The following is a 144,179-nucleotide window of genomic DNA, read 5'->3' as shown; positions in this document are numbered from 1 at the left end:
ACAGAAAAATCCATCCTTCTGCCATTTTTTCCAAAATGGAATGAAAACTTTTGAAAATTTGAAATTTTCCGCAAAATGAAATTAAAACAAAAACAAAAAAAACCTTGTTTTGCATTGATTGAAATATTTTGTTTTGATAACATTGTTTCATTCTGATTTTGATTCTTAACATTTTATATTATAAAGTTTAAAAAAACTTGCAACAAAAAGAGGTTTTGAAACGGAATACCAAATGTTCCATTCCTCCAAAAATTTGTGAGAGAACATTTTGTCAAAGTTGACACGTTCATGACATGTTTTGCTTTCGACAAATTGGCATTTCCTAGTGGAAAATTGTTACATTGGAAAATTTCCAACCAGCTCTAGTCTCAAGATTTAGCAATTTGGGGTGTGGGGCGTGGGATTTTTTTCAAAGCTTCTAGGAACACCAGTTCTAACAACAGTCAATGGGACATGTGCTCCTAAGTCACTTAATTACTTTTTTACAAATCCCATCCTCTCATGTTAAAGTACAGTAATAATGAGGTGGAGGTAAATTTGGGTAATAAAATAGTCCTGTAACTCATGAGGTGCAGTTGAGAGGTAAATGTTCAGATATCATCTGATGGAAGGCAACAGTGTTGGTAGGCACAGAAAATAGCCCCCTCATGTTTCAGACTCATAGAGGATGAAAATAGAAGAACCTCCATAAGAATGGCTCAAAATCTGTCAGAGAGAGAGTACAGTTTAGCCAACATGGAATCCTCCATCACCTCTCCTCACTCTAGCATCCTTCCAGATGGTGTGGATATGTCTATATTGCAGCTAGGAGTGAACCTCACAGCTCAGGTAGGCAAACCTGCAGTACCGGGGTTCAACCTAGCACTCTAAAAATAGAAGTGTGAATGTTGTGTCCCCTAGGCTTGAGAGCCCAAATTGCAATATCCTGTACAGTAACAAGTAGTGGGTGCTTTCACTAACGCTAGGCATTCTGCATTGTGAAATAATAAAGATGAATCATTTTCCCCCCAAAATAGATTTTTATTGTGTACGAACACCAGTGTAAAAAAACCCCAATGTGCAATTAAAAAACAAATACAATACAAACTTCTGAAATAAATTAATGGAACAGAACTTAACAAAGAGAAAGGACTTTCATGTCCATTCGAGTTCATTTTGGGTGTACATACAGCAGCCGTGGCTCTCACAGGTCAGAATAGGTGAATCTGTGGTTTTGCTTATGGTCCCCTGGCATGGAGTCGTAGAGATAGAGATTTGGCCCCTGATGCCATGTGGAATGGTGGAGGAGGGTAGGAAAGTGCTAAAATGTAGTTCTCTATTAATTGCAAAGGGAAGTACACCCATGCTTGTTGAACCTGAAGATTAACAAAAGTCTGTAGCATCTGTGTTTGCTGCCAGAGAAGCCCAATTATGTCCTGGTGCATCTCCCTCTCCTTTTCCTGCTGGGACTCCTGGCTCTTTCTCCTATCCACTCTTTCCTTCTCCATGCTGCCTGCCAGATTCACTCTCCACACTCTCTATTCACAGTCTGCTGCAGCACTGGGTTGCAGGGTCTTGCTACACCTCTCATCTCGCGTCCTCTTCTTTGTCCTCCTTATCATGGTCAGATGTTCTGTGGGTGTGGAGGGGGACCACTCAATGCCACAACAGCAGCAGCTACAGATAAAACACAGAGGTATCATTGTCAGTGTAGCCACAATGGAAAGCAAAAATGAAGACACAGAACCCACTTCCCTTGCTCCCATAACGTTTTAAACAAGACATTCTTATTGACACTTCAGCCTTGAATTGTCTGCACACAGAATTGCTCTCCAGCCCCAGCCATGGTGAGTATGGCCCAGCAGGGTAGAGGGAGGGGAAGGAATGAGGAGGGAATTGTTCAGAACTGAAACTGTTCATGGGAAAAGTTTGCTTTCAACAAATTTCCTGTTTTGAAGAAAAATTGAAAAGAAGTTTTGAAATGGTCAGAATGTCCTGTTTCAACATTTTCTAAATGAAAAGGTTCTGTTTTTCAGGTCAAAACAGCTTTCTATTTTGAAATCTAAGTTAAATTAAAATCAAATCTGTAAAGTCAAAATTGAAACAAACTGTTTTGAAATTTTCAAAGAAAACATTTCAATTGACCCAATCCATTTTTTTTGTTTTGATCAGATTTTTGTTTGTGAAAATTTTTGAGATGTTAAAAATTCTCATGCAATGGAAAAATCATTTCACACCCTGCTCTGCACCAAATATTGTAAGACTTGTGTTAAATCACAAGTTGCCAACAGCAGGAGTGTAATTGACACCAATCGGACTACTCACATGCTTAAAGTTAAGCATGTGCTTAAGCTGTTTGCTGGATCCAGGCCAGTGTGCCCAGCACCTTGCAGGGTTGAGCACTGCATCTTTAAATCAATGAGATTGTATAGGGTATAATCAGAGTGGAATTCAGTGGGATCATTTTGTGTATATGTTGGTACAGATGTAGATCCACAGGGCCTGATTCACCGCCGCATTCCTTTCTTTTTAGGCCAGGGTAGCACCATTGATTTCAGCATAAAATGGTGTGAATCATGCCCTTTGAAACTTTCAAGAAATCCAGCACAATCCATCTTGTTATAGTGTGTCATGCAGCTTCCTGTGTGAAGGGACCTGTCAGTGTTTTTCAACTGTTGGCGCTGCAATAAAAACATATTTAAAAATTTAGAATAGAAAATTTTAAAATATCTTAAACTACCCAATGCAAATCCATTTAAAAACTCTTATCTCCAAGAATGCAGTGTCAAACACAGGAAGCTAAAAAAATCTGTTAAAAATACACCAAAAACAACTTTTCTAGCTCCCACATACACTGCTGAACTATATCTATGAATAGACTCTGTATAGTATTAAAACTCTATTATCCTTTTCAAAATTCAAACCTGCTGTTTGAGAGAAGCTGTCAGCGTATATTTAAAGGAGGTTTTGGAGGTTTGTTTCATTTGACTTGATGAACATTACGAAAAAAAAAATTACAATCTTACAGAAAGTATTGAGGAGACATTGGATTTTCCTTGTGTCCAGAAGATTCCTAGTATTGACTAAAAGGTGTAGCCAATAGTTTGACTGCATTGTCATTTCATTCTTAAAAATGTTCAAGAGATCAAATAACTGAATCTAGCCAAATTTATTGTCTAAAAACAAAACAGTACAATACAAAAAGAAGACCTTTATACCGTCCTTCAGGAAAGCAAATTCTTGCAGCATATTCACCTTATACAGAACTTGTGCTTCAAAAATACGCATTTCAGCTAGTATGATTTTGCACGTTAAACTCTACAATCACTAAAATCCAACCCACCAGTTTGTAACAGTTCCTAATTTGTTCTGTACTGTTCTTATCTCTGTTTTGGATACTACATTCCAAACCAGTTGGGCATATAGGTACATTCCAACATCATTCATTATCTTGACTTTGACAGGCTTCCTGTTTTCCGATACAAAGCTGACTTCAGCTTTGCAAAGAGTTGTCATATACTTGACATGGGTGAACACAGTTGTGGAGAGACCATAATACACTCAGTTAACACAACTTCCAAAACCTTATATATAATATTGTGTGATAGACCCAGGCCAGCTGGGTACGGCAGAGTAGCAGAAGGCAGATACACTGGCCATTGGATTAACAGTTTTCTGTTCTCTGACTGACCAGAGCAGGGGCTGCTCCAGGCTAATGAGAACACCTGACTCCAATTAACCTGCAAAGAGTCAGGTGAGGCCATTAAGCTAATGTGACCACCTGACTCTAATTAAGGCCCCTCTGATACTGTAAAAGGGCTCACTCCAGTCAGGTAGAGGAGAGCTAAGGGAGAGTAAGTGTGGCTGAAGGGCTGGTTAATGAAGACACCCTCAAGTCATTGGTAAGGGAGAAGTAGGAGAGTTGTGGGGAAGTGGCCCAGGGAAATGTAGCAACTCTGGCAGTGAAAGGTTGGCTGCCAACAGCTGCTACCATTAGGGTCCCTGGGCCAGAACCTGGAGTAGAGGGCGGGCCCAGGTTCCCCCCCCCCCAAACCAACGCTACAGAAACACCTCCTGAGAGGGGAAAACAGGCTGTTTTGGTATGAGGCCGTAGGAGCAACAGAGACTGTGGGAGTTCTCTCACCAACCTCCTTGCTGGCTTATGATAAGGGCTCAGTAGACTGGATCCCTGGCCCTAGAGAGAGAAGGGCTATGTGGTGGGTTGCAGTGAGCTCTGAAGCTAGCATAAACAGCCTGGAAGTGCTGGACCCATGGGGACAAGGTTGGAGCTCTGCCACAATTGATACAGTGTGCATAATACCTATGAATGTAGTGTATACTGTGCCTAGCACAGTGTACTGGCTAACATGTATCCAAACTTCCTCTGGACAACATGTAAACAAAGCCATCAAAGCCTTTTCTCTGGAATATTTCCATGGGGCATTATTTCATTTTCTGTAACTGGAAACAAAAACATTAATTTTGTAGAGGAAGAAGAATTTCCAGGATAGATGACATTGTAGAAGATGGGAGTAATAACGGTTAATTACTTGAGCTGAAATTCTGTGAGACCTGTTTAATGTTGGTATTACAGTAGTGTAGTAGCCCCAACTAGTTCAGGGACCCCATTGCACTAGTCAGGCCTGTTGACAGGGGGGCAAAGGGGGCAATTGCCCAGGGGCCTGGGCAATTTAAAAGGGCTTAGAGTCTAAATAGATAAGACAAAGGAACAATTATTAAACCCATTTTTATGGATTGGGAACTGAGGCAGAGAGACCTTAAGTGCTCAGAGTCTGTAATTGAATTTAGATCTCCTGAAACCCAGTTCAGTGCCTTAACCACAAGACCATTCTTCCTCTCTGTTTAAACTTTAAGCTAAGTGCTGTAGCTATTTCTATGGAGCACTATCTGTATAGTCAAAAGAAAAGGAGGACTTGTGGCACCTTAGAGACTAACCAATTTATTTGAGCATAAGCTTTCGTGAGCTACAGCTCACTTCATCGGATGCATACTGTGGAAACCTTTCATGCATCCGATGAAGTGAGCTGTAGCTCACGAAAGCTTATGCTCAAATAAATTGGTTAGTCGCTAAGGTGCCACAAGTACTCCTTTTCTTTTTGTGAATACAGACTAACACGGCTGTTACTCTGAAACCTATCTGTATAGTGTTACGCTCACAAGAGCAAGCCATTAACAAACTATAACTGGAAAATGACTATCTATTATGTTCTGTTTTGTGTGGTTTACTACTTGTTTGGGTCTTCATGTAATCTTTTACAGGAAAAAAAAATCCAATGTAATATACTACTTGTGACTGATTTATTGCTAGCCACTGTTCAGCTGCTAATTCGCCTTTGTCCCAATATCATTTCCAGTTATTTTTCATTTGCCTAAGTATTCCAAATAGATACTTGATACAGCCCTAGCAGCCAGTAAACATTGAAAATGCATGAGACTAACCAGGAAAATGTTTTATTACCACCAAACTAAGCTGTATTTTTCAACATTATTGCAGTAGGTAACCTTTTCCTCCAGTCAGTGAAAAGTGCACAAAGAAATATTGCTAGAGACTTAGGAGATCCATCATTGCATCTTTTCATTGAATTTTTAGATTGTCCATATCAGCCGTTTTAAATCAGTGCAGCTCTTTTGACTTCAGTGAAGCTATGCTGATCTACACCAGATGAGGGCCTTGCTCATAGCCTCTCCCTTCCTTTGTTTGTTTGTTTTATTTCTTTTTCAGCTGTCACAGAGGGAGGTCTGGTTGCAAACTTTTTGCTCTGACCTTTCACAGGTGTTCCACTAGCTCGAAGCAGAATGTGTAAATCATCATACCGCATTGACTCAGATTTTAATCCAAAGGCCTGATCATGCAAATCAATGGGATTCTTATCATTGGCTTCAGTGGGAGTAGTGTCAGGCCTCTCCTTATTACAGACAGGCTTTTCAAAAGATCTTAATGCAGTTAAACACCCAGCTCCCACTGAAACTTGGTGCGTGCCTAGCTCCCTTAACCTTGTTTGAAAATCTCACTTTCCAAGCATGGTGACCAGCAAGGTGCTGGCAGGGTCTTCACAAAGTATGGTGTGCAGCTCATAGTAAAAGTGGCTGGTCTGCAGCTCAGCGCCAGCTCAATAGTTGGCCTCCCTGACCTTGTGGTATGTCTGCTGAACTTTCCTCAGTTTCACACAGCACTGCTTCTGATCCCTGTGCCTGCATCCCCTGTGCAGTCTTTTAGTTGATGTCCTCTTTTCTACAGCTGGTCCATTGTCGTGATTACATAGTCTCCTCTTCCCACGGGCCCATGAGATCCAATACCTTCTGTCTACTCCAAGTAGGAGTGCATCTCGGGCATGGGGCCAGCATGGTCAGTTGAAGTTGTGCTTGCCAATCTGGGCAATGAGGGAAAAGCATTTCAAACCCACACGGGAGGCTTTAAAGGGTTACCCAGGGTACAGTTTTAATGGATGGACAGTGATGACCGCTCAGTTCCCAACCTGGGGTGCCTTTTACCCTGCTTCAGTATGAGATCTACAACTCCTGGTCTGTTTAGACACAGCCTCCTGTCTGTAAATTACTCCCAGCTATACTGTATGAGTGCTCTAGCCATCCACTCATAAATTACATTACAGGACAACACCAGCAAACTCCCAGTCCCTGGCTTTCTCCCAGAAATGTGCCTCTTGTCCTGCCCAGCACCCTCGTGGACAATACAAACTCATATAAAGTGCATCATTTATTAACAGAAAATGATATGCGTAAATCTTGTTTCCCCAGACACTTCAGTACAAATGCACAGGTTTAGATAAAACAACTTTATGAGCTACAGAAGGATAGATTTTAAGTGACTCCAAACAATGAGGCATATAAATCAGAATTGGTTGCAAGGAAATAAAAGATAAAACACCACTAACAATAACTTAACATGCTAAATGAATACAAAGCCAAAGGTCTCTCTCACCACATGTTCCAGCAGTCTTACTGGCTCTTTCAGTCAGGATCTTTCACCCAGACCAATGCTGCTTCCTTTATGTGTTGATGATGCCATGGGTACACAGCAAGGGAGACATGATTTGGGGTATCTGCCCTCTCCTCTTATAGCCCTTTCTCTTGAGCAAGAATAATCTCTAGCTGATGTTCAGGAGACAAACTCTGTGGTCAGGAACCTTAAGCTACTTCTTTGTCAAAATGTAGATTTGATTCCAGCCCCCCGCCCCTTCCTGCCGAAGAGTGGCCATTCACTCAGTGATGGTCCATCTGAGCTCATTGAAACCTGGCTGAGGCATTGGCTAGCCTTTTGTCTCTGGGGAACTTGTTTGTGACTGCCCTCCAGAATATGTTGGAAGATGTCTTGGTAATATCATACAGTGGAATCTTATTTTTACATTCAATGTTGCCACACATATTTTACCAGGACAATAATGGTCAGCAGATCGAGTTTTCAAATGATACCTTACACAGTATGCTTTGTACAAAATTTAACACAGTTTTGTGAACATAAGGATTCAGACTGTTACAGAGGAGGGGGGCACCTCTGGTCTCCATGACCCTGGGCAGTGGAGGTTACAATTGTGACCAGAATGGTCACTTGTTGCAGAGAATGGGGCATTGTGGGACTGCTGCTGGAGGTCTCATAGGATTGACATAGATCATGCAGTTTTTACACTTGTATTGTGTCGACCTCAGTAGGTGAACCATGGCTCCATGCCTTACAGGAAGGTGGTTTTACTGCATCTCCAGAACAAGGCACTTACATTGGTGGGAGATGTACAAACTGATCAACACAAGGTGCCCTAACTTTTTAGTGTAGACCAGGACTTACAGTAACCAGACTGTGGTTAGAATACCTGCTTCAGGTGCTGTTGTATCTGTATTACAAAAGGTAATGTATATAGTGAGTTTCTCTTTTGAGTTCCCTCTTTCATTAAGTATGATTCAATAGAAAACAATATCCAAAAACTTAGCACCAGATTCTGACACCTACTCCACAAAATGTCCCATTGACTTCAGTAGGACTATTCGTTGTCAGCAAGGGTAGCAGAATCTGGCCTTTACTGCTTGATTGCTTCCTTCCATTCTGTGTGTCCCTGTTTATATTGAAGTACATTATCTCATTTTAGCTTTTAACCTTACCAACATAGCTCAATTCTCTGACAAAGAAAGCTCTCCACCTGCCATTTCAAGCATTTTTGATATTACAGACTATTACAAACCCACCCCACAATTTGGTATGACTGGCAGTCACTGCTCAAGGGATTGCAATTGCAAAGATGCTGGAAGTCAAAGTGAACTGTATTAGCAAAAGCTGTGTGGGGAAGCATGCAGGAGTCTAAAACTTGCAGGATGCCTGTTTCAGTAAATGTTAGCAGTCTTTCCCTTTCCGTTCACTCATAACTTGAAAGCTAAACAAACTATTTTTTCATTTAAACACTGAATCAATTGCTTTGTGAACACACAGATTATACACGTTCTTAATATGGGTGGTACGTTAGCTCTTCCATTCATGGAGAAATAGGTGCAATTGGCATATAATCTTTGGTTACAGATATTTTTGGTCTGACACAAAGACAGGCCTATATATTTTCAAACTTAGCTGGGGTTTTTTAGTCATGGTTTTTATATTCAGACAGAATTAGTAGGTGGAAGTGATCATATGTAGACTTTACAGAAAGTCTGGGGAATATTTACCGTCCAGACTAGCAAAGATCTCAGTTGGTGAGTAGTAAGGTATTCTTAAGGGCAAAATCCTGTCCCACTGTAAGCTCCAGAAAGCGCATTGGGGAATGGACTGGGGGAGACAGTGGCATGGGAGCAGCTAAGCAAAGAAAGCTTTGTCATTCTTCCCTGTCCTGGCAGTATGGCTCGTGGAAGGCTGTTGGGGCCCACATGTAGTGGCCCTTACTGCATCCTTCACAGTCTCCTGCTTAGTGTTTCTACTTAAAGCCATGTTAGCTGGGCATCTAAATATGCCTTTGGAGGGCTTGATCTCGCCAGGCTCCAATTCAGCAAAGCACTTAACCACATGCTTACCTTTGAGCATGTACATACTGCCATTGGGAGCAATGAGATTCCTTAGGTGGTTACATTAAATAGTATGTGTATTCAAGTGCTTTATTGGAATGGGGTCAAATGCTCCGCACCTTGTAGGCTTGAGGAAACACAGGATGGGATTTTGTCCTGGTGAGTGAGTAAGTTAATCAAATGATGCATTAAGATTCCAGGGTGAAATCCTAGCCCTAGAGAAATCAATGGGAGTTTTGACTTCAGTGCAGCCAGGATTTCAGTCTAGTGTTGATCAGAGTGTTTCCTATGTGATAGACGAATCAAATTGAATGAGAAGCAATACCTGGGAGCTTAAGATGTTTTGGATTCTCCTATTAATGATTTGACTGTTGAAGCAGGATGTTGCCTTATGTTCTGACAAAGTTTAGTTTGTTCTTCAGTTCGAAGAACTAGTTTGCTGTTAATGGGTCCTCACTAATCAGACAGGCCATGTGGCAAGCTTATCCAGGAGACTGTCTGCAGTACTCAAGGTCGTCCTCATATTTCAGAGGGAATGGCATCTTGGAATCTAGGCTCTTAAAATGTCCTGAGGAGTCCTCTGATCTCCTGGAGTCCTTGGATCCTGTAATGCACCATGCTGATCCCCAAATATTCAGCAACTGTGTCCTCAGCTGCTTCAAAGTGCTTACTCATACAGGTCTTTTTAAATTTAGTTTAGTTTCAGTGGGCAAACAAATGGAATGATCTCGTTTTGGCTTCAGGATGGAACGTGGACATTTCATAAGATACTACTCAGCGACTGTCAGCTGTTTCACTGTAAGGATGCTCCCCGCCCCCCCCACCAAATTCTCAGCACTGCCTTGCCTTTCCCCCAAATTTTTTTTAATTTTGTGAAAATATGAAATAAAACTGTTTTGCTCCATATTTGGGAATTAAAGAGTTCAAGTGTTTTCCATGTGGGAAAACTAATGTTCTCCTAAAGATACCTGACAAGGGACAAGCCCTGTTTGCCTTATTTACACAAGAGTTCTACTGACTTCAGGGTGAGAGAACTTGTGTAGGACAAGGTGGGTTTGATTCCAAATTAAGACTGCTGGTTTGAAACAGAGCTGGCCCTGCTTAGCTCTTCTGAAATCATTAAGGGATGTCCAGTGCGCACAGAGCAGGCTGAGGGTGGGAATCTTTCAACCTGGCTAGCGTTAGGGGAAATGTTTTCTGAGCTGGCACAGGGACAGGCCTATTTCCATCTCCAGCTTTTTCAAGATGTGATATCAGCCTAACAGGTAAATTGGCATTAAGTGAAATAGCCAGTCTGTTTTCCACTGCCGCTGGAGCGCATCTGGTGAGGACGCGCTATGCTGATGGCCAAGCGCTCTCCTGGCGACATAATTACTCCACCTTGATGAGAAGCAGAAGCCAAGTCAGTGGGAGAGCATCTTGCAGTGACATAGCGCTGATATGGACTGCACAAAACTTGTGTCGCTTGTGGGAGGGGGGCTTTTGCACATCCCTGAGCGATGTAGTATAGATCGACTTAAGCGGTAGAGTTGACCATATTTTTCCCATTAGCAGAGGCCTTAAACCCAGCAAGGTGTGTGTCTGCGTAAAGGAGGCTGGGCGAGAGTGAGAAGAGAAATCTCATGAAAATCAGCACTGTGAATTTTTTTTTCTGATGCATCTCCAGTGCATGCATTGCAGGGTGGGATTTTTCCAACGGCACACAAACAGTGCTTCCTGAGATGCAGGTCAGATACCAGGTCTCAGCGTTCTGATGAGTGTGGGAGAAAGATATGTATGATAATGTAATTGAAGATCAAGAAAATAACCCATATTGAAGATCATCTTCTGATTGTCAGGGGAGTGCATTCCCTTTTATAACAGGCAAAAACAATGATTCTGAAATTATCCTACACTCTGATCAACTCTGAATCCTTTTGCACTTTTGCTCTAATGCTTCTTTGTCCTTCAATGAAGCTTTGAGGCTGCTGTGTCAGACCCTGAGGAGGTGGGGGAGCAAGGTTAGCTTTAAGCTATGATCCCAGGGGCTGCCAAGTGTGGACCAACCCCATAGTGTAATTTAGAGCAGTCTTAGGCTGCTCTAAATTACACCAACTTGTTATGGGCACTGGTGTGCTAGATGTGGGGGATGCTCTTGGATAGCTTCTCTCTCCTTCTCCCACACAACTCAGCTCCAGGGGGGTTGTGAATCCAGTGCAGAGTTTGTTGAAATGCCACACTCGTTCCCCAGGTGCAGAGTAGGGGAGGGTGGGTTGTTTGGGAGTGGTAGAGGAGGAACAGAGGAGAGTCAGAGGCAGGAGGAGAAGTGGGGAAATAGCAAGTTGCTCCTTTCTCCTGCCCTGTCTACTATAATGATTTTGCTGAGTTTTGTTGCTGCTTTCTCAACTGCAAGACTGTGACCCAGCAGGTGTCCCCTTGTCACCAGCTTCAAGGTTCTGCCCTATAGTTTAAGGAGGGCTGGTCTGGTGGATGTAGAAGTGACTGAATCAGGCAAGCTAGGTTCCATTCCTAGCTCTGCCACTATCTACTACTCTTACTCTAAGTAAGTTTCCTCATTTTAGGAGTGGGGAAAATAACATCTTGTGTGAAAACTCTGGGTATGTATACACAGCCTGTGGCAATGATTCCCTTACTCTTAATGAAAAGTGCCTTACTCTAGGAGTGTTCCAACTGAAATCAATGGGACAATTTGCTGAGTAAGGTAGAACACACCATGAGTGAGGGTATCAGAATCTGACCCTAAACTTTTACATCCTTTTCCTCTACATCCCATGTTCTTTGTAAATGCCTTTGGCTTCTGTGGAGTGGAGGCCAACTTTAAATATTATTTAAACTCATGGTTTTACTATTTAAGTTTAAAGTAAGTTATAAGTAAAAGCAGCAGCCTTTGCTCTGATGGGATCCCCAATATTATGAAGGTCACATGGATGATCAGCTATATTGTAAAAAATGATGCAAATCAGAATGACCCCTTAAAAGCTAACATCCCAGGATCAGTTGAAGTCCCATTGACTACAGAGCCGCCAGGATTCCACCCATGGTCTGCAGCTATGGCACTCTTTGCAGACTCCTTTAGAAATTAGCTGAAAGTAGTTTGTTGTCTAGGTGTGGATTTAATCCACAATCTTCAGATCAGTTTAGGAAAACAAATTGGTAGCTGTGATATTGGTCTTACTGAATGATTTGTTAAATGGGCACTTTTTTAAAACCACATGCAAGTAATGCACATGAAGGGCTGCAATCTGCCTCAATAAAGACAATGGGAGCAAAACTGGGCCTGAAAGGTTTTGTACTAACTACTGTAGACACCGCAGTAATGTATCTGCAGTACAGCATAGGTGTCCCCAGGATGCTTCAATACGCCTCAACCCTGACCTGGTAGGGGGTGAGTACTTCCTACTCCATAGCCACCTCTTGATGGTTTGTGATGTGGACACAAGTTCACTAGCAAATGGTCTGAAACCAACAATTCGTTTCAAATGGCAAGCCGCATTTTTAATTAACACAACTCAGACTAGATGTGAAGTGGTGACTTAGAAGTGAAAGACTCTGCCTGGCAGTTATCAGCAACAAAAGCAGAAGTGGCTCCAGTACAATAAGAACTGACCTCTTTCCTGGCTGTCTCTGCACCTCACATGGGCTTTCTCCCTCCTGCTGCCAACAGAATTCAAAGGTGGGATCTGAGATGTTGAGGGGCTCAAATACTATAGTGATGGGCACAGTTAGAATATGCTAGATAAATAGATAATTTAATATGTGAGAAGGCAGAACTTTATGGCAATGTAAGTGGCTTCTCTAGATTCTTTGCCATTTAGCCACTGTTTTACCAGCTGAAATTTTCTATTTTGAAAAATAGGGAAAAAAGATTTAGTCCTTTGTCTCACTCTCCTTGACACTGAGGCCTCAAGCTGGAGTAGTGAGTCCAGTTCTGGGTGCCACAAGTTAGGAAAGAGCCCAGAGGAGAGCAACAGAAATGATGAAAGGTTTAGAAAACCTGACCTATCAGGAAAGGTTTTAAAAAAAACTGTTTCGTTTAGCATGTTTAGTCTTGAGGAGAGACGACTGAGGGGGACCTGGTAAGTCTTCACAGTCCTCTTGATATAGCCTTTAATATATCTGAACAATTGTTTTCCATGTCCATTGAAGGTAGGATGAGAAGTAATTAGATTAATCTGCAGCAAGGGAGATTTAGGTTAGATATTAGGAAAAACTTTCTGACTGTAAGAGTAGTTAACCTCTGGAACAGGCTTTCAAGGGAGGTTGCAAAATCCCTATGATTGGAGGTTTTTAAGAACCGGTTGGATAAATACCTGTCGGTGATAGTCTAGGTTTACTTGGTCCTGCCTCAGTGTAGGGGGCTGGACTTGATCTCTTGAGATCCCAACTCTCTTATCTCAAATAAGACTAAGTTATTTGGGTCAGGGACTGTTTCTTATTATGTGTGTACAGAGTGCCTAGCACAATGGGGCCTCAGTTTTGAGGGGACCTTCTGGTGCTACAGTAATACAAATAATAACGTATTTGCAAGTAAGGAAATATCCATGGGTGGATCCAATCCCACTGTGGACATTCTGTTGCGTTAGGAAATCAGAAGAATGTATTCTATTCAGGCTGCATGTTTACTATAGGATCTTAGAGCTATTATCCCACTGCCTTTAAGACAATGTATGCTGCATTAGCGTCACACTGAATGGTGTGGTGCTTTTGAAGGAAATTGCTTAAAATTAATTTTGGTGGCCTGGGCTAGATCAGACCTTTGAAGGAAAGAGAACAGTCTTCTTATTTATTTATATATATATATATATATATATATATATATATATAGGATATGCTGGAAATAAAAAAATATGAAAATGCTGAACATGCATCAGTGAACAAGATATGAAAATTGATGGCAGCTCACCTTTGTGGATTTTGTTGGTCCTTTCAAAGGACACACATTTTGTGTAGCCACTAATGCTTTTTCAAAGTGATCAGAATTCTCTGATCTATTGAATTGATTGTCTAGAGACTGCATGGCATGTTTTGCCATCATGAGCTTCCAAAGCAGCCTGCAAATGTCAATGGTCTTATCAGTTCAGAACTTTGAAGAAGAACGGTGTGTGTCAAATCAATTAATTTTGTATTATCTTAAGGAAACACAGCTGAAGCTACAACAAAGGAATCTCGTGGAGGTCTAGTTGTTTGACAGTAATACATATCTTTTCTGAACTTACTGAAACCACTAAAGGTAAGCAGAGTTTTTTTTAAACCTGGTCAAGTAATACTAGCTCTTAACTATGCAATAGAGCAGGGGTGGGAAAACTTTTTGGCCTGAGGGCCACATCTGGGTATAAAAATTGTATGGCAGGCCACGAACGCTCACGAAATTGGGGTTGGGGTGCGGGGGGGAAGGAGGGCTGTGGCTGGGGATACGGACTCAGGCCAGAAATGAGGAGTTCAGGGTGCCGGGGAAAGGGGGTATGTGTGTGTGGGGGGGGGGGAGGGGCAGGTAGGGTTGTGGGCTCTGAGGTGGGGCTGGGGATGAGTTGTTAGCGGTGTAGGAGGGTGTTCCAGGCTGGGACCGAGGGGGATCAGGACTGGGGCAGGGTGTTGGGGTGCAGGCTCCGGGCAGCGCTTACCTCAAGTGGCTCCCAGAAGCAGTGGCATGTCTCCCATTCCGGCGCCTATGTGGCAGTGCAGCCAGGCGACTCTGCTGCACGCTGCCCCATCTGCAGGTGCCACCCCTGCATCTCCCATTATCCATGGTTCCCAGCTGATGGGAGCTGCAGGGGTGGTGCTTGGGGTGGGGACAGCATGCGGAGCCCCCTGGCTGCCCCTATGTGTAGGAGCCAGAGGGGAAACATGCTGCTACTTCTGGGAGCCGCACAGAGCAGTCCCTGACCTGCTTCTCTGGCTGGAGCGCCGGAGTGGGGTAAGCCCCAGACACTGCTCCCCAGCGAGAACTTGAGGGCCGGATTAAAATGGCCAGATCCAGCCTACGGGCTGTAGTTTGCTCACCCCTGCAATAGAGTCTAACTAGGTTCATAGTGTAAGCATGGCCAAGACAGGGCCTTCATAAACAGTAGAATAATAGAATGGTCTCACAGTGCAGAGGCATTTTTGTAACCTTTTTTTCAAGAGCTATCTATGATGCCTTCAATAGCGAAGTTTAAACATGATGGACATAATTCTGAACACAACTTGACCTTGTCTACACTGTTAGCTAATATTCGCCAGCTTGACTCCTCACAACTATATGTCGTCACGGAGGATTTTTATTGGGGCTACAAGTCCTGGGGGGAGACAAGTTGCCTGAATAATGAAGGAATTGAACCTAGTGGATGCTGACAAAGTATTCACATAAGCTTTAGGTAAATATATGAAACAAAACCTAGTGATTACTAATGTAATATTGCATTCCTCAAACTGTAGAGAAAAACATTCACATGCAAGCAAGCAATTTTTGAACAGTAAGTTTACATGAATAACAAAGGGAACTGTTAAATACTGTAACAAGAATTTTTTCTTATACATGCCTCTCTCATTGGCATGAATCATACTATACATACAGGTTTCAGAGTAGCAGCCATGTTAGTCTGTATCCGCAAAAAGAAAAGGAGTACTTGTGGCACCTTAGAGACTAACAAATTTATTGAGCATAAGCTTTCGTGAGCTACAGCTCACTTCATCGGATGCATTCAGTGGAAAATACACTGGGGAGATTTATTTATACAGAGCACATGAAACAATGGACATTACCATACACACTGTAACGAGAGTGATCACTTAAGATGAGCTATTACCAGCAGGAGAGCGGGGTGGGGTGCGGGGGGAAACCTTTTGCAGTGATAATCAAAGAGAGCCATTTCCAGACATTGACAAGAATGCCTGAGGAACAGTGGGCAGGGGGGAATAAACATGGGGAAATAGTTTTACTTTGTGTAATGACCCATCCACTCCCAGTCTTTGTTCAAGCCTAAATTAATTGTATCCAGTTTGCAAATTAATTCCAATTCAGCAGTCTCTCCTTAGAGTCTGTTTTTGAAGTCTTTTTGTTGTAATATTGCGACTTTTAGGTCTATAATCGAGTGACCAAAGAGACTGAAGTGTTCTCCAACTGGTTTTTGAATGTTATAATTCTTGACATCTGATTTATGTCCATTTATTCTTTTACACAGAGACTGTCCAGTTTGGCCAATGTACATGGCAGAGGGGCATTGCTGGCACATGATGGCATATATCACATTGGTATATGTGCAGGTGAACGAGCCTCTGATAGTGTGGCTGATGTGATTAGGCCCTATAATGGTGTCCCCTGAATAGATATGTGGACACAGTTGGCAACGGGCTTTGTTGCAAGGATAGGTTCCTGGGTTAGTGGTTCTGGTGTGTGGTTGCTGGTGAGTATTTGCTTCAGGTTGTGGAGCTGTCTGTAAGCAAGGACTGGGCTGTCTCCCAAGATCTGTGAGAGTGATGGGTCACCTTTCAGGATAGGTTGTAGATCTTTGATGATGCATTGGAGAGCTTTTAGTTGGGGGCTGAAGGTGATGGCTAGTGGTGTTCTGTTATTTTCTTTGTTGGGCCTGTCCTGTAGTAGGTGACTTCTGGGTACTCTTCTGGCTCTGTCAATCTGTTTCTTCACTTCAGCAGGTGGGTATTGTAGTTGTAAGAATGCTTGATAGAGATCTTGTAGGTGTTTGTCTCTGTCTGAGGGGTTGGAGCAAATGCGGTTGTATCATAGAGCTTGGCTGTAGACAATGGATCATGTGGTGTGGTCTGGATGAAAGCTGGAGGCATGTAGGTAGGCATAGCGGTCAGTAGGTTTCAGGTATAGGGTGGTGTTTATGTGACCATTGCTTATTAGCACCGCAGTGTCCAGGAAGTGGATCTCTTGTGTGGATTGGTCCAGGCTGAGGTTCATGGTGGGATGGAAATTGTTGAAATCCTGGTGGAATTCCTCAAGGGCTTCTTTTCTGTGGGTCCAGATGAAGATGTTGTCAATGTAGGGGCATTAGGGGACGTGAGCTGAGGAAGCCTTGTTCTAAGTTAGCCATAAAAATGTTGGCATACTGTGGGGCCATGCGGCATAGCAGTGCCACTGATTTGAAGGTAGACATTGTTCCCAAATGTGAAATAGTTATGGGTGAGGACAAAGTCACAAAGTTCAGCCACCAGGTTTGCCGGGACATTATCGGGGATACTGTTCCTGACGGATTGTAATCCATCTTTGTGTGGAATGTTGGTGTAGAGGGCTTCTACATCCATAGCGGCCAGGATGGTGTTTTCAGGAAGATCACCGATGGATTGTAGTTTCCTCAGGAAGTCAGTGGTGTCTCGAAGATAGCTGGGAGTGCTGGTAGAGTAGGGCATGAGGAGGGAGTCTACATAGCCAGACAATCCTGCTGTCAGGGTGCCAATGCCTGAGATGTTGGGGATTTCCAGGTTTATGGATCTTGGGTAGCAGATAGAATACCCCTGGTTGGGGTTTTGGGGTCCCCCCCGCTCTCCTGCTGGTAATAGCTCACCTTACCTGATCACTCTTGTTACAGTGTGTATGATAACACCCATTGTTTCATGTTCTCTATGTATATAAATCTCCCCACTGTATTTTCCACTGAATGCATCCGATGAAGTGAGCTGTAGCTCACGAAAGCTTATGCTCAAATAAATTTGTTATTCTCTAAGGTGCCACAAGTACTATATATACATGTTTTACAATCCAAGACATCTGCTAGATATACTTATCAATTGACTTGATATTCTCTATGGTATTTCAGAAGCACAGAAAAGTTTTGACTCTTTTTGAGGAGTCCTCTAATGAGTAAAGATTAAATATGCATTCAACATAATTTATAGTTAATTATTAAGTGGAATTGAGTAAGTCTCAAGCCAGAGACAGTGTTTCAGCATGAAAACTTCAGGACAGACTTCTCCCCATTCCAGAGAAAAGATATAAGATCACGCAAGTCAAATTGGTTCCTTGCAGTTTCTGATGAGATCATTCTAAAAATTTAGTTAATGGAAAATTAATTATAAAGGGCTGGTTTGATACGCCACTAATGAAAACAGTTATTGGGGTTTTTTGGTTTTTTTTAGAGAAATTGTATTGAAAAATTCAGACTCCCCCAGATCAACTTCATTGCAAGGAATGTGCCGCATTTAGACACAACTTTACCCAGGAATGGCATCATAATGGAAATTTAAAATGACAGATTTATAAATGAAATCAAGCTGCTCAGAAAATGTTTTGTGCTAAGAACCCAAATGCCTCATTTTAACTTCAAATGGAATTAAACCAAAATCCTGAATCCAAACATCTGTAAATCTGGGAAAGCTCAGATCTAGGTCTGAGCTGTTTTTGATTGGACCTTATATCTGTATTGGGATAAACACAAAGTTCATGGTTATTTTGATTGAGAGTTTTGGACTGTGTAGATGTGGGTCTGAAATTTGGGGCTTGGGTTTACCTTAATTTAAAAATTCCTGAACTATTATTATTTTTGCTTCCCTTTCATTTTGTGGTTTTTTGGCACATTTTTGCCTGGAGAGACATCTTGGCAAATTGATGGGAGATGATTTGCCCAGGTCTAGTGTGTCAGGAGTTACACTGATTTACACCAAATGAGGATCTGGCCTACTATCTATCCACCTAATTCAAGTATTTAACATGCCCATCCCTTTATTTCTGGGTGTCCTCTACGTATGCTATTACAAACTATACACACTGTGACATCTACAGTAGGCACAACCTGTTGAATTGCAGATGGGCTAGTAGCCATAACACTGAGTTTAGGTGCTTTCAAATGTGTTTGCTTCAGACTTTATTTTGTTTGCTCTTAGGAGTTAGAGGCCAATGGGCCACCTATCTTCTGAATGTCATTATTGATTTACATTCTATATAATAAGTTAAAAAAAACATTTCTAGTCTCAAATAGAAAAGTTTCTTTTCATTGATCCTCCTCATTGCTTGGTATGAGAATATTTTGTTCTACAGACTAATTGATAGCTGACCTTTTCTCCATATGCTCCAAACCAGGGAGTATAGTGTTTGTCTTGTAATTACATTTCTGCCAGAAGGTAGGGTTTTTTTTTCCTTTTTCTTTTAAGAGATCTAAACAATTATTGACAGTAGGATGCAATCTTTTGAACATTTTAATCAAGAAGCCCACTAGGTTTAGCTGGTGCTTTAGCTTGCCACCAGGAGTTTAATAACGTAGTGGAGCAATAATAGCAACAGTGCAGTGTTCAGAGGACAGAGGCAGCCCTGGGCTTTATCAACAGGTAGACCAGACATTAGCTGAGGGCAGCAAGTGTTAATTAACTGTTTGTGCAGGTGGCTGGGGGGTGCAAAGGTAGATATTTTCTTATTTGCCTAGAGCTTCATAAACCCTAAAACTAGACCTGATAAAGCCACTGCAATTACATGACTTAAATTAGGGAGCACAGAGTGTGTGTGTGTGGGTGTGTGTGCGTCTGTGAGAGTTTTACTGTGAAAGAAGTAGCAGTGGGTGCCATTGTACTTCTATTGATGTCAACGGCAGAACTCTTATGTATTAACTAGAGCTGGGTGGGAAACGCTTTCCCCATCCCATGGGAATTTTCCAGAGTTTGGAAATGTTTCTGTTCCAAATAGTCAATTTAAAAAAAAAAAAATCTCTCAAACTAAAAATCTGATTTTTTTTTTTATTTCTCAATTCAATTCAATCAAAATGTTTTGTTTCAGTTTCAACCATTTTTATATTAGCAGTACTATAATTAGCTTAAATTTCTATACTTTTTTGTATAGAAATCAGTAAATCCAAAATTTTTCGTTTTGGAAGTATCAAAATGGGAAGTTTCAACAATTTCGTAACTTTTTCCAAAAGAGTTCTAGTTCAGATGTTTATCAAAATCTACCCTTTTTTCCTCCAAAAAGGACTGGGTTTGACAAATTGGCTCTTTTTTTTTTTTTTTGACAAAAAACGGTTGATTGGAAAAAATTCCAGACCAGCTATATGTGACTTCAGTAGGAGCAGGCCTAGTGTCTTTATATGGCTAAGATCCAGCATAGTATCAGCTTAATATCTGTAATGCCCTGCTATCTGGGTATATGGGGAGAGGAATTCTGCCCAGGTTAATGATTTAACTGGTTGTTTTCATCTCTCACTACTGTGATCCTGAAAGTTGGGCCTCTAATTCCAGTAAAGACAAGCTATCTGCACTGCAGAATTTAGGACAATCAGAGGTCAAGGTTCAGGAGTGACACTGGGCCTTGCACCTTTTGGGCTATGAAGGCCGGGGATCATTAAGGATGATTCATTCACCTCCTGGAGCAGGGAAGCTGAGCTCCCATTAGCAGTGAGCCACAGCCATCACTCTTGAATTCCTGGAGTAGCTGCCTGTATGTAGAATGGCAGGATAACCTCAAAGGAGGCTTTGTGTCCTAACGGGTGTGAGTTCAATGAACTAAGATATAAACTGTATCTGCAGTTCACAAAGCTGCTGTTAAAAAGAACTAGGGGATTATCAAGGCGAAAACTGGTCGGTCAAGAGTAACTGAAGTATTTGACTTCATGGGAGCCAGACTGCATTTTTCAGCAATACTGGAACTGTGCAAGAAATGTTTCATGCTTGGAGCAAAAGAGGCACATTTGTGCTTTCGCTTTGGTTGATTTTTGGAAAGCAAAAGCAAAGAGCTACGTTCTGCTCTGCTCTGAGCTACAGTCAGTGTCACTTCAGGATGACTTCAAAGGCCAAATTCTGCTCTTAGTTACAATAGTGTAAATCCAGAGTAACTGCATTAAATTTGTGAAAAAAATTAGGCCCCAAACCACACTTTGTTTGCATGATAGTAGGAGTTAGAGCTGAAGATGAAATGGTAACTTAATTGCTTCTGCACATTTTCAAGGAGCAAATATATACTTGCTGGACATGATCACTGTTGCTTAAACTCACAAGGGAAAGTTTGGAGAACATAACCGCTGAGAAGTTGTTTTTTTGCTTTTTAATCTGTAAAGTTATGAAATTGCTCATTGTAATTTAGCTGTTCTTTTCTAGCTGATTTGATTGTTTTAGTGCTCATGAATAAGGCTAAGTTTTAGTCATGGGTATCTTTAGTAAAAGTCATGGACAGGTCACAGGCAGTAAACAAAAATTTACCTGTCTATGACTTCTATATACCCCTAACTAAAACTTGTGCCAGAGTGCCATGGGTGCTAGGAGGTGGGTGGGTCAGGATCCCTGCTGGTGGGGAGACAGGCGGGGTGGCAGCACACAGCCCAGGACCCTCGCTGGCCCTGGTGTGTGTGGGGGGGGGGTGGGGTGCAGGGCAGCTGCACATGACCCGGGACCCCTGCTGGTGCTGGGGGGTGGGGTCAGGCTCCCTGCCTGGCTCCAACCAGCATGTCCCTGCAGCTCCTAGGGGAGGGGTGGCCAGGGGGGCTCTGCGTGCTGCTCCTGCCACAAGCGTCGGCTCTGCAGCTCCCATTAGCCGTGAGCCACAGCCAATGGGAGTTCTAGGGGTGGCGCCTGCAGGCAGGGGCAGCTTGTGGAGCCCCCAGGCCCATCTGCCTAGGAGCTGCACGGACATGTCTGTGGGAGCCAGGGAGCCCCCGCAGGTAAGCACCAGTCGCACCCCAAATCCCAGCCCTGACCCCTTCCGACACACCTAAACTGCTGCTGCTTTCCTGGGGCTGCCTGGCTCAGGCAGCCCCTGCAGAAGTCACGGAATCAGTGACTTCCGTGACCTTCGTGACAGACACGCAGCCTTACTCATGAAAGATGCCAGATTGATAGCCAAGGAGACTAAATTCCTCTGTTTACTTACAGAACAGAAAAGAACATTGTAAACTTCTTCAGACTGACTTGTCACAGTATGCTTAACTCCAGACCTTTTTTCTTTAAGGGTCAGAGAGAAATTTGGTCTTAAGACCATTCGGTTCTTGTCCTCTTCACCACAATTTCCAGCAAAAGTAGTGGTGGTGATGGTTTTAATGATTTGGATCACCAAGAATGGGACAAAGACCACAAACTTGTGCCTATGTCTTTGAATAGCTATTAGATGGTATAAGCATTGTTCATCACTTCTGTACTAGATTAGATTATGCTCATGAGCTATAGGTGAAAGACTCTTCTATTCCATCATCAGTCTTCTGAGCCATCCAGGTTTGGGGTTTTGATTTGAAAGGAAAATAAGCAAAAATTTCCATTTTTTTCTTTTTCGTTTAAAGGAGGCTAATATAAGAAAAAGGATGGTACTTAGTGGACTTTCATCATGGGGCTGACAGTAACAAAATGGAGGATATAAGAAAAGGAAGATGTGGTACTTGTAACAAATGTAATTCAAATTATAGTTGGAAGGACTTCATCTTCTGCGTTTTGCACTAAGAAGGAAACTCGGTGGGAGCTGGACCTAATTCTCCTCCGATGAGCATCAACTCAGCAGTTCTGCCACCTCCTTCTCCATTTATAAAATCATTACCTCCACAGGATCCAGCCAGGGTTTGTCAATGCTCCTAAGCACTCGTATTTTGTCAAGTGAGTCATCTTGTGTAGCTTGCATAACTTTAGTGAGTCCTGATTGGCTGATGAGTCTAGCTTTCCTGCTGGTGGACCATTGCACTTTAGCAGGTGAAAAATGCTTTTAAACATGTACATAAGCAGGAAGGAAATTATATAGAATACTAACTGCACAGGAGAAAATTGGACTGACCTATAAAGTACATCTCAGGTGGATGAGTCCTTAAGTTTGAGTTCTGGTCCTAGGGACATTCAGCTTTAGTAAATTCCCCTCTTCCCTCGGGAAAGGACATTCTTCTGCCACAAGACGTACCCCAATGGGATCCTGTTTGAGAGCAACAATAATTATTAATAGATGTACAAAATCAATAACAAATCTAATAACAGATCTTTGCTGAAGCCTGCTTCCTAAGGGTATTTTCAAATTTCATGCAAATAAAACTTCATTTAGCGTTTTACATTGTCATTCAAAAGTGAGAGTAGCATGGGAAATGAATAAGAAGAAAAAAGCTTTGTTTTCTTTAATATATCTCCGTAAAGAGCCCAGTCCTGCAACCTGTTTCCTCCTTAGTTAAATGAGGATAATGATCCCTGGGTTCTAGCTACTTTTGCTTATTGATGTTCCAGGGATGGTTAAGGAGTTTTGATTCGTGAGCTGATATTTGGACCTTTGCTCATCACAGCTGGTAAATGTTTACAGGGTGCTGGTGGGGTCTGTGGTCAGTCTGGCTCCGTTTGAGAGGCTGAGGATCCAGTATTAGAATAGTATTAGAATTAACATGAGTAGTAAGCATTACCTTTTGCTTCACATTCCCTGCAGTTCTAAGGAAAGGCAACGCCACCAAGAATGGCTGTTCTATGTTCCTGATTGCTTTCTGGGAATATATGCTTTTTTGCAACCCCCAGAGCCTACATTCTCTCTCAGGGGCTTGTACAGGACTCGATTAAGGTCGGGGGGAATGGAGGAGGAAAATCCCACCATGCAGTCACTGCTTTCCACTTTGTACATCCATGGCTTTGGGTCTCCTCCACTCATGGAAGTGGATGGAATGGTCAGTGCCTGCTATAATTTTGCCACTAAACGCATCTAAAAGAGCTAACCTGACATAGGAGCCCTCCGAATTCCCCTATGGATTCTATGGTTTCATGCTGGTATTTTGCAAGAGTCTATTTATACAGTTGCTTCCCAAATGAGGTTGAATTATGCAATGTGGCTATATACCTATGAGTGGAAATGCCAAAATCTTTCTATTAAGATGATGCCCTTTTAAACTGTGGTCTGTTTTCTTTTATGGGAAAATGGTGTAACAGTGCAAGGGACAAGAGTATTTTTTTTCTTTCTAGTTTAATCTTCTTAGGGAAAGGGGTAACCCTCTGCTAATTTCCTCCATCAGAGCAAGCATATGTCTCAGCATATTTATAGCTGAAGCAGAACAGCACTCGGCACTAAAATTATGCTAATAATAGTTTAGATTACCACTTTCTTGGCATTTCTTCATATCAGGGATCCAGAGCATGAGACTTTCTAGCATGTGAACTTATGTGCTAAACTCATATTATTTTCTTTAATATCTCATTGGGTTCATGCCAAGCTAATCTGGAGCAATGTTACTTTGCTAGCAGGCTGAGATAATCTGAAACGTAAAAATTCTGGATTTTTCTACTGTCATGAAGTTGGTCTGGCAGACGTAGGGCAAAGGGGGGCATTGGAAGTGATGCATTAAATTTGGGGCATTTTTAAAATTACATTGTGAAATCAAGCACAAATGACATGGATAAAACAATCATACTATACCAAGAGTGTTTAGAGATTACATGTATTATACACACACATCGACGAGTATATTAAAATAATAATGGGGAAGGGAAATATTCTTTCTACAGGTATATTAAAAGTACCAGAAGGAACTTAATACAATGTGAATTATAATCTGTGGTCTACAATATTTTTTTCCATGTATGGTGAATACCAATTTCAAAACACTATGATACTTTACTGTATAAACTTCTCAAATTTAATTTGTACTGTGTCTAAAGTGAAAATTTTATATTAGCTGTCTGAGTGTTTTCTTATATTGAAATGTGAATTATACTGTGTATGTGTATCTATATAATACAGTATTTTAAGAGTAATTGAGGTTGAGTCAATAAGACTGTCACTCATGTTTTGATATACCTTTCCCTTTCTTGTAGATTTTCCCCTCTAAGCACTTTTTGATGGATTAGCTCTGCTGCTGATAAGCGCTATGAGTGGTAGCTGTGAGACTGATACACTGTGGAGGAATTTGTAGTAGTATCCTTAACAATGCAGAACAACAGGCATTACTCATTCGTAATTACCTTACAGTCTTCGAATGAAAGGTCTCCTCCTGCGTCAAGGTGCACAAAAATTGCTACAACTCATGTAATGTGGTTGCAAGGATCAGTTGTTGTTATCCTTCATATTAGTCATTTTATTTTTAGAGATGGATGGATGGGAATTGAAATAAATGACCAGACTGCTGTGTGCAACTGTGCACACCCAAGAAAATCTCTAGGCAGACATGGAGCATAAGGCTTTCTTCTACTTTCAGTTTGGCTACCCTTAGACTCTACAATTCTCACTGCAGTCCACCTGGAGTGGGAATTGTAGAAAGACATGCCTGATTGAGACCAGGTGGCATGGTCTGCATTCTGTGCATGTATACTTGCTGACAAGCAAAAGGAGATTATGTATCACTAGATTATGGTGCTCATAGTAGAAATGGGATGGGTGGAGGTCGCCAGTCTGAGTATTAGCATACAGCAACATTACTTTTCCACTGTTTTTTCCGGGTTTAGATGCCTAAAGAAGACAGGATCATATCTGTAAAGGAACTTTATCTTCTATGTAGGTCGTTTTTTCTATCCCTACTTTTTGCAGAATCAAACATCCGATGTCGTCTTTATGTAGTAATTTGTTGTTTTGCAACTAGTCTTATTGATGACTTCAAGCTAGATTTGGGATATATCATTCTGCAAATAAACTCCCCACACCTCCAAAATGTTACATTCTGAGAAACACTAAAGAATTCTTTCTGAAATGCATTATAGGGAAAGCCTCTGATGTACAGCAGAACCTCGTTTATCCAATCTAATTGGGACCGGGGCCAGATCGGATAATCAAAAATTTGGATAATCCAGAGAATGGGAAAGTATGAGGCTGGTCACTAGACAGTGCTGCAGAGGTAAGATCATCTGCTTCTGGGCCTGTATGCCCTTTTTTTTTTTTTGGATAATAGAGAGGCAAATGAATGGGATTCTCCTGTTTGTTGTCAGAGCAGATGAGCTGGGCAGCTGGTACATATTTCCTAGTATTGGGAAAGGTCATCGAATAGGCCCCAGGTGTAAGACCTCACACATCTAGAACCCAGGCCTGTGGAACCACCAGGTAGCAGGCATTTCCAGGCTGCCACCCAGCAGCAGCTGTAACTATCTGGCACGCCACATCCCATGACCCACTGTGGACACGGACCTCAAGGGTTTGACGGACCACACTCTCATGGCTTCTGATTGGCTTCCTGCCCTATATAACCCTAAGGGGTGCTCTCGGATGTGTCCAGGTAACATTGTGGAGCTCCTGTGGCTGCTATGACTGTTCCTTGCTCAATTACTGGCTTTGACCTTGGCTTGATTTGGACTTTGCCTCCTGACTCAGACCCTCAAACCTGTCTTGGACTCTGATGCTTGTTATCGACCGGGGCTGGAACCTATGAACTTCTCTGCTAGCCTCAGGTTTGCTCCTCGGCCCTGACTGAGCTTGTTGGGATCCTGACACCAGTTTAGTAAAGCACTTAAGCAGGTGCTCAATTTTAAGCCCATGAGTAATGCATTGCAATCAGCTATTCAGGTGCTTAAAGTGCTTTGCTCAGTCAGGGCCTTACACTGTTGATGGACTTGGAGGTAGATCTCATCACCGTAACAGAGGGTGATGTGTGCGGGTTGGATAATCATGGTGAACTGATTAGTTCTTAAGTTTTTGGGAGCTTAGTTAAATGCTGTGGGTGGGAATTCCAGAAGCCTCTAAGTGACCCAGGAGCACAAGACCCACTGATTTTTCATGCACTGATTATAGTGACTTTAAATAGGACTTGTGCTCCTGAATCACTTAGACACCCTTTAAATATCCTACCTTGTCTATCATCTTCAGCATGATTTTCAATTGGTATGATGTTTGTGCATCTTGGGACAGGCAGAAAACACAGAAAGTAGTTGTGCAGATGTTGTTCCCTAGCTGAGAAAACAAGGGTGAACAGACTGTGTATGGCTCCTTAGTTTCATCCACGTTTTGGAGGAATGGATGAAGAAATATAAGCAATCATTTACTGTGCCACTTGCTTGGTTCAGTTCATTTTTTTTCCCAGCCTGCCAGCATGGCCACAAGTAATCTCTTCAGTCATGTTCTGTCTGTCAATAGCAAATCTAATTCTTCTAAGATGTATATGTATAAAGGAAAAAGTTGGAAGAGGGATGCATTGTCAGAGCTGATTTATACTATGTTGCTGTCAATTCAAACTGCTTAGGTATGCACCATAAATTATCTTTGTGTCCACTGCACAGAGCTCAGTAAATCACCTTTCTGCAATACTGTGTGTTAATACACAGTAACCATTATTATTAATTGTATTACACATGGCACGTGGAGGACCCAACTGATATGAGGGCTCATAGTGCTAGATTCTAGACAGATACACAGTGAGAGACAGTCCTGGCTCTGAAGAGCTGACAATGTAAGTAGACAAGAGATGGAAGGGGAACAACGTAAAGGAATGACTTGTCTAAGATCATGCAGCAGGTCAGCTGCAGAGCAGGAAAGAGAATCTGGATCCTCAGTCCAGCGCACTTCCCTCCTGTGTCTTGCTTTTTTCAATAGAAGTGTGTCATCTAAGATACCCTGCATCTCTAAATATGTACCCTATCTAAAATAAAATGCAGTTCTAGCATTCTAGATTGCTCTATTTCTGAATATTGTAAGGATTATCACATGCCTTGAGAGAGTGACTGAAATAGCCAAAGATCTTTTGGGAAGTGCTAATTAGACAGCAGCTGTTACAGCACTAAAACGTTATTTGTAAATGATTTTTCCTAGTTTTAGGACTTTATGGTAGCTCAGACATATGCTTTGTTCATAAAAGCAAAACTCCCCACAGAATAATGCACGTTAAACTTTAATAATTGGAAAAATAAAAATAATCCGCTACAGTTTCAGAAACTGAACAAGTTCCGGTTACAGGACAACACTTGGAACACACCAGATCTACTGAAGATCTCCTAAAGTCCCAGGATTGATGCATGTGCTGGCTCGTTTCAGGGAACGATCAGTTCTTAAGTCAGTGGGGAAAAAATCAGGATGCAACACAGCCCAGCTATTTTATTTTCTGTGTTAAGACTTCCTATAGTTCCCTTTGACATTTATCTTAAATCTTTCAGTTCCTGAATACCCCAGATCTTGTGTGTTCTTATGGGTCCTATTACCAGGCAATATAAATCAGTATAGTTCCATTGACTTCAGTGGAGCTACATCTATTTATACCAGTTGAGATTCTGGCCCAATATATGCAAATGAATACAACATATGCGACTCAGGGGATGACTCTCATTTCATCTTGAATAGACTGCTTTCAAGTCCTCTTTTCCAACTTCATGGTCTGTGACTTTCACCCACAAAATGCACTGAGAATACTCTTTAGTTCTATTGTTCTTAAGTTACGGCATATATATCCAGATAAAGAACTAAGATCCAAACCAGATTAGACTAACCATAAAAAAAGTAATACCACAAATTTATCCTAGTTGTGGTACACCAGTACAAAACTGTAGCCTTCACAATCCCAAAGCAAGATTAGTCTGCAGTGAAATACATTAACACTGAGAGGTCAGGGGCTGCTGGAACAATTGTTATAGTGGGGGTGCTGAGAGCCACTGAACCAAACTGTAAACCTTGGATATAATGGAAACCACTTCAAGCCAGGGGGGTTGGCAGCACCCCTAATTCCTCACTTATGTGAAAGGTGCATATTAAAAGCAAGTTTCCAGAGGTTCATTCGCTCCTTTACAGTACTTCTGGTCTTCTCAGTTAAATCTCACTGCTTTTGAAAAACCTTACAACACTCTCTGAGACTGGAGCAATGAAGGGACAGACAGAGAATAGCCTTATATTGGCTGTCATCTAGGATTTCCATTGTGTTTAACCCATTTGCAGTTGTGGGTAAACACCTCTACAAAGTCCTGAGAAGTAAGGCATTGTGATACTGCTCCGTTCAGCTTGATAATATATATTTAATCACTTTTAAATATTACTGGGAGCAACTGAAGAAGCAGAAAGGAACACCCCCATGAGTGTAACGTAGTGGGGATGGTAGCATCTGTCCAGAAAAGTGGATTTTGGCATAAACATCCCATTGATATGCATGAGGAAGTTCACATCTTTAAGAGCTATTGTTCTGGGCTTTCTGCAGACTCAGGTAGGTATCACTGCCTTGGTTACATTTGGGTCACATTTTCAAGCATTTCTTTGCCACCATTAGGGATAGAAACTTACTTTTTGTAAATGAAAGCTGGGATTCTGATGTAGTGAGGTGATTCCAGGGGCTGCGGTCCTATGCACATGTCTGTCATGCCTGTGCCTTACTCCAGCACTGCTCTTGAGTCATAGAGGTGTCACTTTTTTTCTTGCCCACTGAAATATTTTACTAGCAATGGGCTGGGGTGGTTGCTTCTTCCTTCCTAGTCATTTTTTTGTGGGGGAGGAGAGAGAGGGGATGATTATGTTTTGGACATTCTAGAATTACAAATTCTTCCTGTCCTTGGGCTTATCACTAATATTTAGAACTATTTCCACAGAGGTGGATCCTCCAGACCTTGCAGACAATGGGAGTTTTGCCTGAGTAAGGTCTGCAAGATCAGGTCTATAGTACTGTTCTTTCACCTGTTAAATTATTGGGCATCAAAACACATATTCAGTCTTTATTCTGTTTTGTTAATCAGGAAGGCCTTGATCTTGCAGAGACTTACATGGATGCTTAGCTTTAGGTGCTGTGAGTAGTCTGAACTTTTTACTTCAGGGGAACCATTCACAGTATATAATGTTAAGCATCAAGATTGCAAGTATTTGTGGGTCTAGGGCCTAAACTTATAGTTCTGGATAACACAGAGAAACATAGACAGGTCTTGGAGATTCTAATGGCTTAAAAATAGAGTTGAGGTACAGATCCAAACTTTTCCAGAGCGACAGGTTTTTTGTTCGATCCCATCTCTTTGGTTTGAGCCCTTACCCCCTCTCCTTTTCAAAGAGACATTTAATTACTTCAAAAGGTCCTCCCTCTTTTGTAAAAGTTTTCTTATATTTAAGAACAAGAAAGAAGTGGATGCAGTAGTATTCCTGGAACTCTTCCCTTTTTACCGCTAGACCAAAACCCAGTCACCACAAAGGACTAATTATGAACTAATTATTCTAATATTTTTGTCTTGTTCTGCTCTTTTTCTCAGTCATGTTCCCCCCTGCCCCAGCTCCGCCCCCCATGCTGAATAGGAGACAATCCAAACAATCAATTAATGAATGACTTTAAATTCCTTGATCTCCTCTTTGTTACAGCAACTCCCACTCCTGATATTTAAAACAGTGAGGATAATCAGGCAGCATTTAATTTCACCAGCTCCTCTTGTTTCTCTTCCACCTCCTTCTCCCAATTTCTCTCACTCCCTCTCTATTTCTTTCCTACTTTTAATGTTTTTCATCTTAACCTGGAGAAAGAACTACCCAATGGAAAAGGAGAGGGAACAAAACCGGGCCCTGATTCTGTCACTGCTTCCATGTGAGCAGAACCCTGTGCCCACACTTTGGCCCATTGAAATCAATGGAGCTCCACTGAGGTGCAGGGGTTACCCATGTTGAGTCAGCACCAGGAACTGTCCCTGTTGTTCTCCTGGGTCTTCTGCCTCTACGAGAGCTGACAGGGCTGCCATACTGCTTTGCCACTGGGCTTGCTACACAGGTAGGATGATGCATCAGAGTACTGTGTGCAAAAAGCCTAACTTCTGAACTAATATCCCACTCTTCTCCATTTGCACTTACAGCTTTAATCCTAGATTTCCACCAAGCATCCAAGCAACATTGGTTTTTAAAACAGCTATCAAAGAAGACGCAGTTAACTGGCTGCATCTTCTTAATGAAGATAAATTGAACTCCTTAGAATAAAATTTCACCTTCTAAAAAGGCAACCTTTCATCAATATTAATTATTTGTATTATGGAAGCACCTAAAGGCACCAACTGAGATCACACTGCCCTTAGCTCCAGTTCCTATGTTGTGCCCATGCGCGTACCAACATGTGTATATTTCACCAAAAAAACTGATTCCAAGCCCACTGAAGTCAGTGGAAAGACTCCCATTAATTTAATCAGTGGTCCTAAATTCCTGTGTGTCTAAGTTTTAACTACACAGTAGTTTGACTGGGGAATCCAGTGCATGCTGTGATTGTTCATAATTTGCTATGTACCTGAAGGGGAAGAAATACTGGCTCCGTTAACTCAATGAGAGTTTTGCCATTGACTTAAATGGAGCCAGACTTTCACTGGAATTTCATGTGTTAATAAAGGGCAATATCCTGCTGTACCTGTTCAGCACTTACTGTAACAGAATTTTTACCTGAATAAGGACTGTGGGATTTGGCTCAAAATACCAGTACTGTAGCTTGAAATATTATTGTTTTGTTACATTTTCATGAGCTTACAAAATTTGTTGTGAAATCATATTCTTCTTCAGCTCTTTAACTTTGTTTAAAATTCTTTCCTTCTTTCCTTTCTCTTTTGAGCCCTGTGGGAATGACAGAAAATTCATGACTCTGAGGGTTTTTTCTGTTGCACGTACATACAGACGCATACGTTGCCCTTAATGGGAAATATTTGCATGCCATCCCCACTGCCATTTCCAACATCGAAATATCTGTATAAACTGCAAGATTAGTCTTTTCAAGACACAGTTCTGACACTTGCTGTGTGAGCAGCAATGCAAGTACAAAGCAAACTGACATATACATTATTTCAACATTAACTTATCAAGGCTCCTATCTGGGGATAATTACAGATTCAATTCCACAAGGTACTGAGCAGCTCCTCTGAACTGCTGAGCACCTTGAGGTCCCATTGACTTCAGTGGCACTGAGGATGCTCACCACTTTGAAGAAAGCACTTACCATCTCAAAAGTTAGGGCCTTTTAAGCCCCCTTTCACCTTGACTCCAATGGTTTTTTTTTTAATAATTAGCATGCATCTGTTAATAAGCCCAAGAATTCCCTAGTGGTTATTCTAGGTGATGTGACTGGCTAGTGACCCCGGGATTTGTTGAAATTCTCTGAGGTTTTGGATACTGAACCTTGATCAGCTCCTGCTGTGTGCATACTTCTCTCATATGTCGTTCAGGAAACTTCTTCTGTTTCTGAATCTTCTTCTCCCTCCATCCACGGACTGAGAGTCCTTTGGATTGTGGTTCAAATAAAATAAAATGCAATAAAATAAGAAAAGCCTGATTATTATTTACGCAAGTTCTCTCTAGAGAGACAAGGAGGGTGAGAGAATTTCTTTTATTGTTCCAACTTCTGCTGGTGAAAGAGGAAAACTTTCAAGCTTAGATGCTTCTTTAGGTCTGAGAAAGTATTCAGTGTCACAGCTAAATATATAAGGTGGAACTGATATGGAGTTAACAAATGTTGCAAGAGACCATTCAAAATGAAGTGAGCAGCTAATACCTCTACAGTCATAGGATAAAGGAGGGTTAGTGGGTCACAGATTGTTGTAATGAGACATAAATCCAATGTCTCTACATTCATGATTTTTGCTGGCTGGCTAAGTTATGAATATAAGTTCCCAGGCTCATCTTTTGAAGGTGTTGTGCAAGTTTCCTTTGCGGACAAGGAGTGAGAGGGCAATATGGAGTGATTGTTTTGTGGACAGATGTCCTCCCACAGGTGGTACGGTGGTTTTTGTCTTATCATTTTCTGTGAGTGTTCATTGTGGGTGAAATAATCATGATACACTCCACTCTTGCTGGGGGATTTAGTGCATTGGATGAGGTACACCATGTGTTGTGATGGGCATGTGTAGGACCCACGGATCTTGAAAGGTGTGTTGTGGGAGGTATTGATCATCATAGTGGTGGAAATATGTCTGCAGGTTTTGCATCTGTGGTTCTGGCAGGTCTGGTGCCCCTTTGAGTTGGTGTGTCCTAGTCTCTGGGAGGTTGGGGAAAGATTTCTTTCAGGATGTGGTCCCCATCAAGTATGGGTTGTAATTGTTTGATACCTGTATGGGTTCCAGAGTGGTGAGGTAGGTGACAATTAAGCAGTTACAACCCATACTTGATGGAGACCATATCCTGAAAGAAATCTTTTTTCCCATCCCCATCTTCTGGCCTTCCAACAACCTCCCAACCTCACTAAGCTCTTCATCAGAAACAAGCTTGATTTTTCCCCCCTTAAGTTAGAAATCATTTGGGTTGCACCTAGGTAAATGAGGGAAGAAAATTTAGCTTCATAAATACATTCACCAGAGGGGATTGTATTCACTTCCTAATCCTTGATGATATTCATTTATGTATTTATAAGTTTATGCAAAGGAACTTTTAAAACAATTTGGAACTAGCAACTATTAACATACATGCCCATGGGATATTATTACTGTTACCCTCATCTTCCCTCCCTCCCTTTCTCTCATTACTTGCTGCATTCACTTATTGCATCTTGTTTAATGTTGGATTGTCAACTCTTTGGGGTCAGGATATGTCTTCATGTGGGTTTGTATGGTGATTGTCTTCATGACCTATGGCAGCTGCTGCAATATAAATGTTTAATAATCATCTTCTCTGATTTGCAGCTGGCAGAGACGACAGACAGTCCATAACTTTTCACATCACTACACATAGGCAAATTAACAGTAACAGAGAAAAAGAAGCTAAATCTTACTTTGGCTGATGGCAGTTCTGCTGCAGTATATCAAATGAATATAGACAGCACTGTGGTTACTTGAGGAAGGATGATGCAGTAGTGAGAACGCTAGTCTAGGCCATAGGAGATCTGGCCTCAATTCTCTTCTCCACCAGAAACTTCCTGTGTGACCTTGGGCAAGTCACTTTGTCTCTGTCTCTGCTTCCCCATCTATAAAGTGGGGATAATAGCACTTCCTTACCTCACAGGGGAGCTGTGAGGGTAAATACATGAAGAGATGGAGGCACTTAAACACGACAATATTGGGGCCATGTAAGTGCCTTAGAAGCCTTAACTGAGATCAGAGTCCCCGAGCGCACACTGGACAAACATATAGTGAGAGACAATCTCTGTGCCCTGAAGAGCATATAATCAAAACGGACAAAGCAGATGAAAGGTGGAAGAGAAATGAGGCCCAGAGAGGAGAAATGTCCAAACTGGGACTAGAACCCAGGTGTCCTGACTTCCACTCTAATGCCCTAGCACTAGAATACTTTGCCTTTGCAGAAGATGTAAAACTAATAGACAAGAGTTGCAAAAGCTCATATACAGACCAAATCCTCCTGGAATGCGTGCGTTTAGATTAAAACAGTTTCATATGACTGAAAAGGTAAAACAAAAATACATGACCAAACATATTTTTTCTCTATTGCTCTGTACTTTTACATTGCGTTGTTGTAATGATGCCACCTGATTCCTTTTAAGTGGGTAATGTCCCTTATTTGGAAAGGGTTTTTTCTCAAGCAAATTCCAGTTTGGGAAGAACATGTTCCAAAGTTGTTTGTTTTTTGGCAGAAGTACGTGGACAATGTCTGTTGATAAGCATCACATGTGCTGGCTATAAAATTGATTTAATATTCAGTGCCCATGATTTCTTCCAAGGAAGACTAATGAGAAAATAGATAAGGGAAATGTCAAGGAGAACTGCAATGAAAATTTAGCTTGTGTTCCAGACAGGTAAGTAGAAACTAGGATAAAAAATAGAAACTTTATGTCCAGTGTATATCACTGTAGATTAGAGGAACTTATTTCTTGTTAAATAACATTAGTAAAAGCAAACTATGTAAATCTTTTGTCATAACCACCTAAGTGATCACATTCAACTTTGCTGTGAAATGTACTCTGATATAGAGCAGGTACATTTTTTTCAGCTGAAACTTTTTTGGGTGGAAAATGATGATTCAGGTCAACCAAAACATTTAACAAATTTGTTTCAATTTTACAAAAATTAAGAAAAAATGAAAGGTTTTGTTTCGACTTTTTTGAAATGAAAGGTTTCAATTTGAAACAACTTTTCACTTTGAAATTCCTTCAATTTTTTTTAAAGGTATACTATCAAAATCCAAATGGAATGTTTAATTTTGTGTCAAACAATCTTTTGTTTATCTGAAATGAAATTTTAAAAAATGTTTGGAATTGCCAGTGAACCTAAAAATGAGTTTAGCTAGTCTATTTTACTATAGTTGCAAAAGAGGAACTGATGCACATTATAGCTGTTACTTGTAATAAAGAGGTTACAATATGTTTGTTAATGAAATATATCTATAGTGGGGGTCCTTGATGGTTTGTACCATTTTAAATATTCTACTGTTTACCAGAATTCCACATTGTTAGAAATTAAATACAACCATTGTAAGTTTTCATACTGTGACCACTACCTAGTACTCAAGTTCCTTTAAATGTATCCATTCACAGAACTGGTAGATTACAATAGCAGGTGCTGATCATATTTTTTTCATTGCCAATATTTTTTTTTATTTGGTAAAATTTAACACTTTTTATTTTGGTTCACAAATCCTTCCTAAATAAAACTCTATTTCTGCAACAGTATTTACTAGACACAAGTCTTCACCAAATAGTTTTGATGAACAATTTTCAACCTTTGGATTGCTTATGAACTGGTGACTTGAACTATTCACTATTTGTTGGGTCTTATGAGTGGAATGGTCAAGAAATTGTTTCTTCTCTCTGAATGGATGAGTGAAGCTCTTTAAAGAGAAGAACTATAAATGATAGCAAATAAAAGTTTCTTGCATGCATACTTGTTCAGATGGGAATATAGATAATTGTATCAGCTGTTCCCTAAATGTATGTGCAAACAAAAAATTGCAGGTGTGAATGTTCATGGACAGTGAATAAAAAGAGAAATGAATGTAATTGAACTAAATGTGTTTGGAATGCAGTCAAATGTTCATGAGCATTGGCTTTGAATTTTTCAACAAGCTTTGAAGATAGCAAATCTGGGAATATTTAAGGTGTGTGTGTGTGTGTGGGGGGGGAATCTGTGTATAATTTATACTTTTTTTTAACTTTGGGGTATTGGTCACTGGGGATATAGTTGTACCAGAGCAACCTCCTACTGTTTCAAACAGGAATAAGATGAACTAGTGCAAGTCACTTTTCACAGCAGTGCAGCACCTCTTCAGTTAGGGGTTTGCATCAGTGCAGCTTCACCAGTGGTTAAGACTCAAATGTAGACAAGAGTCTAACTTTCCAAATTATTTCAGCACAACTTTCATGAATATAAGGATAGGTGGAAACAAACCATTTGGAACTGAAGTGTATTCAGATTCCTCAAATTGTGTATTAAGATTACCGATTACAGACAAGAACCCAGGGAAACCTGTCATTGTTGTTTTCTTCTGTCTTCAAAATGGCTAGTAGAGTCTGGCTGTGATTTTGATCTCTTCCTGGTTTTAGGCCAATATGCTGGAAGCCCATTGACTTAGGGGGAGTTCTACTGAATTATGCTGGTGAAAATGAGATCAGTCAGCCTCTAACTGTGGAGATATTTTTCCAAGGCTTGATAGGCTACTCATCATTATAAGTGATTCTACCAGTAATAGGCTCTTAAGCATGAGTTACATGTTCTGAATCTCTTGACGCTATGATCTCTGATTATTAGCCAGATTAAACAACCGACTCTCAACCAGAGCATTGTGAAAGTGTTGAAAAGGCTTTTGGGAAAGTTTCACTTGCAAATTGTCACTATTTCATTCTGGCTGTTTTTGTGTCTCTGAAATGGGCAGTGATGATCTTTTTTCAGTTTCAAACGTGCGGAGAAGTGGAAGGCCTCTTTTTACTCAGAATTTCATGAGCAAGTAAGGTAGAGGCCATCTCTGACATTTTTGTTTCAAGCGTGTGTGTGTGTGTGAGAGAGAGAGAGAGAAGGAGCATAAAAGAATTTTACAATTTATGAAATTCTGCTATAGGTTCTTTTATAGAACAGTCTTTTTGCCTTTTGGATCGAAGTACCCCCAGATACTGCACAGTATAATAATTTGTACAAGAATATGTTTAGTGCGAACTTATAAAAATGTGCCTTTTCCTTGAGAGAAATGACTGATATGTTGTGCAAAGTCAGTAGTAAATTCTGAGCAAAGTTCTTCTGTATCCTATTATTTCCCTGGACACCTAAAAAGATCAACAGTGGAGGCTACTTTGAATTAAAGATGTAAATATTGTAGTAGTTCAGAGTAATCTGAACAGCGCCAAAGGTGAAATGCAGGCTTGTTTGGTACTAGATCATTTCTGATTTAATCACAAGGATGAGCATGTTACTTAATTAACATGTTTGTACTTCCTTGATATTTTAATTTAAGTGAGTTCCAGTCCAGTTAACTGGAAGTGCTAAATAGATGTTTAACATTTAATTGATTTGATTATTAGTTTTATTTAACTTGGTGATGGTTCTCTTCCTCTTCCTCCTTAATATCCCCCCAGAAAATATTGTTGTCTCTCTTAGAGAAACATGATGAATAGATTTCAGAGTAGCAGCCATGTTTAGTCTGTATCCGCAAAAAGAAAAGGGGTACTTGTGGCACCTAAGAGACTAACAAATGTATTTGAGCATAAGCTTTCGTGAGCTACAGCTCTCTTCATCGGATGCATGCAGTGGAAAATACAGTGGGGAGATTTTATATACACAGAGAACATGAAACAATGGGTGTTACTATACACACTGTAACGAGAGTGATCAGGTAAGGTGAGCTATTACCAGCAGGAGAGGGAAAAAAACCCTTATGTAGTGATGATCAAGGTGGGCCATTTCCAGCATTTGACAGTAATGTGTGAGGAACAGTAGGGGGACAAAACAAAACATGGGGAAATAGTTTTACTTTGTGTAAAGACTCATCCACTCCCAGTCTTTATTCAAGCCTAATTTACTGGTGTCCAGTTTGCAAATTAATTCCAATTCAGCAGTCTCTCGCTGGAGACTGTTTTTTTGTTGTAATATTGCCACATTTAGGTCTGTAATTGAGTGCACAGAGAGATTGAAGTGATCTCCAACTAAAAGTGGCAATATTACAACAAAAAAACTTCAAAAACAGACTCCAACGAGAGACTGCAGATTAATTCCAATTCAGCAAATTGGACACCATTAACTTAGCCTTGAAGAAAGACTGGGAGTGGATGGGTCATTACATGAAGTAAAACTATTTCCCCATGTTTTGTTTTGTCGCCCCCCCCCCCATTGTTCCTCACACATTATTGTCAACTGCTGGAAATGGCCCACCTTGATTACACTACATAAGGGTTTTTTTCCCTCTCCTGCTGGTAATAGCTCACCTTACCTGATCACTCTCGTTACAGTGTGTATGGTAACACCCATTGTTTCTTGTTCTCCATGTATAATCTCCCCACTGTATTTTCCACTGCATGCATCCAATGAAGTGAGCTGTAGCTCACGAAAGCTTATGCTCAAATTTGTTAGTCTCTAAGATGCCACAAGTACCCCTTTTCTTTTTATGATGAATAGAGTAAGCTTGATCCTGCATTTTGTTACTCAGGCAAATTCCTATTGATTTCAGGATTAGGATCCGTAATTCTCTATTTTTGGTGAGCAGTATAAGGTAGAAAATTGAAAATGACATTCCTTTTACCTATTTGCAGTGTGGTTATAGCTGTGCTGGTCACAAGATATGAGAGAGAGACAGGGTGGCTGAGGTAATAACTTTTGTTGGACCAATTTCTGTTGGTGGAAGAGACAAGCTTTGGAACATCACAGAGCTCTGTCAGTCTGGAAAGGGCAACCAGAGTGTGTCAGCTAAATACAAGCTGGGACAGACTAAACACAAGGGGTTAACACATGTTGAAGAAACCACTTAAAATGAAGTGGGCAATTAACACCTCTGCCCTCATAGGACAAAGGGGGTTAGTAGGTTACAATTTGTCATAATGAACCATTTGTCATAATGAAGGTGAATGCTGCAAAGAAAATGTTTGGGCTGGCACCCAGACTCTGAAACCCATTGAGCAGGAGGGTCTCAGAGCCCAGGCTCTAGCCTGAGCCTACATGTCTACACTGCTATTTTTAGCCCTGCAGCCTGAGCCCTGTGAGCGAGAGTGTCAGATGACCTAGGTTCTGAGACTCAGTGCCATGGATTTTGCTTTGCAGTGTAGACATACTTGCACTGTCTAGCAGAGTTGTGAAGTTCCCAAGCTTGTCTTGGAAGGTGTTGTGCAGATTTGCTTTGAGGAAAAGGATTGATAGGTCAGAGATGGAGAGAACACTTTGTGAAAAGTAAAGGAGTACTTGTGGCACCTTAGAGACTAACAAATTTATTTGAGCATAAGCTTTCGTGAGCTACAGCTCACTTAGTGTTCACCCACAGGTGCGATGATGTTTTTGTCTTCTATCATTTTTCTGTGTGATTGTTTCACCCATTGTTGGTGGGGCATTTAGGGCACTGGATGAGATAGGCATGTGTAGGACCCATAGATCTTGAAAGGTGTGTTGTGGGTGGTGTTGATCATCATAGCAGTGGAAATATGTCTGCAGGTTTTGAATCTGTTTTGGTAGTGTCTGGTGCTGCTTTGAATTGGTGTGTCCTGGTTTGTGGGGAGCTTGCTTCTGATGATGAGCTTGGTGAAGTTGGGGGGTTGTTTGAAGGCTGGGAGAGGGTGTTCGGGAAAGTCTTCTTTCAGGATGTGGTCCCCAGCAAGTATAGGCTTGTAATTGTTTGATACCCATATACTTTCAGTGTGAGGTGGTAGGTGATAACTAGGAGTGTGCAATTGGTGGTTTTCTTTTATTTTCCTGGATTAAAGCAGGTTCCCTTCAGGTAATTGAGTGGCCCATTCCATGATGCAGTTCTTATACAAACATCCCTCACTAAGACAATATTGTTTCCTGCTTCAAATATCTACATAATGGACAACAGTCAGGTACCCACTGCTAATACATCACCAAACTCATCCATTTCATCCTCACCTTTATTTAGCTGACACACTCTGGTGACCTTTTCCAGACCTGAAGAAGAGCTCTGTGTAAGCTCAAAAGCTTGTCACTGTCACAAATGAAAGTTGGTCCAATAAAATATATTACTTCACCCACCTAGTCTCACTCATTCTTCTTACCTGGGTATCCAGGATCAGCATGGACAGAGGCAGTGTGCATTGCTGCTCCACTAATGCATCTCTCTTCACCCTGGAAGACCATATCTAGAGGTGAAATTTTAGTTCAGTCACCTGTGCTTATTTAGTCTTTGACTTCTGCAGGCATTTTATGATATACACCACATATTGAGACATGATCTTTCCTGTATTCCACTGACAATGCCACTTCGGAGTTTCCATTTTTCTGATCCCCCCCACCCCCCCCCGACAAGCCCCAATATACATTCTCCCATGCTGCCCTTACATGTGGAAGAAGCAAAATGTGCCAGGCCACTACATTCACCCTCTAAATACCTCCTTAAAACCCACCTTTGCTGTGATGCCTGCAAAACACTTGACAATGGAGAGGCAGCTGGTGTGCTGCGACCATTGTTCAAGACTGGCCTGTTGTTCCCTTGTGCTCTCACCATCTGTTTATCATGGAACGTGTGAAAATAGATATAACAAAGACTTTGTCGCTACTGATGTTGGCTGCATTGAAACCAGAGATTAAAAGGTGAACAATTCTGAATCACTTTAGCATTCCTCTGAGGCATCTAGTCCACCTTATCCCTGAATCCTGTATTCTGTTACATAAAGTCTGCTCTGTCTCTTTGAACAAATATATAACCAACCTACTAAGCTGTAATGTCTGCTTCATAAGCATTAACAAAATATTAGCCATCTGTAGCTGTCACACTTTGCTGATGGGCCAGATAAGAGCACGGACAGTTAGTTTTTTGTCATAGGATTGGTGGGGAAAGAGAAATCAATGCAGGAAAAATTCTGATATCTCCATCTCTTGCTTTTGAGAGTGCCAGTTCATGAACAGTGAATATTTTCACAGGTAAGTGTCAGATTCAATAAAAGTTTAATCAGGAATGGTTTCTCAGGTCCAGGATGGAGTGTCTGGTCAAAACCAGAAAAGTGAGCTACCCTAGGGTTGTCAATAGCCTGCTGGTTAGGGCACTTACCTGCGATAGAGATGACCTAGGTTTGAATACCTGCTCTTCCTGATTGGTAGCATGGACTTTAAACCTACGTCTCCTACAAAAATGCCCTAACAATCACATTATTGGCTATTTCGGTGAGTGGGACTCTCTCTCTCTGTTTTGAGAGAAATTTTAATGTCTCTCGTTTGTCCCAATACAGAATGGAAGGTTGGTTTTTTGGGGTTTTTTTTTGTTTAAGCAGAAAAAATATTTGCAGGATGGGAAAACCATTTCCCACTCAGCCCTACTTGTAAGGGCCTTCGATACAACAGCAAGGATGGCATATATTTGGCATTGTCAGCCTTGTGGTGGTCACACACATGTTGATTGAGACATAGAGCGTGTGTGAGAGCCATGGCCGGCTCTACAGGTTTGGCTGCCCCAAGCAGTGAAAAAAACTGCCATGGTGGACGGCAAAAGGAAGAAGCCGCCGCCGATTTGCCACCGGGGGCACAGAGAAGCTGCTGCCGAATTGCCACTGCAGCCAGAGGAACTGCCGCCCCAAGCACCTGCTTGGAACGCCAGTGCCTGGAGCCGGCCCTGGTGAGAGCGCAGCCTTTGTTAACCATGAGGAAGCATGCACCAAATGTTTGTCTGCGTAATCCCATTGGCTTGCGGATTTTAATTTCTGTGGACAATATTGGTTTTTGTAAACTATTCTTTACATGTAAGTAGGGCTTGTCTTGTCATACAATTTTTGCCTAAACAGTACGGGTTAAGGAAAGCCATTCAATTCATAAACCAGTCTTCATTTGACCTCTTCAAGGACTAGATATTGAGAAAATCATGGGCATGGTTTTGTTACCCAAATGTTTCTCCAATGCAGGACGAGGCAAGAATTATAATAATATTAATAGATGCTGCATCTCCGCAGGATGGAAGCAGCATGAAGTGAGGGATGCAAATCTGGCTATTTGCCAGTGCAAATTTGCCCACCCAATGAAACTGTCAATGTAGCCTGATTTTTATGAAATCTTCAAAGATTTCTACTGGGCCGTTTTTTCTCATTTCCTCTCAGTATATGTATGTCACTAGCATCTCTAAAGTCTTTTGTTATTTTTTTTCTTAGTGTCTGCTCATTATGCCCACCCCATGAGGCCTGCCCACCCCCCTCTCTCTCTCATATAGAGACACACACACTCTTTCAATACATGGAGAGGAGAAACTCCAGATACATTTGGTGTAATTAGTACATGCCTTGAGCTTTTTCCACTAATGAGTGAATTTCTGATCGTTCAAGATACACCTTTAAAACATGTTAAGCAATCTAATGGAGGAATAATAAACAAGACAAATAGTTTACTTGAAACAGCTGACCAGCTCTATTTATTAGGGGCCTGACTCAAATCCCATGGAAAGACTCCTGTTGACTTCAATGGGGTTTAGATCAGGCCATTTTTTTTTTTCAGTTGTCAATCCAGCTGCAATGGCACTGTCTGAAGTTAAGCATGTGCTTAAGGGCTTTACTGAACTTGGACCTCAATGTGTAAGCAGGTCTCCCCATTTGCATGAGATGGTGCCCTTCTGTAATGCTTCAGATGTGTGTTTGCATCCTCCTTGGACACACTGCACCTTTGAGCAGAAAGGGAGGATGATGAGATTGCCAGGGAAGGGAGACTGTGGAAGGACAGGAGGTTGTGGAGGAACAGAGAGGGAGATGGGGCAGGATGCTGAAGGGGCAAGAGGGGGAATGTGAGCAGGAAACTGATGCCGTGACTTTAATGGGCCTATTCATGCGCTCAATTTTAAGCCTGTTCTTAAGTGCTTTGCTGAACTGGGCCCAGAGGTGATTGGCAGAGAGGATGGGGAGCAAAAGGACAGCAGGAGGGAGTCATGGTGGAGCATGTTTAAGTATGACACATTCTCTCCTGGGTTGAAGGGGGAATTAAGTGGAGTTCCCCACTAGTAGCAGCCAGGGTGGGGCATGTTTTTGTGTGTCAATTGTGTGTTTGCTACAGGTTTGAATTAAACTGAAGCAATCTCACACAAATAGAGTAGGTAGGATTGGGGAGACTAACATTTCAAAATTCAGCACAACTTATTACTTTTTCGTAGTTTTTAATCCAGTCATGACTTTCTGGATATTTGAACTCTTAAGTGTTGTCAATATTGCTAATTGTTCCTCTTGCTTTAAAATACATGTTTGGAACTAATCAGATATGTATATTAGCTGTGTTTTTGTGTTTCTAATAGGTACCAAGGTCAATGCCTTCAAGGTATAATTAGCACACCGTGTAAATACTGTACAGTTTGCCTCACAGACTATTAAATGTGACATTCTACACAGAGCCAAAGCAAATATATATTTACGCTCAACAGTTTGAATTATTTCAGTGGTAAAGCTGAGCACTAGAGAATTCGATAGGTAATGAAGAAACAAGATCTGAAGTCTCTCCGTTATTAGTGCCGTTTTCACCCGTCTCTTTCTTTCACTAGGAGCATAATTTCCCTTTCACTTCCTCATTAGAATTTTATATCCAACCATATGGAGAGACCACAGACCAGACAGTCTCTTAAATTCTGCTTTCTCCTGAAGTTATCTGAGCAGCTAAAGCTGCATTTCTCTTGGCATAGACTACATATTATGTAATCACTGCATGCTGGTAAGTTAGTTTACTAGAACATGCAGTGCTACTGGTATAACGAACAGTGGAATTCTACATGTGAATGCAGAATCCTGCTTTTTAAAATAGGCCCATTCATTATTAGTGTGTATGAGAACAGTCCCTATTTAGATTAGGAATCCCTCTGTATACTACATAGACTGGGTCTGTATGCCACCATTTGGATTTTCCCCTCCAGTATGTTTATTTCTGTTACTAATTTGCCTAAATATGCTGACTTCCTCTCTCATGTGGGAGGGGACATCATGCTGGCTCAAGTATCTTGAGATATTTTCAGTGAAATATTGTGAGAATATAGCAGCTGGCTGACAAGAGAAGTGAAACAAAGAGCAAGGAGATTAACACACAGCAGAGGAAAAGGGGTAAAAAGAAGCAGGACAAAAAAGTAGGGAAAAGAGGAATAAACCAGACAGAGGTTGGGAGATAGCTGAAAGGAGAAGGAAGAGTGAGGAGAAAACTGAATAGAAAAGGAAAGAGAAGAAACAGGCAAGGCAGTGAGGCGTAGCAGCAAAGAAAATTGATGAAAATCAAAGGAAACACTAATGGAAAAGAATACATGAGAAAATAAGGAAAGAATGGAAAAGAAGGAAAACAGAAATAAATGGAGACTGAAGGAAAAAATGAATGAAAGAAATGGCGGAAGAGAGAGCAAAAAAAAAATGTAGTAAAATTTGAGGGAGGCCTAAAGGACGAGTGGAGACAGAAACGTTGGCTTCCATCCTGCACTATAGAAAGCCCATGAGAATTTTGCAGTCAACTCCAATGGGAGCAGGATGACAAATTCTAGAGATTGGACAATAAGACACTCTGTGGACACTCATGGATTAGGCTAAAGTTCAGAGCTAATTCAGGATAACTCCGATTTGATAGTGCTACAATCTTGTGAACTGTTCTTGTGAGCTATCGGCTGCACCTAAAGGAAAAAAATAAGTCTCTTCCAGCTATGATCTGTCCCAGAACCAAAATCTTAAGGACAGGTTCAGATGGGAGGATTCAAATCTAACTCTCTCCTCCTTGACCGGTTCTGAATTTGTCCCGTCTCTAATAAATTCTAACGAGAGACAAACTCAATAATGGTGAAATCTGATGAATGCATCTGAAAAAGGTTCAGATTAGGTACTTCTCTGAACTAAAGTTTAAAATGTTCATCCAAATCTTATGTGGACTCATTGAGTCTGAAAAACCGAATTGGAAATCTCCTGGGGGGGAGAGCTCAAAGGTTTGGCTCGTATTGTCATTGGAGAACATTTTAGCTGGTGTTAGACTAGCCACAGGGCTGCTAATTTGCACTGGGAGGCCTGGTTCACCTTCTAGAAAGCCCAAGATCAAAAAAGAAGTGAAGATAGTTTAGACATACTCCTTATTTGCACTGAATAGGGGCTTAATGTAGTTTGGGAGTGAGCCCAATGGGTATGAAATTCCTCACAACATAATGATCATTTTTCTGCAAACTTTTGCTAAAAACTTTCAGTGGTTGCTTCCAGCTCTAATGATGAGTCTAATGGACAATGCACTACATTTTATGGAAAGAAAAAGGTAATTCTTCCCAAAGAAAGAAGAAAACCCAAGATTTTAAAAAATAGGAAGTTAAAGTTCGGCTTCTAACAAAGTGGCCTGTTTTTGAGAAGTACTGAGTACCCAGCCACTTTCATTGACTTCAGTGATTTTGAAAATCAGACCACTTTAAGTGCCTAAACATGGATTTTAGGTAACTAGTATTAGTCTCTACTCTTTACATTTTATGCCTGTATGTTACCATGTACTCAGGCCTTACTCTCAAACACAGTAATGCACAGACTGGATTGAAAGCTCTTTAGTAAAGAGATCAATGTAACAGCCTATGAAGACCTCAGTGTATGAGTAATTTTCAAGCGCATTATGTTAGCATCATATTACGTTATTACTCATGTTCACTAAATTAGCAGATAAAATTGGTGGTTAGCAGATAAAATTACATTGTCATGACAGACTAGTAAAGAAAGGCCCTAATGGGATCTTATGGGAATTGCTGTTATGAAAGATGCTTGCTAAGCTGATGGGATAGATTACCTCTAGTAATGTCTGTTATGAAATTTCCTATAACCCCTTTCAGCTCTCCTCACCCAGAAATAAGAAGGAAAGGACTGAGTAGAAAACTTCACCAGCTGAGGATCTGATTCCAGTTGGGTAAATGAAGATTTTTGAGTAGCTGTTTACATTAAATTTTGCAGTGAGAAATTAAGAAAAATGTTGTTCTCTGGCTGATGTTTCCATCTGCATTTTTTTTTTTTTGGAGTAAAAAATTTAACCGTGCTTCTGATGTAATGGGACAGTTTTTCTTTCATTCTGCAGAAACAACATGATTTCTTAATTCCCATCTTCCATAATTTCATACACTTACATGCAGAGATTTCATGTTGGGGATTAGATAATTCAGTCACCTGGTGAAATGTGACCCCATAAGTATGAATAAACCCATGGTATCACTTCTGGAAGACTTTGAAATCTAGCTAGATAAGAAATTGAGTGCCAAGGAGTTCAGTGTGAATAAAGAAAGAAGCATCACGTGTACAGTTAACTATTTTCTTTTGGAGGAGAGAGCAATGCTCATTTCCTGTAAATGCTAGGTCACCTCAATTAGAATCACTATGGGCCCAATCCTGTGTTGTTGTTGTTGTTGTTGTCTGAAGGAGTGCTTACTCTAGGTGATTTCCAGACATACAAGAAGGGATGGTCCCTGGCATAAAGAGCTTGCCGTCTAAGGATAGATAGAGAGATTAGGGAAGAGGACCAACAAAAACAATTTCTATATGAATCAATAAGATTCACTGTAGGCAGCAGGGAAGAAGTGGGTTTTGAAGTGGGACTTAATTACAAGGTGCTTACCCTCTCCACTTTTGAATTAATGAAGGTCAATCCATGCATAGAGGGGACCACATGGAGATAGGCATGGAGGTGATTGTTTGAGACAATGACAAAGGGGCAGAAAAAAAACTCAGAACAGTGGCAGAGACGTGACTGGGCAGCTCAGTCAATTCTCATGTTGAAGCCAAATGTCTGTGTAACATTTCAAAAAGATTGTGAAATCATTCGTTTACTAATTGCATACAAAACCAGTGTTACAAGAAGACTCTTTGGGTTGCAAAATTAAGCACTCCAAAGTTAGGAAATGCCAAACTTATAGTAGCCAGGCAACTTTGTTTCTGCCCCTTTGTGCATTCATCCTGGGAACTGGACGAGACAGGGGTCCACAGGAGAAAACCAGTGTGGAAGAGAAGGTAATGAAGACGACATCCTAATGCATATGGACAGAATTACGCTGCACAGGCAACTGTAAATCTGGCATTTCCTAATTTTCAAGTGCCTGACTTTGTTGCAGCCTAACTAATGTTCCATTAGCATGGGCTTTTTTTTTTTTTGTATGTATTTTCCTAGGGCTTTCCCCTTAAAACAATTTAAAAAAAAAACCTTTTTAATGTGCAACCTGTGCGACGTCAGGGTTTGCACCCTCAACTTTCAGCATGCTGCATAGACTTTTGTGCTACTTAAATATGAAACTAACTACATCAGCTAGGGACCGAGGGGGTGGTGGTCTGTCCAACACTGCCTGACCACTGGGTGGCACACCACAGGCAGTTTCAGTTTTGCCATTTACCCAAAGGGAGGAGCTATACCTATGTGTCGCAGCTGGCTGATACAGCGTGAAGAGACAGATCTGGGGGAAGAATTGGAGAGCAAGACCTATCCTTTCTTCAGGTTATTGTATCTATGTGGGAATCTGAGATCATGCCAAAGTAATTTCAAAGATAAAGTTGTTCCTTATGTAGACCTGAATAAATGCTGTATATTCATGAAAATTTCTTAGAAGAAAGAGCAGATTCATTTAATCACCTTGTGGTGGGGTCTATATAAGAACAGCCATGCTGGGTCAGACCGCAGTCCATCTAGCCCAGTATCCTGTCTTCTGACAGTGGCCAATGCCAGGTGCCCCAGAGGGAATGAACAGAACAGGCAATCATCAAGTGATCCATCCTCTGCGGCCCATTCCCAGCTTCTGGCAAACAGAGGCTAGGGACACCATCCCTGCCCATTCTGGCTAATAGCCATTGATGGACCTAGCCTTCATGAATTTGTCTAGCTCTTTTTTTAACCCTGTTACGGTCTTGGCCTTCACAGCATCTTCTGGCAAAGAGTTCCAGAGGTTGACTGTGTGTGGTGTGAAGAAACCCTTCCTTTTGTTTGTTGTAAACCTGCTGCCTATTAATTTCAGTTGGTGACCCCTAGTTCTTATGTTTATGAGAAGGAGTAAATAACTCTTCCTTATTTACTTTCTCCACCCCAGTCATGATTTTATAGACCTCTATCATATCCCCCCTTAGTCATCTCTTTTCAAAGCTGAAAAGTCCCAGTCTTATTAATTTCTTCTCATATGGAAGCTGTTCCATGCCCCTAATAATTTTTGTTGCCCTTTTCTCAATCTTTTCCAACTCCAATATATCTTTTTTGATTTGGGTCAACCACATCTACATGCAGTACTCAAGATGTGGTCATACCACGCATTTATATAGAGGCAATATTATATTTTCTGAATATTATCTATCCCTTTCCTAATGATTACCAACATTCTGTTAGCTTTTTTGACTGCCACTGCACATTGAGTGGATATTTTCAGAGAACCATCCACAGTGACTCAAGATCGCTTTCAGAAAACTATCTGTAATGACTCCAAGATCTTTCTTGAGTGGTAACAGCTAATTTAGATCCCATTATTTTATATGTATAGTTGGGATTATGTTTTCCCATGTGCATTACTTTGCATTTATCCACATTGAATATCACCTGCCATTTTGTTGCCCAGTCACCCAGTTTTGTGAAATTCCTTTGTAACTCTTCGCAGTCTGCTTTGGGCTTAACTATCTTGAGTAGTTTTATATCATCTGCAAATTTTGCCACCTCACTGTTTACCCCTTTTTCCAGATCATTTATGAATATGTTGAACAGCACTGGTCCCCTGGGGGACACACTATTTACCTCTCTCCAGTCTGAAAACTGACCATTTATTCCTACCCTTTGTTTCCTATCTTTTAACCAGTTACCAATCCATGAGAGGGCCATCCTTCTCCTCCCATGACAGCTTACTTTGCTTAAGAGCCTTTGGTGAGGGATGTGGTTAAGGGTTTTCTTAAAATCTAAGCACACTATATCCATGGGATACCCCTCATCCACATGCTTGTTGACCCCCTCAAAGAATTCAACAAACCCCACATACTGGGCCCAAAGGGGTTAAAAGGCAGTACTGGGCCCAGATAGCCCTGCTCGTCCTTGTCTGCCAAGCATGCTCTGACTGGAGGAGGAGGTTAAAAGGAGTTCAGAAGCCCAGGTAAAGTGTCGTGGCCAGGCTGAAGGAGAGAGGAATCCTTTTCTGGGAAGCCAGATGGAATGTTAAGCCTGAGAAGGGACTACAGAGCGGGTAAGGCTGCTGGTAATGCCTTCTCCAGCCACCACCTCCTTTGAGAACCTTCAGGGTCCTGCTCCTTTCGACTCTTTTTGTTAAGTAGTTGACTGTACTTTAGGAGCCATGCCCCAGACTGAAGGGACATACAGGTAGGAAGTAGCCCAAGGCAACACTTAGACATCCTGCGGGAAGGACCCTGCTGGTGTTGCTTTCCACAGGGTCCTGGGCTGGGACTCAGTGGACAAGGAGGGCCTGGGTCCCTCTACCACCCCACCTCCTTTAGGGGCTGAGGCCCAGATGTGGTTGGAGGCCAGCAGATTCCCAGCTTAGGGACAGAAATCAGACCCCTCTACTGCCCTGACAGAAACATTGGAGGTCGAGTGCATTAACCACTAGCCTTTGTGGTCCTCCAAGCACCTCATCACACAACTTTTGTTTGTTTATATGGGTAATTTCTTTTCCTTTAACAAAAGAAAAGCATTGCAAATTTATGTAGAAATTTGCATTTCTGACAAAACAGAAAGTGTTTGTGTGGCCACCTTGAAAGCTAGTTATGGATGTTAGGAGTCATCCACTCAAGTAGCAGAAACAAAATCCTGTGACTTACGTGATCAATCACACAGCATGAAAAGTGAGTAATGAATAATAAACATTCAAAGCAATAGCCATATTTGCATAAGCCATTCATTGAATAATTCTGAATAACTGCCAAATTAATAAAAATCAAAGACTGTTCATGGATAATTTGAATGGGAAAAGGATAAATTCTTTGAATAAACTGTTCACTGTTTCTGTAAGAAAAAGAGTGGCAGATTAGTGTGGAAATTACCAGGCTATCACCTTTATGACTTTTCTTGCTAAAAGACTAACAAGAATCCTTCTCAGTCAGCTCCTACAATATGACAGGGTTCAGAGTAACAGCCGTGTTAGTCTGTATTCGCAAAAAGAAAAGGAGGACTTGTGGCACCTTAGAGACTAACCAATTTATTTGAGCATAAGCTTTCGTGAGCAAAGCTTATGCTCAGATAAATTGGTTAGTCTCTAAGGTGCCACAAGTCCTCCTGCTTCTACAATATGTCATATTAGTTCTTCCTCTGATTGCAGAGCAAGAAAGCGTGCCTCCTGTATGATCTCTGCTCTCTGCCAACCTTTAGGAAAAAACATGTGAAAAATACTTCCACTTAGTTGATTTATAGGGACCTTTTGCAGTTGAAAGAGGGGTTGTAACAACTCAGGAAACACAGTTGCCTAGAGAAGTTTGTTGCCAACCATCACCTGTTTATTCCATCAGGATATGTCTCAAACAATTCCTTATTATGGTGCCTCTTCTGATACCTTTCAGATCAGGACAGGTGTCAGAGGGAAGTATGCATGCACCTTGACTGTTCAATTTTCTCTTCATTTTTCTGTGATTGCTGAAACTGACAATCTACTAGCAGGAGTTGAGATCCAGTTTCCAGAAAGTAAGCTTTACAAGCTGTCAGACCTGAAGGCAAAAATTAAAATCAATGACCAGCTTATCCAGAGGTGCTTTTTGCTTCTGCGGCTGCAGCTTTTGAGCTCGTTACCATTTCTTGAAGAGCCTTCTCCGAATGTTTCTACATTAAAATGGTTTGCCCAGGCAATGTGGTTCTCACTGGGCCAAATTCTGTGCTCCTTAAATGAGCAAAACTCCCACCAAAATCAATGGGAATTTTGCTGGATTGAGGATCACAAAACACGTCCCTCTGACAGTTTAAAAATAAAGACCGAAAACTTCTGCCAGTCTCTATCTGGCTACCTACCCTCTGCTGAATCTGAACCTTCCTTCTGTGAGCAAATGCTTCTCTTGCTTTCACCCCTTGGAAATGTCTACTGATGATTTTATGAATGCCAAAATTACCACCCAAATTACATTAGAACATAAGAACAGCCATACTGAGTCAGACCAAAGGTCCATCTAGCCCAATGTCTTGTGTTCCGACAGTGGCCAATGCCAGGTACCCCAGAGGGAATGAACAGGTAATCTTCAAGTGATCCATTCCCTGTCACCCATTCCCAGCTTCTGGCAAACAGAGGCTAGGGACACCATCCCTGCCCATCCTGGCTAATAGCCATTGATGGATGTATCCTCCATGAATTTATCTATTTCTTTTTTGAACCCTGTTATAGTCTTGGCCTTCACAGCATCTTCTGGCAAAGAGTTCCACAGACTGACTGTGCATCATGTGAAAAAAATACTTCCTTTTGTTTGTTTTAAACCTCCTGCCTATTAATTTCATTTGGTGATCCCTAGTTCTTGTGTTATGAGAAAGAGGAAACAACAATTCCTTATTTACTTTCTCTACACCAGTCATGATTTTATAGATCTCAATCCTATCCCCCTTAGTAGACTCTTTTCCAAACTGAAAAGTTCCAGTCTTTTTAATCTCTCCTCATACAGCATCTATTTCATTCCATACCCCTCATCATTGTTGCCTTTTTCTGAACTTTTTCCAAATCCAATGTTTTTTTGTTTTTTTTTTTTTTTTGAGATGTGAAGACCACATTCTCACACAGTTTTCAAGATGTGGGCATACCATGGATTTATATCGAGGCAATGTGATCTTTTCTGAATATTTTCTATCCTTTTCCTAATGATTACCAACATTCTGTTAGCTTTTTTGACTGCCGCTGCACATTGAGTGGATGTTTTCAGAGAACCATCCACAGTGACTCCAAGATCGCTTTCTTGAGTGGTAACAGCTAATTTAGACCCTATCATTTTATATGTATAGTTGGGAATATGTTTTCCAATGTGCATTACTTTGCATTTATCATTGAATTTCATCTGCCATTTTGTTGCCCAGTCACCCAGTTTTGTGAAATTCCTTTGTAACTCTTCATAGTCTGCTTTGGACTTAACTATCTTGAGTAGTTTTGTATCATCTTCAAATTTTGCCACCTCACTGTTTTCCCCCTTTTCCAGATCATTTATGAATATGTTGAACATTACTGGTCCCAGTACAGACCCCTTCAAGACACCACTATTTACCTCTCTCCATTCTGAAAATTGACCATTTATGCCTACCCTTTGTTTCCTATCTTTTAACCAGTTACCAATCTATGAGAGGACCTTCCCTCTTATCCCATGGCAACTTACTTTGCTTAAGAGCCTTTGGTGAGAGATGTGGTTAAAGACTTTCTGAAAATCTAAGTACACTATATCTCCTGGATTTCCCTTGTCCACATGCTTGTTGACCCCCTCAAAGAATTCTAGCAGTTTGGTGAGGCATGATTTTCCTTTACAAAACCATGTTGACTCTTACACTACAAATTATGTTCATCTATGTGTCTGACAATTTTGTTCTTTACTATAGTTTCAACCAGTTTGCCAGGTACTGAAATCAGGCTTAGTGGCCTGTAATTGCTGGGATCACCTCTGGAGCCCTTTTTCAAAAATTGGCATCACATTAGCTATCCTCCAGTCTTTTGGTACAGAAACTGATTTAAATAATAGGTTACAGACTACAATTAGTAGTTCTACAGTTTCACATTTGAGTTCCTTCAGAACTCTTCGATGAATACCATCTGGTCCTGGTGACTTATTGCTGTTTAGACCCAGAGCGAGTGAAGGAACCGGTTCTTGAGCTTCTGGCAGCTCATCACTGACTATATCCGTCTCTCATCCTCTTTGCCATACTACCGCACTCTGGTGCTCCACTAACCTTGTCTCGTGAGTGAGTCCAGGTGTTCTCACCCAGAGCCCACAATCTCTGGAATATGTCCCCTGTTCCTGTATGTCACGCAACATCATCCTACCCGATTAACTTCTTCCACTTAGCCTTCTATTGCCAGCCTCCTCTCCTGCCAGCTTGCCTGCCTTAACTCCCTCAGACGTAATATTCCCATTACAAAGAAATTAAACACTCTTGTAGCATTGAAGCTAATTCATTATTAATGAGGAAAATGATAGAGTATGTAGCAAAAGTATATCCTTCTGCCTGACTATAACTTTTGCCCCACACTGTGTGCTTTGACTAACTTAGGCCCTGGTGCTGAAAGCTGTTGTGCACAGGTGGACCTGTGTGTGTGTGTGTGTGTGTGTGTGTGTGTGTGTTGGGGGGTGGGAGACTACTTGAGGTCAGCAGGACTCCATGTGAGTGTAAGGGCACTTCTGAGCAGGATCGGGGCCTTAGATTGCAATATCCTCAGGCCAGTGACTTGTCTTATCAATTGTCCATAAAGTACCATTCAGAGCTATGGTGCTATTGAAGAAATAAATGATAATGTGGAGAATTTCATCACATATTGCTTTGAGATGGGAGCATGCTGTACACAATGCCTATTTAGACTCCAACTTTGACTTCTTCCAGCCCTTTTGGTGTGCATTCCTCTATAGACATATGAGTAGCATGGAGATGCTGGTGGTGGCTATGTGATGCCACTGGATAGTATCACCATAGCTACATTTCTCTCCTCCACAGCGTCTCCAGATGCTTTTCAGAATTTCTGAATGCCATCTGCTCCCCTCCAAGCTATGTAATGGAGAAGCAAATATGGCCTGAAGTTATTCACATCTGAGAACATGAGCAAAAATCAAACATCTGAGCTGGATATTTCTGCTTTATTCTAAGCCCAGTGAATAGTTTTATAATTAGTGATTTTCAATTTAACACCACACAGAGCTGAAGGGTATGATATCATGTACACTTCATTCCCACATGAAAAGTGATAATTCTTCTAAATATTCATGCCACTTTAATACAGTTTATCAAATCCAAAGGCATTGCCAGCTTTTAATTTAGAGTACAGCTCAGACATTTTTCACTTTTAGCCATAAGAGGGTTTTTTTATTTCTTTTGCCAGATTTCATTTTGAGTCTGGATTGTGCATACAGATGGGCAATTAATCATAAACTTCCACTGTCACAAGGAGACCCTTATTTATTGATTTCTTTATTTAAAAAAAACATACTGCAGAAACATACATGTTTGCACATTTTTAATTACTACGGAAGCATTCATGTTTATACAACCAATTAACACAATTCACTAAGACACACAACAATAGGAAGGCAGTCTTTGATCATTACTTTCTTCTCATCTTTGGTTATGTGCATCAAAATGAAATGTACAAATTGGTGCAATAGGCTGTTCAGTGCATCAGTCAGTAGGTGCTCAGCAGAGCTGGGTTTATTCAGGAAAAAATAGGACTTGCTTCAGTAAGAATAGAAACAAAACCTAGTTGAGGCTTTCATCAGCCAAAGTCAGAGAGAAAGAATTCCTTGTAACTTAAAGGCAACAACTGATAGAGCTCTTACAGCTCCAATTTCCAGATTCAAAAGAGCAGGGACTTCTTGCTGTTCCTCTTAATGCCAACTTTTATTTTTCCTTTCCTAGGAAACCAGTTGCAGCATGCAAGTTAAATGCCCAGAGGGACAGCAGGAGGAGAATGCTCTCTTCTGGATGCAGGCAGCAAAGAGCCTCAAGTGGTTGTTTTCTTTTTAACCACAGCAGCAGGGCCCATCTTAGGTGCCTAAGGCAAGGTTTTAACTCCCTGGTTCCCGGGTCTCTTATGAAGTCCACCTACGTCATTATGAACAGTCTCTTCTAAATAGTCCAAAATGGGAGGAAGAAGGAACTTTCAAGGAAGCTGGCAATGATGAAGTGGGTGGTAGATGTGCATTACAGCAAATGAATTTGAGGCAGAGAAGAAGGTTTTTATTAGAAACCTTTTTTATTTTAAGGTATGACAGAAGCACTGTTCTATAGGGTTTCTGTTAGGTACATGTATCTTAGTCAAAACCTAGCGGTCTTCATTTGCTTCACATCCGATTGAGAGGGGGGATAGTGTCCCTGCAATGGAAATGTTGGGGGTTCCACTCCCCACAATAACTTAGGCACACCCAGAAGAGGTGGGATGGAGGGAAGAGTGGGACCCAGAGGTGCTGGGGTGGCTACCTTGAGGCATGGGATCAGTGCCAAGAACAGGTAGGAACTCCTAAAACCTTCCTTGCCCAGAGTAGGCTGTTCTACCTGCCCTCCTCCCCAACACACACACATACCCTGCTGAGTCTCAGAACCTCCCTCCATTTGCAGGGAGCTTCGCCCCCTTCACCCCCCCCCCCCCCCCCCCGCCGCAATCTGATGATGATGTTTTTGTTGTAATTTATTACAGTATCACCTAAATATCTCAACTGAGATCAGGGACCTGTTATGCTAGGCACTGTAAATAAACATAGCAAGACACAGTCCCTGCACTGAAGAGCTTACAATCTACATGGACAAAGTAGACAAAGGGTGAGAGAGAAGCAGTATTATCTTCCTTTTACAGATGAGGAACTGAGGCACAGAGAGGGTAACTGATGTGCCCAAGTTCAATCAGGAAATGTATTACAAGTTGGGAATGGAGCCTAGATTTCCTGTGTCCCTGTCTAGTGCACTGTAGTTTGTCAAACTTCCATTCTAACTTGATACACCAAGATATATAACTATCTGTTTAATTGGTTAAAAGATGCCTGAGCATAAACTTGCTGAGCTCAAATTCCCTACATTTTGTACTGCTCATGAAAATTATCCACATTTGTGAATATGCAAGTTGCAATGAAACTGGTTCACTGATCCTTTTTCTGCAGCTAGAGACATGGCTGCATTCCATCAAATTATCAGTGCCAACTTAAATGGCCTTCTAATGGGAAAAAGTTCACTTTAGAATCTCCTTGGATCTTCTTGATAAAGTTTGAGTGGTTGTATATTGATCCTTCTATATCATTTTTTAAGGCTGTTGCTTTTGGCAGCTTTGAAGTTTGGAATTAAATTGATACTTGTGTAGCAAAGTGGTGATTTCAAAATGATGCTTTGGGTCTCCTTGTCCTGTCAGAAAGGCACTGATCAATTTGACTGCATAGGTCCTTCTAGACATTTTGAAGCAGTACCATGAACACTTGGTGTTGAGTTTCATGTTTCTTTGATTGAAATACAGCGTCTCTACATGTCTTTAAAGAGGAGATTGTGAAGTGCAAAGAACCTTCAATTCACATCACATTGAATTAAGAGATTTGGATTATTTCCTGCCTGATACAGATGATTGCTTAATCTTAAATTGTATCCATAAAGGAGAATGAAGGAACTTCTTCAGAGTTTTAGTTTCTTTCTATTGCTGAACCCTAAGGAAAGTTGAGTGGTACCTGATGGAAGAGGTTATTAAATTCCTTCTTAAGGACTAAAAATGTATTTGTTTTAGTTTTCCAGTATTTGTTTTAGTTTTCCAGTTGTGTTTAACTACACCTAAAAGGTGTTTTGTTTGAGACTAACATTAGTGAAAGTTGCTGGGTTGATGTCCCTAGACACTAAGGCCTTGGAGCCTAACTTTCATTGGGAGAGTTAGGTGCCTAAATGCCTTTTGAGAATCTGGGCCTACAGTCCTCCATTTATTCACAGAACAGGTACAATGGGTAGCACCAGCACATATTTCCTCACAATTCTCTACCAATGTGTCTCAACGCTATTCTAATGGGACAACCTACAGGGGCAGTGAAAGTACAGTAGTTTGGCATCCATTACCTGTTTGGAGCAGTCGGAGCAAGGAGCACCAACTGCTAGTTGCTGAGTGCCCTGTGTTAAAGTTTTAATTTTTGGCCTCCCTGCTGACATTGCCAACGAGAGTCTATTAATGCCCATGGTGGGGGTGGTTCAAGTAATGTGGACACCTGGTCACTAGGCAGTAGACAGAAGCAGCCATCTATTTGTACCCAGACCACTGCACTGAACAGTTTTCAGATGGAAAGACATGCTCTGTTCCAACATGGGCTAAATTTGAACCAGCAACCTGGAGGTGAAAGCTGTCATTAAAGGGCCCCACTTTTACAGTAGGGGAAATATACTGTTAAGTAAAGTAGATCTTTAATTACTAGCAGATTGCTCCCCCACCCGGTGCTTTGCTATACTCTATATTTAGCTAGGAGAAAAATTGAAGTGCAATGAAATTATTTTCAAATTTTGCTGTGGACTTTGTACAAAGATTGTGATCAAATCATAAAGTGCGTGGTTTGAAGAAGATAACAAATCTGAACAGCTTGATGCAGTATTTTAATCACATAAATATTAAAAACAAATCCTACCCGTAATTATGAAGTGCAGTAAGGAATATCAACAATTTCTATTTTTATAGTTGGGTTTTTTGACTGTTTTTAAAGGGCATTTAATGCATGCTGGAAAGGTGGACTGAGAAATCTGGCAGCACTCCTGCATCCAGCAGCATCCAATGTACAGCTGAGAAATTTTAAATGATTTTTTTTCTCTCTCCTTCCTTCCCACCTCATCCCCCACCCTTAAAATATATATGTAGTAAATGTTGTGCTGGATTGACCGTCCTGAAGACTGACCCCCTCAGTTTGCCAGCAGAGGTGCACATATTCTCATCTCATTTTACCAATGGGCCTTAACCTTGATCTGACAGGATGCTCTCACACATAGGTGGTGGGATTTTCAAAAGTGCTCAGCCCTGCCCCAACTGACCACTGAACAGCCCTGACGTTTGGGCACTAATAGCATAGGCCCTATTTGAGCTGGTGACCTTGAGGTGAAGGTTTCCTGTTACCCAAATTGGTTGGTCATCCAGGCCCACCCAACAGAGATACATTTCTAAGGAAACAATGAGTATTTCAAAGCACAAACTCTGAAACATATACAGGAGGAAACGGATTACTGTTACAATGCAAAAGATTGACAGCGTCTCCAACTTTGTAGATTGACCGAGGAACTTCATTTTTAGTTTTTCTGATCTTTTTTATCTGAAAAATTCCTGGATTTTGCAAAAAGCTGCTATTCAGTTTTTACTGTTTTTTTTTTTTAACTTGAATTTTGCACTACTAAAGTACAGGAAAGTACTGATTGTGTTAAGAAAATCCAATATATTAGATAGACGTATTTATGTTAATAGGAAGTTAGACTAAGTGTAAATGTGAGGCTGTCGAAGTAATGCAATACTTCGACATAGATGGTGCAGACTCATGCATGTGTGTGCATTTGTGTATATACTGTTAAAATACAGTTCATGAAATAAAAAGCAGTGTAATGCTGTGGTTTACTTTCAATATGCTTATTTTTCTCTATTTGTTGCTTTTTGTCTGTCTTCCTGTCTCCCAGTATTAACACTGATATTTATCCAGAAAACGATGAAGTTAATTTTTCTCTGATTTTTCACCCATTTTTTAATTTTTATAATAAACACTGATACAAGCCCAAGAAATTTTAAATGAAATGAAACTGAAAATGAAGGGCTTTGACTATGGGCTTGATTCACCACTACATTGCTCTAGTTTTATGCCTCCGTTGAGATCATGGAGTGTAAAACCAGGTAACTCAATGGTGAATTGGGCCCTATGACTCTTTCCTGTAGTCGACAATAAAAAGTCTTTTTTTATTCTAATGCTTGTCCATGCACACACACACATACCCCCATTTCACATCTCGTCTGGTGCATTACTTATGAAAAGTTGATGATTAAAACTCAACTAGTTATTTAATACAGAATATTTGCAGGAATAAGAAAAGCGCCTCTAGATATTGATTTAGAAAAAAGAGCCTCTCTGTTCTACATGGATATTAAGCATGGTACTTTTCATAAGGTTTCTTTGGACAAAATTTCCAATCCCTCATCTCATTATTATGCAGCATGTTCTGTGCTAGTTAGCTATTGTCCTTCACCCTGAGCAAGCTGAAATCAATTGTATTGTATTTCTATAATTGCTTAAGCCTTTTGGAAGCCTTCATAATAAAAGGCACTGTATAATTAAAATAGTATTACAACTAGCTAAGATTTTGTTCTGTACAGGGCACAGTGAGGCAGGAATATGTTTATTGTTATGCCCCCCTACCCCCAGGCATCTTTATCTGCTTGTTTGACAGAGGAGGATATTGAAAGGCTTTTGACTGTTTGTCTTGTGAGGTGGAAAGCTTTCTATACAGTACTCTGCATTGAACCATTTAACTGATTAAAGTTGTCAAGCCATTTTTTTACTTAGTAACACAAAGTGCCATCACTTTTATCTTAGCTCTTTTTTTATTCCTATGTCCCATGTTGTCCCTTTGGTATGCTTACAACTCATATTTTCTGACTGTAGTGGCTAAGTTACTAGCTCTATAGTAACAATCTAAACTACAGCCTAGTTTGTGACATTAGGACGCAGATCATAGTAAGCAGTGGCATGTTTTTGTTTGGCTTCAGAAGTACCCCAATGAAGTAAGTCCTTACAAAGGCGTAATTTCTAGAGTTGGTTGAAAAGTGGGCAGTTCTTTCCTGTGGAAAATTTTTGATTTTCTTTTACAGAAATTATTATACCAAAACACTTCACCAATTAACCAAAAATATTGATTTTTGAAATGCTGCCATGGTGCCAGATGGGAGTTGTAGTTCAGGTATCTCATGCTCCCATTTTCCTCTGTAGGCCAACCTCCCTGGTTGGACTACAGTTCCCACAGTGCATCATGGTCTTCCCTTTTGAGAAGAGCAGTGGTGCATGTTGGGGTCCCTGGTCATAGCACATCTTGGAAGATGTAGACTGGCAAGCTGGCCCTATAATGAGGAATGGGCACATGAGACAAACAAAGTATCGCTCTCATGCGGCACTGTGGCAGTATTTACAAATCAAAATATTTCAGGCTTGGGGCATTCAGGTTTTTGACCAAAAAAAAAAAAATCAAAATTTCTGTAGAAAGGAGACACTTTTTGTGGGGGAAAAAAATTGGTTTAATTGAAAACCCATTTTTTTCACTATAAAACTGTTTGGACTCTTCAGGTATATTCATGTGTTTGCTTTTTAAATTATGACTGTAGAAAACAAATATTAAAAAGTTACAAATAAAGTGAAATAACGGGTTTTATTCAAGCACATGTTTGTGGAACTTCTTTGCACTACTGCTTAGATGCAGCAGTATCTGTGTTACTTTTCAATTTAATTTTAATATTAATTTATCTCTGTGGAAGTGGCTTTAAAACTAATCCTAAAAGAATTCAGATTAGAAAGCAATGCTACCAATGATAAAGCTCATTAACGGCTTTTATCACTAGAAGCTGGTGAACTATAACCAGGATAATTGGCCTAAATGGAATAAATTGTTTCTTTAGCCAGGTATTCTTTATTGTGCTTTACACTGATAACCCCAAGGTTTCATTCTGGCCAAATAAAAATAGGATAATTCATCCATCTTCCCTTTTCCAAAAGCCAGAGGAAATGCCAGGAGGAGGAGTTGGTGCACATCTGTGTGGAATCAGAAAGGGCAAATCTGCCGCAAGCAAGATTAAGACATAAAAGGAAGGCACAAAGGGAAGGCAGTCCAATTGCCAACATTGATAATTGGAAACTAATTGCAGGTGAATCTCAAAAGATGACGCTTTCAGAAGTTAGCATGCTTATCCACAACTGAAGAGTTCAATGAACCACTTGCATGCTGGAAGCAGAGGGGGGCATCTTAGGAGAAATGGGAAGAGTAAGGGGTTTTCCTTAACAGGAAGAGAAGTTCAGGCTACAAATGTTCATCCTCTCAGCCAGTGAAAAGACTGGACCAGTGTTCTTGAGGCATGGGATTTTTTTCTCCTCCCTCTGAGTTTACAAATTGTTTGTAGTGAATGGGAGAGACTCTCCAGGCCTCCTTGAGACAGAGGAGGGTTGGTTCCTTTAGAACTGATCATCAGTCTATGCCTGGCTTGCGGTGCCTAAATTATAATTGTGAGTAGAAGTTTTTTCTCAGTTCTACGCTGCTGCATGTCTCCTTTCTGGCTCTTGCTATAACAACTTGGCTCTTTGTACCTGTGACTCTTGTTAGTACACATACTGTGACCAGTGCTGCTACTTTCTCTTCTTGTTTCTTGTCTTTATTAAACTCTACAAGGCCGGGTGAAGGAATGCTTTATTTTGTAGGGCCAGTTGAAATGTTTATGAGAAGCTTTTGTTTGAAAAATTAGATTTAATTGAAAACAAAAAATTGTGAAATATTGACACAACATTTTTATTGAAAATTTTTAACTACATATTTTTTGTTTTGAAGTAGTGGAGATACTCCCACAATAACTCCGACATGAGGGGGTCTTTGTTCTAACACACACACCCCATCCATCAGCACTGGAAGTGAGAATAAACCATTTTCTCTCACTTATTATTGCTTCCTATTTGCAAAAGTTTGGGAAGAGGGGAAAGTTGTTTTTTTGTTGTTGTGTTGTGTTTTTTATTTGTTTTTGTTTTTTGTAAAAAAGCAAGAGATTTGCAGGAGGAAGTGAAGGACAATTTCTTGAAAGTATAAAAAAAAATCCACTGCAAAAGGGAAATGCCAGGGAGCGGTGAAGGGGGGGGGGAAACCCAAACCTTGAAAATTAAAAATGAATTTTTCCATAACTTAAGGAATATCTTTTTTCTTTTTTAAAAAAAAACCCCACAGTATTTTGTTTAGAAGGCTTTCATGAAAAATGTGTGTGAGAGAGAGAAGGAAAAAAAAAACAAAAACAAAAACTATACATTTCAGCCATCTCTGTCTTGTATTCCTGTATCATATTTTACTCCATTCTAAGGAGTCTCCCTCTCCATATTCATTGAATACAGAGCCTACTTTAGGCTTTGCGGATCATAGTGTTGTTCCTGTGATTTTCTAGATGCCTACAAGTTAAGTGCCATGACACTCAGCGTTGCAATGAGTAAGTCCCACACCTAAGTCCCTGATGGATCTAGGGCAAAGGGCCTGTTTGTCAGCTGTCTTACACCTGGTTCACTCCTTCACACCTGATCCTGGCTTATACTGCCTCTCAAATCCCAATGAATTCAATGCAGTTGGATGCCAAATAAACAGATGATTTACTGATTTTTTTTTGTATGAACTAATAGGTAACTATAACATACCTCTTATCACACAGTGGGGTTCTCTACCTGTTCCAAAGCTTTGCCATATTAGTGGAGCAGTCCCGGGTGAACGGTCCCAATACGCAGGATATGAGCAGTTAAATGAAGTAAAATAGATACTTACATGAATGTTTAACACATTTGCCATTTTTGTAACTTAATTCAAGGCATGATATATACAGCTGAGATGAAAAGACTTTCATATCCATTCATTAATGTTAGTTGCAATAATGAATATATCTTCATTAGAAGGGAGCTGATGCATGTTGAAAACAATGAACAATATCCTTAATTTCCATGCTGAAATAATGGTTGCCATTATAGACTTTTTAATTTTAAGAAGATATGGATTTATAATGCTCCTGTGATGCTACAGGGGGCTCTTTTCTTTTTAATCTTAAATCACCTCCCAAGAGTAGACCATGACCATGTACTACTATAACCTAGGGGCCAGTTTCTATAAACCTGTGAAGCAGATGTTAAAACAAACGCAGCAAATGCATAATTACATTCTGGGATGCCTGCAAGTTGAAATGTGCTATTCTAGCAGGCCCATCCTCCTTCCCCAACTCTGAACTCAGAATACTCATAATTGTAGTTCAGTCAGCAATAGAAGATGTGGCTACATGTCCTGAAGATGACATCTCCTTGCTGATTGAGCACCAAGCACAGCACTGGAGAATAGATGGAGCCTCACCCCAGTTATGACTGGAGAGGAATTGGAGAAGGGCTGTAATTTGATAATTTGAACCCATAACTGTAATAAGGGTAGAGGTCCCACAACTGGCTATGGAGACTGGGGACAGGTGCTCTTTTCAACAGCCTGCCTCCAGTAATCCAGTAATATCTCTCTCATCCTAAATGTGTGTTAATTGAACAAAAAAGGAATCTGCCAGGAGCAAGGATTGATCTGTCTCCCCTTCATGAGGCCACGTGCTACAGATGCATATAACACCTGGTTTGTTGTAATACCTACGGCTTACACAGATGTCAGAGGCAGAGAAGAAATGAATATAGATGCAGTGCACAGGAATAGAGTTTGCTTACATGAGCTCTCCTTTTCACCACCACCTCCATCTGTACTGGTGCCCTTTGCTGTGAAGCTGCGTATTCTCTTCTTGCCCTGGACTACTGAAATAAACTTTTCCCCTAGGTAGCTCATCATACTCCATAGCCAACATATATAACCACTAGGAAGTGCATGCCTTCAAAAAACCATATTCCACACATGTATCTCTTCACATGAATGCATTAAGATTTCACAACAGTGTGTGTTGTATCTAGTGCATAAGTGATGATCACCACATCTATAATAACACAGTGTTTCATTATTGTATGAACTGCTTTTTTGATTTCTTCAACTTGGTTTTGAAATTAACCATATTGAGCACATCACTGTGTGTGGGAGCGGGGTGGGTGAGCCTTTTTAAAGAAAGATATTGGAGAGCAGTGTATTTACCACAGTGACAAACATCTGCAGTTCAGTAGGACAAATAAGGCTATCTAGATAAATTGATTGTGCACTGTTGTGTTGTCTTTAAAAACTTTCTTCAGTGACAGTCTCACCCCTAAATAAGGGCCGCAGTGACACACACAAGCTCAAAGTAAAAGTTATTTATATATAGTGTGACTGTCATATGTATAATGCATACAAGGAAATTCTACTAGGATCTACATTACTGGATTTTGTATACAATTGAGCTATTAACCTAACACGTACATTAGTTGAGGATACTGTATTTTAATCAAGTGCCTTGCATTCACTTCACTTATGGGGACATAATGCCACTTAGAATGTAAGTATTAAACAGTGTTGAATGAATGAGTTCATGTGTTAACATTTGCCTTTGTTACATATTACTTTTAGATGTAGTATACTTGCTGTGGATAGCAGGCTTGTGTTTGTTGGGGATTCCCCTCTGGATATTATAGGGTATACCCCCTCTTTAGTCTTGGGGGTATACCCTATAATCTGCTTTCTTTACCTCAGGTTCAGGAGCATTCCCAGTGTCTAACTGCAAGCTATTGTAAGGTTTGGTTCTAGAGAAATCCGAACTCTTAATAACAACACATGTATATCATATATTGTAAAATATATGAAAAGGATTATTTTATTTATTTACCCAAGGAATTATAAACAAGACAGATGGTTGCAAAGCTGGGATTCTGCAGAGCATTAAACTGAGTTTGTTTGTGGCTTGAAGCCGAGTTAGAAAAAGAACATTATTGTTACAATACATGCAGAATTGAACTTGATGAGGAATCTAAGGTACAGCCCAATGACACCAACTTGGAAATGTTGAGTGTGGCAGAGATCTAATTAGATCTAATATCGCATACAAAAAAAGGAAAAATGTACAGTATAACTGAAATGTAGGAAAATTCTTCTTCATCTCATATGTTTTGTTGAAGGAGCAGGATAGACAGTAAATTAAGTCTTCATGGCATGAAAATGTAATTGCACGTATACCTTGGTAGGCATCTCAAGTCTTTTTTCCGTACTGTGACCCCATGTTACAAGAGAAAAAATTGGGGATCCTCGTCCCATTGAGCCATAAAAAGGAAGGGAGGTCATGCCCCTCCTGGACTTGTTTGAGACCTCCAGGGGTAATGACCCCCCCCAGGATGAGGACCCATGAACTAGGGAACATAGTTTGTGTTTTATTTATAAGGGAAAAAGCTACACTCAGTATATTTCTGTCCCATTCATAGAAAAATATGGCCAGACAGAGACTTATAATTCTCTCTTCCATCCTCTTCTCGTAGGCTACTGGCAACAGAAGTAAATACAATAAATATTGGAGAGGATAGAAACTGCAACTTGACCAGTGCTAGCATATCCAATCAGGTAGAATCCAAACCTGGTTAAATCAGGCTCAGGACTAAAGTCAGCCATCTTTTGTTGTACAGTAGGGAGAAGGAATTGCAAAGGTTTGTCACCCTTACATAAAACTAACATTGTCCCTGTGTTTTTATGTACTGTATTTAGCAGCCAAGATGTATGAGTCTATAACATACTGTGTACTTTCATGTATGTAATTTGTATATTTATAATATAGCACTTGTATGGTCTGTATACAAGGAAATCCATTTTAAGCATCAGCTTTTTGAACAGTCAATTACATCTTTATAAATAGTGTTTGTAAGCAGAAGTTCTAGAGGAAGAACAACTCCAGCGCATCTTCAAAGATCTACAACCTATCCTGAAAAATGATCCCTCATGCTACCAGATCTTGTCCAGTCCTTGCTTACAGACAACCCTCACACCTGAAGCAAATACTCTCCAGCAACCACACAACAAAAACACTAACCCAGGAACCTATCCTTGCAACAAAGCTCGATGCCAACTTTGTCCACATATTTATTCAAGTGACACCATCATAGGACCTAATCACATTAACCACGCCATCAGGGGCTCGTTCACCTCCACATCTACCAACGTGATATATGCCATCATGTGCCAGCAATGCCCCTCTGCCATGTACATTGGCCAAACCGGATGTCTCTACGCAAAAGAATAAATGGACACAAATCTGACATCAGGAATCATAACATTCAAAAACCAGTAGGAGAACACTTCAACCTCTCTGGCCACTCAGTAAAAGATTTAAGGGTGGCAATTCTGCAACAGAAAAGCTTCAATAACAGACTCCAATGAGAAACTGCTGAGCTTGAATTAATATGCAAACTAGATACCATTAACTTGGGTTTGAATAGAGACTGGGAGTGGCTGGGTCATTACACATATTGAATCTATTTCCCTATGTTAAGTATCCTCACACCTTCTTGTCAACTGTCTAAATGGGCCATCTTGGTTATCACTACAAAAGCTTTTTCCTCCTGCTGATAATAGCTCATCTTAATTAATTAGCCTCTTACAGTTGGTATGGCTACTTCCACCTTCTGTGTATGTGTGTGTGTGTGTGTGTGTGTATATATATATAATCTTCTTACTATACGTTCCATTCTATGCATCCAATGAAGTGGGCTGTAGCCCACGAAAGCTTCTGCTCTAATAAATTTGTTAGACTCTAAGGTGCTACAAGTACTCCTGTTCTTTTCATGAAGGAAACTGCAATTCTGCACTTCACTTCACTTCCTGCCTGTTCCTTATTTCATGCCACACTGCTATGTTTGCATCTTCAGTTCAACTGAGATTTCAGCCAATATTAACGTAGCCATTTGGCACACACAAATTCAAGCCTTATTTGCAGGCTTCAGTTTGTTTTCAGCATTAAGTTCAGCTTAATCTCCATGGAGTTCACTGCTCCATTGCTCTTGTGAAGAAGGATCTCTCAGCCCTACTTCTCAGAGTTTCAGCATCAAGAATTGTCGTCTTCTCTGTGTCAAAGCCTAAAATCAACCGATGTAGAAATTTAATTCCTCCTATCCACTCCATGGTGCCTGTTCCTTCCAGGAGTTATTTTCCTGTCTAAAATTGCTTCACTCTTATCTGAACTTTCTACTTTGGGCCTCTTTATAAGACATCCTCCCTTCATCTCCAACAAGTCCTGTGCTAGTGAGAAGGTTGTGTTTTTTTCTTGTTCTCCACCTAAGAACATTTTTTTAACTTATATTCCTCTATTCTATTTAAGAATTAAGCTCCAGCTCTCCCTCCATCAGTGGTGTTAATCACACTTACAAAAATTTTATATTGGGCTAATAATTAACAGTGATTAATCAATTGATATAGATGTTAAAGACCAACAGATCAGTAGGTTCTTTCATAACTACGTAGAACCATCTAGAACACAACTACTGATGCATTTATACCTATCTATTACACATACTACTCATGTCTATAATATGCTTATTTATTAACCCTATATAAACTATTTATAAATGTGCCCTTAATACAAAGTGTTACTATTATTTCTCTGAACTAAGAAAAGTCAAGCTCTAGTTCTCACTCCTGCTGTCCCAGACATGATCCTTCCACCATCATCTCCATCAACATCTACCAGGATATTTACAGCCATCTAACAGCACATGACCAAATGTAGCTCTTCTAAATCTCAAGCCTCCCACCCAAATACAGCTGGATCAAACAAAGCAGAGCCCATTATGAGGCTAGTCAATCCATCCCATGACCTCAAGATGGATGGTCGCTGTGTATAAAACCACCTCCTCTCCCATTTACTCCAAACTGTTCTGCCATGGCAGTTGGATCAGAATTGTAGGGAGTGGGAATGACAGTAAGAGGTCTATAATTGAGGGGTGGGTGTTTTAGGTAGTGAGTTAACAGAATAGTGGGTGGAGGTATCCTGCTAACAGAACAAAGAGGAAGGCTCTGTGTTCCAGACAGGCCAGAAGACACCCTGATTCCCCATGGGACTCCAGTGATTTCTATGTAGACATACCCAAGTAGCAATAAAACACCTGTGGCTGTCTTGGGTCAGCTGACTTGGGCTCACAGGGCTCAGGCTGTGGGGCTGTAAAACTGCAGTGGTGGCATTTGGGCTGGCATCCAAGCTCTGGGACCCTGAATGTCTACACGGCAATTTTTAGCCCCTGAGCCCAAGTCAGCTGACTGGGGCCAGCTGCAGCCGTACACAGGTCTTTTATCCCTGTGTAGACATAGCCCCAAGAGATCTCATTCAAGGTGGAGTAGCTTAGTCTATGCTGTGTGGAGCTAGAGTAGGTTCTGTGTATACTGCAGTCACACAGCCACATAATTGCAGATTACTTTTCAGTTTCTATGTAACTGAGCTCCGGAAACTAAGCTTTTTTTAAAAAAATAAATAAATACGCAGTAAACCTCACACTGACATCTCAGTTTAACCAGGTGGGATGGGATACCCCAGATTAGGGGAAGTAGGAAACCTGTGACTGCAGGTTTTGCCACAGTGTAAGAACTAGCTCTGCACAGACTTCAGGAAGAATGAATTTTTCACTTTCTCCCTCCCATTCCAAATTCCGGCTCAGGCTTTCCTCTATTCTACGAGAGTTGTTAACCTTTGTTGTCATTTTATTCATTCTCCCCACTCATGTCTGATGCCCTGGCCCTATTCAGGAATCCTGACACTCTTAGCCTAGGCAATGGCAGGTCTGCAACCCACTCTTCTGCATCTTGTTCTTACACACTTTTTTTGGTTCAGCAAGACACAGTGATTGTTCTTGTGTTTTGCTGAACTGATGATGTCCTATTCCCTGAGCATAAAATCCACCTCCCTGTAGGGACCCAGTATAAGAACTATACACCAGTTGTTGCGTAACCTATTGATTATGTATTACTTATATTGATTACTTAAGAATGCTCAATTGACAAATTAATACACTGAGGTTTGTAGGCTCTAGTCCCCCCAGATCAGGCCCAGTGTTAGAATTATATTAATTTGGGAATCCCAATGTGCACAGTTGCAATACTCTTACTTCTATATTTGTAACATTTTTATTGACACGGTTAGCAAAGTTACAAACACTTCACCTAGCAAGGTAGATAGAAATAACGTAAAATGGGTTTCTGAGCATCCATATACTCTCACCTTTCCTTGCAGAACAACCTGAAGTGTTAGCCATTATCTTCCTAATCACCATCACCAGTGGTAGTCCATACTGGCATCTCCCAGGGCAACCAGGCTGGAATAGAGCTTTTATAATGTGTTAGGATGATGCCATTATGCCTAATGTATATTCAGTAGGGGTTTCAGCCCCTTTTCCTTATCTGTATTTCTTCACCCTACTAATATTGGGGTGCCCTGTTTCTCTTAGGCTAACTCGTTAGTTCCCTGTATGCTCATTAATATTTATATCACTTAGTCATCATGGCAACTTGTGGCAAGCACATTGCTGACAACCTATATCGGCAAAATCTCCAAACTACTCTAACTGGCTTTAACTGGTACATTGCAGCATATATAAATACCAGCCGTTTTAATACACTTACTCCATGCAGCAGTCTATTGTATGGCAACTTATCATCTAGGGTCACGTACTGGTTAGGTGCTTATGCTAAGTCTCTTTGGCCCTATGTCTTGATTAGTTAGCTATTGTCTTATGGGCTTTGAGGCTTGTATGCTTATTGCATTACTTATTGCCTTATCTAGCAAATATCTGTCCTCAAAGGCTACTGTTTTAAGTTTGACTTAAGCCCTCAAAATAAATGGGACTTAAATGGTGCACCATTGGGGAACTAGGTACATAAATGGTACACCTTATCCCAGATCATTTATGAATATGTTGAACAGCACTGGTCAAAGTACAAATTCCTGGCACTATGCAGTGGTGTCCATTCCAGCAGCCCCAGTTATTCTTTCCTCAATCCTGGCATTTGGCATTACAGGCTGATATGTACAGGTGTAAAAATACAACTGTATTTGCGCAACCATGCTTGGTACAGTGATATGACAAAGAGTAGGAAAGGCGTCTGTGCTGCATCTTCCACAGGCAGAAGCACTTTCCTGCAGGAGCTATGTGCAGTATATCACAAGAGTGCATTGTCATTATTTTTCCCATTCTTTAAACATTGTAAACAATAAGTATGTGAATCTGTGCTGGGCCTGATTCAGCAAGGTACTGAAGCATGTGCCCAGCTTTAAACTAATGGGATTACTCACATGCTTGAAGTTTAAGCAGATATTTCAATACAGTGTTGAATCTGAACCTTTCTTACCTCCTCTTACAGTACTTCAATGCTTAGCTACTAGTCCACTGAGTATGTTTATATAATCTCACACCTAGAAGATAAAATGCTCTCTTTGACCTTCCAAGCCCGAAAGGTCCCTCTTGTTAGACACACCTTGCATAGTCCTATCTTTGTTCCAATCACCTTGTAAGTCACATTAATCTTTTAATTATTAACTGTCTCCATTCTCAGGCTTGTTTTGATTCATTATCGTCTAGCTGAGGTTTTCTCTCAGTTACTGTCCATTTGGGCAAGAACATAACTATGGCATACTGGGTGTGACCAGTGGTGGTTCATGCATTATTCAAGGTGTGGGCATATCATGGATTTATATAGCAGTATTATGATATTTTCTGTTTTATCTATCCCTTTCCTACTTTTTTCTGACATTCTGTTAGCTTCTTTGACTGCTGCTGCATGTTGAACAGATGTTTTCAGAGAATTATCCATAGTGACTCCAAGATCTTTCTTGAGTGCTAACAGACTAATTTAGACTCCATCGTTTTGTATGGATAGTTGGGATTATGTTTTCCAATGTGCATTACTTTGCATTTATCCACATTGAATTTCATCAGCCATTTTGTTGCCCAGCCACCCAGTTTTCTGAGATCCCTTTGTAAATCATTGTAGTCTGCTGTGGACTTAACCATCTTGAATAATTTTTTCAATCATCTGCAGATTTTGCCACCTTGCTGTTTACACCTTATCCCAGATCATTTATGAATATGTTGAACAGCACTGGTCAAAGTACAAATTCCTGGGGGACATCACTATTTACCTCTCTACACTGTGAAAACTGACCATTTATTCCGACTCTTTGTTTCCTGTCTTTTAACCAGTTACTGATCCATCCCTTTTATCTCATGACTTATTACTTTGCTTAAGAGCCTTTGATGAGGGACCTTATCAAAGGGTTTCTGAAAGACAAGTACACTATGTCCACTCAGTCACCCTTGTCCACATATTTGTTGACTCCCCTAAAAGAATTCTAGTTGATTTGTGAGGCATGATTTCCCTTTACAAAAGCCGTGTTGAATCTTTTCCCACCAAAATGTTTTCATTTATGTGTCAAATAATTCTGTTCTTTACTATTATTTCAAACAATTTGCCGAGTATTGAAGTTAGGCTTACTGGTCTGTAATTGCCAGGATCCCTCGAGCCTTTTTTCAAAACTCATGTTGCATTAGTTATCCTCCAGTCGTATGGTGCAGAGGCTAATTTAAATGATAGGTTACATACCACAGTTCTGCAATCTCATATTTCAGTTCCTTCTGAACTCTGGTCCTGGTGACTTATTACTGTTTTAGTTATCAGTTTGATAAAAACCTCCTCTTGTCAACACCTCAATCTGGGATAGTTCCTCAGATTCTGTCACCTAAAAATAATTGCTCAGGTATGGGAATCTTTCTCTCATCCTCTGCAGTGAAGACTGATTCAGAGAATTAAATTAGCTTTTCTGCAATGGCCTTGTCTTCCTCTAGTGGTCCTTTCGCACCTTGCTTGTCCAGTGGCCCCACTGATTCATTGGCAGGCACCCTGCTTCTGATGTACTTAAGTTTTTCCTTGTTTTCTTGTCCTTTGCTACTTGCTCTTCAAATTCTTTTTTGGTCTGCCTAATTATACTTGACTTGCCAGAGCTTATGCTCCTTTATTTTCCTCAGTAGGATTTGACTTCCAATTTCTAAAGAATGCCTTTTTTCTTCTATTTATTTTACTCAGTTATTTAGACAAGGTGGGGTTGTTGGGGTTTTTTTTGTTTTGTTTTGGTCCTTTTGCTAGGTTTTAATTTTTTTTTTTAAATCTGAGATAGATGTTTAATTTGAGCCTCCATTATGGTGTTTTTAAAAAGTTTCCATGCAGCTTGCAGGCATTTTGCTCTTGTGACTGTTCCTTTTAATTTCCATTTAATTAGCCTCTTCATTTTTGTGTAGTTCCCCTTTCTGAAGTTAAGTGCTACTGTGGTGGGCTTCTTTGGTATTTCCTCCTCCCACCCCCACCCCCACCAGCATGTTAAATTTAATTACATTAGAGTCGCTATTATTGAGCAGTTCAGCTATATTCACCTCTTGGCCCAGATCCTGTGCATCACTTAAAATTGAATTCAAAAATTGCCTCACCCCTTGTGATTTCCAGGATTACGTGCTCCAAAAAGCAGTCATTAATGGTGTCTAGAAATTTTATCTCTGCATCCTGTCCTGAGGTGACATGTACCCAGTCAATAGGGGATAGTTGAAATCCCCCGTTATTATTCTCCCTAAGCATTTCACAATCACTATCACCATCCAGGTCGGGTTGGTAGTATATTCCTGCTGCTATATTCTTCTTATTCGATCATGAAATTTCTATCCATAGAGATTCTGTGGTACAGTTGATCTAAGATTTTTATTATATTTGACTCTAAGCTTTTTTTCCCACATATAGTGCCACTTTCCCACAAGCATGTCCTACTCTGTCATTCCTATATATTTTGTACCTGGTATTACTGTGTCCCGTTGAATGTCATCATTCTGCCAAGTTTCTATGTTGCCTCTTACATCAACATGTTCATTTAATACCAGGCATTCAAGTTCCCCCCCACCCTTAGCATTTAGATTTCTAGCATTTGTATACAAGCCCTTATACAATTTGTCACTATTTAGTCGTCTGCCTTCATGTGATTTAATTGATGGGACATAATTTTATCCCATTGCAGTTGAAACTCCTTCCTAATACTATCTATCCTTACTCGTGTTCCTTATATAAGCATGCCTATATTAAGTAATAGAGGTGGTTGTGTACCTCTACAAATCTGTAGTAGTTTGCTGAAATTTAAAAAATTCTAATTTCCTTCATTTGTGTTCATGAGGCAGACACCAGGGTTTGTATCTGGAACTTTTAAAGCTAAGATCTTGAGCTAATGATCTTGGCTTGCTGGCTGAGAACTGTAACAGACTGCTGTGATAATTGGGCCTACCAACTTACTTTTACAGTTGAGCTCACAATTAGGGTAAGTGAAAGTTCATGAGCTGTCACAATAATCTATGCTAACAAATGTTGATAGGGGAAAAGGTTCAAAAGGGAGACAAACACTGATTTGGTACAAACAAAAATGCCTAATGATATAACTGAAGGACTATGCTAAGATCATGCTTGATAAACAAGAACAGTGTGAAACCAGAAATCAGTGAACCAAAATTGGTGTGTCAGAAACTAGGCCTAATGGTTGGACAAAATGAGGGGATGGGCTATTCCACCAACCATTCCCTTTGTTGATCATTAAAGAAAGAGTTTGTGGAGAAAAACTGGCTACTGGAGCAAGCTTCACTATCATGGCTGCCACCTCCTGGGACCCCAACATTTGTTATCCTGATCCTGAGTCACTTCCTATCCAGACAAGCCAGGGAGCCTATATGACATTGCCACCTCTACTGGCTCCAGCTGAATCCCAAACTTCACTTGGGATGAAATTGGATAGGATTTCAGCAGCTCCAGCTCATCTGAGCTATCTTCTTCTCTTTTCCCCAGAAGGACAGTTATTACCATCTAAGGCAATGTCTACACTTACCAGGGATCTATGCTGCTGAGATCGATGCACTGAAGACCTGCTAAATCAACAGCAGAGTGCTCACCAGTCAATTTGAGTACTCCACCAGAATGAGAAGAGTAAGGTAAGTTGACCAGAGAGCGTCTCCCGTCGACACAGCACGGTGTAGACACCGCAGTAAGTCGACCTAAGCTACATCGACTGCAGCTATGTGAATAGCGTCACTTAGGTCAATTTACCCCAGTAGTGTAGACAAGGCCTAAGAGACTGTCAAACAATTGGGTTTTTCCTTCTGAAAACTCTCTCCTGCTACAGGGAATAAGGCATGTTGTCAACATGAAAGCCTCACTGAATACTTTACATTTCAAATGCTTTAACTGTTTTTCCTTTTAATAGAAGGTTTAAATGGATTTTTAATTTTAGTTTTGTTTTTGCCATGGTACTAAGCAGGCTGAAGTTAATGCATAAATTAACCAAAGTTTACACCAAACTTTGTTGTGATGCTCTCCTTAGGATGCCTAAAACATAAGCCACTGTGTTACTCTTCTGCCTCATCAAAGAAGCGCTTTGCTGGGGCTTAAATTGTGTGGCAGCTCCCTGCCACACGAGTCTCTGTGCCTCCTTGAGATTCTGCCAGTCTTAACCTTGCCTTGCAGATAACAATTGGTGAGTTCCCCAGAGAAGTGTCTCTGCAGTGTCTAGTCCCTTTCACCCCTGCATGTTAGGTTAGCTGAGGACTCTCTTTACTTGAATATAACAGCACTGAGATGGTTTACAGTGAAATTAAAAATAAGTTTTATTAATAAAGGGAATAGACTTAAGTGATGCTAAGCAAGAGAAAAAGAGACCAGTATGGTTACAAACAAAACAAATCAATATTTTCTAGTGACTAAAACTGCTTTTAACCAAATTACAGTACAATCTCTGCATAAGCAGTTTTCTCACTTACATCAAATTACTTGCATCTCCAGGTCAGAGGATCTGTGGTGGGGCACGCCCATGCCAGATTGGGCTACAACAGGCCAGAGTGGCTGTGGAAAGCGGCAGCCAATCAGGGAGGGCCTGTTAGAGAGCCAATCAGGACCAGTATTACAGCCAGCCTATCAGGGCTAGGCTTGGCCCTATATAAAGGCCGCCCGGGAAGGGAACAGGCAGTCTCTCCCAGGCTTTCAGAGGGTGAAGGTCCCTCTCCTGTGTGAGGAGACTAGCACCAGGGACAGCACAGCGCAGGTTGGGGGAGCAGAAGGGAACTCCCGCCCGGTACCTGCCAGGCTGCGGGCCCTGAGAAGAAGGGCCTAGCTGGTGCAAAGGGGAAATGGCCCAGGGAGAGAGATGGACAAAGGGAGAGAAGGAGGGCAGGCAGGAAGGCTGCTGCCAAAGGGTCCCTGGGTTGGGACCCAGAGTAGAGGGCAGGCCTGGCCCTTCCCCCTTGCACTTCCAGCTGGCCATTAGGAGTGACCATCACGGACTGCACCAGACCCCTGCTAAAAGGGGTTAGACTTTGGGGTGTGGTTGGCCATTGTGGCTGGGGTGAAAAGAAGGTTTGCTGATAACACCAAACCCCTGGAAAGGGGTGAGACCGGATGAGTGGGCACTGCTGGAGGGCAGTGTCCTGAAGAGGGTGCTGGGAGCAACATGGGTCGAGATGCCAATCTAGGGTGAGAGACGGATGGGACACCACCGGCAGAGGGCGCTCTGCATGAACGGAGCTAATTCCCAGAGCGAACAACAGGAGGTGCTGCAATGGTGAGTCTCAATCCTGTCACAGGATCCAATGTTCACACAGTCAGAGGGTGTTGTCCTCTCCATTCCCTAAGTGATAGAAAACTAGAATGTCTTTTTTTCTCCCTGTATATCTCTTAAAGACCATTGTCTTTACCTCAGGAGCCAGGAAGGCTTCCTGGGGGTGCAGACTGTCTCCCAGTTTGCTCAGTAAGCTGTTTCCTCAACTGCTTGCTTTGTTTACCTTATATGTAAATAGACTTTCATTGTCCCCTGCCAGTGATCAAGCCAGTCAGACTGATAAATCCACATTCCTTTTTCTAGGGCAGGCTTGATTTGTTCGCTGACCCCAAAACACATTTTAAGGACATTTCCAGCACACATACGTAACTCGTACATACATCACACAATGATATTCCTGACCAATGCATCACCAGTTACACTCCCTGCCCACAACACACTGTTATAATATGTATCAGGCCTGATATGAGTTATAGTGGCTCTGCCCACCAATGAGCATTGAGGGGCTCCTGGAGTTACACTTGTCCAACACTGTTTGATGTTGGACAGTGACTGGGTTACATTAATTCCATCTAAATTAATAAGAGACTCTCATCCTCTGGATCAGGTACAGAAGAGGACACAACATACACTGGTCAGTGGGTTACATTCACTCCCCTTTGTATGTTCACTTTCCACAAACAATCTACTGAATAAGTTCAATTTCTTAACACCAAATTTTAAATATCTAGTGGAGACTGTTCACAGAGAGCAAACTTGGAAGTTTTATGTGTAAATGGTCATGCTGGAGATCTGATTCTAGGAGTTGTGCTGAGCCAATTAGGGAACAGGAACACCATCTGACCATAATGTTCAATTAACGCTAATGCAGCTCAAGGTGAAAATATTGAAAACTCATGACTGCTTGCAAACTGTCTATAGAACAAGATTCATTTGTAGAAATTGATTTGGTGAACAGCTTTGAATAACCAATTTGAGACCAACATAAGCTGCCCCTGGAGATTCATAAACAGAAAAAGAAGCTAAATTTTGTCAGATAAACTTGCTAGGGATCTCTTCTAGTTGTATGCAGTAACGACATCGTATGGTGTAGGCGCTTGTCTTTAATAACGGTGGCCCTGACCCTACAAATGGTTATGAACCTGCTTACCTTGACTGCCATGAGCAGTCCCATTGAAATCCAGGGAGTAGTTAAGTGAAGGACATGCTTAAATGTTTGCAGGTTTGAGGCCTGAATTTGTACTTTGTTTCCAGCATCAAAATTCTTTTATGGTGCATCACATCCTCGTCTTCCAGTGGTAAAAGGCTGTTCCTGATCGTTGATCTGCCTCAAAATATTTCTTCTGTTGCATTTCCAGGGGTGTAAATTTTGCAAGACCTAAGTGTTAGGCTGTTCTCCCGGAAGGCATGGGAGTCCTCCATATAATGTGTCCTATTAAATGTTCTAAAGGAGAAAATCTGCATTCTAATAGTGCTGTGAGATAACCAATTTAGCTTCTCGGCTGGGCCTAAGCTGGCGGTTCAATTCAAATCTGACATGCTCTGTGCTTTCCTGGGTCAGTGGTTCCCCAAAAGTCCCCTATCACAAGTCCTCTTCATAGTCCTGCTGGGCTAGCTATATCCTTCATTAACCATTCTCTATCACTTCCTAGGTCTTTGGAGAGCATCTTTTATCCACCGAGTTTTCTTCCTTATGTGAGACTGTCACTATTGCAAACTATCTTTGGGTCGGGAAAAGGAATTTTCCTGTGCCATGAAGCAAAGGCACTTGTTGTACTTTCCCCAATTTTTTTATACTTGGATAAGTTTTCCCCGCTTAAATCCTCATTCTTTGCTTTCCTCTATCTCCTAGCAGTTTCCCACATTAAAAACCTGAACTGTATGCCCTTTGCCAAGCTGGAGAGGGAGAGTTACAATTGAACTTTCCTATTTTCAAAAAAATATGTATGTTCTCTCCCCGGTGCTGTGTGAAAGACCCACATGAACGGGGTGGCACTGATTTGGCTATAGAGTGAAAGTGACCATACAAAAATATCTGGTAAGTACACAAAAAGAGCCTTTTTTGTTAATCTTTTTCAGTTAGAGTAATGTTAGGTGTTACCTGTAGCAATAATCATAAGTGATTCAGTGATTGTTTTTCAATGTAATTTAAGTTGACTGTCCCTTTTAAGCTTCCTTTCTGCCTACGCTCCTGGGTTAGCGTCTCAAGGTCCTGCTGAAATCAATAGATATTTTGCTATTAACTTCCGTTAGAGTGGATTCTGCCCTTATTGTCCAGACACCAACACCAGAATAAAGGTTTAATCAACACAAGAATAGCATTGCTGCAGGGATGCTGAGCTAAACATGTGTAAGACTCCATGTTTGTCATGTGGAGGATTCTGTGACTTCCTGTGACCTCCGTGGCTTCTGCAGCAGCCAGTGAGGCTGACCCCAGGGCCAGCTGCTCGGGTGGTCCTGGGTTCAGCCATGCTGACCGCAGCTGGAGTGGCTCTGCAGCCAGCCACTCAGGCGGCCACACAGCCAGCTGCTGCTGGAGCAGCCTCAGCCTCGGGGCCAGTCGCGCCAGCCGCTGCTCTGATGGCCCTGGACAGCTGGACCCGGGGACTGCCCTAGCAGTGGCTGATGTGGCTGGCCCCGGGGACTGCCTGAGCAGCAGTCCTGGGTGCAGCAGGAGTGGCCACAGTTCGGTGGCTCCTAGCAGTGGTCTCGGGGTGGCCGGAGCAGCGGCTAGTCCCGGGGCTCCCTCTTATAGCAGCGGCCAGAGCGGCAGCAGGGTCCCTGGGGCTCCCACATGCAGCTAGTGCTGTGGGCTCCCGCCTCCACCCCTTAGCAGTCCCCCCCATCCTCCCCACTAAGGTTCAATCATGGGTATTTTTAGTAAAAGTCATGGACAGGTCATGGGCTGTGACTATTTTTGTTTCTTGCCCCTGACCTGTCCATGACTTTTACTAAAAATACCCATGATTAAATCATAGCTGTAACCATGTGTCATTGTTTCCCATTGAAAATCTCCCATCAAAGTAATACAATATGCCTTCAGATGATAAGGTGTGTCTATTGACATTTTCCATTAGCATCTGAGGGCCAGATGCCTTTAGCATAGTTTGTCACCCTTGGCAATTGACAGAATCTGAGCAACTCTTGGATTTTGGTGATCTCCACCAGAAATTCCTTAGTTTTGGACTAGTTCTCACTTATGCTTCTCTTCTCGTTAATGGGACAGCATATGTTGACTACAGTGCAATTATAACGTCCTATAGATAAAATAGAATAACTTCACAGAACAGCAAGTAATAATTCTTCACAAAGAGGAAATACTCTGGTTGAGAATGTCTTACCTATATTTTTAATTAAGTTTTATATACATTATTTTTACATTGCTATAAACTGATAAGCAGGCTATGATTTTTTCAGAACTGTTAGAGGAACTCCTGAGTTAAAAAGAATAACACAAAATTCTAATTTTTTTATTGTACCATGCTATTCAATTTCCCTCCCCCCCGCCCCCCGTGTTCATCCATTAACACATAGACAATGAGCTCATTGCGTTGCTGCAGAATACACTTATTGCTAGGATCCATTTTTCTGTCACGGCAAGGCTATTTTTAGCTCAGACTCCAGCTGGCAACTGAAAAGAAACAGAATAAAGGAAATTGCCTCAGGTGCTATTAGCGCTACCTTGCTCCATGCAGTGTCTAATGTTCAACATGGAGTGAGCTGGAGTGCGTGACTCCAAAATTAATTTCCTAGATTGAGAAACAATATTGTTCTTGAAACAAATATGTGCCACCTGGTTTGAGGAAAGCAATTTCAAGTTAATATATAGGGGTAGGAAAAACTGGAAATGTAAAGCAGTCCGGACTGCTGAGCAAATTTACTATATTGGGTGTGTAGTATTAGATATGCTGAGCTGAGGCTAACATCATGCTGCTGTCGCCACATGGTTGGAAGATGTTTGTCTAGAAACTGGTGCTAGCTGAATTTTACTTTCCATTAGCCCATACTTTACTTTTATTTTATTTGTTGTCAGCATCTGAGAAGGGATTTAAATAAACATTGAAAACTTGTTAAGAATTCACATCAGCAACTGTTTAGTGGTTCTCACATTGATATTTGAGCACCCAAGGGATTGTATTTTTAGAAGAAAGTATTTTAAATTTATGAACAACTTCTTGGCCTATCTCTGTAGGGCTGAGATTCAAATGTGCCTAGCACAGAGGTAGCAGTATCTAATAGTATAAAACCTCTATGGCGCTATGCTTTGCAGCAGAGATCACTTAAATAACTCCAGCCCAAGTCAGTAGTGAAACTTGCTACCATTTGCCTGACTGACTTGGCTTTTAGGAAGTAGTTAAGATCCTCAGAATTATGTTCCCAGTGTACAGGTTGCTGTATCTCAAAAGCCAGCATGCGTGGTTTCAGAAGAGAGGCAGAGGGCTGAATGGGCTGGAAAGCTAAACTACCTCTTCAACCCAAGAAGCCCTTCTTGGTCTGGGTTTAGGCAAATGTGTTGGAGAGTACGGTCAATTTTGGGCTGCTTGCTTCTTCCTGTGACTTGCCCCTCCTGGGTCCAGTCCTGCTTCCACTGAAATCAATGAGAGTAGGATTGCACATTCTAGAACTAAATACTGTAGTTCTGGAATGATCATTCTGCTCCCTTTTGCAAGCACAAAAAGTCAAATAATTTTTAACATTTTCCCTCTAAAATAATATCCACAAACTCCTTTCTGCTGAAGTGTAATTCACTTGCATAATCCTCAGGTGTATATAAAAACTTCACAATTTTACTAGCGCCAAATCAATTTTGGAAGAATGCTTTATCAACAAAAATACCCTGGGATTATTTAGCTCAGGACCAGGTATATCAAATTTAATTCCCTCCAGGCAAAATTCATTTGACTGCATAAAACCCTAGTAATTAGGCTTTATGTAGATAAAGAGGGAAGAGTTTGAAGGGAACATCTGCCCAAAACTGGAAGCTCAGAAGCAGGGGTGTACCTCAGCCATCCAACAGATGCAGCTGTGTTCTGTGGGTTTGGATAGTGGCCACAGCCTCTCTGTAGCACATGATGCTAGGGGTCAGTGGTCCACAAAATATTGGATCTTGTGGCCTCTCCCAATAGCTTATTGGTGCAAGGACCATATTTTCCTTACATGTATATGCATAGTGCCTATCCCAAGAGGTACCAGTCCCTGCCCTGCCTGACTGCAGCCTATAGGCAGTACCACAATACAAATAGGTTAATAATGCTGCCTTCCACACCAGTATCTGGGGGGCCAGCGTGAAGGTCCTCTCCAGTCCCATACACTACAGACCAGAGAGCAGTGGTTAGAAGCCCCACCCTATTGATATTTTGTTGGCAAACCTTCCTTTCCCATAAACCTTCACAATGAAACTTAAGATATTTGCTTCTGGGTGAAATTCACTCTGGATATATAGGCTATGCAAGTGCTTGGATGTCACAGTGATCAGATCCACAGAAATAACTTGGCTGTACGCTTCATCTATCAGTCAACTATAGGAGATGTGTCTCTGCAAAGAAAACTTTATGCCAATTTATATATTGTAAAGTGTTCATTGAGAGAGTGTCTCTATATAAAACTTAACACTGTGCTGCTGGGAGTCATGACACATAAGAAATTAAAAAAAATAATTATTAGGGAGGAAAAAAGTAACTGCAAATTATTTCAGAAAATTATATCCTCACTAAGATCCTTTGTAAAAGGGTATTGCCAACAGTTGTAAGTTGATTTGAATTAAATTGAGTTCTATGCTTTGCCTCAGGCCTCATTTCTTCCAAACAAGTCTAAAATGACTATAATATTATCCATTATATCTTTAATTAAGCATCACAGGACAAAGAACAAAGATGCTTAGCAAACGGAGAACATCTTTTGTGTGAGTTGTTGTGGGGGAGGGAATTGTTTTGGATGACATCCTTCATTGTTCTGGGCCAGCACTAGGGAGAAAACCTTTTCAATATTTGTAAGTGATACCTTTTTAATCAAATTATGTTATAAACCGATGGCTGGATAACGGCCCAACTCTGAGTGGCGATTATCAAAAATAAACTTTAGATAGACCTCCATAACATCTTTTCAGAGGTAAATGTAATGTGGTCACAATATATAAATCCATTATCATTCCTATAATTCCAAATAATTGGATTTAAATAATAGACAATATGAACCAGCAGTCTTTCTTTTCCTTTTAAGCTATTGGATATCTTATTTGGCAGCATTCAGTGTGCGAGAGAAATGAATTTAATAAAAGATAATTTTAAAAAACATAAAAGAGTAGAGGATCAAACCAGCTAACAAACCATGAGGCAAATTGATTGGCTAAGAAAATAGCCATTTCATTGAACCACTTGGAAGCTAGTTAATTCATAAAAATATGCCAAATTACATTAAGCTAAGAATATGCTAGTTTCCAATTAATTCTAAATGCAATATTATTCACTGTAGCTTTTCAAAATGTCTCCTCTAAATAATCCTGGCTACTCTATCAACAATTTGATATGTTGTTGTGATATTTGTATTACAGGAGCACTAAGAGATCCCAACCGAGTTGGCTCCCCATTGTGTCAGGTGTTGTATATCTGCATAACGAGAGACCGTCCCTGTCCTCCGGAGCTTTTGTTAGAAACGCAGACAATGAAGGGAAGAAAGGAACAATTATCCCCATCCCTGAGGCAGAGAGATTATGGTCCAGATCCTGCACCTGATACCATGCAGGCAGGCTGTTTTGCTTTCACAGAGCTCCATTGATTTCTGGTGGTACGCAGTCTGTCTACATGTGAACAATGGTGGGACTGGAATGTCAAGCCAGCTGTCTGACATAACTTTGCCAGAATATAGCCCTAGTGTAGCTGCAGCTATATGGACAACAGTGATCTTTTACTACTGTAACTTGTTTGTAGAGCTGGGCAAGAAATGGTTTTCCCATCTTGTGAAAGTTTTGAAGATATTGAGAACTTTTCTCATACTGAATAGGGATGAAAAGTCTTGAATATTTTCACAAACCAAAACTCTGAAAAAAAAATTGTTGGAGCGGGTCAGTTGAACTGTGCCAATTGCAATCATTTTACCTTTTTTAAATGAGACTATCATTTTTAAAGCTTTTACTATAATTAGCTTAAATTTCAAAACCAAAAGTCATTTTGTACCTGAAAACTGGAATTTTTATTTCAAAAACATCAACATGAAACATTTAAACAATTTCTAAACTTGTTTTTTCCTCAAAGATTGAGCTGAAAACATTGTCAGAACCAACCCTTTCCCTTGAACAGTTTTGGTTTGACAAATTGGCACTTGCTGATTGAAAAAAGTTTCATCAGAAAATTTCTGAACAGCTTTACTTGTTTTTTTTACATGAGGAGTGGGGAGGATGGAATAAGGTATTAGCTGGTGCCTGTCATAGGCTATATTTGTACCAGGAGCACTTTGCCAGTATAGACCTGGCCTAAGTGTCACAGGAAATCTGTTTCTGAATTGAGTACTGAATCCAGATCTCCTGAGTCCTAGTCCAGCACATTAACCACAAGCCCCATCCTCTTGCTCTCTCTATTTTATATATAATCGTACTCGTGCTCTCCAAGATTTGAAAGTGAGAGAATTTAGAAGGAAAGTATTCCCTTTCTTTCTGACTTTAGAATTTTACTGAAAATGTAAAAACACAAACATAGTGGTGTGGGGGACACCCATCATTTGCCATGCAGGAAAGTGTGAGAATCACTTAGAAACCCATGAGCGTCCTCCTTTGAAAGCAAGATCAGGAGATTTGAAGGGCATTGGTATAGCCCTTATCGGGATACAGGGATCTTTTTGGAATGATTCAAGTTCTAGATAAAAAAGTTGGGATTGCCAAGAAACATCGCAAATGCGGGAAACCCCTGGGCAATTCCCTCTGCTACTTAGCATTTCAAATATATCCTTTTAAAAGTAAGTAGAAATAGTGCTGGATCAGTCACTGAGAGAATATTCAGTGGCCTTCGCTAATTAAGGGTAGAAATCTATTGTTTGTTGTACCCGCAAGGTTTTCAACAATTGTTAACGCACGGTTTTCTTTCCAACCTATTACTTCTCATTAGAGCAAGTAGAATATTGCTGATTACTTATAAAACCAACATTCCTTATTTCCACCCCACCTGCTCTCAGGGAACTGCACAAGTGGCACAAAGCAGCCGTAAAACTGGCAAATTCAGATATGCGAGGACTCCCTTGAGGGGCATCCTCAAGTCAGTAAGAACTATTTTAGTGGCTTCTATACTACCATTCCATGCCAACCCAAGGCCAAGAGGGCATATTGGGTGAGAAGGGGCATGGTGAAGCCTGCATTTGTTTTTGATCTCTGGTTGTCAGGCTTGACCACTGGATATCAGAGAGAGACTGAGTAGCCTTTAGAGAGCTCTAACCTGTACAAGGGAAAGAGCAAATGATGGCAACTCTGAAACAGGGAGAACAGCTCAACCTATCTTGTTTGGAAAATCTGACTCCTGTTTTGCAAATGTTTAAGCTGCATGAATGATTCCTGCAAATAACATCCAAGATGAATGTACCCTCTCTTTTTGGTCCAGGAATTTTCTGCAAGTAATTTATGGTCTTTCTCATTTATTTTTCAAAAATTTGTCTGAAATTTCTGCAAATAATTGTATTGTGGATTAGCCAGCAACTCACCATGTAGATTATCTAAAACTCAAATGTTATTGGTTAGTTTTCATTGGACTCCAGGGTCATATGGTATTTTTCCTGTTTTTTAATCAGATGAACATGACTCTGAGGGGACCTGATCCAAAGCTCACTGAAGTCAGTGGGAAGATACTCATTGACTTCAGTGGGCTTTTGGACCTGCCCAGAACAAGGTTTCTGGCATAAGTATTTGCAATACAAGTTTAAAAATAATTTTCTCTAATATTTGCTTAAAATTAATTAATCCTGAAAGCATTTTTGCCAGTCACTTGCTGGAATAATCCTGGTAAATGAACACAAAAGGAGCCTGAATGTAGCCAAAGTGAACTCAGTTTTTCTATTTCAGTGACTATTCCAGAAAACTGAGGTGGTATTCTAGCTGTAGTATGTAAGCATTTTTTCTGAGTGTTCCGGAATATGATTAGTGAGGATAGTGTTGTTAACTTTATGATTTTAACCAATTTGTGTACTGTGATCGTGTTTAAGTAAATAATTGGAGGTAACTGGAGAAAAAAAAAACCTAAGACTATACTTCTCTTTTTTAGAAAGTTTTTTTTTCTCTTCAATTACCCCCATTTATCCACTGAAACATTTCTGCATATATCTTTCTGATTCCTCATTGCACCAAACATAAAATGAGCAGGTCAGTTTTGTTTTTCTCTTTAAACACAGTCATAGGTTCATCCCTTTTTTCTTTTTTTGAATGATGGTCAGAGATTGATTACATTGTTAAAGATCAAATTCTCTCCTGAAGAACAATAAGGAAGAATCTACTATATTTGAGGTCAGAATAGAATGATCTTTAAAGAAAGCTCTGTTTATACATACAACTGTTGCACACAGCCCAAAGTTACCATAGCTTCAGTGGTTGTTCCACTGTAGTTTATTAAGAAATTAGGTGGACAGAAAAACATAACTTTATATATCCTAACATAAGATGACTGCTTTTAAACCTACCATGAAATGTGTTAAGATTTTAAATTGTGATGTAGTTTTTTATTTTATTTTTATTTTGCAAGGGCTGGAATAAGCAGTAAACTTTACCAAAAGAGAGAGAAGAAAAAGAAATCCCTTCCTTGTCCTACCTCTATAATGTGAGTTTTACCAACCTCAGATTGATTAGTGAGCTCACTTATTGTTTCAAGCAGCTGTGAGATGAAGAAAACGGTCATATCAATGCCTAATGTACTGAATAATGCCCTTCTACAGACTGTGCATTTGCTTTGTTCCTATAATGACAGATGCATGGAATTAATTTCTCTTAGCAAGAAATGTTCCCTGAAGATAAGGCCTGAAACAAATGCTGGCACACAACTGTGAAACACCCTGAAACTGTTTCTTGGTGACAAATTACTGCTGAGGAATATAGACCCTTCCACACAAGTGACACCTATTGAATTTATTAGACAGGTTATAGAGCGAGACCTGCATCTTTTTTTGTTCTGTTTGCAGAGCTGACATTTATCAGCTTCTAATAATGAAATGGATATGGGCTGATGAAAACAAAACTAAGTCTGAAGGCTGTAAAAATGTAGAGGACTAACAGCCATGGACCATATAGATACAGATGCATTGTGTATGCACTGTAGTATTTGTGTATGAATTTGAGATTTAGATCATTCACCTTTTTATTTAGGGAATTGGGCTTGAATTGCAAGTGAACTTGTGAATCCCTAGTAAAGATGCCTATTAAAGCATGCAAAAAAATTCTTTTGCCCATGAGATTTGATCTTCATCCTAAGCCTGAGTGCACCAACTAGATTCTCGGCAAAGAAAGAACGTAAAAATGTTGAAAATCATGCTACTGAGTCAGTGGGAAATTTTAAACTTTAATGGAATTTAAACTGATGGAATTTAAAGTAACATTTTAAAGTCAACTCACTTAAAGGGACTAAGTGGTGCAATCATCTAGTTCTGTAGACATTCAGCTCTGGAGATTTCAAATCCCACATTGGGTCTCAAAGTTAGAATGAGTTTGGTCTAATCCAAGTTGCTATCATTTGTCCACACTACAAAATCCTCCTAACAATTTGGTGACCTCTACTCACAAGAGGCTCAAGAATTCTATAGTGGTGTAGATTAGGTGGAGTAGGATACAAAGGCATTAGTGAAATAAAATTTACAAAGTGCTTGGGTGTTATTACTCTAGGACTTCATTTCCATGGGAATTTATTTCAATCCTATATTTAAAACACAAATGAGAAAATAAATAAATGGTATTTTACTGTTGCAGTTCCACCAGAATTACTCTTAGCTGTAGAGAAATTTTAAAAGATAAAAGGAGGTGAAGGTCACTAAGTTTTCTGAAGTAGGGAAAGTATCCCATGGTGACTCAAAGTCCTGGGGGACATGAAGTGTTGGTGATGCACACGCCACCCAGGGTGAAGGAGGATCTGCAAGGATGTGTCAGCAAACTGTGTCTGTCTCTTCTCTCTGCAACTGTATATTATTCCTTCTGTCCCCGCCTCCCTCTCTCCCCCCAGCTGAGCAAAAGAAATCTCTCTGGGAGCAAGCCCAAAAGCAGAGACACGTGCCACACAAAGAAATTACTGGCGGTGCTGAATGTATGCTACAGCTGATTCATCTGTAGGACGTGGCACATGCCAGTTGCTTCACTAAGGGTGAAATTCACCCCCTGTGCAGAGTGCCAGCACAAGGGCTATGCACCATGTAATTCTGTTTTGTTGGTTTAAATGGGACATAAGTACTGGTGTGAATTTCACCCTTAGAGTGACCAATTGCAGGGGATCCATTGATGAAAGAGTCCATGGTATTAGATAGTCGTATTAACAAACAACATGCTGTTTCTTCTTGTTTACCTAACGTGGGGTCCTCACTTTAAATATTCTATTGATTTTAGTTGTCAGATAGTTCAGCTTGCCAGTCTTGAAGTGTTTTCCAAGCTTTCAAAACAAGGGAGATTCCTCTCCATGACCTTCCCCATAGAACTACTGAGTCTTCTCCCATTGAACTCAGTGGGGCAAATTCATCCAGGCACAAGGCACTGCAGGGGAGAGGGGTTGCATCTGACTCATTCTTGGACTGCAGTGGCTGGTTTGGTCCTGGTGCAGACAGAGGCAATCCTAAAAGCTGCCCTAATTTACATTCAGTAGTTTGAATCAGGCAGGGGAGCACTCCTCACAGCAGCCAAAGAAAGGGGGAGTTGTGATCCCTCTTATTTTACACCCTCCTCGTGACCCCCCCCCCAAGCTCACCTCCACCTCCCTGGGTCTGAGTGCGAAGCCACCGCCTGCTTCTCAGCCCACCCCAGCTTCCCGCGTGAACGGCTGATTCGCAGGAAGCCGGGGGGGACAGAGAAGCAGAGCAGGGCGGTGCATTCAGGGGAGGAGGCGGAGTGGAGGTGAGCTGGGGCCGGGGCTCTGCACCTACTAAATTTTCCCCTTGGGTGCTCCAGGGCTGGAGCACCCATGGAGTCGGTGCCTAAGGCGCCACTTTGGGCTGGTTAAATTTAGAAGCCCTCTTAGAATCGGTTGTTCCTCGTGGAACAACCGATTCTAAAAGAGCTTCTAAATTTAGCAACCGGTTCTAGCGAACCGGCTCCAGCTCACCACTGCATGTACCTCATGGAAGACCTCTGTTTACCCCCAGGGATAAATCAGCTCATCTAGATATTTGCCTAGTTTGACAACAGGCTACATAAAAAGCTCTAGCCAAGTCAGTACGAACTGAAATTTCATACAGACAATGACTTGTTTGTACTGCTCTATATACTATACACTGAAATATAAATACAATATTTATATTTCAATTGATTTATTTTATAATTATATGGTAAAAATGAGAAAGTCGGCCATTTTTTTGCTGTGACACTTTTGTATTTCTATGTCTTATTTTACAAGCAAGTAGTTTTTAAGTGAAACTTGGCGGTACACGAGGCCTATCAGGCTCCTGAAAGGGGTACAGTAGTCTGGAAGGGTTGAGACCCACTGTCATAGAGGCTCCCTGCACCAATGCCGTCCACCAGAGGGCATAGGTTGAGCCAGCACAGAGGAACTGTGGGGCAGCTCTGAATTGAGCGAATGGTGGCTGTGTCATTAAACTTCAGTGAGCAGGATCAGGTCCATTTAGACAATTGTAAAAACAGTCACATCAGAACAATGGCAGCCCCGAATATTTTGGATCTCAGAAAGATTGTTTTGATATTCTGCCATCTGTGTACCATTAGTATTTTTCCAGTGATTTAAGTGAATTTGAATCAGCTCATTAGGTTTCAGACTGGTGCAGAATATCATGACTCATCCCTAAATTAATTTTGTCTACCCTAGACTACTCCTGTCTGAATCACTTTCATCACTGGGAAGATTCAAACTCCTCAGAAAGACTGCTCCATTCAAATGAATTCTGCAACAGTTCATTAGGTAACGATGTAATTTATGTGCTCTGGGTCAGCAAATGTTTTCTTGATCCAATTTAAAATGCATTGACCATGGGTAACTAAACAGCTACTTTGTATGCTTTTGACATTTGCATGTGTGGAAAAAAGAGGTGTGAAAATAGCTTAAATTGGGGCAAAATTCAGCATATAGTACATTATACATTTCAAGCTCCAACCTCTCTCTTTTCCTAGAATAACGTAGCATTATCTAATAAACCTGCATGTGTCTCCACAAATTCTGTCTTATAAATGATGTGCCTAGACACCAGCACTTTACTCTTTCAAGTATAATAAAGGAATCTGCTAGTGTGCAGAATAAATGCACATAATTAGAAAGAGTTCAGTGGTCTAGGTTAAACCTTTGTGTAACTGAAGTCTGTCATTCTAGACACTTGCAATACATGGTTTCAGAGTAGCAGCCGTGTTAGTCTGTATTCACAAAAAGAAAAGGAGGACTTGTGGCACCTTAGACTAACAAATTTATTTGAGCATAAGCTTTCGTGAGCTACAGCTCACTTCATCTGACGAAAGCTTATGCTCAAATAAATTTGTTAGTCTCTAAGGTGCCACAAGTCCTCCTTTTCTTTTTGCAATACGTGGGCGCTCTCCCATTCTGTATTGTTGTTCCATGTACTAGTTGTGCTCTATTTTAGTCACACTGTTATAGCTAGAGAAGATGCACAGTTCTTACTGCTGTTATTTGTCATACTCTAAATGAATTTTATATGGTTATAATTTGGTCATCAGTGGGGCCAGATCTCCAGCTGGTGTAAATAGCATACGTCCACTGAAATTTACTTCATCACTGATTTACATGAGCGGAGGATCAGACCCAATATGTTTAATTCTTATGCTGATTCCAGTTTTGGCCAGGGGCTATTTGTTTATGTCCCCAAGCCCACAACTAAATTACCTGCTTTTCAGTACACCTTGGTTGAGAGGGCATGGTATTTCAGACTCTAGACTCAAGTAAGCCTGGGTCGTCTTAGGGGGAAGAAGCTGTCAGTTGTTCCGTATAATGAATGGTATTTTTGTGGTATGAGGCATTGCCTATAGTATGAAGCTGCAAAAAAGCATGGCTGTGTTAGAGTATGAAATGCCATCTACCGGTTATGGTAGCTCTTATAATGAATTACTGAAGGATATATCTTCACATGTGCCTCATTTTATTACATAAGATTTGTGCTTAATTTTCTGTTTTTTCATGAACTAACATTTCTACCTAAACTACTTTTTTCCTCTGTTTTCATTTTTATAATCCAAAGTACTTCTGTGCTCCCTCCTTACCCCTCCCACCCCACCACCACTTCAATTGGGATAGGTGGTACACATCGATATAATTCTCTTAATATAGTTCTTTTCTGAGCGATGGGCAGAAATAAGTCACTGGCGAATTATACGACCTACATCAAATACTTCTGTAACTTGCACATGTTGAATTTAGCAGAGTTTAAATGTTTCATCATGTTTACTACTTGTTCACAGAAAGTGAAGTCACAGCTGTAGAAGTCTGAAGGAGCTCAAACAGTTTAGCTGAAAAAAGGAAAGGTTAAGGGATGATTTGATCAGTCTGTAAGGACCTAAATGGGGAACACATACTTGACAAGGGGGTCTTTAACACACACAGGAGTAACAAGATCCAGTGGCTGAAAGCTGAAGTAGACCAGTTCAGACTGGAAATAAGGCATACATTTTTAACAAGAGGGCAATTAATCAATGGAGCAATTTACCAAAGGTTGTGGTGGATCCTCTATCGCTGGCAACTTTTATGTCAATATTGGATGCACTTCTAAAATGTATGCTGTAGTTCAAATGAGAGGTTCTTTGGCCTTTGTTATGCAGGAGGTCAGACTAGATGATCAGTGGTCTCTCTGATGTGGGTGATATGATTTAAGTTGTATCCAATATGCTAATATAGAAGGCATCTGAATAATTGAAACCCCACCAATAATCATTGCTTTTTAGGTGCCTGTAGATAGATAAGCAGTATTCATAATAACATATATTAGTTTCTTATATTCTGCTTTCTCAGAGGACTTCCAATATTTCTGGCTTCCATTTGGGCTGGAAATTCTGGAACATGAGATGTTTAATGGGTTATCACACAAGATCAGAGCCATTAAAATGCTCAAGGAAAACTTCAACAAACGTTTCATAACATTCAGTAAAGGATTGCTCAGGGTTTGGTCTTACAAATGGGTAATGACTTTCATCTATTCTTTAAGTGGAGGTTTAAAATATATGTGGATTTGTACATTACAATGTATGTTGGAACAAATTCATTGATCGAATTGTTGAAACAATAAACCCTAAACAAACCCCTTAGTGAAATATTTCACTGCAATTCTATAAATGCTGTTGTTCAATCATGTAATTTTCTCCTTTAGTAGATTTTCAACGTTTTCAAAATATAGATTGTTCTGTAATTTTACTCCACACAGCTGTGGCATAGTTAATTTCCTTACTAGTGAAGCCAATCTGCATAATCAGGATATGAAACAATAGTCTCTATTGGTTTTCCTGCTAAATGCCTGCTTAAAGGAATTCCTGCCCTATGATCTGTGACTTGTAGGAGTACAGTGCATAAAACAACGCTGTAACATATGATAGCAGAATAATCTCATATGCAAGTATACAAGCAATAATATTAATACTCATGCAAACTGAGGCATGTCTTTTACCAGTGCCAGGAAATATATATTTGCTAGTATTTATCATTTGACAGTCCACTGTTCACTGCATACTGATGTGTTCCTGCTCTGAACTAAACAACACTGCACTCTTCTTTTATTCAGATGGTTAAAGGAAGATATCATCCTTGGGGCAGAGGGAGTAGTGGGGGGTGGAGAGGAATTAAGTTTATTCAAATTTCTAGAGTTTAGCCTCTTTACGATAAGAGAAAATGATGACAGGTGCATGCTACAGTGAGATTTTATCAGCTCTACAACATTCTAGGCTGTTGGAAGCATGAGAGACGCACATAGGATGAACAGATGAGACAAACCAAAGGTTATATATGAACTTTGATAATAAATACTCCTATCATAAATTATTTGGGAACAATTTCAATGGTGCCAGTGAGATGCAGAGGGGTGAAATAGCAAAATGATGTGCAGGGCTCAGATCAGTGATTCTTTTTTAGATTGGAAACGCTTGCAGACCAGGGATCAAATCCCAATCCCAGTGAAGTCCATGGCTGTTTTGCCACAGATCTGAGTGGGGCAGGATTTCATCCCAGGTCTTTCTACTTTACGTACTCCTATGACCCACATCACTGTGGCATCTGAGCACCTTTACAATCTTTTAATGCATTTAGCCTCATGACACCCCTGTGAGCTAGGGCAATACCATTATCCTTGTTTTAGAGATGGGGAACTGAGGCACAGTGAAGCTAAGGGTATGTCTACACTACAAAATTAGGTTAAATTTATAGAAGTCGATTTTTTTAGAAAGCAATTTTATACAGTCGATTGTGTGTCCTCACACTAATGCACTAAGCGCATTAAGTTGGCGGAGTGCATCCACAGTTCCAAGGCTAGCATCGACTTTCCGAGCGTTGCACTGTGAGTAGCTATCCCACAGTTCCTGCAGTCTCCACCGCCCATTGGAATTCTGGGTTAAGCTCCCAATGCCTGATGGGGCAAAAACATCGTCGTGGGTGGTTTTGGGTACATGTCGTCAGTAGCCCCTCCCTCCATGAAAGCAACAGCAGACAATAGTTTCGCGCCTTTTTTCTGTGCGGGTGCCATACTGCTTTCGGCAGATGGTGCAGTAGGACTGCTCACCATCCTCGTCCTCCACCTCTTCCACTGCCACTCTGTTCTCCTGATGCTATGAATCCACCTCGCAGGTCCTCTATATGACCATCGCTTCCGTTGCAGCTCTGTTCAGCTGCTCTTGTCTCACCATACCACAGCAAGCATGCAGCCCGCTCAGCTGTTGTGTCCTGGCAGCAGACAGTGCAGTAGGTCTGCAAAACTGGTCATCTAACCACTGCTTCCCCTGCAACCCTGGTCTCCTGCAGACACCATACCACGGCAAGCAAGGAGCCCACTCAGATCACCGCACATTGTAAACACCTCGCACATTATCCTGCAATATATGCAGAACCAGAACCTGCAAAAGCAGGAGAGGAGGCAATAGCAGCACAGTGACGCGAGTGATGAGGACATGGACACAGACTTCTCTCAAAGCACGGGCCCCAGCAATTTGGCCACCTTGGTGGCAATGGGACAGGCTCATGCCGTGGAATGCCGATTCTGGGCCCAAGAAACAAGCTCATTTCCCAGGCCCAGAATCTGCATTCCACTGCACAGTGTTGCAGGTGTGGGATGATTCCCAGTGGCTGTGAAACTTTCGCATGCATAAGGGCACTTTCATGGAACTTTGTGACTTGCTTTCCCCTGCCCTGAAGCTCAAGAATACCAAGATGAGAGCAGCCCTCACAGTTCACAAGCGAGTGGTGTAGCCCTCTGGAAGCTTGCAATGCCAGACAGCGACCGGTCAGTTGGGAATCAATTTGGAGTGGGAAAATCTACTGTGGGGGCTTCTGTGATCCAAGTAGCCAATGCAATCACTGAGCTGCTGTTATCAAGGGTGGTGACTCTGGGAAATGTGCAGGTCATAGTGGATGGCTTTGCTGCAATGGGATTCCCTAACTGTGGTGGGGCGATAGATGGAAAGCATAGCACTGGGTGGGGTGGTGGGAGGGGGGAGGAGGGAAGGACAAGGCCACACTGCACTTCAAAACTTATTGAATGCCAGCCTTCTGTTGCTTGGGCAGTCCTCCTGGGTGGAGATGTTGGGTGCCCAGAGGGGCCTTCCCCCCTCTCCCCCCCACACCCGCATTCTTGGGCGTCTGGGTGAGGAGGCTATGAGACTTGGGGAGGAGGACGGTTGGTTACACAGGAGCTGCAATGGCGCTCTGTGCTCCTGCTGCCTTTCCTGCACCTCAGCCATACGCCGGAGCATATCAATTCGATCCTCCAGTAGCCTCAGCATTGCTTCCTGCCTCCTCTCATCACGCTGCCATCTCTCCTGTTGCTCCAGCCATCTATCCTCTCACGTGTCCCTCCTGTCCTCGCGTTCATTTTGTGCTTTCCTGGACTCTGCTCTTGTCTGCCTCCACGCATTCTGCTGGGCTCTTTCAGTTTGGGTGGACTGCACGCGCTCAGAACATTTCATCTCGAGTCCGTTTTTTTGCCTTCTTATCTGCGCTAGCCTCTGGGACGGAGGTGCTAGTCGCAGTGTTGAAACATTTGCAGCTACAGGAGGAAAAAAAGAGATTGGCCATTTTAAAAGGAGGGACTGATGTTTTCGGGTTAACATGCTGCACAAACCCAACGAAACCCCCCCACACCCAATTTTCTGGGATGATCGCTTCACTCCCCCCTCCCCCCCCCCCCGCAAACAGTGGGGGTGATTTCTTTTCAGCCACAGGCAAACAGCCCAGCAGGAACGGCCACCTCTGAAGTCCCCTTAATAAAATTCCCCTATTTCAACCAGGTGACCATGAATGATATCACTTTCCTGAGGATAACATAGAGAGCTAAAGAGCGGATGTTGCTTGAATGCCAGCAAACACTGGGACCACATGCTGCCGTGCTTTCTTATGCAATGATTCCAGACTAAGTGCTACTGGCCTGCTGTGGTAAAGTGTCCTACCGTGGAGGACACAATAAGGCTGCCTTCCCCAGAAACCTTTTGCAAAGGCTTTGGGAATACCTCCAGGAGAGCTTCATTGAGATGTCCCTGGACGATTTCCGCCCCATCCCCAGACATGTTAACAGATTTTTCCAGTAGCTGTACTGGCTGCAAATGCATCCCAAGTCTTCAGAGCAAATTAATCATTAAACATGCTTGCTTTTAAACTGTGTATTATATTTACAAAGGTACACTCACCAGAGCTGCCTTCTCCACCTTCAAGGTCTGGGAGCCTGGGTTGGGAGGGTATTGGATCCAGGGTGATAAACAGTTCCTGGCTGTCGGGAAGAACGGTTTCTCCACTTGGCTGGTGTGTGCTATCTTCAACCTCCCCCTCTTCCTCATCCCCAGAATCCTTATCCCTGTTGCGTGAGACTCCCCCCTTGCAGGAGTCCACGTACAGGGGTGGGGCAGTGGTAGGGGCACCCCCTAGAATTGTATGCAGCTCATCTTAGAAGCAGCATGTCTGGGGCTCTGACCCTAAGCGGGCGTTTGCCTCTTGGGTTTTTTGGTAGGCTTGCCTAAGCTCCTTAAGTTTCATATGGCATTGCTGCAGGTCCCTGTGATAGCCTGTGTCCTTCATGCCCTTGGAGATTTTTTTTTCAAATATCTTTGGCATTTTGTCTTTTGGAACAGAGTTCTGATAGCACGGATTCGTCTTCCCATACAGCGATCAGATCCAGTACCTCCCGTTCGGTCCATGCTGGAGCTCTTTTGCAATTCTGGGACTCCATGTGCTGATGAGCTCTGCATGGTCACCTGTGCTGATCAGCTCACCACACTGGCCAAACAGGAAATGAAATTCAAAAGTTTGCAGGGCTTTTCCTGTCTACCTGGCCAGTGCATCTGAGTTGAGATTGCTGTCCAGAGCGGTCACAATGGAGCACTATGGAATAGCTCCTGGAGGCCAATACCGTTGAATTGCGTCCATACTAATCCAAATTCCACCCGGTGATGTCGATTTTTAGTGCTAATCCCCTCGTCAGGGAGGAGTGCAGAAATCGATTTTAAGAGCCCATTAAGTCGACAAAAATGCCTTCGTTGTGTGAACGGGTGCAGGGTTAAATCGATCTAACACTGCTAAATTCAGCCTAAACTTGTAGTGTAGACCAGGGCTAAGTGACTTGTGCAAAGTCACATAGGAAGTCTGTGGCACAGCAGGGAATTGAACCCTAGTGTCCCAAATCCGACACGTGGGCCCTAACCACTGGACCGTCCGTCCGTCCTTCCTTCCTTCCTTTCAGCTCTCTGTACAGTGCACTGCATGATTTATGCCTCTTTATTCCATGCAGAACATAGGGCCTTCACAACTGCCTTCCACCTTTGGCAATCTCTTGCTACACTCTTGGCTTTTTCCCATGTCATTTTGGTGAGCTTCAGTTCTGCTTCTGTTTGTTTCCACGTTGTCCTTGGTCTACTCATCACCTCTTGCACTTGGGCTTCCAGTCCAGCACCTAGAATCCTAGAATATCAGGGTTGGAAGGGACCTCAGGAGGTCATCTAGTCCAACCCCCTGCTCAAAGCAGGACCGATCCCCAATTAAATCATCCCAGCCAGGGCTTTGTCAAGCCTGACCTTAAAAACTTCTAAGGAAGGAGATTCCACCACCTCCCTACGTAATGCATTCCAGTGTTTCACCACCCTCCTAGTGAAAAAGTTTTTCCTAATATCCAACCTAAATCTCCCCCACTGCAACTTGAGACCATTACTCCTCATTCTGTCATCTGCTACCACTGAGAACAGTCTAGAGCCATCCTCTTTGGAACCCTCTTTCAGGTAGTTGAAAGCAGCTATCAAATCGCCCCTCATTCTTCTCTTCCTCAGACTAAACATCCCCAGTTCCCTCAGCCTCTCCTCATAACTCATGTGTTCCAGTCCCCTAATCATTTTTGTTGCTTCTGCTGGACTTTTTCCACATCCTTCTTGTAGTGTGGGGCCCAAAACTGGACACAGTACTCCAGATGAGGCCTCACCAGTGTCGAATAGAGGGGAACGATCATGTCCCTCGATCTGCTGGCAATGCCCCTAAATATACATCCCAAAATGCCATTGGCCTTCTTGGCAACAAGGGCACACTGTTGACTCATATCCAGCTTCTCGTCCACTGTAACCCCTAGGTCCTTTTCTGCAGAACTGCTGCCGAGCCAGTCAGTAGCGGTGCATGGGATTCTTCCGTCCTAAGTGCAGGACTCTGCACTTGTCCTTGTTGAACCTCATCAGATTTCTTTTGGCCCAATCCTCCAATTTGTCTAGGTCCCTCTGTATCCTATCCCTACCCTCCAGTGTATTTACCTCTCGTCCCAGTTTAGTGTCATCTGCAAACTTGCTGAGGGTGCAATCCACACCATCCTCCAGATCATTTATGAAGATATTGAACAAAACCGGCCCCAGGACCGACCCTTGGGGCACTCCACTAGATACCAGCTGCCAACTAGACATGGAGCCATTGATCACTACCCGTTGAGCCCGACAATCTAGCCAACTTTCTATCCACCTTATAGTCCAGTCATCCAGCCCATACTTCTTTAACTTGCTGGCAAGAATACTGTGGGAGACCCTGTCAAAAGCTTTGCTAAAGTCAAGGAACAACACGTCCACTGCTTTCCCTTCATCCACAGAGCCAGTTATCTCGTCATAGAAGGCAATTAGATTAGTCAGGCATGACTTGCCCTTGGTGAATCCACCTGTCTTAAGTTGTTTGGTTCCTTCCTTCAAGTGTGTCCTAGTCCTCTCCACTTTCATTCCATAATTTTCTCTCCTATTCACTTTGATTTCATCATCCTCTAAAGCTCTTAATTTGTGACCTCCCGCACCCCGGCCATTTGATATTAGGGATTCATCTAAGGCAGCTGTTTATATTTTAAAAAAAAAAACTTACTATCTAAATATCAAGATTTTACAGTGGTGTTTAATAGTCAAGGTTTGAAGGTCCAGATAGGCCTTCACATTCAGAAGCCTATCTGGCTTTTGCTATTCTAACTTTAATGCCATCTTCTGTCCCACCAGTTTTGCTTATAGTTCTGCCAAGATATGTGAAATGTTGGACCTCTTTTATGTCAATACAAGAAAATGTTATTGGTTTGTTTTTTGTTGTGTAGTGGTGCTCATGGTTTTTGTTTTCTCAGTGTTGATTTTCAGTCTTAATAACTATGTGTAGGCCTGGAGATCATTTGTTTTAGCTTGTATACATCTGGGTGGTATGGGACAACAGGTTGAGATCAATTGCAAAACTGAGGTCTTTTTGGTTCTGAGTGAAAGACCACGGGGTATACAATGGATTTTCTCATTACCCAATCCATTACCTGTGAGAAGGTCATGGGTGACATAAGAGATCCTCGTCTAATGCCGGTAGTTACCTTGAATGGGTTAGTCAATTCATTGTTATGTATTATTTGATCTATTTTTGTAGAAGTTGTGAATGAAATTCCCAAGGATATTTCTGAAGGATTCCATAATGGCATAGCAACTTGCATGAGATTGTCCTATCTATTGTGTCATCTATGGAAATCTAGGAGATTAATATAGAGCAATGACTACCATTTGATTGACAGTTCTATAATCCTATGTTGGGCTACTATACAGTGATTTCTCTTGGCTGAACCCTACCTGTTCTTGTTGTAGCCTTGAATCTATTGCTTTCTTTAATCTATCTAGAATAATGCATGTAAATATTTTCCTTGGGATGGACAGCAATTGCATGCCCCTCCAGTTTTTATGCTGACTGAAATCTCCTTTCTTTGGCAGCCTCACTATATGACCATTTTTCTACTCATTTGGTTCTTTTCTTCTTCCCATATCTTTTGTAAGAGACCTATCAAAATATCTACTGTGTTGGGGTGCTCGAACAATTTTTATAGTGGGGGTGCTGAAAGCCATTGAACCAAACTGTCAGTCCAGTATATGATGGAAACCACTTCAAGCCAGGTGGTGCGGCAACACCCATAATTTCAGCACCTATGTACTGTGTTCTTTGAGTCCACCTTAAGGACCTCATATGGGATGCTGTCTGGACCTGGTGTCTTTCCACTTTTTAACTAATTTACTGCCCTCTCTACTTCTACTCTATTGATAGGTCCTAATTTGACATCCAGATCTTCTCCTTTCACTATGTCGGGGGGGTTAACCACTGACTTGCCATTCAGTAACTGACTGAAGTACTGCTTCCAAATATTTAATTTGTTCTGATGTCTTCACTGTTAAGTTGCCCTCATTGTCTTGAACTGGTCAGCTGGTTTTTGTTCTTTCTAACTGCTGTCTAGTGATATTAGACAGTGTCTGCATGTCATTTTGTGTTGTGGCAATCTGTGTATCTGTTGTTTTTGTCTATAAAATCTAATTTGTGTGTCCTGGTGCGCTTTTTTTTTTTAATTCTTTGTTCTTTGTGCCATATTCCTCCTGGAGTCACTGTTTCTGTGTTCTTGCTTGATTTAGTTTGTTTAATTTGGGGTCTTTCTTCTTGTTTTTGACGTGTATCCTCAGAAAACCATTCAATGTGATTTCATCCTGAATCCCAGCACTTCTCTCACTGGTCTTGGTGAAAGTTCCCTTTTACACATTTCCATTTCCCTTCTACTGTTTCGTTGTCTTCCTTTTTCCTTTTCAAATGCCCAGTATCTGTTTGCTACCACAATTCTAAACTCTGGTTGTGTTGTCATCTATTTTAGCTTAGTAATATTTTAATGTGGGCATCTCTATTGTTTGACTTTTTTTGTTGTTTTTGTCTCAATTTAGTTGCTACTAATACATATTCCATTCCGTTTTCTGTCCCATTCCTGCATCATATCTTCTATAAAGTTCTTCTCCATTTGTGCTGACTTGTGATGTGCTCATTGGTTCCCTGTTCTGTAGTCTGGTGACCTCCAAGCTATCTTATGAATAGTACAGTTAGTGAAAATAGTTCCTGTGGTGATCAGGTTATTCGTTCCATAAAAATCAGCAAATATTTCACCATATTCATTCATTTCACCAAGGCCTTGTTTCCCCATCATTACTTCCCTGCCAGTATTATTATTCCCCACATTAGCATGTATGTCTCCAATTAGTAGGAGGACATCCCTTTTTGGAACTTTGTCTACTCTCTCCGGTAGCTGTTCTTCGAAGTTTTCTTTTTCCTCTTAGCTAGCTTGATTTGTTAGGACATAGCACAAGCACATGACATGAAATGGCCAAACCCACAAGGAAGCTATTCTGCTAAAGAATTTGCTGTCTCCAAAATCCATAACTAAAGTCAGTAAGTGGAATGTGTGGACACTATACAAGTCTTAAGACTTCTCAAGTAACAAAAGAAATGGACAGATATAAACTAGATATACTAGGTCTAACTGAAGTGAGATGGGTAACATCAGGACAGGACCATGCATGCCTGGTGCAATATACAAATGTTGCATCATAATGATAATGGGAGACATGCAGCTAAGTTCTCATCCATCATTTTGAAAATTTATCCCTTAATATTTTTTTACTTTTTAAGTAATGCAGTTTAGATTATTGGAATTATTAGAGAAATGAATTGGGGTTTCTTCTGATTTTATTTTAGTGCTGAGCAAACACAAACCCAATTGGAATTTCGGAATATGCCTCCTGTAAACCTCCGAGGTCCTGCTACCTTTAAAATCAAATAATTAACTGGTGACAAACCTATTCTATTACCTTTCACAGTCCTTCAGAACCTGGTACCACAAGAGGCCCAAGTCTGGCAACACAAACAATATTCTTCCAAGATGCATCCTCTGATCTCACCTTGCTCTCCCTGACTGTGTAAAACTGCTACTGATTTCAGCTGGCACTCTATGCCTGTAGAGAACAGAATACCTAACGTGTGATCCACTAGAGGGTCTGAGAACAGAATTTAGCCCAGGCTTTGAGTTAAGTCCCATTGAGCATTGTTTTGAAAGACATGGACCTTTTGCTGCATCTCACCTGTACAGAATTCTGGCTCTCACTTTGAAAAACTCTCTATCAATAGTTTAGAATGATTTGATTTTTATCTGTAAATGTGGACTTCCCTGTACACCCACAAACCAATATTTCCATCTCTAATAATCAAAACAGGCAAAGTGAGAAAAGCAATGCTTGAGAATTTTAGTTTGATTTAAGGATATTTACTTTGTATATTTTGCAGGTGATATCGACAGTTTGCATTTTAATGGTTATAAAGCTTTAAATGTTTGGATCTCAATGTCTATGGTAATTAAACAATTATTGTCTAACCCCTTCATAATTTCCCATAGCTGTGAAAATTTAAATTAAAAAAAGCATAATCTGTCCAAAGAGCTAGTTCATTCATCATTTTAGCAGAGTTATGGTCCCCTTCAATGCAAAATGTGAGTCAGGAGCTTCAAATTAATTTACATTGCATTGACCTCTTTTCATACAGTACACACTGGAGGTTGATCACTGACTGGACACTTATGCAGCAAGTTACCAATAACAGAGAATCGAACAGGAGCTTAACCTTCAAAATTTACCCTAAGAAATCTGACTCTACATTCCTCTAATACCAAGAGCTTCCATTTTAAAAAGTGAGAGTTCCTTGATATGCAAGAAATGAATAATCCTAGCACTAAAAAGCCAAACTTCTATTCCTAGATCTCAGAGCACTTTACAAAGGTGCATATAAGTATCATTATTTCCATTTGATAGATTAAAGAACTGAGGCACAAAGTGCTTATCTTGTTCAAAGTCACACAGTGAGCCAATGGCAGAGTCAAGACTAGGACCAAGCTCTCCTAATTCTTATCACTACTGTGTTCTATCCCCTGGATCATCGCTTTTCTCTCATGAAGAACTGAGCTCAGGGTGATATAAGTCATAGAATGTAAGGCCATAAGGGACCTGAAGGCCAGATCATCTAGTCTGACCTTCTATGTATCACAGGCCACCAATACACTCTCTCTCTCTAAACCCACAACCAAAATTAGGCCAAAGTATTACAGTCTACAGGAGATTAGATTATGTGCTGCAGGCAGAGAATAGGAAGAAGCAAGGTGCACCAATGCATGAGGCCCCTGCAATAGCAGGGAATTAAGTGAGATATATCCAGATAATTTCAGCAAGTGACCACCATGCTGCAGAGGAAGGCAAAACCAAACCCTGAGGTCACTGCTAATCTGAGCTAGGGGAAAATTCTTTCCCAACCCCATGTCTGGAATTAGACCTTAAGCATGCGAGCAAGCCCCAATCAGCTAAGCATCTGAGAGAGAGAGAATGCTTGGTGCCTCCCAGAGCACTGGCCCCACACTATCCAGTGTCCTATCTCCAGCTGTGGCTATCTTTGATGCTTCAGAGGAAAGAAACAAAAATAATCCAGAACACACTTGGGAGAAAAAAATCCCTTCCTGACCCCTGCAAGTGGCCAGCTGAAGCCCTGAAGCATGAGCTTTTAGGAACATAAGACATAAACCAGAAGTGAGCTCCAGGGCTGTTGAGCCCTGCCCCGTATCATTGCAAACAACCCCATCATACAATTGCACTCATAGATTTGACCAGCTCTCTCTTAAAACTAACGGTTGTTTGCCCCCACAACTCCTATTGGCAAGCTGTTCCAGAACCTCGCTTCTCTGATGGTTAGAAGCCTTCTTCTAATTTCCAGCCTGAATTTGTTCATGGTCACTTTATATCCTTTTTGTTTTTGGGTCAACATTGTCCTTTTGCTTAAATAGCTCTTCACTCCCCTGGTGTTCACTCTCCTAATTTATAGAGAGCAATAATGTCCACTCTGTCGTCTTTTTGATAGACTAACCAAACCAAGTTCTTTCAGCCTTGTCTCCTAAGGTAGGGCCTCCATTCCCCTCATCATTTTATTAGCTCTTTTCTGTACCTGTTTCAGTGTGAATTAATCTTTCTTGAACACAGATGACCGGAACTGAAGACACTATTCCAAATGATGTCTTACCATTCCTTGTACAATGGAATTAATAATTCACTATCTCTACTGGAAAAGGCGCTGATCACGTTTTCCTTTTTTAGAGCCACGTCACATGGGTGACTCATTGTTTTCCGCTCTCCTCTCTCTCACTTCCAACTGATGAGCTCCCAGCTTGTTTAATCAGAAGAATTTCTGCTGCCCCTAAGTGCATGACTACATTTTGTACAACTGAATTTCATCCCATTTCTGTCAAGGGCATCCAGATCTTCCTGTATAATGTTCCGATCCTTCTCTGTATTGACAGTGCCTCCCAACTTTGTATCATCAGCAAACTTCATTTAGCACACTCCTGTTTTTTGATTCCAGCCTTTTCCTATTTGCGGTTCAGTATTAGAGACTATTATTTAAACCAGCTATGAGCCATAAACAGACATTTAGAAATATTCTTTCCTTCATAAACAAAGGAGATGTATCTATTTAATTAAGAAAACCAGGTTAAGTCTATTACTTTTTTTTAAAAAAAACTAATAAGCATTAGAAGCTGGAGTCTGATTCTTGATTTCCATTGTGCGTTTTTTTATTAGCTTAAAATGTATTTCACAAATACTTTGTTAATGCAGATTAGTGTGTTGCTTGATAAAGATGTACCACCCTCCTTTCCAGTGATTTTTGAGATATTATTTTAATTGCACTAAATAATTAAACTGTTTTGCATATACAAATAACATTTTATTATTTCACTGCTGTGCAGGATTTTTTCATTTCCATCATAAGCAGGATGCAGCAGAGATTAGATAAATCAGCACTTGTTACAGATGCTAAGAGTCAAGGCTCTATTAATTCTTTCTGAATCAAATATGGTTTGCTCTACTAAATAGTCATTAATTTTCAGGTTCCTAATACATTTGAATATTGAGTGCCATTATTTTCTTTGTGTCCCTGGCTGTTCTATGTCATCCCATTCCTTGAGACAACAACCAAAATGTGATAGTGTATGCTGCTGCCTCCATCTTGGTAGATGCAGCCTTCTTTACCAGATGGGACTCTCCAGCTGTCAGATTTCTTTTAATAAAGCTAAGAACTTGGGAATTAATTTTTCTGCTCAGGAAAATGTTCTTGGCTACAGTCGTGCAACTGTCATAGAGGTAAAAAGAAAAGGAGTACTTGTGGCACCTTAGAGACTAACCAATTTATTTGAGCATAAGCTTTCATGAGCTACAGCTCACTTCATCGGATGCATACTGTGGAAAGTGTAGAAGATCTTTTTATATACACACAAAGCATGAAAAAATACCTCCTCCCACCCCACTCTCCTGCTGGTAATAGCTTATCTAAAGTGCTCATTCTCCTTACAATGTGTATGATAATCAAGTTGGGCCATTTCCAGCACAAATCCAGGTTTTCACACACAAACCCACTCTCCTTTCCACAGTATGCATCCAATGAGAGTGGGTTTGTGTGTGTGTGTGTTGGGGGGGGGGGTGTGAGAGAGAACCTGGATTTGTGCTGGAAATGGCCCAACTTGATTTTCTCACACACACACCCCCCAACACACACACAAACCCACTCTCATTGGATGCATACTGTGGAAAGGAGAGTGGGTTTGTGTGTGTGTTTGGGGGGGGGGGTGGTGTGAGAACCTGGATTTGTGCTGGAAATGGCCCAACTTGATTATCATACACATTGTAAGGAGAGTGAGCACTTTAGATAAGCTATTACCAGCAGGAGAGTGGGGTGGGAGGAGGTATTTTTTCATGCTTTGTGTGTATATAAAAAGATCTTCTACACTTTCCACAGTATGCATCCAATGAAGTGAGCTGTAGCTCACGAAAGCTTATGCTCAGATAAATTGGTTAGTCTCTAAGGTGCCACAAGTACTCCTTTTCTTTTTGCGAATACAGACTAACACGGCTGTTACTCTGAAACCTGTCATTATGCAAGGCACTGCATTTAGCCATATGGAGTGGAAATCTATCAACTGCATGAAAAAACTTGTACAGATACAGACAAACATCATCTTCCTTTCCAAATCCAAACAGATGGACATCGTACCAAAAGGACTGAAGGTAAAAAATCCATTACAATCTACATACCACACAACTATGTTGACAGCTTGTGCCACACGCTTTCAAAGAAACTGCGGAATCACCTGATCAACATCTTCTACAGCAAACAGGGAAAGATTAAGAATGAGCTCTCAAAAATGGATACTCTCATAAAAAACCAACCTTCCACACAAACTTCCTCATGGCTGGACTTTACTAAAACTAGACAGGCCATTTACAACACACACTTTGCTTCTCTACAAAAGAAAGAACACTAAACTTTCTAAACTACTACATGTCACAAGGGGCCACAGCAATGGTTCCCTCAACCCACCCAGCAATATTGTTAACCTATCCAACTATACTCTCAGCCCAGCAGAAGCAGCTATCCTATCTCGGGGCCTCTCCTTCAGCCCCTCCACCCCCACGAACATGATACAGTTCTGTGGTGACCTAGAATCCTATTTTCGACATCTCCAACTCAAGGAATATTTCCAACACACCTCTGAACAACATACTAATCCACAGAGACCTCCCTACCAACACTACAAAAAGAAGGATTCTGGGTGGACTGGTCGAAACAGCAGACAGGTCGAAACAGCAGACTGGACTTCTACATAGAGTGCATCCACCGACGTACACGGGCTGAAATTGTGGAAAAGCAGCATCACTTGCCCCATAACCTCAGCCGTGCGGAACACAATTCCATCCACAGCCTCAGAAACAACTTTGACATCATAATCAAAAAGGCTGACAAATGAGGTGCTGTTGTCGTCATGAATAGGTTGGAATATGAACAAGAGGCTGCTCGGCAGCTCTCCAGCACCACTTTCTACAAGCCATTACCCTCTGATCCCACTGAGAGTTACCAAAAGAAACTACAGCATTTGCTCAAGAAACTCCCAGAAAAAGCACAAGATCAAATCCGCACAGACACACCCCTGGAACCCCGACCTGGGATATTCTATCTATTACCCAAGATCCATAAACCTGGAAATCCTGGGCGCCCCATCATCTCAGGCATTGGCACCCTGACAGCAGGATTGTCTGGCTATGTAGACTCCCTCCTCAGGCCCTACGCTACCAGCACTCCCAGCTACCTTCAAGACACCACTGACTTCCTGAGGAAACTACAATCCATCGGTGATCTTCCTGAGAACACCATCCTGGCCACTATGGATGTAGAAGCCCTCTACACCAACATTCCACACAAAGATGAACTACAAGCCGTCAAGAACACTATCCCTGATAATGTCATGGCTAACCTGGTGGCTGAACTTTGTGACTTTGTCCTTACCCATAACTATTTTACATTTGGGGACAATGTATACCGTCAGATCAGCGGCATTGCTATGGGTACCCAAATGGCCCCACAGTATGCCAACATTTTTATGGCTGACTTAGAACAATGCTTCCTCAGCTTTCGTCCCCTAGCGCCCCTACTCGTGCTATATTGATGACATCTTCATCATGTGGACCCATAGAAAAGTTGAGGAATTCCACCAGGATTTCAACAATTTCCATCCCACCATCAACCTCAGCCTGGTCCAGTCCACACAAGAGATCCACTTCCTGGACACTACAGTGCTAATAAACGATGGTCACATAAACACCACCCTATACCGGAAACCTACTGACCACTATTCCTACCTACATGCCTCCAGCTTTCACCCAGACCACACCACACGATCCATCATCTACAGCCAAGCTCTGCGATACAACTGCATTTGCTCCAACCCCTCAGACAGAGACAAACACCTACAAGATCTCTATCAAGCATTCTTACAACTACAATACCCACCTGCGGAAGTGAAGAAACGGATTGATAGAGCCAGAAGAATTCCCAGAAGTCACCTACTACAGGACAGGCCTAACAAAGAAAATAACAGAACGCCACTAGCCGTCACCTTCAGCCCCCAACTAAAACCCCTCCAACGCATTATTAAGGATCTACAACCTATCCTGAAGGATGACCCAACACTCTCACAAATCTTCGGAGACAGCCCAGTCCTTGCCTACAGACAGCCCCCCAACCTGAAGCAAATACTCACTAGCAACCACATACCAGACAACAGAACCACTTACCCAGGAACCTATCCTTGCAACAAAGCCCGTTACCAACTGTGCCCACATATCTATTCAGGGGACACCATCACAGGGCCTAATCACATCAGCCACACTATCAGAGGCTCATTCACCTGCACATCCACCAATGTGATTATATGCCATCATGTGCCAGCAATGCTCCTCTGCCATGTACATTGGTCAAACTGGACAGTCTCTACGTAAAAGAATAAATGGACACAAATCAGATGTCAAGAATTATAACCTTCAAAAACCCAGTTGGAGAACACTTCAATCTCTCTGGTCACGTGATTACAGACATGAAAGTTGCTATATTACAACAAAAAAACTTCAGCGAGAAACTGTTGAATTGGAATTCATTTGCAAATTGGATACAATTAACTTAGGTTACCTTGCATAATGACTTAGCCACTCCCAGACTCTATTCAAGCCTATTTCCCCTGGTTTTTTCTTACCCCCCCCACCCCCAGACGTTCTTGTTTAAACCCTGGATTTGTGCTGGAAATGGCCCACCTTGATTATCATACACATTGTAAGGAGAGTGGTCACTTTAGATAAGCTATTACCAGCAGGAGAGTGAGTTTGTGTATTTTTTCATGCTTTGTGTGTATATAAAAAGATCTTCTACACTTTCCACAGTATGCATCCGATGAAGTGAGCTGTAGCTCACGAAAGCTTATGCTCAAATAAATTGGTTAGTCTCTAAGGTGCCACAAGTACTCCTTTTCTTTTTGCGAATAGAGACTAACATGGCTGTTACTCTGAAACCTGACGTAGAGGTGTAACTGTGAACAGAACTTGGCTAGGAAGGTGTAACCAGGCTTTCAATAAGGTTTCCTCTTGTGAGTGCATACTCAGTGAGCTGGCTGGGCCTGGCCCATTCACAGGTAACCGCGAAAAAGAGTGGCTTCTGCCAGAGTGGAAGGACTCTTGTGTGAGGATGTAACTTGGAGAGGAAGTTTTAGGGTGGGTGTGCGTGTCCTGCCTGGGGAGGAAGGAGAAACTGCTTGTGCACCAACCAAGGCACTGTCTCTGCAACCTCTTCCAGTAATAAATGCATGATCTGTTTGCTGATCTTACACTTGTGTTATTCCACAGATCTCTGCCTGCTTGGGCTAATCCACCAAAAAGGACATCATGAGGTCATGTAACAATATCTTTAACCTCATCTGCAGCAACAAATGCTATCCCAGTCCTCAAGCTTCACTGAGTGGAAATCTGCCACTCATGCTGATCTGTATGGTGGTTTCATGATGCTGGACATATAAGGGGTTTTATTTTTATTTTTTTCAGTTGAGATCTTGAAAGCAAGGGGCAATGTTCTAATAGGCATTATTATGTATTACTATTTCTTATATAGAACTTTTCATCAGTAGATCTGAGTGCTTCCCCATCTTTAATGTATTTAATGTATGTATTTTGTCCTCTGATCCATGTAGTGGATCTCACCGTGCTCTCCCTGACTGTGCAAAACTCCTACTGATTTCAGATGACGCTCTATGCCTGTAGAGACCACAGAATATCTGAGGTGAGATCCACCAGGGGGTCTGAGAGCAGAATTTAGTCTCTATCTTGTACTTGGTTCTGCATAGGTGAAAGGCTAAGGCAAAATCACTGCATCACACAGTCACTCAGGGCACCATTAATTTGAAGGAAAAAAGGGTGAAGTTTTTAAGTCAGGCTGGCTAAATTTAGGCTCTGGCATCCATATTTAGGCTCCTAAATAAAATCAGTCTGATTTTTAGAGGTTCTGTGCTCCTATTGATGTTGACATCTTTCCTGAAATGTGGTGCCCAAAACTGGATGCAATACTCCAGCGGAGGTGTAATCAGTGCAGAGTAGAGCAGAAGAATTATGTCTCGTGTCTTGCTTACAACACTCCTGCTAATACAGCCCAGAATGATGTTTGCTTTTTTTGTAACAGCATTACACTGTTGACCCATATTTAGCTTGTGGTCCACTATAACCCCCAGATCCCTTTCCGCAGTACTCCTTCCTAGGCAGTCATTTCCCATTTTGTATGGGTGCAACTGATTGTTCCTTCCTAAGTGGAGTACATTTGTCCTTATTGAATTTCATCATATTTTCTTTAGACTATTTCTCCAGTTTGTCCAGATCATTTTGAATTATAATCCTATCCTCCAAAGCACTTGCAACCCCTCCCATCTTGGGATTGTCCATAAACTTTGAGCGTACTCTTGTGCCGTTATCTAAATCATTGAGGATCATGAACGGAACTGGACCCAGAACTGATCCCTGCAGGACCCCATTCAATATACCCTTCCAGCTTGACTGATAACTATTTTCTGGGAATGGTTTTCCAGCCAGTTATACACCCACCTTATAGTAGCTCCATCTAGGTTGTATTTCCCTAGTTTGTTTATGAGAAGGTCACGCAAGACCGTATCAAACGGCCTGCTAAAAGCAAGATATATCACGTTTACCGCTTCTCCCCCCGCCATGCATTCTACTCCCCCAGCTCAGACCTGTGATTGCTGAGCCTCTCTGAGTAAGAGTGGGGGTCAGCACAAGGCCTTTGTGCTCCTCTAGTCCTATTGAAGCCCTAACTGATGCATAGACCTTATGTTGGCATTCTCTACAGGGGTAATTGTCATCCTCTTACTTTATCATACATTCCTTGTTCTCTCCTTCCCAGATGAGACCTGTGATAGAATATTACACAACTTCCCTCTTCTAACTTTCAACACCACCTTATTCCTAAAGTTTACACTCCCCTTGAAACAGTGGAAGAGTTTTTCTGTCTTTAACCGTATTTTTCCACCTTACATGTTTTCCAGTAAACTTCAGACCATTGTTATGCCACTGTGGCTTCAAGTCATGCTGTTTCTCTAATCCTCTGCTGACTGCAGAGGAATATTAACTACTCTTGTCTTCAGAGTGCTGTAGGAATGGCAGAGCTACTGGTAAAGTTTGTTTTCAGTTCTTGGGGCTGAAGTGGTTGACAGATGCTTTGAGGATTTCTTGTCTCTGGACCAGTGCTTCATCTGCTCTGAGTTATTCAAAACGCAAACACCAGGTTGGCATGAGAGAAGTATGCTCAGGACTTGGGATATCAAGACAAAAATATATTTTTTAAAAAGACAGGTGTCAGAAGTGTTAGTGCAATTTTTAGCAAGATCATAGAATATCAGAGTTGGAAGGGACTTCTGGAGGTCATCTAGTCCAAACCCCTGCCCAGAGCAGGACCAATCCCCAACTAAATCATCCCAGCCAGGGCTTTGTCAAGCCTGACCTTAAAAACTTCTAAGGAAGGGGATTCCACCACCTCCCTAGGTAACCCATTCCAGTGTTTCACCACCCTCCTAGTGAAAGTTTTTCCTAATATCCAACCTAAATCTCCCCATATATTTAAATGTCTCAGGGTGTTTTTTTAACCCACTGGACACCTATTGAAAGTAAAATTCAACTGATGCTGGAACAGTTTTTCAACTTTGTGAAGTGTGTTGCATGCTTTGTTCTGGTCCCTAATGTATTCTGATGGATCTGCTAAGCAGAGCATTACAACTCCCATCAGCCCCCTCCCCACTGTACAGCCCCTTCCTCCTGGCCAGGTAATGAGAGAGTTCCTGAACCATGAAGCAGTTGGGCTCTGTGGGGAAACAGTGGCTGCATGGAGAGCCAGGAGCTGGAGAGAAGCTGGATGCAAAGAGGATTCCCTAGGCACTGTATACAGAGATGTACATGGAACAGACTGTGAGTGCTGGATGTTATAGCCAGGTGCAGGCCTGTTTGGGATTTATGGAGGTGGAGCAAAAGCAGCTTGGCAAGGAGCCAGTGCGGTGGGGGCCCAGTGACCGATGCTAACTGAGCCTGGGCTGAAAACCTGTAACACCTATTTTGCATGAATAGAAAGTGTACTGGAAAGGGCACCCCAGGCATGAGGCCTGAAGAGTCCTGATTCACAGTTGGACTGCTCCCAGGTGCCCAAACATTTATCTCTGTTGCTCACTTTGAACGTTAACAGTTAAGTCTCTTTACTTAGGTGATTTGAAACCTTTCCCTTACCTGCCAGCCCTCATGAAATACCCTTTCACTTAACCATGTGTTTGGGTATCACAACCTACCTGGGCTAGCGCCTACAAGGCCTAGCTGCTGATGCCCTACAGTAGCTACTAGGCAAGCTAGTGGTTTGGTGTACTCTGGCACTGAGCAGCCCCAATAATTATAGTATTGATGGAGTGACTAAGATGGTAGTCTGGGATTGGACTTTTTATGAAACTAGTGTGATTCAGCAAGTGCAGTGACAAAATTCCACCAGTTAACAAAATGGCAAAGGAGGCATTTAGCTACTTAAATCCATTCATTCACTGAATCTTGTTTCACCCGCTTGGGCTTTAAAATCACCAAAATTAGTGTAAAATGGAATTGGTCAAAAAATGGGACAAAAGAATTACAAAAACTTGATGGAGAAATTTTCCCACATTTCAAAATTTTGAAATTTTAAAAACATGTTGAAGTGAGTCTAGGATTTGAGCCCTGGTGCACAGCCCCATAATGTGTCTTCCCCATTTTAATAGCCGCCTGCCTCAGGTGGCAAGTTCTGCTTAGTGAAGCAAGACTCGTTTTTGGTGAATCATCCGGGTTTCATCTACTACAGTCTTGTGGAGAGGTGCTGATTTTTTTGCAGACTCACTCAGATGCCAGTAGTCTGGGTATTAGTAGCTCCAGTCCAGGAGTACCAAAGGGTCTGAGTTTTTTTCTCTGTCTCAGAGAGACACCCGAGGACCAGCCAAACTCAGAAGAAACTGTAGACTGAGATCAATGTTTAACAATGAAAGCACAGCCCTGATGGGATGAGTTTAAACTCTATCCAGTGTGTATCTAATGTCTTGGAGTAGAGTGGTAACTCCACCTCTTGTAACTATTAAAAACTGCCCCCCATTCCCCTCCACACACACAATTTTAAAAGTTGTCACTTCCTGATTTGGTTAGTCAACATGAAGAAAGTTCACTTTTTTTATAACAAATGGTATAATCCAGTAACCTCTACATTTGTAGCACTTGAATATTTCTGCAACTGGAGAAAGTCAAATGAAAAAAATATTACTTTGTCATTGATGTGGTGCATGTATTTCATGTGTTGCTGACCCCTACATCAGTTTCCATTATACTTATAATCCTTGCCATTAGGATACAGTCATGAAGTGATTTTCTCTGATCTCATGATAATCTCTGACCTGAGAATTAGACTGTTACCATGTAGTCTCCTGAGAATCTTGGCTGTGCGAATGGATTAATGTGATGTTATTGCCACTTGTTTTCATGACAATGTGTTCAATAGAAACACAATTTTTACAGCCATTTTTTCTTGTTGCAAACAGAATTGGGTGCTGTGGCATTTTCCGTTCCTGTCACAATCTTTGGCATGAGAATGAGATCCAAATATGAACGCCTGATGGATTTGAGTTATAGCATAGGGCTGCGCTATTTTTTTTACCTTTTCAATGGCCTGAATTTTGATCAAGTGCTCTCTCCTACAGAGACTTACAGAAGTGCAACCATAACTCAGGTTATTTAAAAACTGACCCTGATTCTCCTCTCATCAATGTAACTCCATCGACTTCAGGAGAGATTCATTTAAGTCAGGGGTCTCACACTCAATTTACCTTAGGGCCAGGGCCAGTCCTCAAATCCTCTCAGCGGGCCAATAATGTCACTGAAGATGGTGTTCAGAAAAGGAAATGTTTATATTGTATTTTTATTTTAAATTTCTGAGAAATAATAAAACTGTCATACAACTTTATACAATTCTTCGCCTGCCAGAGTTTTTAATGTTTGCCAGACACCAGGCAAGGCTTCAGTTCTGTCAGTTTGTTGATGTTTGGCCTCAGTGACTGAGCAGTTGAAACCTTCAGGATTGCAGCAAGGTGGGCATCAGATAGTTGTGTTCAGTATTTTGACTTGTTTAAATTCATTGTGGGGAAAAAAGTGATGTTGCTTCCATGTCTGACTCTGCCTGGCAACTAAGGATGCTACCTCCCTGGTTGACTCTGCCTGGCAACTAATGATGATATCTCTGTCCCTCTCCCCAGCCAATGGGAGCTGCAGCAGACATTGCCGGCAGCATGGCTGCATGCGTCTCTCCTTCGTGGGCTGCAGTGGTGAGGTTGTCGGGCCGCAGCTGGCCCATGGGCCAGGACTTTGAGACCCCTGCCCTAGGGCACGTGGAAGCCCATGAGCCTACCCTGGCATAAGAGAATTTGAAAAGAAAAAAAGGCCCCAAAACCTGGGGAGTAGGGACCTTGAGTCATAGATTCAGGGGAAGCCTGGAGACCCTTGACTGATCCTTTGACTGGACTCTTCCAATATCCCAAGAATTGGCCTGTCTGACAGGGCTTTCAGGCCTCTGGAACTAGCATCCCACATGTGAGGACAAAACCAGATGGCGGATGAATGACTAGGAGCAGTCCTGCCATGACACTGCGCTCCGCTATACAGGGCACCCTGGCAGTGAGTGGCCTACTATATAAAAGTTCATTCTGTATTCTCAAATTAGATTTTAACACAAACAGATCTTACATATTCATAAACCCATATAAAATCAAAGAAGGAAAACACTGTTCTGGGGCAGAGACTGTCCTGTTTGCTGTCTATTTGTACAGCATCTAATACTATGGAGTCCTGTTCCATGAATGGGCTCCTAGCTGCTACCACAATACAAATAATCTGTTGAGACAATTTTTCAAACAGGCCTCAATCCAGCCAGCTTTTGTGCATGTGCAGTAACCTGCAGTAGCACAGTGTGTATCTTTGTCCCTCCCTAGTGGCCGGTCTATAAAGTCCACTACAACTAAGCTAGAAGAGTTATTCCTTTAACTAATGCAGCAGAGGCTCTTTCATTTACTGCTGTGGTCCTGGATTCAAACCCTGCTGATAGCATTCATATAGCCAGTCTGCTTGTGCCTTCTAAGCATCTACTTGTATGCACGCAAAACCTGAGCATAGAGTGGTAGCACACAAATAGAAGTTTGGGTTTTGAAAAAACTTGGCCCATTGGGTCAGCTTGTTCATTACCCTGCCAAAATATTTCTATTTTTGAGTAGGAGAAGGATGAGTCCCTTTTTCTAGTCACGGTAATGTATCTTAACAAGACGGGGGTCCCAAACCCACAGCAGCTTCAGGTTGTTACTCCAGATGTACAACAGCGTAAATGGGAACAGTCTGGACAACGGGCGCAGGGATCGTGTAAACAAATTCTGCAGCCATTAGAGACATTATGATCCAGTAGACAGGGAACCAGCCTGGGACACAGGAGACGTGGGTTCTATTTCATGTTTTGTCACTGACCTGCTGTGTGACTTTGGCCATGTGCCTGTTTCTCCTCCACTCTTCTCTGTTTTTTGAGTGTAAACTGTTTGGGTCAAGAACTCTCTCTCTCAATAATTTTTTTGTAAAGTGCCTCGCACAGTGGGACCCAGATCTTGGTAGGGACCTGTAAGCGCTACCATAATACAAATAATGGTTTTATTGTTGGGGGTCAGATTTATTCTCTACTCTTTCCTTTTATTCCAAACTTCTAGTTCCATAAGTTCTTTTAACTTCCATCTAGATGGCAACCTGCACCACACCGAAATCCCATGGCTACCCCTGGAACATCAGTCTCAATATTTTTTCTTTCTCTTTATTCATTTTTATTTTAGAAAAGAGCTCACACAAATAATGAAATAAAATTACAAGTATCTGCTCCTAGCTACAGCACCTGCATTCATTACATAGATTGAGGACCTGACTCTTGACTTCAGTGAAAGCAAGTGACAATGTTTTAAATTAAGCTGTCCGTAGTGCAGCCATCCTTTGTCCTCGTGTCTCCTCACCCAGCCATAAATAACCTGGCAACAGAAGGCAGGGAGTGTTATAAATTGTCAAGCTACACAATTGCCTCATGTTCAGCATTCTGTTCTCTTCCTCCATTCTCATCCATTTTAAATTAATGGTCCCTCAATTTGTGGTTATGCCATGGGATGGTGCCAAATAAATTGGTAGCATTGTATTTAAAAAGTGTTAAAGGATACAAATCAACATACTGAGAATTCTCCGCAACTGAAGAATTATATCATACAGTCGCTGCTAGCTGGATAGTAGCATTCTCTTACTGCCATTTAGAAAACCAAAGGGGGTGAAGAATAACTTTTATATCCTAGTATCTAGTCTAAAAAGATGAGTCTGTTTCCCGTGTACAAAAGGTACGAATAACGAGCTTACCACTTACTTCTACCAAGCCAATATGTCGTCCTCTCTCCCATGATTTTACACCAACTCCACTAAACAGTCACAGAAAAGAATACTAATGAGTTCTAAGCATCTTACTTTTCTAAACTCTTGTCTCAAAATGATGTTTATTACGCAGTAAGTGCTGGGCCTTGATCTACTCTGCCTTGGTTTTGGATTCTACTTTCTCTGCATTCCCAACTGCTGCGTTTCAGGCTGTTTCAGGCTATCCTACCACGCCCATGTATGGTTATTTTTCCAGGAACACTATTGTGTGTAACTTCTTCCGCATTATAATTTATTTTTTTAGCACACAACTTCACTGCTGTCATGGTGGTTGGTTTTCATTTTGGAACAGTACCCATCATAGTCCTTTTAAAAACCTCAGTTGCCATTCACCTATTACTTTGCCTTTGTAGCACTGCTGGGGAAATACGCGCGCCATTCTTCATTGCCACTACAAGCTGCTGCACAAACACCCTGGCTGCGGTGAAGGGTCAGGCTTGTGGATTAGTCAAGCTCATCAACCTCCATTGTAACTTGCAAAGTTATGTCAAGTTATGTCAATTGTGAGTTTCTTACCTCTGCGTCATCCTGACGCTGCGCTTCTACAGCAGTTGGTACGGTCCTTGGTGTACCTTAGGCCTTGTCTTAACTGCAGGTGAACCACAATGTAACCAGTCACAAGTTAGTCAACCCCTGGTAGCCTAACCTGAGAGTAAGACTGCATGTCCTCTGCTGTCATCCCCTGGGTCTGTGCTGGCACTGTATTTGGCCGTGACAAGCAATACAGCTATCTGGGGGTGTATCCAGTGATGAGCTGCCAAAATCTTAACCGGTTCCCTCCTCACCCCACGAGGGGGTCATGGTCCACCCCCGCTCCCCGGGTCTCCTGCCCCATCCAACCCCCCACGTTCCTTGAGGTGTGCCCCGACCCCTGCCCCATCCATCCCCCTCCCCGTCCCCAGACTGCCCCCAGAACCAGGCAGGAGGGTCTTGTGGGCCACCGTAGTGGGTACCCACCCTGCCCCTAAGAGCCAGAGGGACCTGCTGGGGCGTGAGGTGGGGAGTCCCAAAGTTGCTTACCTGGGGCAGCGCCCAAGAAGCATCCGGCAGGTCCCTCTGGCTACTAGGGGTGGGGGAGCGTTGCTAGTGGGGGAGCGGCCGCTCCCCTCCACTGATCACATCCTAAGTGATGCACCCACCAGCAGCTCCGCGCCCGGCCCCAGCTCACCTCCGCTCTGCCGCCGCCTCCTCCCCTAAATGCACCGCCCCGCTCTGCTTCTCCGCCCCCAGCTTCCCGCAAATCAGATGTTCCCTGGGGAGGGCTGAGAAGCAAGCGGCGGCTTGGCGCTCAGGCCCAGGGAGGTGGAGGTGAGCTGGGGCAGGGAGTGATTCCCCTGCGCCCCCTGTGTTACCTGCTTACCGGGCGGCCCTCCTCACGCCCCACCCTTCCCCAGCTAACCTCCACTCTGCCTCCGCCTCCCTGGGCCTGAGTGTGAAGCTGCCACTTGCTTCTTAGCCCTCCCAGGGGAGGAGGTGGAGGTGAGCTGGGGCTGGGCGCAGGGCTGGGCGGGGAGCTCTGGTGGGTGCTCTGCACCCACCAAATTTTCCCCGTGGGTGCTCCAGCCCCGGAGCACCCACAGAGTCGGTGCCAAAGGCGCCACTTTTGGCCGGCTGTTAAATTTAGAAGCCCTTTTAGAACCGGTTGTCCTGCGAGGGACAACCGATTCTAAAACAGCTTCTAAATTTAACAACCGGTTCCAGCGAACCACTGGGTGTATCCCAAGATTCAGAGTACCACAACTCACTGTCACTCTATGCTGCATTCACAGGGTTTTGTTCTGCTGTACCAACCACCAGAGAGGGGTGAAGCTGGAGTAACTGCAAGCAAGATGCTGAACAGAGGTAGAATGATATAGTCCACTTCTGATCAGCTATCAGAGTACATGGCAAGATAGGAGTGGGTGCTCAGGGGGCTTATGGGAAAGGATTGGAGGAGCATCACACCTCAGTTGTTGTGATTGCCCCTGGCTACACATTTTGAGTGCATTTATCTGGGGGTACTGATAACAGCTGCCTTGGGGTCTGCCCTAAAGCTCAGAGAGTAGAGGCTGCCTTGCCATTTGGTACTGATGAATGTGGAGCCCATTAGGGGAAAATCTACAGTTGAGCCTACGTTAAGTTTGCAGTGAAGACAAGGCCCAGGGAGGTTGCCTGAATTCTGCCTAAAATGTCCACAGCTGGTAGCCCCACCCACCCACCTCCCCAGGGCTTCTGTGGTTGTTTAAAGCAGTTTACATTGTCCTGTGAGGACCCACTACATCTGAGAAAGATGAATTCTGCCCGGCTAGATCCACAGCTCTGATGGCTCTTTTTCCTGCCAGAGTAGCGTAAAAAAGCCATAGCAAAGGGGTGAATACCTACCCTTAGGCCCCTAATTCAGCAAATTCCTTAAGCATGTACGTAAGTCCATCTCTGTTCAGCAAAACACCCGAGCTTGTCTGCTGCATGATGTTGAATCACTTGAATAAAAGCATGTTTATATGTTTAGTTCATATGCAGATTGTCTAACTTTCAGTGTTTCACCTAAAATTATTTGCAATTTACCTTCCCTTGTTCCCACTCCTGTTTCTTATTAGTAAGTTTGTCTCTTGCTCTTTGTGATTTCTTCCTGTTGTTCTGATGTGCACAGACACAGTTGGTCCCCACTGACCATATTTACTAAATATACACTACATGGACAGCCTACCTCCCTTCATATTGCCGCTCTGGCTGGATTCTGACCGCTTCTAAAAACAGAACGTGGTGTATTCCCATACTCTGAACTACTTAAAGGAATACTACTTTATTCTTATGACTACAAAGTTTGTCCTTGCAATAAATTCTTTGTCAAACCAGTTGGTCAGCGTATGACTAGCGTTTTGCCAGTAGTGAGTCTGGTGTAATCATTGGGGATTGCTCACTGCTGGAGTACACTAAATCCTCTAAGGTACCATTGGCATGCCTGGCGTACCGCAACTCAGAGGTAAGCACTATAAGTGCTTCAGCAGCTGGGCTTTGTAGATGCTAGCCCAGGTGGGTCCCAATAACCAGACACAAGGCTAAGTGAAGGGGTATTTTATGAGGCCTAGCTGGGAAGGTAAAGATTGCAAATAAACTAGGTAAAGAGACTTTTTAGCAGTTACAGTTTAAAGTGAGCAATATAGGTAAATGATTGGTCCCTGGTGCAGTCCAACTGAGAATCAGGGCTCTTCAGGCCTAGTGCCTGGGGTGCCCTCTCCACTCCTGTCTCTATTCAAGCAAATTGGCACTTGCAGGTTTCCAGGCACTGAGTCCCTGCTCATCCGCTGCTACTCCTCCCCATAAGTCCCAGCACAGACCTGCATCCAGCAGTAATGTCCAGCTGTTCCTCACGCAGCTCTGTATATGGTTCCTGGGGAATCTGCTCTGAATTCATCTTCTCTCCAGCTCCCTGCTTGCCATGTGGCCACTGCTTTTCAAATAGAGCCCAGCCACATCCTGGTCAGATGGTTCCCCGGCCTGGCCATCAGTTTTTAAGCAGAACCACCCTTCCATCCCCAATGAAATTAATATGGGGGAGAGATGATGCAGTATGACCCACCGGTTTGTTGTAACAAACCAGACCTGGCTAGCTAGATGGACCTGTACTTTTGACAGCAAACTTAATGCAAAGCTTGTTTTCTGACTTTTGCAACCCTCGGATGGACGGTAGGTATGATGTCAATTGAAAACCAGTATCAGGCTGGTATCGGTCAACTCCCTTCCCCTCATCAGTCTTCTAAAAATCTTTGACCGTGTTTTTGCAAGTATGCAAGTATGAAGTATAAATATTTCACAGAACAAATGTGAGAATGGAAGAATCTGCCTTGGGTACCTAATCTATTTTACTCGAGCCAAACTTTCAGAGTACCTCACGTAATAGCGCTGCCAATCTGGTGAAATCTAAAGAGATGGTGATAAAGAAAGCTGAAGATTAATGCCCCAGAGACCAACACAGTCCTAGAAAGAGAATGATCAGGTGGACTGGAGCATCCCTCTTCTTGTATCTCTTGATTTTCCTATGACTTCAGTACTTAAAACAGGACTTTTAGAAAGGAGATACACAGAACTGTCACCACTGTCACTAGGTTGTATCTATGCTGTCATCTTCCAGAGGGGATTTAAATAGACACTTTGGGTATGTCTACGCTGCGAGTGACAGTGTCGTCGTAGTATTGGTAAGCGTACCTGTGCTAACTCTACTTTAAATAGCATGGGTATAATAGTAGTGTAGACATGGTGGCTTGGCCTAGTCTTCGGAATACATACCCAGGGTCCTCAGGCTTGTAGTCAGGCAGCTAGCTGTGCTGAAATCTGTGCTGCTATGTCTACACTGCTATCCTCGCCTGGCTAGCTAGATTAAAGCTAGCATGGGTCTGACTACCTGTGCTACCGTGGCACTTTTACTTCCAGTGTAGACATACCCACAGAGGCAGTGGCTCTGAGGATATGTCTACACTGGAGCTGGGGGTGTAATTTCTACCTTGGGTAGCCTATGCATGCTAGCTTTGATTGAGCTAGCACACTAAACGTAAGGGTGCAGCCGTGCTGGCATGGGAGCTGGAATACCTAGCCATCCTGAGTAGACTTCTGTCCAGTACCCTAGGTTTGTAGTCAGTCAGTTGCTCCCACCGCTGCGGCTACACTGCAATTCTTAATCTAGCTCCTCAAGCTAGCGCTGAGGGCTACTCAAGCTGGAAACTACACCTCTCTCTGCAGTGTAGACATGCCCTCAGGTAAAGAACAGTAGGTTCAGTGAGAGGGTTCGTGGACAGCAGCATGGCACCAATACAGAATAGCAGGCTAAGGAATGATCATGAGGTACATATGTATTTGCCGAGCCTGGTATCAACTTCACCAGCGGAGCTGGCTGGCGACAAATCTAGATAGCCAGTCTTCTGGGATTTACAAAACGTGTCTCCCTTCTCCTCCCATATTGTCTATAAAAACCTAAGAAACACAGGCCGTGGAAACAGCAAAGTTTTCACAGACCCATTTACGCTATTTATGTATGAAACCTGGGACTGATTCACATTATTGTGGAGTGGGGTGTGATCACATTTCGGGGTTGGCTTTTTTTGAGAAAGTGGGCCAGGCGTCAGTAATGATTTTGATGGGGATAGTAAAATGTTTTGTAGCCTGGGTAAGAAGTGCTAAGGCTGGCCCTGGCAGCAGAATGAGAAGATCTCCTCCCATTCTTTTGTGAAATAATTATGGCTTGCCTTGATAAGTGTTCTCTTTAAGTTGTCCTCCTCCCAATGTTTTGAAGGGATTTTCAGTGCAGCTGGGAATGCTGTTTCTAACCAACAAGCAAATGTGAACGTTAAGAATATATGAAACCACTGGCATTTCTAAAGGTAAAATATAAAGGCTCTTCATCTGGAAGATATTGCAGACCACTAATAGCTTCTGACAGTGATGGATTGAGAGGTTACATCAGTTCATGATGAAAGGATACAAAGTCAAAAGAAATCCTCTGAGCATTTATCCATCGCGGTTCTTAAGGTCCTGACTTTCCAAACTAGAAAGGGAAGGGATAAGTCACTACAAGGGGGAAAAATGCAAGCAAAAATAGGGAAAGAACAGGTTAAAGCATACTTAAATAAGTTAGATGTATTCAAGTCAGCAGAGTGAAGAAATTCATCCTTGGGTGAACGAGCTGAAGCAATGTTGGAAGCCGTTAGCAATTAAGTTCAAGAACTCATGGAGGATGGGTGAGGTCCCAGAGGAGTAGAGAAGGGCAAATATAGTACCTATCTTTAAAAAGGGGAACCAATTATAGACAAGTCAGCCTAACTTCAATACCGGGAAAGATACTGGAACAAATTATTAAACAATCAGTTTGTAAGCATCTAAAGGATAACAGGGTTATAAGGAATAGCCAGCATGGATTTGTCAAGAACAAATCATGCCAAACCAACTTAATTTCTTTCATTGACAGGGATACTGGCCTAGTGGAAGGGGGAAACAGTAGACATAATGGATCTTGATTTTAGTAATTTGTGGTTTTTTTTTTTTTTTTACACAGTCCCACATGACATTCTCATAAGGAAACTAGGGAAATGTGGCCTAGATGCAGTTTACTATAAAGTGAGCACATAACTGGTTGAAAGAACAGACTTGGAGTAATCATCAGTGTTTTCTGTCACACTGGGAGGGTGCATCTAGTGTAATGGAATGCTAAACTGTATTGTATACCGTTCTGCCATTATATGGTGCAGTGTGTATCATACCTTATTTGAGCTAGCCTCAGCCATAGAGGTGGAACGTTAAAGGATCACATACTGAACATATCTGGTGCATATCTCCCTCAGAAGGAAGCGCTGTCCGTATCTGGTACAGGAGCATGACTTAGTGTCAGAAGTAAACTAGTGCCAAAAGCAGCAAAGTTGCAAGAGCTCATTGGTATGCCACTCTTCAATGCCCCAGGGAACTTCAGTTTTGAAAAACCTTCACAATAAACAAGAAGACTAGAAGCAGTATTTTGCAAACATCTGAATTGCTACAAAGCTCCACCAGCTAGTCAGAAAGCTTTTCTTAATATCTATCCTAAATCTCCCTTACTAAAGATTAAGCCCCTTACATCTTGTCCTGTGAATATGGAGCTCAGTTGATCACTGACATCTTTACAACAGGCCTTCACATATTTGAAGACTGTTCTCAGATCCCCCCACAGTTGTCTTTTCATAAGACTAAACATACCCAGTTTTTTTTAACCTTTCCTCATAGGTCAGGTTTTCTAAACTTTTAGTCATTTTTGTTGCTCTCCTCTGGGCTTTTTCCAGTTTTTCCACATCTCTCTTAAAGTGTGGTGCCCAGAATTGGACACAGTACTCCAGCTGAGGCCTCACCAGTGCCAAAGAGAGCAGGACAATTACCTCCCATGTCTTGCATATGCCACTCCCGTTAATACACCCTAGAATTAAATTAGATTTTTTGTGACTTTATCATGTTGTTAGCTCTCATTCAATTTGCGATTGACTAGAAGCTCTTTAGCAGTACTACCACCCAGCCAATTTTTCCCCATTTTGTAGTTGTGCGTTTCATTTTTCCTTCCTAAGTGAAACACTTTGCACTTGTCTTTATGGAATTTCATCTTGTTGATTTCAGGACAATTCTTTAACTTGTCAAGGTTTTGTGAATTCTAATCCTGATCTTCAAATGCTTGCAACCCCTCCTAGCTTTGTGTCATCCTCAAATTTTATAAGCATACCCTCCACTACATTATCCAAGTCATTAATAAAAATATTGAATAGTACCAGATGAAGGACCGAGCACTGTGGGATCCCACTGGATATGTTCTCCAAGTCTGACAGTGAACCATTGATAACTACTCTTTGATTATGCTCTTTCAACTAGTTGTGCATCCATTTTATAGGTTTCAGAGTAGCAGCCGTGTTAGTCTGTATTCACAAAAAGAAAAGGAGTTCTTGTGGCACCTTAGAGACTAACGCATTTATTTGAGCATAAGCTTTCGTGAGCTACAGCTCACTTCATCAGATGCATAAATGTGTTAATCTCTAAGGTGCCACAAGTACTCCTTTTCTATTCACTTTATGGTAATTTCATCAGACCACGTTTCCCTAGTTTGCTTATGAGAATGTCATGTGGGACCTTATCAAAAACCTTATTAAAATCAAGACATACCACCTCTGTTGCTTCCCCTATCCACTAGACCAGTAACCTTGTCAAAGAACGAAAACTGGGTGCTCTTCCCTTCTCATGGGTGGAAATACCTTATTGCAACACTTTAAAAGGTGCAGTTTGCTTCCCACGTTGCACTAATTCAGTTCTGCTGGCTGGGGCATGGAGGGATTACTAGAGTCAAAACAAGTCCATTTGTCAGTGCCCTCTGCCCAATCCTTACCCACTTGTTCACAGGCGGAAAAGGAATCCTGTGGGGCCTGGTCTTCTCCATGTGCCTGGACTCGTGATATGGGGTAGAACCCTGCTCAACCATTTACATCTCAGTTAAAATTGAGCCCCTAACAATCATGGTACTGGAAATATAGTTGTTTTAAAGTATCCTTTGGGTAAATTCTTTGCTGATGTGAAAAACTTTGGTTCCATTTCAGACGGGATTATGTTGCATGGCAATGTTTGCTCCTGGTTGTTTCAGATGAATTTTCATTGCCAGCATAGGATATGCTTTGAAAGATATAACAGGATGAGAAACTGGACATTTTCTCAAATATTAAGATTGTATAGCATTGGACCTGTGATGTATAGTGGGCTCTGGACAATTGAGGTACTGCTCTGTGGATCTTCCCTCATGTACTCATTCTGGAATCACTTCTCAGATGGACACACAGCTGATCAGAGGGGTATTCCTCACCCTCCCTCAGCCCTCCAAAATAGACGGATGCTGGAAGGAGAGAGACTGGGTAGCCTTTAGATGTGGATGGATGCCTGAGAAGCCATGAAAGCTGTACCAATTCCTCCATTTCTTCTTTGCATTCTACCTGAGAGAAAGCAGTACAAGCCTTGAGATTTTCCCATATCGCCCTTGAAGCTATTCAGATCAGGTTTTCAGGGAGAGAGAGTCTGGAGCTAAAGCTGATTTTATAGAACTAGGTTTAACAAGTATATTTTGTTGAGTGTGAATGGCTTTTATTCTATTGAATGACTGCCTCCGTAAAACCAAAGCAGTGTGTTTATATACCGTGGTCGCAGCCCTGTTTCATGATTGCCTGGTTTTGTGCATACTTAGCCTGTAGAAGTTTTAAATTTAGAACTAAGAATAAACTGGACTTTGAGGGAGATAATATCATAAGTTCCTGAAGGATATAGACGCACAAGTCCCATTTTAAAGTCAATCCAGTCTGTCTTCCTGCAAATGCTCAACCCATTCATGAGACAGAGGATTGCAAGATGGGGTCAAGCTGTCCCTCAAGCCATCCATGCCTCTTTTTCCGGCCTTGTGGATTTACATGCTGGTTGAACTGTTTGAATGCTGAGGACACCAGCTGTCAGGGCCGTAACCAGGGCAGGGCAGGGCAGGGCAGCTACCGAGGGCGCAAAGCCACAGGGATGGAAAAATGACTAAAAACGGTACAGGGTGCAAATATGCGTGCTCGCCCAGGGTGCTAAAATGCCTAGTTACGGTTCCGCCTGCTGTTAAGCCTACTCTGTGCCAGAGAATACATATAGCAGGTCTCTGTGCCACCTATGGGGTACATACTCCTTGTGCAGGACACCTACAGCTGGCATTCTTTTGGTCAGTTGGGTTGCATAATGACCTCTTGGGGGGTCTCTTCTAGTCCTATGATTCTATAATAATCCTACAAACTGGCTATCATGCTAAGGAGTCTCTGAATTATCTCATTCAGTCAATCCAAGCCTCAGAAAACTGGAGGTGGTAAATAAGTTTTCTAGAATAGTGTTGCAGCCTCTGCAGTAGGTTAACCCAAGTAGTGTTTCTCAAAACTTTTGCAGCACTTTCCTTTATGTCTCCTGGGGATACTGTTGTAAATTCACCAGTGCACTGCAGCCAGACTAGATGAGTTCTCATTATGGTTTGACTGATGAATGTGTAATTGACCACTTTACCATCTGTGGCAGTGTGTGGTGGTGTGTATACCGTTAATCATGCTCCCTAGAACTTCCTCCTCCTCCTACTTACTTCAGTTAAACTATTATAAGTGATCCACTGATAGCTTATGTATCACTACTTTCCTGCCTGCCTCTGAATTGCAGTCCAATTAGGTTTTTTTTTAATAATGACATTTTTCCTTGGTAGGGAGCAGTTTGTTCTGTTTGGAGTTAAACCAGGCATTGATAAAGCATCGTTTAGTATCTCTAAAAACAAAAAGTGTCTTGCTAAGTGCGCAACACACTGTGTTCTGTTTCTCTCTAATGGAAAGGGGAGGGGAGGGGTAAAAAGCCCTGAAATGCTGCAAGTACTGAAGATGGATCCTAAGTGGTGCCCAGATACACAAATAGCAATCTGGCACACAGCAGGAGGGGGATTTTGAGTTTGTCAGCTAGTCGGCAACAGCTAGATTCCTTTGAATCGGAGAGTGGAAGTTCCCAGAGTCCCTAGTGCTGGAAATGGAATTGGTGATGCCGTATTGACTGGAAAAGCAAAAATGTTGGCTCATGCAATCACTTCTTCTTCCAATCTGGCTACTGAATGACAACTTTGAAACAAAGTTAATCTGCAATTACAGTTTCCACCCCTAGTGTTTCCCTTCGCTCCTTCCCCCAAATTTTGGGTCACTATAATCAATTTGGTCCCTTTCTCTGCACATGAGATTTTACTTCCTCATGCTTCTGTATGAATGGTTCCATTAATTGTTAGAGAAACTTTTTTATCTCTAGTGACTAGCGGCCTCAATGAGGGATTAGGGCCTTATTGTGCTGAAAACATATACTAAGGCTGTTTCTGCAGCAAAGATCTTAGTCTAGCATATGAACATACTGTGCATCCCCCAAGGTGAATCAACTCAGATAAAGCTCCACTCACCTCACCCAACACTTTACTCAAGGCCAAAACTCAACTTGTCAGAGTATCAATTTTTAATAATTATTTGATATGGCCTTCTTTCTCTGGGACTGGAGACAAAAATGCTGCAACACAACAGTATGAGAGAAACTGCCCTTGGGAATCAAGAGGTTTGGGTTTTATTCCAGGCTCTGACACTGTGTCAGTTGCTCAGTGTGCCTCCATTTTCCCGTCTGTAGAATGGGTGAAGTGGCTTACTCTGCTACTTCACAGGTTTGGGGTGAGGCTTTAATTTGTTTTTACTTTATTGATTGATTTGAGATCCTCCAGTGGAAGGTTTTTGTAATAGGGTGACTGGGTTCTTTTCTTAACAGACCGTGTTGAAACCCTGGGGAGATGCTTATTGATTCATGCTCTTAGTAAAGTCACTGTACCACAGGGAGGGACGTGAATATGGCACTCAGAGCAGAATCAACTTGGGGCTAAGCAGTTCTAAGGGAGGTATTTTAAGAGCCACCAAAGATCATGATTATTAGGTAGATTACATCACAGAGAGTGCACAGAAAAGGTGTGAAAATGTAAAAGAAACAATCAGATATGTGTGAGAGCTCAATGGTGGGGTATAAGCTCTTGTGGGAAGTAAACCCAGCCACGTACAAAGAAACAGGCCCAACACCAGTTTCCTGACAGAGTTTGGACAGCTTGCTTCACATTGCAATTTCTTCTATGATACTGATTATACTAAGGGCTTGTCTACACCATGCAGCTTTTAGCGACAAGGCTGTGTCGGCACAGGCTTGTCGCTAAAAGTCAGCATGTGTAAACACTCTTTGTTGGTACTTTAAAATACTTCCAGCCCCGCGAGCGGCGTTAGCTTTGTTGGCAGGAGCGTGCTGCTGCCGACAAAGCCGCGTTTAGCACTGCCACTTGCATCGGCAAAACTTTTGTCTTTCGCGGGGGTGCTTTAAGTACCCGTGAAAGACAAAAGTTTTGTTGGCAACTTTGCAGGGTAGACATACCCTAGCTGTGCTAGGGTTTGTCGTTTGCTGCCGGACATTAAAGTGGCATTAAAGGGTCACGTCATTACTACTGAAATTGTTAGCTTGGTTCTGTGTTGAAGTACAGCAGATGGTTGTGAACTGAGATAGAGAAATGAAATGAACGGTCATTGGATCTCCTTATTTATTATTAGCTCTCTGAGTACATGACTTTGTACATTAAATCCCTGCCCCAAAGTTTACCATCTAAAGGCATATGGTGTACATTACAAGTAGCCGTATTGTACTAGCTGATGTATCAAAGGGGCCCAAACCAGAATACTGGATCCAAATAACTTCAGGCCTGAGAAATGAACATTTCTGTATCTGAACTTTGCAGTTAGAGCCCATCTCTATTTGATGTGGGGTTCCTTGTGATATGAAGTCTGTCTAAGGATCCAGCCAGAGGCCTCCAAAAAATGTGCTTTGCACTCTGTGCCCAAGCAGCAAATATCCTTCATTAAATTGATTTACAGATACAGTTCTCCTCAAGAGCACTGTGACTTTGCTCTCCATGTAGCTGTTAGTTCACTTGACGTGAAACTGAGCACAGTAAATGGAAAATTAAGGAAACAACACTTTCCTGCAATGGCCCAGTGATACCCAGGAGCTTTTCAAAACAAGCTGCATAACTATTTTAAAGTCTTCCACGGTCTACCTAAAGATATGTACTGGGTTCAGCTAATATTAAGAGTTCTCAAAATCCAGAATTGACAGCACAGGGCAGCTGTACTGAAAGTGTGTGGATAGTGCAGATCAGCTTGCTTCAAGCTGGCAAAAAAAGGTCATGGTCAATAGGGAAAGTAAGATGACCAGCTTGAATCCCCCCCCTACCTACTCACTGCTATCACAAGACAAGAGAACTTGAGCTATGAATATGAATCAAATTCTTTTTTCCTAGAGATAAAGGAACTTGTTCACCAGAAGCAAAGGGAATATAGGGACTTGTTTGTACCAAATGCTTTATCGGTCTCCGCAGGGCCCAATTCTTCACTCCCATCCCAGCCTCTTAGTTCCCTCAACCAGTCAAGCCTCACTTCCTATGAATACAGTCTCCCCCATCTCTTGCTTTGACTTCCAGACCCTTCCATTGACTCTCTCCTATCAACTGGATGTAATCCCACTCCACACTTGCAACCTCAGAATCATTTTGGCCACCTTCCAATTCAGCACCTCCCTTTTCTTCCTCTCATGTCAGACTGCATGTACCTCAGCTCCTGCCCAGATGCCTGGTCCCCGCATTTTAGCATCCCGCACTGTTCACCACCACCAATCAGATGTGGCTGAAGCTGTACATTTTGTGGCAGAGCTATTCAGCACTCCTCCCATCTTCCATAGAGGGAGGGAGAAGAGTGCAGTGGGTTTTCTCTCCTCAGGTTTGGGTGGCTTTCTGCTTCTCTGGGTATGTCATTATTGCAATGTAAGCCCACGGTTTCAACTCAGGCTCAAGCCTAACCCTCCTTCCATCTACACACAAATCACATTAACCCAGGGGTCAGACCCACGGTCCCAGGACCACATGGGAGTGAAAGGTCCAAGCCTCAATCAAGCTGGAACCCAGGGTTCTAGCCCTATTGCTTTGCAGTGTAGGCACCATCCCACTAGACTTGTGCCCTGAGAGTCCACCAAAACTAGCCCACAGTTCCATGGGCTGATTTGCTTTGTCTTCTGGACAGTCAAGTTTGGTGGACAGTCAGGTTTTCCGTACACTGCACCTTGAACAAAGGGCTAGAGCAGCCACATTTTGGGAGGGTGCAAGGAAATCTGGGATATGGGTGGTTGGGCTCTGCCCAGCAAAATTCAGTGTAGATGCTGGAGCCCCAAGTTGGGACCCAGGGTTTAATAGTTCCTAACCAGGGGTTACAAATTAATGTAGATGCTCAAGACCTAGGTTAATAAACCCAGGGTCTGCTTACTCAAGTTCTACTGACCCTGGGTTTACATTGCAGTGTAGATAGACCTTCTACATCTAGGTCTACACACGCATTCCCTTTGCAGGTGATCATGTGTCCCTTTTAATTCTTATACACCTCCTCAGATACTCTTAGAATGGTTATTTATTTCAATTTATGACCTTTTACTAAAAATGCACCACCTGGTGAGTGTTTTTGACATGGTTTAAAACAGGGGTGGCCAACCTGTGGCTCCAGAGCCGCATGCAGCTCTTCAGAGGTTAATATGTGGCTTCTTGCATAGGTGCTGACTCCAGAGCTGGAGCTACAGACATTAACTTTCCAATACGAGTGCTCACTGCTCAACCCCCTGCTCTGCCCCAGACCCTGCCCCCACTCCACCCCTTCCCCCAAGGCCCCTTCCCCCAAGCCTGTCGTGTACTCACTGCTCCGCCCTCCCCCAAGCCTCCTGCATGCAAAACAGCTGACTGCATGATTGCAGCAGGCGGGAGGCACTGACTAGCAGGGCTGCTGGCGGGTGGGAGGCGCTGGGGCTGGAACGGGGGCGGGGTCTGTGACCTCCTGTGGAATCCCCCCCCCCCCGGGTCTGTGACCTCCTGTGGAATCCCTCTCTCCCCCTGCCAAACACACACACTCTCAGTGCCTGTCCATAGGAAAGATTTTCCCCGCCTAAAATCTGTTCTTCCATAAACATTTGCTCCCATCAGGCTCTGCCTTTTTCAGATGCCCAGGCAAAAATATGGGCCATGCAGCCTCTTCTTCTCATTTTAAAACATGATGGTTTGTCAAAGGAAATTGGTGCATCAAAAGAGCTCTGCATTTAGAATTGTGGAAAGGTTACCAGAAACTGATCAAAAGAAACTGAGTTGGAGTTCTTGTTGCTTATTCAGGCTGCCCTCTGGTGCCTATTAGTACAGAAGCACAGGTGTTACTTACCCTCCTAGAATACCAAGAGAACAGACAAAATCCAAAGTTTCAAAATTCACTTAACTCCCCCCCCCCACCTCCTCCAGCCTGTGGATGGCTGTTATTTTAAGCAGGACGTTGACATGCTGTGTTAACATTGTGAGATGAGTAGGTTTTTTGCTTTGTTTTGTTTTTACAAGTGACTCTTTATAAATGGCAACTTATTTTATCCTCTCACCATGTGGAGTAGTGCTGTACTTCACAGACTCTCATGTTTCTCTTCCTATCGCTGAAGGATCCGGTATAGTGAGAGCTGTGGTTACTATGTATAATAACTGGTTGGAGGGGGAGTTCAAGCAAAAGTGTTTTTAATTAAAAAAGCAAAAACAGGTCATCTTATTTTCAGTTAATCATTTTATTCATTGATTTCCCCCATTACATTTTACTCTGACCATCAATTTCATTGGTTAATATTAGCTGAACAGCTGACTGTCAAAAGTTTATGGCTGACAACAGGTGCTAGATCAACACAGGGCTTGGAATCCGGCATGGCCTGATGTCGCCTCTTTGGCACAGGGCTTGCTATTATATCAGGAAGGGCCTAGCAACTTTGCTGTGGTGTCCCATCCGCACACGCCTGTCTCAGCTGCCCAAGGGACATGTAAAGCAGTGGTGAGCGCTGAGAGACGGTGAGCGGGAAAAGGAGAGCAGTGACTTGCAAGAATCAGAAATCAGTGAGACTCCTTAATGGAACTATTGCTGCTTTGTGGAAAGGGTAAGGGGAAGACTTTAATGGAGCTCTGAGTTTGCTGTTTTATGGAGCAACTCTCAAAGGAGTGAGCGGCAGGAAAAATATCAAATATCAGTGGTGCAGAAATGTAGCAGATAAGGATTCCTCTTTATTAGTATATTTGTGGTGGCTTGTTTTGTAAATTACAGTACAGCAAAACAGAGTACTGTGTATTTGCATTAATTTTAATCAGTGTTGTCTAATTTTAGAATGCTCCAGTGCAGAGTCACTTTTGATTCCAATGGTGATTAAGTAGAGATGATTTGTTTAATAATAACCAGGTGAAATATATAAAAACAAATCAAACATGTTGACTGCACTGAAGTGCAGGAGAAGCAATGTTGCTCTGCTTGAAAAGCTCAGTGGTAATATTGTAAAGTATTCCGCCTTCTTTCATGTGACAGTGATTCTTGAAAAACTTGATAGCTTCTTCGGATAAAACTACAAAATGTCGAGGTGATGTTTAGTTAGAATAAAGGCTAGAGGGAAGAGAGAGAGATGGAAGACCCCTCATGCTTTACAATATCATTTATATTTTTCTGTCATGCAGTGTTTATCGAACAGCTATTTACCAGTTCTGAGAGCAGAGGATATTCATTGAGCAGATCAGAAGAAATTGTTATGCCACAGTATGCATGTTGGTTGAATAAAATTGTATGTGCATACCATCTGTACGTGTGCATCAACTTCTAGAGGTAGCAAATCTACTGACTGGGTTTAGCAGGCTCTTTTTGCAGTATGTGATAAGGTTGCTGTTTGCAGTTAGTTTTTTGAAGTCGGCTGCACGTGTTACTTCTAAACTAGAAAAAAGAAGCATGAATGGTCAGTGGAAAATGGTGCAGTATTTGCTGCTTTGAATAATACCTTACAAAGACAGACAGAAAACCAGGCCTTGCCATCTTCCAACAGATTTGGGGCCTGAAATCAATCAGAGTCTTTCTGTGTACATCACTGGGATTTGGATCAGGCACTTTGATGATTTTCACATAAGGAAGCTGTGGAAAAGCATTTGGGCCAAATAAGTGCAATGCAAAGCAGACATGAAATGTCACGTGAGACTGAATTCAAATGCTCCTGAATGCATAATCCAGCTTTTGTGTGGTTTTTTTTTTGGTAATATTTGAATTTATTATTCATGAAAGTGAGGTACTAACTTGATTTAAACGTGTCACTGGTAGGCTGTTTAAGCTTTCCCCAGCAGCTCTGCCAGCTGTCTACATGTTTACTTCAAAAATTATTAACCTATGCAACTGTGAGATCTCATTGTTGCCTTCATCCTTCCTCCGTCTTCCCTTGATGTTACTTGTCAGACTCGATTGTTGCATAGAATCATAGAAATGTAGGGCTAGAAGGGACCTCAAGAAGTCCAGTTCAGCCCCCTGTACTGAGGCATGACCAAGTAAACCTAGACCAACTCTCACAGGTATTTGTCTCACCTGTTCTTAAGAACCTTCAATGATGGGGATTCCACAACCTCCCTTGGAAGTCTATTCTGGAGCTTAAATACCGTTACAATTAAACAGTTTTTCCTAATATATAACACACGTCTACCTTGCTGCAAATTAAGCCCATTACTTCTCGTCTGTCTTTCAGTAGACGTGGAGAACAATTGTTCTCCAGTCCTCTTTTATAACAGCCCTTAACATATTTGAAGACTATCAGGTCCCCCCTCAGAATTCTTTCCTCAAGAATAAACATGGCCAGTTTTTTTTTTTTAACTTTTACTCAGAGGTCAGGTTTCCTAAACCTTTTATTGCATTTGTTGCTCTCCTCTGGACTCTCCGCAATTTGTGCACGTCTTTCCTAAAGTGTGCTACTCAGAACTGGACACGGAACTTCAGCTGAGGTGTCCCCCGTGCCAAGTAGAGTGGGACAGCCATGTCTTACATACAACGCTAGTTAATACATCCCAGAACTGTATTAGCCTTTTTCACAACCGCATCACATTGTTTGTTCAGATTCAATTTGTGATTCGCTATAAGCCTCAGACCCTGTTCCGCAGTACTACCGCCTTGCCTTACGGCATCATGCTTTAAATCAGACTGCAAGCTCTTTGCAACAGGGACCATGTCTTCGTGTGTGTTTGTGCAGCACTTAGCATAGTGAGGCCCCCTGACTGGGGTCACTTTGTGTTACTGGAGTACTAACTACTATCCCTACAGCTTCTCCTGTGCTGACACTACACTCGCAATGTTGTGCTGGGGATTGGTGATATGGACACAACGAAGACTATGATAGGTTCATCCTGGCTAAAGTTCTCAAGGCCAGACTTTACTCTGGTTCCTTGTATACCCCCCGCCACCCTGTCAACCTGGGTTCAATTCCCCTGCTTTCATATGAGGGGCAAAATCCACACAGTTCAACCTGTCCCCCACACCTGTTGATAGTTCTGGAATACAGGTAGGCACTGAGCACTTTCAGAGTTAATTGTTTAGCAGTGAATAATGTAATCACTGGCAACTGCACCTTTAGGATGCCATTTTCATAAATGCTCAACAGTGGTTTAACTCTACTCCCTTTGAAATCAATGGGAGCCAATGACTTCAATGGGAGCAGAGTTGAGCCAGTGCTGAGTGCTTCTGAAAATCCCACCCATAATCACTAAGAGGGAGATTTTCAAATGCGCACGTGGAATTTGGTGCTCAGCTCCCCCTCAAAGTCATGTGTGATTTAGGGCTTGTCTTCACGGACAGTGCTACAGTGGCACAGTTGTGCCTCTCTGGCACTTCAGTGAAGACCCTTCTACACTGATGGGAGAGCTTCTCCTGTCAGCAGAGTTAATCCACCTCACTGAGAGGTGATAGCTATGTCAATAGGAGAAGCTCTTCCATTGACATAGCACTGTCTATGCGGGGGTTAGGTCGCTATAACTCCGTTACTCAGGGGTGTGGATTTTTCACATCCCTGAGTGACGTAGCTAGACCAATATAGGTCTGTAGTTTAGATCTAGCCTTAGAAAATCTCACTGTAAGTGACTTTATGGAGATCAAGTCAATTCGGATAAAGACTGTTCGCAATTTTTGTTATGTCTCTTTTTAAAACTTAGTGACTTAGCTGTTGTAAATTGACTTAGTAATCATACATTTAATCTCTGATTACTGGACTTCATTTTCACTACACCAGTTCAGGATCTGGGACAATGGCTTTACAAAGTATCTTATGCTCAAGTGTACAGTGCAAACTATACATGTGTTGCTTTGGGGGTTTAGAAGTATATCTTGTGCTACAAAAACAGCAAAGTGGAGAAATCTTGAGACAATGTAGCAATGAGATTAAAAAGTGCTAATTTTTGTGTAACTGTTGTGTGAAATTTTCCAGTTATGAAATTTTCAGATGAAAAATCTTCTCACCTACTTTACACACAGAAATTTTCAAGCCAGTTGTGTACTCAGATCAAAAGTTAGAAGACGTGTCAAAATAAATTTTAAAATTAACCTCTCAAACGGGCACAACTATGGAGTCACTGCTGTGTCGTCTTAATTTTATTTTTTATTAAAATTATGTATCAGTTTCATAGAAAGTTGACCTTATGGTTTTCTAGGATATTGTATTACGTTATACAGTACATTACACTCATAACTTACCCTGCCATTATATTCTAATGATTTCATATTTAGCTTGTAATAATGCTGCAACACTTTGTGAGAACACTTTGCTACTGTAAACACACTACCTGGCCAGAGTTATTTTAGTTTGGTGATAAGGAAAGAAGAATGTACCCCAGTGTGAACAATGTAAATCTCCAGGTAATGTGTCCACTGATAAACATTGTAGGAGGTAGTCTGAGAAGATAAAGCCCAAGGAGGTCTATGAGGAGAAAAACTATTGTGAGCATCTGCTATACAAATATAGGAGCTAACTTTGTGTGTGTGTATGTAAAATTACTAAAACAGACCTGTATTTCCAAAAATCAATCCTATTATTTTACAGGGACATAGTTAAACTAATCAAATGATGGGGGTTTCAGGAGGTAACCAAACGAACAAGCAAACTACTTCCTCCCAGTCATACACAGATCATTGAATGTGTAATGTATTTACTATACACATTGCAATAGAATATGTGAATGTCTATTAGGGGAAAGGGTTTCTGTGTAATTTTGGATCTGTGATGTACCCTGCATCTACCCCCTATGTTTAAGTCTAATCAACTAAGTGTAGTGTTGCTGTATGCTGAATAATGAAGTCTGGATTCAAACTAAGTTCTTGAAAAGCCAGGTAAAAAAGGGTCTCGGGAAATCCCAATCTGTTTTTACATTTCCTCTCTGCAGCAGGAATTCCACTGACAATTCTTCCCTCTTCCCTATAGCCACTGCCTGCAGACAGATCAGCGCAAGGGAGATGCTGGGAAAGGAAAATCAGCATAGATTCTCTGTGATGTCACTTGTCGAGAGTGGAGACATTTTTCGGGTGGGTTTTTCATAGATCTAATTCTGTACATTACCAGGTGTGGGAAGAGACACTGATGGTGGGAAAGCGACATGATGGAAAGCAGCTCAAATCCGGACATGAGGGTCCTTGCTAGCAGTTTCCAGTGTAGCTTAAAGGCCTTAAGTGGGAGGTGAGGTGACGACCAGTGATGGATGATTGCAGAGAAAAAATTATATTTCAGTTTGTCTGACACAATAGACAATGTTTGGACAGAAGTGAAGGGAAATGAATATATTCATATTGCCATAGATCCTCTAGGCAGCATGGCATTTAAAATACTTCTTGATCTGCCTTCTCTAAGAGAATGCTATAGAGAGGCAGGAACTTTTGTTTGTAAAAACAATGCACTGATAAAGTTGTGTTCGCTGCATATAGTCTATATCAAGATTAGCCTGTACCTGCACCAAGTATTAGAGCACAGTCATCAGAGGGTTGCAAAATAGTTTCTGTTGTTGTTGTTGTTGTTATTGGTATTACAGTATTGTCTAGACTAGAGCGTGGGTCTCCATTGTGTTATACCTCCCTGTTTTCATACACTCTTCACTTTCGGAGCTTTCATGTTCGGGTGAATTTTTTAGTGCTCAATCTCTGTCTGAAAGTAAGTACAATGGACGCCTACTTCTACAAGGATCAAGATTCTGTAGTTCATTAGATTCACTATTACTGGGCAAGTAATTTTTTAATATTAGTTGAATACAGGCATTGTGAAATTAATCAAATATAGTATTTGAAAATCTAGTCATTTTTATCATTTCAGTTTTATAACTTGGCAAATGTGTATTTAATTTTTGAAAAATATTCAGAATAACCTGGGATACATTTGTTGACTATTTTTCATATAGTTCCTAATGCCTGATCCACAGTCCATTGAAATCAATGGCAGAATGTCTTTTTCTCAACTTGTCTTAAAAATCTAAACATTCCATACTGAAAAATACTTTAAGTGAAACCTTAAGGTTAAAATCAAAGCAGCCAGGAAATGTCAAAGTTAAGGTGGTCTGTGTAGCTTACCCTCTTGTATGAATGCATTAGAATACCCTAATTATCTGATCACATACTTTTTAGTTTCTTCTAGGCCTTCATTCAGTAATCGGGTAGGATAGTGCAGAGGTTCTCAAACTGGGGCTGTGCCCACCTAGGGGGGTGGAGAATGTATTCTGGGGGGACATGAGAAGAGAGCGGTGGCTGCTGGCCGGGCGCCCAGCTCTGAAGGTAGCACCACCGCCAGCAGCCGCGCAGAAGTAAGGGTGGCATGGTATGGTATCGCCATCTTTACTTCTACGCTGCTCCTGGTGGCGGCGCTGCCTTCAGAACTGGGCGCTCGGCCAGCAGTTTCTGCTCTGCCTTCAGAGCTGGGCAGCCGTTTATGTACTTGTGGTGGTGGGAGTGGGGGGGAGGGGGGCAACATAAATGACTACAGACACAAAGAAGTCTGGTGCGATCAAATCAGTTTGAGAACCACTAGAATGGTGCACAGTTAGTGAGACAGGGACATGTAATGAATGAGACAGATCCTGCAGAACTAGGCCTTATATTGAGACCAGTTCTGTTTACAGTTATGGTTTAGATCCAGAGTAACTCTGAAATTACAACAAGACAGTTGTAACTGACAGTTCAGTTGGGCCCTCGGTGGCCAGGATGGATGGCGTGTAGTGAATGAGGTAACGGTCCAGAGGACTGCAGTGGGACTACTAGAACTACTCATGTGAGTAAGGGTATGCACAATCAGGAGCTAAGTAACTATTGAACCATGTGAGCTTGTATGTGCGAGAGAGTGTTTTTACATGTTAAGAAACAGAGCAACATCATTTCAAAGGCTTTTTGTGTGCCTTCTTGGTTCCTACATATTATCTATTTGACTGTAAACCGTGGGGGTTTGTTTGGAATTTTTTGTGATGGACGTACTGCAACATGATTGACTCATGATATTAGGGTATAGTCTAATAGTTGCTGCTTGGACAAGCCAGCATCTTGCACTTTAAATGCTGTCTCTTTCTCCTGCAACACACGACCATTTTTGTTTCCTTGTATAAACACCACCAATCTGGTGGCTCACAGTGGTTGGATAGACTCTACTTATTGTATTCTGAGATATAACTAATAAGCCAATACTAACTCTATTTTAGGATTATTCACTCTTCAGTCTCATATTGGCATCCTACGGTTATACTGCAGGACTTTCAGACCACTAAAGTATACAGTATTAAATCCTGTAATGCAGTTTTCATAGTGTTTCATTACATTCCACACTCATTAAATCCTTCGTCTTTGGAGCCCTATATTTTAATGATCATATAATTGTTCTAATACAGCTAATTCTAATGTTGGCAAATGTAGCTGGTAATCAAGGTTATGCAGTTTTATATAAGAGAGAGAATGGTGTATGTGGGAGATAATTATATTTGGAATATAATGGGTCCAAAATTTTATTTCAAAATTCATTACAATCTGATGGAGAAGTGAAAACAGTTCCCTAAACTCTAGATAACAAAGGAAATACTTAGCTCTTAAAAGTGTTTCTTAGTTATAGATCTTTACACTTTACAAAGGGCAAATACGTATCATTATTTCCATTTTGGATGGGAAAATCTGAGGCACAGAGAAGTAAAGTGACTTGCTCAAAGTCACAAATGAGGTCAGAAAGAGGATCCAAACCAGCTCTTCAGACTCCCATTGCAGGTCTATCAACTACCTCTCTCCATATTTAGGCTTTTTACAGCTTCCCATCCATTGCCATTAAATACTTATAAAAATAGTCATCTTGTTGAATGACCTAACAGAAAACAGTCCCAGATTTTGCCCTCAGAGCTGTACATGAATATCTGAGAGCAAGATTACAGCCTTGACGCTTTGTTTTGCTGACACTGTAGTGGCAAACAAAAACAACACGCTATTCGCTGAGCTGCCCAGACATTGTTGGTGTCGATGAATAAGTAAAGGTTATTTGTCATGACAAGGTGCTACTTGTATATTACATTGAAGTGGTTGTTGTTAAACAAGAAAATCTCTGCTGATCCTAGTTTCCCTTCAAAAAATATACAGGAGAAAAATCAATATTTCCAAAATGGAAAAATATATAAACTTTGTAAGGAAGTTTCTTAGCAGTCTGGCAAAGGGAATGGAGAGTAAATACAAGTATCTCTCCACCCCGACCCCCAAATAAAGATATTCCTTCACAGTTAAGGTCTGGGTATTATTTTCTCTTATAAAGAATAACTGCATGGGGCTGTTCCATCCTCAAACTTCAAGGCAGGGAATAAAAATAGCATCAGATCAAGCCAATAAATTTAGGAGAGAGAGAGACACGCAGATTTGAACTTTTCTTCTTGTTCTTCCAGTCACTGGATGAGCCTGTTTTCAAACATAGAATCATAGAATATCAGGGTTGGAAGGGACCTCAGGAGGTCATCTAGTCCAACCCCCTGCGCAAAGCAGGACCAATCCCCAACTAAACCATCCCAGCCAGGGCTTTGTCAAGCCTGACCTTAAAAACTTCTAAGGAAGGAGATTCCACCACCTCCCTAGGTAACTCATTCCAGTGTTTCACCACCCTCCTAGTGAAAAAGTTTTTCCTAATATCCAACCTAAACCTCCCCCACTGCAACTTGAGACCATTACTCCTCGTTCTGTCATCTGCTACCACTGAGAACAGTCTAGATCCATCCTCTTGGGAACCCCCTTTCAGGTAGTTGAAAGCAGCTATCAAATCCCCCCTCATTCTTCTCTTCCGCAGACTAAACAATCCCAGTTCCCTCAGCCTCTCCTCATAAGTCATGTGTTCCAGTCCCCTAATCATTTTTGTTGCCTTCCACTGGACGTTTTCCAATTTTTCCACATCCTTCTTGTAGTGTGGGGCCCAAAACTGGACACAGTACTCCAGATGAGGTCTCACCAATGTCGAATAGAGGGGAACGATCACATCCCTCGATCTGCTGGCAATGCCCCTATGTATACATCCCAAAATGCCATCGGTCTTCTTGGCAACAAGGGCACACTGTTGACTCATATCCAGCTTCTCATCCACTGTAACCCCTAGGTCCTTTTCTGCAGAACTGCTGCCTAGTCATTTGGTCCCTAGTCTGTAGCGGCGCATGGGATTCTTCCATCCTGAGTGCAAGGACTCTGCACTTGTCCTTGTTGAACCTCATCAGATTTCTTTTGGCCCAATCCTTTAATTTGTCCAGGGCCCTCTGTATCACATCCCTACCCTCCAGCGTAACTACCTCTCCTCCCAGTTTAGTGCCATCTGTAAACTTGCTGAGGGTGCAATCCACACCATCCTCCAGATCATTAATGAAGATATTGAACAAAACCGGTCCGAGGACCAACCCTTGGGGCTCCACTTGATACCGGCTGCCAACTAGACATGGAGCCATTGATCACTACCCATTGAGCCCGACAATCTAGCCAGCTTTCTATCTACCTTATCGGCCATTCATCCAGCCCATACTTCTTTAACTTGCTAGCAAGAATACTGTGGGAGACCGTGTCAAAAGCTTTGCTAAAGTCAAGGAACAACCCATCCACTGCTTTCCCCTCGTCCACAGAGCCAGTTATCTCATCCTAGAAGGCAATTAGATTAGTCAGGCATGACTTGCCCTTGGTGAATCCATGCTGACTGTTCCTGATCACTTTCCTCTCCTCTAAGTGCTTCAAAATTGATTCCTTGAGGACCTGCTCCATGATTTTTTCCAGGGACTGAGGTGAGGCTAACTGGCCTGTAGTTCCCAGGATCCTCCTTCTTCCCTTTTTAAAAGATGGGCACTACATTAGCCTTTTTCTAGTCGTCCGGGACCTCCCCCAATCGCCATGAGTTTTCAAAGATAATGGCCAATGGCTCTGCATCACATCCGCCAACTCCTTTAGCATGCTCGGATGCAGTGTATCCGGTCCCATGGACTTGTGCTCGTCCTGTTTTTCTAAATAGTCCTGAACCACTTCTTTCTTCACAGAGGGCTGGTCACCTCCTCCCCCTGCTGTGCTGCCCAGTGCAGCAGTCTGGGAGCTGACCTTGTTCGTGAAGACAGAGGCAAAAAAAGCATTGAGTACATTAGCTTTTTCCACATCCTCTGTCACTAGGTTGCCTCCCTCATTCAGTAAGGGGCCCACACTTTCCTTGACTTTCTTCTTGTTGCTAACATACCTGAAGAACCCCTTCTTGTTACTCTTAACATCTCTTGCTAGCTGCAACTCCAAGTGTGATTTGGCCTTCCTGATTTCACTCCTGCATGCCTGAGCAATATTTTTATACTCTTCCCTGGTCATTTGTCCAATCTTCCACTTCTTGTAAGCTTCCTTTTTGTGTTTAAGATCAGCAAGGATTTCACTGTTAAGCCAAGCTGGTCGCCTGCCATATTTACTATTCTTTCTACACGCCGGGATGGTTTGTCCCTGTAACCTCAATAAGGATTCTTTAAAATCCAGCCAGCTCTCCTGGACTCCTTTCCCCCTCATGTTATTCTCCCAGGGGATCCCGCCCATCAGATCCCTGAGGTTGTCAAAGTCTCTTTTCTGAAGTCCAAGAGGGATTCTCTATGTTTTGAATCTGATTACCCTGTAAGGTATTTACCATCCTGATTTTACAGAGGTGATTCTTTTACTTTTTCTTCCATTAAAATTCTTCTTTTAAGAACCTGATTGCTTTTTCATTGTTCTTAAGATCCAAGGGTTTGGGTCTGTGTTCACCTATGCAAACTGATGAGGATTTTTATGAAGCCTTCCCCAGGAAAGGGGGTATAGGGTTTGGGAGGATTTTGCGGGGAAAGACGTTTCCAAGCGGGCTCTTTCCCTGTTATATATTTGTTAGACGCTTGGTGGTGGCAGCAATAAAGTCCAGGGGCAAAAGGTAAAATAGTTTGTACCTTGGCGAAGTTTTAACCTAAGCTGGTAAAAATAAGCTTAGGGGGTTTTTCATGCAGGTCCCCACATCTGTACCCTAGAGTTAGAGTGGGGAAGGAACCTTAACACTCCCTCTGTTAGCCTCTCTGCTGTTGGCCGCTCTGCTGGTGCACAGCTGACTGGCTTTTTATAACAGTCAGGCCCACTCAAGGCTCACCTGGAACAAAGCACTCCCAATACACACTTTTCAAACAAACCACCAATCAAGCACACGGTCAAACTGTCCCCACAACAGATCCTCAGATACTCACCAACACAGCCTCCCTAATGCAGCCCTTAGTATACCTCCTCTCAGATAGATCCCAGGCAAACTCCCTCTGTTAGCCTCTCTGCTGTTCGCCGTTCGCTGCTGCTGCATAAGGGCTTCATTGATTGTTAGGGAAGAGGAGAGCTGGAAATATTTGAGCAGGAATAGTCACTTTGCATGGCATCATTCCCTGAGAAGATCTTGTTATGTCTGGTGGAGATAATGCTGAGAGTTTCAACACTTAGGCTCCAATTCAGCTAGGTATTTAAGCAAATGAGTAGTTCCATGGAAGTTAATATGCCAAAAGTAAGGCACATGTGTAAGTATGTTGCTGAATCAGGACCTTATTCTAATTAGTTTTGGAGGAAGAGGAATGAAGGTTCAGGCAATCAGCCAATGGCAGTATGGTCCTTTAGCGCCAGAGAGGAAGGAAAGGTCCTTTAGAGTAGCACAAAGGAGTGGGGACTGTGGTACAGCAAATAAGTCAGCCAAACTTCACGATGAACAAAATTCACAGGCACTGACTGATCTATAAGAATCGACACGGACGCCTGATCTTCATTCAGTGTCAGGCAAAGATCATCCATGCACACAACTAAGTGCTGCATGCGGGTCTGAAACCAGACCAGTTAGGAAATCTGAGGACTTGTCTCATCGCAATCTCCCTGACAGGCTTTTTCCCAAATAGAGGAGATGCAGAGCAGGTCAATATCTGGACAGATTTTCAACACCAAGAGCTGGTTCCTGGAGCACAGGACTCAGCCATGTTTATAGTAAGGGCAACTAGAACCTTGCCAGCTATTGAGGGGCATTAACAATTCTAACAGTGAATCCTCTTCTTCCCCACCGGCATTCACCAGCCAGGAAGGAGATGGAGATGAATTCTAAGATTTTTTTGGAACAAAGTTCCTGCTACACTGCCAGAGCCTTCATGTGTGACACTGACCAGAAATCAAACAGAGAATTTCCCTGTACACACACACTTGGAACTGTCCCCTAGAGATGGAGGCAGACCGTTAGGTCTGATCTGAACAGTTCTATCCACAAGATAAGAAAAGAGTTCCTCACAGCAAGGAACAAGACTTGATGTTTTTCACTTATTAAAGATAGGACAGATTAACCAGACTACCCACTGCCTGCAAAAGATCCACTGTTCATGGCATTACTGATGCCTGGGTGGAGTCAAAGAAAGTAATCTTTGCATCCTGCACAGCCACAGCCTGAGATTTCGGAAAGTCTATATGGTGGGGTTGTTCAAATCTGGCACAGAATTCATGCCACTGGCACTCTAAGTGTCCTTCCATTCAGGTCACCTGTTGTAGGTCATCAGTAAAACATGATGACCTTGTGAGGAGCAGACCCAGAATTTTCACAGTCGACATCTATGTATCCTTTTCTACCAAATGGAGCAGCTTCAGTGTTGCATTGGAACTAGTACTTGGCATTTGCTAGGTATGGGAAATGTAGCTTTCATCAGTGCAACCATACAAGGGATGCTGCTTATGAAGCTACCTGGGGAATTAACATTTTTTTGTCAAGGGAGATAGGACCCAGGGACAAACGCCAACTGACAACCTCCCTACAGGCAATATTATTACAAGGATATTTAGGAAATATCAGTGTGGTGCCACCTGATATAGGAACAACTAAGAAATCTACATAAATAGCCTGACCCAGACTGTTTGATTTTATGGCAGCCATGGAAACCCATGATCTATTTGCACTTGTAGTGTGAGTGGTGGGTAACAGAAGGAAGAGGGATGGAGGGAGAGAGGACTGTTGGGATGATTTGAACTGCAATGCCTTTTTCTTTTAGATCAAATGCTTGCTCGAGTGATAGAGGGATAGGAAGAATGGCCTAATGGAGAGGGCACTGCACTAGGCCATGGGAGCTCTCGGTTCAATTCCTGACTCAACTACAGACTTTCTGTGTGACCTTGGGCAAATTGTTTGCCCTATTCCTCACCTGTAAATGTTAGTATGTCTTTTCTTGCCTGGTATTTTCAAAGACCTGTCAAAAACTTTCCTAAGTTTTATAAGAATTCACTCCTCCATGAGATTGACTGACTGTACACTACTTCACTATTGCTGCAACATTCATCTCTGAAATGGCTGTTGCATAGGAACCTGTCTGACATATCCTGAATGAGATTGAAGGGGAGTATGGTTCTATGAAATACTGTATCATGTTGTTCTATTTTTCTCTGTGCCTCTTGCACAGACAATCTAAATTTCCTGGTCACGCCCGACCTGTTACAACAGAAATGAATATGGAAGTGAACAGCAATACATCTTTTGGCCACTATTGGGGATGAATGAGGTGCTACAAGTTAGAACATAAAGTGGAGCAGGAAATTTCACTTAATTGAAATGCTCTGTGGTTTTTACTTGCTCAAGAGACTCTAATGGTAGCATACAGCTTTGTAAGTTAGCAAAAAGGGGGCCAACTAGATGTTTTGCTGATCTTAGAAATCCTTTGCTAGTTTTCATTGCTCTTCTCCAACCACTGTGGATGTAGGTAGCTACTCTGCTGAGGGAAACTGTTACAGGAGCAATATAAAAAAGGACAGTTAAGACTAGACTTGAAATTCCCTGGAACAGAGAGTAGCCACCACTAAATGAGAAAGAAAGCCTGTTGGAGAAAGATGCTAGACACTAATTGTAAAGATTGACTATGCAGATACAATATAATCATAGTGTATACGGAGAAAGAAAGGAAGGATATCAAGGCTTTAAAAATCTGTTGGAGAATGTTCAGGAAGAAAGCACTCTTGCATTTGATAATGGGGAAATGCTATCTTTAGCAGCCCAATGGCATCTGGTTAATACTAACTGCATCAGACCTCAGGAATGCAAATACAGTAGCTCTGTAAGATCAAAGCCGCCTTCACCTCTTTTTTTTTGGTGGTGTGTTACAGCATCATTCCTGTACTAGTAGGTAACGCTTTTCACTCTTGAAATGCATTCACAAGGTTTGCCTGAGAACTAAACCCTGCAAGTTCTGGTTCACAAACACCATCAGTCTTCTCCCTCTCCCTTCCCAGCCAGTTCCTGATTGCAGTTATTCCTTTTAGGGCTTAACAGTAGACCTGACCACCAAGCTTCAGGGGCCAACTGCCCAGTTCTTCAGGAAGCACTGAGTAACCATTTCCCCCAGCAGCTTTCATGGGGGGAATGCTGGCATCTAAGGATTTATGCCTTTTCTTACCACACGATGTTCTTCTAGGGCTGGGAAGTGCCGATTCCCAAACTGGATGAGCAGGAAAATGTTTCCACTGCCAACCTGCTCTGTATTGAGCCAGTGGAGTTCATCTCATAATCCTGAGCATGTCTGTTAGGGAACCTCCAGGGGTTCCCTAGCAACTGCACTCTAGGTTTCTGGAGCATCTCTTCCACAGTATGTGCTTGCAAGTGCCCCTTCCCTTCACCTGGCTACAGCATTCAAGATGGTAGAGATCTGGCTGTCATCAAGAAACACTTATGGTTTCTCATCCCCTGGTGTCATATGCAACAGGTACATTCTGTACACCCCACTCCCCAAAGACCTGTATAGGGCCTGGAAGAGGCAGTGGCTCCTGCCTGGCAGTCTCCAAAGAAAGCACTATCAGCACCTCAGGGCAAACCTGTAGCATATCTTTGAAAGGTTTCTAGGTTGTATGTCAGCCTCTTCTCTATCTCATCCTGGAGAGCTCTAAGCGCTTTAATACCACAGGATCCTCTTCACTCACTGCTATTTAACAGCAACACTAAGTAACACTTTAGGACAAGGAGCAGAAAGAATACCAGGTGCAGTGGGAAATGAGCTGAATTTACGTTGACAGAATCCAGCTGTATCCATCAGAATTTGCTCCCTCCCTTTTTCCTTCCTGCCCTCGGACCACTGATTTTAATGGTGCTAAGTGACAGCCACCCACTATATGTTAAGGATGTGACATGGTAGTTAATGGAAAGCAACTTTTCTTTTTTATTTATTTTAATCATTTTGCCACACTGGAAGAAAAGGTCAGTCTGGTTTCACTTCATATGCATTTAAATATACTCAACTCTATCATGAAGTCAGCTCCTTCTGGATTAATGTATTAAAAAGTATCTGTAGCCTGCTGTATTAGATTTGCACATTGTGTATATACTGACATCCAATATATCTGTATTTCCACTTTGGGGGGTAGGTTGTATCATGCTGTTTGTTTCAGCAGGAAATCCACTTCAGTGCTCCAGCATCAGACAAGGACATTTTCCCAGACAAGTCCCAACACTTTATCATGACACAACCTGTTCTTTTTTCTTGTCCAGTGAGACTACAGCTATGTCTACATCACAGCGTATGTTGGCATAACTTATGTCACTCAGAGGTGTGAATAAACCACTCCCCTGAGCAACATAAGTTACACCGACATAAGCACTGGTATGTACAGCACAGTGTCAGTGGAAGAGCACCTGCCAACGTAGCTACCACCTCCCGCATAGGTGGTTTTAGTTTGCCAAGGGGAGAGCTCTCTCCTGTCAGCTTAGTGTGTCATCACTGGACGCGCTGCAGGGATGCAGCTGCACTGCTGTATGTGTAGACAAGCCCCGAGACAAACAACATTCCCATCCGGAAACTTCCAAGCAGCAGTGTCAACAGAAGAAACAAAAAGAAAAGGAGTACTTGTGGCACTCCTTTAGAGACTAACCAATTTATTTGAGCATAAGCTTTCGTGAGCTACAGCTCACTTCATCGGATGCATTCAGTGGAAAATACAGTGAGGGGATTTATATACACACAGAACATGAAAAAATCGGTGTTAT

Source organism: Eretmochelys imbricata, chromosome 2, assembly GCF_965152235.1.
Source record: "Eretmochelys imbricata isolate rEreImb1 chromosome 2, rEreImb1.hap1, whole genome shotgun sequence".
NCBI lineage: Eukaryota > Metazoa > Chordata > Testudines > Cheloniidae > Eretmochelys > Eretmochelys imbricata.
Note: the sequence above shows the minus strand (reverse complement) of the source record.